The 120,370-nt window shown below is 49.9% G+C and overlaps 8 protein-coding genes and 1 long non-coding RNA gene across 14 annotated transcripts; 4 read left to right on the forward strand and 5 right to left on the reverse strand.

Annotated features, from left to right (window-relative positions):
* Positions 1–16,897: 16,897 nt before the first annotated feature.
* PNPLA1 (patatin like phospholipase domain containing 1) lies at positions 16,898–23,158 on the reverse strand. The gene is made up of 8 exons (XM_065649749.1): positions 22,957–23,158; positions 20,376–20,608; positions 19,267–19,332; positions 18,564–18,776; positions 18,272–18,332; positions 18,050–18,190; positions 17,645–17,744; positions 16,898–17,012 (listed from the first exon to the last, which is right to left on the reverse strand). The coding sequence occupies exons 1-8, from the start codon at positions 23,156–23,158 to the stop codon at positions 16,898–16,900; spliced, it is 1,131 nt and encodes a 376-aa protein (XP_065505821.1).
* A 5,664-nt stretch (positions 23,159–28,822) lies between these two features.
* LOC135997248 (apoptosis facilitator Bcl-2-like protein 14) lies at positions 28,823–32,055 on the reverse strand. The gene is made up of 5 exons (XM_065649750.1): positions 31,263–32,055; positions 30,434–30,568; positions 29,992–30,053; positions 29,462–29,725; positions 28,823–28,867 (listed from the first exon to the last, which is right to left on the reverse strand). The coding sequence occupies exons 1-5, from the start codon at positions 32,053–32,055 to the stop codon at positions 28,823–28,825; spliced, it is 1,299 nt and encodes a 432-aa protein (XP_065505822.1).
* Positions 32,056–37,090: 5,035 nt separating this feature from the next.
* On the reverse strand, positions 37,091–40,067 carry ETV7 (ETS variant transcription factor 7). The gene is given in 9 exon segments (XM_065649656.1): positions 37,091–37,156; positions 37,158–37,344; positions 37,871–37,971; positions 38,121–38,263; positions 38,575–38,757; positions 38,977–39,084; positions 39,351–39,515; positions 39,810–39,953; positions 39,956–40,067. Coding segments are annotated over 9 exon segments (1,209 nt in total).
* A 1,316-nt stretch (positions 40,068–41,383) lies between these two features.
* On the forward strand, positions 41,384–61,506 carry KCTD20 (potassium channel tetramerization domain containing 20). 6 transcript variants are annotated; one of them, XM_065649760.1, is made up of 10 exons: positions 41,393–41,467; positions 42,051–42,306; positions 43,707–43,779; positions 54,617–54,816; positions 55,101–55,362; positions 55,916–56,018; positions 56,576–56,696; positions 57,059–57,256; positions 57,727–57,837; positions 58,396–61,506. In XM_065649760.1, the coding sequence occupies exons 4-10, from the start codon at positions 54,666–54,668 to the stop codon at positions 58,686–58,688; spliced, it is 1,239 nt and encodes a 412-aa protein (XP_065505832.1). In that variant the 5' UTR covers positions 41,393–41,467; positions 42,051–42,306; positions 43,707–43,779; positions 54,617–54,665; the 3' UTR covers positions 58,689–61,506. The 6 variants fall into 6 exon arrangements, with proteins under 6 accessions (XP_065505833.1, XP_065505832.1, XP_065505834.1 ...); XM_065649762.1 differs by having other exon boundaries at positions 42,051–42,134; XM_065649763.1 differs by having other exon boundaries at positions 42,051–42,128.
* An 843-nt stretch (positions 61,507–62,349) lies between these two features.
* Positions 62,350–76,428, reverse strand: STK38 (serine/threonine kinase 38). The gene is made up of 14 exons (XM_065649756.1): positions 76,210–76,428; positions 74,358–74,490; positions 72,429–72,480; positions 72,149–72,271; positions 71,712–71,795; positions 71,026–71,149; positions 70,197–70,351; positions 68,886–68,988; positions 68,230–68,291; positions 67,572–67,689; positions 67,277–67,400; positions 66,464–66,559; positions 66,131–66,225; positions 62,350–65,443 (listed from the first exon to the last, which is right to left on the reverse strand). The coding sequence occupies exons 2-14, from the start codon at positions 74,486–74,488 to the stop codon at positions 65,313–65,315; spliced, it is 1,398 nt and encodes a 465-aa protein (XP_065505828.1). The 5' UTR covers positions 74,489–74,490; positions 76,210–76,428; the 3' UTR covers positions 62,350–65,312.
* On the forward strand, positions 74,171–82,600 carry LOC135997258 (uncharacterized). The gene is made up of 4 exons (XR_010607380.1): positions 74,171–74,235; positions 75,462–75,634; positions 77,594–77,684; positions 82,472–82,600. It is a non-coding gene; the product is annotated as an uncharacterized LOC135997258 (long non-coding RNA).
* LOC135997257 (parathyroid hormone 4-like) lies at positions 78,141–79,392 on the reverse strand. The gene is made up of 2 exons (XM_065649765.1): positions 79,304–79,392; positions 78,141–78,522 (listed from the first exon to the last, which is right to left on the reverse strand). The coding sequence occupies exons 1-2, from the start codon at positions 79,390–79,392 to the stop codon at positions 78,141–78,143; spliced, it is 471 nt and encodes a 156-aa protein (XP_065505837.1).
* Positions 82,601–85,394: 2,794 nt separating the features above from the next.
* On the forward strand, positions 85,395–91,371 carry SRSF3 (serine and arginine rich splicing factor 3). Its single transcript, XM_065649443.1, has 6 exons — positions 85,395–85,482; positions 86,270–86,477; positions 87,008–87,142; positions 89,334–89,372; positions 90,176–90,262; positions 90,528–91,371. The coding sequence occupies exons 2-6, from the start codon at positions 86,272–86,274 to the stop codon at positions 90,553–90,555; spliced, it is 495 nt and encodes a 164-aa protein (XP_065505515.1). The 5' UTR covers positions 85,395–85,482; positions 86,270–86,271; the 3' UTR covers positions 90,556–91,371.
* A 12,566-nt stretch (positions 91,372–103,937) lies between these two features.
* CDKN1A (cyclin dependent kinase inhibitor 1A) lies at positions 103,938–106,254 on the forward strand. Its single transcript, XM_065649598.1, has 2 exons — positions 103,938–104,343; positions 104,891–106,254. The coding sequence occupies exons 1-2, from the start codon at positions 103,941–103,943 to the stop codon at positions 104,938–104,940; spliced, it is 453 nt and encodes a 150-aa protein (XP_065505670.1). The 5' UTR covers positions 103,938–103,940; the 3' UTR covers positions 104,941–106,254.
* The last annotated feature ends 14,116 nt before the right edge of the window (positions 106,255–120,370 follow it).

The raw sequence follows: 120,370 nt of genomic DNA on the forward strand, positions 1-120,370 counted from the left end.
GATTTAATGTGCTGAAAAATCCCGTCAAAATCCCAGGCCCAGATCCTACATCTGCTCCGGTTGCCCGACAGCGCCTGCAGCCAGACTCCATGGAGTTCCCTGCGTGTAGGGAATCCCCAGCAAGACACTGATAATCAAGGTGGTGAGAGAAAATAGGGCTCAGGCGGGGAAATCAAGCTATTCCTGTAAAAGCACCATGGGGATATGCTATCGTAGCCTTGGAGCTGGTTTAAGTGACACGTGGGGCCACCAGCCAATGTCCAGGCCATAAAACAGGGCTGGGTCTGCTGCTCCGCTCTGGCAGAGGCTGCGTATTGGTGCTGGTGACACAGCCAGGCTCAGATAAGGCTGAAATTGCCTCATTCTATGCACCCCGCTTTACAGCAGTGTACTGCAGACCCCCCAAACCACACCTGCAGTGCCAGCAAGCACCCGAGCCACCATCACCACCTGTGTTGTCATGCTCCATGTATACATTTTCTAGTCCGCAGCAGGACAGAAAAGTGCCAGGAACTCTAGGTCTGGCATCCTTCCAGCGCGCCAGGAGACCCGTCGCAAAGGGAGCACGATGGAGTTGTTGTGGATGCCGAGTGTGGCAGGATCCTTGATGCAAGGCACAGCGTGCTATCTTTAGAAGGAACACATGCTATGCACGATTCCTTCTGCTCTATTTCCTACATGAAACCCTTCGCGGTGCACGCTCGGAGGGGTACGGAGGGAGGAGGGGGCTCTCAGTGTTCCACAGCTAGTGCTAACACGACCAGTCAATGAGCAGCAAGCAGGTTGGTGTTTAGGCTATGATACCATAAAACATAGAATCACAGAATGGTTTGGGTTGGAGGGACCTTCCCAGCCCCCCCAGTGCCCCTCCTGCCATGAGCAGGGACATCTGCACCAGCTCAGGTCGCTCAGAGCCCCGTCCAGCCTGGTCTGGGATGTCTCCAGGGGTGGTTCATCCATCACCTCTCTGGCCAACCTGGGCCAAGCTCTCACCACTCTCAGGGCCAAAAGCTTCTTCCTGGCTGGGGTCCAACCTCTGCTTCCCAGCAGAGTGTTTTCACTGTTAGACTTTGCTATAAAATGGGACGAAATTGTATTGCCTGCCTTGCAGAGTCTGCAAGAAAAGTGCTGATGGTTTCTGTGGGATTTGGGTGTGATCTCAGCCTTCTACCTCACAGTCCTCCTGAGACTTAGTCATACAGTGCCCCGGTCTGCAAACCACAAAGAGGTCAATGCAACGCAGAGAAGCTTGCAGCTCTACCAGCCAAGACAGCTTCACCATTTCCCCTGGATTTCAGAGGCTTCCATGCTTTATGGGAATCTGTCCCCAAAAACACATCAGGAGTAAATGGTGAGCATTTGCACCACCTGAGAGGGGGGTCAGGAGAAAGAATTTCCTCTCAGGGGACAACCTAAACCCTAGCACAGCCCCAAAGGAGAAACAGGAGTGAAGGGACACCCAGACTCCCCTCACACACACACTCCTCTCTCTGAAAGTCTTTTCAGGCTGCTCTCACCTCTGGGGTTTACAATCGAGCCAAACCACGTGAAACAGAAAACATTTGGCAAGGAGTCAGAGGCTGCTCTTCTGCGCTGCCAAACCCCATCAGAGCCACCTCGGTGCAGCACTGCACACAGCCGCCCACCAGCCCCACCGCGGCTCCAGGGCAGGAGGAAAACGCGCTGCCAGAAAAGTGAGCAGAAACTGCCCAAAAATGCTTGGCTCCCAGTAGAGCCAAGGCAGGATTTTTAAACAGCAAGCCCATTCTCTCTATTAAAAAATAAATAGAGAGGTGGGTGATTTATTGTCTCCAGTGAATTTAAGCCCTGGTGCGTGATGTATCAGAGGGGTGACACTGCTGTCACCCATAATAACCTTGCCCGTTGTGTGCTGACAGTCACCCGCGGCTCCAGCAGGGCTGGGGACGCCAGGCTGGCTGGTGAGACAGCTCGGGTGACTTCTGGACCATTGCATCAGCAGAGGGGACACAATCAGTTTATTGCAGTAAGAGGACAAATTCCTGTTCTGCGAGACGTTGCTCACCACGAGGTGCTGGCTCCTGTTAACTCCGCAGGGTTAAGTGAGGGGGAAAGTGGGAACCCTGCACATGGATCCAAACTGCTCCACACACTTGAATTCAACTGAAACAAGGAGGAGAAACTAAACAGGCGGAGGAGGGTGCTTGATTAAATATTCATGTGAAAAAGCTTTACTCTCTCTCATAAATAACGAAAATATGTTCCTTCTCAATTAATATGCATCACTACTAACTTCTTTAATGAAGCCAAGCTCTGTCCCAGGAACTGAACACTAATGCTTTCTGTCAGCAACACGCAGCAGCACTCTGAGATTATTTTTCAGCCATTTATTTCCTGATTCTCCCCTCAAGGTGGTAGTTCTCAGCCTGTGTCTGTCCTGACCAGCACAAGACAAGGACCCGGAGCCACAATATGTAGGAAAGAGCATCACACTAGAAATATAGGAGCAATGATGCTGCACCAGGCAGTGTTATCCACCCCTGGTGGGTTGGGTTGTTTTGTTTTCTTAACTAGAAGCATGAGCAGTCCCTCTTGCTGGCCTATATTTGAACGAGGATATTTAAAAGACTTGAAAAGAGGTGAAATTTGGGGTCTTTTTAGTCAAAGAGCAGATGATAGACCCCATGCAGCCTGAAGCCCATGAGCGACTTCTGAAATCGCCGTGCTGGCACCATCCTCCTCCTCTCTAACTCCTGCCCCAAGGAGGAGAGAGGACAGCAGGAGCAGGATCAGTCACAGCAGCTTTACAGGTAAGTATTTGAGCAAGTTGCCCCATTTAATCCCCAAAATCAGGCTTGCACAGCCCAAGAGCAAGGCATAAGCCTCATTCCTACTGACAGGTCACACCACACAGCGCTTACGACACCACAGTGCAAGCGATTGTACAACTAAACAAATAATAGTCTCTCATTTAAAACCTCCTTACACAGGTCCCATTCAGGAGGGCCTGGAATTGATGGATCCTAAATTTTCTTTTGCCAAAACCTTGTGTTTGCCTGAGAGAGCATGCAACGTTACACAGTAGAAGAGCCAAGAGCGATACTTCTAATCCTGCATTAACAAACATGACTCACCCATTTATTTTCACTGGTATGTTCATGGTTATTTTAAGCTTTGTCTAAAGAATGCCAGCTACTGTATAATAACTGGAATGAAAGATGGCAGTGTTTTTATTTTGCTTTACAACTAAAGATTTATTTTTAGTTCCTTAAAAAAAACTGAAAAGTGAAGCTGGCCTGTAAATTATTTTAAACCCTTTGGCACCAATTTCCTAAAGCAGATCCACGTGAGCAAGTCCCATCTCCAGACCGGAGTCACCACCAGCAAAAACTGGTGGCCCAGGTGTCACCAGACCCAGCTCTGCGCTTCCCCGGGACTCAGCCTGGACATCCCTGGCAAATTCCACCTCACAGACAAGGGTTTAAGAGATAAGAGTTAGCTTTTGTTTAGTTCATGCCCAGGTGCCAAGAGCCCTCGTGCCTTTCCCCAACAGGCCATACGCACAATGAAGAATGCAACGCTTACACCAACACAGCACCAATCTCAGGGAGACTTTTGAGTTTAAATATCACAAGGGGAACAAAAAAATGTCACAGGTGGATTATTTGGGCCTTCATTACTGTCTACTCCTAAAAAGACCTCAGTGTGCCTATCCCTGGGCCACCCCAGACTCCAAACCCCTGTTTGTCACACCCCCTCCCGCAGCAGCACAGCTGCTCTTGCTGACACCACCCCTAGACCCCACTGATGCAGCTCTTACTGCACTGAAGTGGGGTAAGATTCATGCTTGACACATCGGCTCCATCCTCGCAGCGCTCCCCGTTGTGTCAGCTCACAGCCCGGCACGTTTCCCACCTGAGGTTACACCATAAGCTCGTCTCGGGCGGCCGCCTGCTCCGCACGGCTCCATCTGCTCCCGCAGCGAGGGGCTGGGTGTTGTCTGGGGTTATGGACAGCAAGGAGGATGCGAGTCCTGGGCTCTGTTCCTATTGACAAATCAACGGAGAGAGCACAGATATCCAGGGGTCATCCTCTCTGCTTTAAAAGTGGGGAAAAAGAAAAACAACATGAAACACTCACTCCAGAGAAATCGGTTATTGAGTAGTTACAGCCTGAGGTGCAATGAGCTTGCTAGGAAAAGAGCAGGGGTGAAAAATCAGGCCAGTGCATTGGTCTGAACCACAATTTCTGCTTGGAAACTGCTGCAAATAGTAGAAGCAGTGTGCTTGACAAGAGGGGCTGAACTTTAGCTGAGCGAGGGAACAACCAGCCACACAAACACATCCAACCATCCCTCCTCCGGCCTCCAATAACCCCGAGTAAACACCCTCCCATCCCTTCATGTCTCTTTCCCACTTCCCCCAGACTTGTTTCTGGAATAAATCTGCCTTTGCCCTCCCCAGGAGGCAGAGGGACAATGGCACCTGTGCCTCTGCTCACAAGCTACACCCAGGGCGCTCACAGCAGGGATGCTTCTCTTGGTTTTACTCTCTTGCTCCATGTTTACACACCAGCTCTCCCCGCAAAGCCGCAATACACTTCTGCCTCTGAGCAGACCAGAGCGTCCCTAAGAATTTCCCATCAGAAAGTCACTGTCAGGCTCCCAGAGCCACACGCGTTTCCACAGCCGTTTTCTGCCCTCTTGTGAAGCTCTGCAGAAATCCAACCACTCCAGCTCCGCAAGCCCACACCAGTTTCCCCTGCAGAGCCCTGAAGAGATAACGACTGTCCCCAACTCACATCACTGAAGACTTCCTGTACATGAATTAAAGGTTTTAAGTACCATCACCCAAAAAAAAGAGCATTTCCACCAGTTCTGCAACAACCCACATCAGGCTCAACTATTCTATCCTGCAATCGATCACTTTTTAAAGCACAGAGCCAGTAGATTCCCCCGTGCACAGCTAGCCTGGGTTGAGACAAAGCTCTCACTCCCTCCATCCAGTCAGGGCTTTCCCAGGATCCCATGGGATTAAAGGCTGATCAATCTATTGATTAGAAAAAGCCCAAGCGTGTCTGTGTGCTCTTCCTCCCAACCAGCCAGCACACTGCAAGGTTCAAGCCTCCCCCCACTTTTCATAACCTTATTTTTGGTGTTGCCTGCACAAGACACCAGGATTTGGTGTTTTGTCCCAGGGGATACGGCTGGGAAAGGGCAGGGATGCAGTGAGCAGCCTGGGGCTCGGCGTGTTCCTGCCTGCTGAAGACAAAAGGTATTTGTCCAGAAGGAGCAGGAACCTTTGGCTCTAATCGGGTTTGGTGCCAGCGTGGGCCAGACTAGTATGGCCCAAATTTCCACTTCAATCCTGTGTTTCTCCCGTTGGCCGCATGAAGGGACAGAAGGGACATGACTCATCCAGAAAAGGACGCAGAGCAGGGACAGAAGGGGAGGTTGGCTGCCTAGCTGGGCACATCACACTCCGAGCACACCCCCTCCCCTCACCCCTAACTCCACCATCTGATCAACAAGTCATTTTCTCGTTCAGAGAGAACGGTCCATCTTGGCCAACCCAGCCAGATGGGTCCCTCCATAAATCCACAGCTGCAATTCCCCCTGCACCTACAACCTCCGGTGTCCCTCCTTTGCAACAGGGAAACTGAGGCACAAAACAGGCTGTGAGCTGAAAATACTCAGCCCTCTTAGAGACCAGAGGATTCACCCACACACCCTGGCTGCAAATGCCAGCTCGGGTCAAATTCTGCACAGCAACCTGCATTATCCTTCCTAAAAGTGTCAGTGACAGATGCCAAAAGCTCCCTGGGGTCTCCTTCATCTTCCCGAGGCATTTAATACTCTCATATAGATTGTTACTGGGCCCATCAATTACTCGACTTTGGCGCGATGACACAACACAGAACACAGGCTGCACAGCTTTTAAATGCCATGGACATAAGGACAAACTCACTCCATTTGGTCTCCTCCAAACATTCGTCACGGCCATTGCAGGACTGTTCCTTAAAATGTATGGTTTTATTCTGGACTGCGTGATTGCATCCGACAGCACGACAACACCATGTTGAGCCTTTTCCCTTCCAAAAGCCACTTTTCATCTCTTGGGCTCTGAACCACACAGGTGCTGCCAGGGAGCTGCTTGTATCGACGCCGGACCCATCCCAAAATGTGACAATTGGAGCGATCCAGCACGTCCGGAGCCACGAGCCAGATGGCACAGCCACCCCGCTCCCAGACAAACACTCAGTGACTCGCAGTCCAACCCGCTCTGACAAGCCAGACAGAAGGAAGGTCAAACCATCTGTTTGCCGAGAGCTCAGTGCCATATTTAAGTACAAAGAGTTTAAAGACTGCAAAGCTGACCTTAGACTTGCCGACAATTGCTTTAGTCTTGTTTCTGTTGTGTCCCCAGGAGCTTGCAATCTCTTTGGGTGCTGGAGCTGAATGGCCAGAACAGAACCAGCAAAGCACCCGACACCTACAAAGAGCAGCAGGACATTTATCCTCATCAAACTGGTGCTCCCTCAGCAAAGCATCATGCTCCAAGACAGAGCCAGGCCTGTCTGTATGCTCAGAACTGGGAAAAGACTCATTTATTTTTCATTATTTAAGCTTCTGAAGCCTTTATTGCTAAAATATTTTGAAGTCTCCCTGCAGTTTCCAGCCCTTCCCAGAGCAAAGCAGCTGGTGCCTTTCATTGCCAGCAGCTGCATTTCAGAGTCTTCAACTCCTGCCAAGTGTTTGGGGGAGCCCTGAGACACACAGGCCCATCCACTCACACTTATTAATCCCTCCTGCAAGCAAAGAGACCTTTCTTTTTGAAACCCAGCACTCCCGCACCTGAACCATGGCCTGAGCCTCCCATGTTGACCTGGCTGACACCACTTTCAACAGGTGAGCTGGACTACATGACCTTCTTCTGAGCTCGCTCAACCTTGACTTTTAGGCTGCTATTCCTAACTCTAAATAGGAAAAATTCTACAAATCTGTTTCTGGCCTGTCAGTCTGTTTGCTCACTCACCATCAAGGAAAGCAGCTGTAACACACAGACAACAGCCATGTGCAGAGCAGCCGCAAGCAAAGCCTCCCTCACTCTCCCAGGCCCCGGAGGCCTCTTGGTGGCCCTGGGAGCCCCAAGGGCTGGTGAACACCCCGGCCTGCAGCTCACCCTGCCAGCACCGGCTGCAGGGTACAGGAGACTTAGCTTTCATCGCACCAAAATACACACAGAGCAACTTAAGAGTGAGACCTAACGTACAGGGGGGAGAGAAAAAGAAAAATACAAAGAAACCAGGAGAAAAGGCCCACACCCTCCTCCTCACCGACGCGCCTCAGGCGCAGCTCAGGCCCGCACTGAGGGGCCGCCGCCCCCGCCCGCCTTTTATACCCGAGGGGGGCGGGGCCTCCTGCCCTCACTCCTGCCCTTCTCCAAGATGGCGGATGCGGCAGACGCGGACTTTGCGCATGCGCCCGCTGGCGGCCTTGAAAAATAGGTGGAAAGGGTGTATTGGGTTTGGTTTGTTTTTGGTTTGGTTTGGTTTTGCCGTGAATGGATTTTTTGGTGTCATATTTAATCCTGTCTGCGAGGTGACAGGCCACCTGTGAAGCCAGTGCTTTTCACCGTCCTTAGGACGGGTCACCTGGCTGCTGGAGACAGTGACGTCATGTCACGTGCCTGGGTGAGACGCTTGTCACATGACCGGGGAAGGGTTTTTCTGATCTTGGGCATCGTGTGGGCGGGGGGGTCGTGCGCTACCTTCCTGTTGTAAAACAAGAAAAAAAAGTATCTTGGGTCACATTCTGGGAGCTGCCAAAGCCAGAGAAATACCACTTTATAAGGCAAAGTCTAGGATGGATCGTTAATCTTCTTTTATTTTTTTTTTTCCCTACTTACAATAAAGGTTCTCAGTGAAATCGGTGGCAAAAATGTTGGTCGTGTCAACGCTGGTAAAATCAGCATTTTGTAAGGAGGGCATGCAGGTGGGCGCAGGGTCTCTGTGACGTGCGGAAACAACTTTACAACCTATAAAGTCATAAAACTTTACAACTCGCAAGGTTATAGAGCAGGTGTATTTATTCGACGTCGGGCACGTGAAGGATCACTCCTTTAATCTTGCGCGCGCCTTCTAACAATAGAAAGTGTGTTTATATACAGCAAGGTGTTACATATTCAGAGTAACCCCAGGTACGCCTATACATATTCATAACCTTTCCCCGAGAAGGCGTTTCTTATTAAAACGAGTCCCAGGAAATCATTTCCATTGTCCCCTCCTTGACTCCGCCCTGTTGCGCCTGCGCGGTGTCACCTGGAGGCCTTGAGGAAGAGTCTTTGGATGAAGGCTCCTTCAGCTTCGTCACTGTGAACTTTTTACCTTTGGCTTAGGATGCTGAATTGGCTGGAACCCAAACTGCCAAGTCGGTTGAAACCAGATTGGTGCCCTCCTTTCCGCTGAAAATCTTTGTTGTCTTGCCTCCTCAAGGTTACAACTGGGTTCTGTTAAACTTCTTATCCTTGCATTCAATGAGGCTCTGTTTTTCTTAACATAATTGGTTACATAAAGCTCTACACTAGGCACTCATTATCTATACTAGGCACTCGTTATGTGGTTAACCCTTAAAGTGTTAGTTCGTTATTTCCCTCTATCATCTGGGAGACCAGTGCCAGCCTTGCCTGGCGGGAGGCAGCGAGGGATTTGGTTCCCGGGCCGGTGCTGGGAGCTGGTCTAACACTTGAGCTGGCTCGGAGCTGGGCGAGCTGCGCGGGGTGAACGCGGCGAGCGTTGCCGAGCTGGGAGAAACAGCATTTCCCCCGGCGTGGGCAAGTTCAGACCACTCGGAGCCGCACCTTTGTTCATGCTCCTGGTTGAGTGCACTGGGCTGTGGAGGCGCCGAGGAAACTCCTTAATTAATCACTTTATGGACTGTTTAGACACACAAAAAAATGTTCAGCTTGCATGAAGGCGAAAAAGAGAGACATAAACCGGTTTTGCCAAGATTAGACTCTTACATGGGAAGATTTCGACCCAAAATAAAACTGCTATCTTGCATTTCTACAGCGATTCCTTTCTCCATCTGAATCCTTTCGGTTGCTGCTGTCACTGTAGGAAATGCCCTGTTTCCCTGGTTTGGACTCTGCAGCATCCCAGGTTTATTATCAGATTATTCACAGAAACAGCAGGGCAGTGAGCCAGGCTTGCGTGGGGAAGCAGGACACAGGCTCTAGGCTGAGGAATCCTTTGGTTTTGGGACACTCTTGTGGATGTGAACATGAAGCCAGAACCTGCACCGTTCTGTTCCAAGGATGTGTGAGCTGGGGACACAGCCAAGATTTAATCCCTGCTCACCCCAAGAGAGGAAACGGACTCTGAATGGCAAGGGACAATGTCTCCGTTCTGGAAATCTTTTTCTGGGAGTCATTGACCCTCTCCAGCTCATCATTTTGCAGTCAGTAACTCTTTTTTTTTTTTTTTTTTTTCAGGTGCCTTTTGCATCAGCAGCTTCAGGGTTCAAAATCCTTCCTGGTCCTGCACAGGGTTCGTCCCTGCCAGGGTTCCTCCAGCTGTCACGGGGTGTTTAGATCAGCGTTGGGCTCTGCTACAATCAGAATTAGGAAATTTTGGGAGGTGACTCAGCTTGGATGAGCTCAGCCCCGCCTGACTGCTGCCTCCGGCCGAACGTCCTGCCTCGATAGCCTTCCTCAGCCAGGGTGATGCGTTTAGAGCAGCCAGGCGCCTCTGTCTAAGGGGAATTATTAGAATTTGCGCTATAGGCGAGTGAAAAACATTTAGGACGTGGCTTTTCCTTTTTTTCTCACCCCCAGGAGATGTTGTTTCTGGACATCCAGTGGGCTGCGTGGGAAGCAACACACGCACAGCTCACAGCGGGTTAAACTCCGCAGGGCACGGCAGCACCAGCTCATCCGCTGCGCATCTAACGTGCTTGTCGATGTATGTGCTGGTGCCTGAAGTCTGACAAACCGCACGGCTGATTCGAAGACGTGAGGTGTTTCATTGTCCCACAGAAATTAGTTCCTCCAAGTCTTTGTCTTGAGACGACTTGCACATGAGTATGTGGGTGAGGATCCCAGAACGGTGCAGCCCTGGGGTCACAGTTTTGGTGTTGCTGTGGAAAGAAATGTTTGGGTCCGGCAACAGTTCTTTCTCCTCTGCAGGTCAGCAGCGGGATCTGCAACACTCCCACACGGCGCGTGCGAGGAGCTGAGATGTAAACTGGGTGTAAACTGGATTAAGGCTGCGCCCACGGTGCTGGGACAGCAGGAGTCGGGGTTTCAGTGGAGACCACAGCCCTGTTGGTACCAGCATGTCCAGCACAGCTGCTGCGTGACCACCGGGGTGGGTTTGCATAGGTCAGGGCTGCATCCAGCCCCAAAACTCACCCAGCACCACCCCAGCACACAGCAAGAGAGAGGGGAACATCTCCTGGGCGGTCTGGAAGCCTCCTTACCTGGAGACATTGGGTAGATTTCCATGTATCTCAGAGAAATCTGTCCAAGTTCGCGTCGGGCAGCTGCTTCTGCTCCTGCCCAGCTTGCAGTGCTGCTTTTCCCCGTAGCGCTTTCCCAATGTCTCACCTACCTGCAAGGCGAAGGTGGCTTTGCATTTCTGGATGGACAATCAGTACATCACTGTGTTTGTCAGACTTTTTTCCCCCCTCTCTTTACTTCTTTGTTGCTCTACTGAGCCCCCAACCATTTAGGAGGCGGATTAAGCCGCAAGTTGTTACCTGGACTCTGCGTTTTCACCCTTTTGTAAGCAAGCTCAAGCCCTGACATTGTGAAATCCAGAGAACAGCGTGGGTTGTGATTTCTTTAATAATCCACCCACCTTCTCCACTCCCTGTGGTAGGGCTTAGAACAAATGGGCCAAGGCAGTTCTGAGGCTCTTTGTTTACCTGGGAATATTTCTTGATCCCGACATCCCAAGAGGCTGGAAACTTAGGCTGGGACCCCTGGAGCAGCCACCGGCTCGGGGAAGGGGCTTTTCTCTCTGGAGGGCTCACACACACCCCTGGGCTGCTTCCCCAACACATCGGGCTGACACGGAGCCCCCCGCATCACCGGGGCTTTCACCCAGCGCACGCCTCAGAAACACATCGCAATGTCATAATCTCATTTTAATGGGCGGCCTCAGGCATTAAGACATCACATCGCCGCCCACTGCTGTTCTTTCCCAGGCCGTTTGGCTTGGAGATCTGTGGCAAGCAGAGGAGCTATAAGACAGCAAGAGTGGGGTCAGAAGCAGCAGCAGGTTGGGAACAGCCACAGCGAAGTATCGCCAGGCTGTAGAAAAAATAAAACCTCTGAATTTGTCCCGGGCAGTCGCTTTCTTCTGGCTTGAGTGCTTCTCGTTAGCAGAGGGGATGAAGAAAACTGGAAATGAGAGAAGGCCTTTCTCTATCCTGCTCAGAGGCTGCAGTTTCTTGGCAGTGTATGAAGTCGGAGTGGTCGCTGCTTTGCAGGAATTGGCGCCCGACATCCTGAAATCTGCATCCAAGATCTACGGGGTATCTTCAGGAGCGGTTGTAGCTACACTCGTGTTGTGTGAGTGCGATATAGGTAGGGATGATGCGCTTCCATTTGTTCTGTGTCTAAAGAGATTGAGTGTCTGGAAATTTCGGCGTTGGGCAAGACCATTTTTTTCAGTTATCCTTGACCAGTGGTTAATGCCTCAGATTTTTACTTAACTTCTTTAAGAGTGGAAAACATGGGTAAATTAACCAGCACAAAGAAAACAGACTAGGTATCATTATGAAATAAGCCATTGCATCTTATTAATTTGAATTAACGGTAAGCATTTCTAATGTAAGAAAGAGAATTTCCCTCCCTAGTAAGGCATTTGGGGTTGTTGGTAGATTCTCAAAACACAGAGGGGAAAGAAAATATTGAATATGGAGAGGATCGGTATTGCTGTTGCATGAAATAAAGTTATTGTCACGGACCTCAGAAATACATTAGGGGGCATAGATGCAACAGGACAAAATGTTATGCAAAGGCTTCCTGTAAATTTTTGCCTGTATCTCAACAAAAACGTTAAGATGTCTTGCGGAGGAAATGGAGGGAAATTGGAAAAGAAAACAAAATAGTTCTGCGTCCTGCAGTATTGAAGCTCCTTGGAAAATCTGGGCCCACTCATGAGAGTTTCAGGCCTGATGGAAATAGTGGCTCTTTATGAGCGTTTACCAGGACGGTAAAATGTCCCTTTAGCAGGCGGAAGAACAGCCCAGAATGTACATTAATAATAATATAGGGGATGTGGACTGACCGCTTTGCTTTTCCTTAGAGGAGGTGAAGCTCTCCTTCCTCAGGGCTGTGAAAACCTCCTTGCGGACGTGTTTTCCTGGAGGAAAAATGCTGAAAATGCTGAAGGATCTCCTAAACCAACACCTGCCTGCAGACGCCCACGAGCTGGCGTCTGGGAAGCTGCACGTTATCCTGACGCGCGTGCGCGACTGGAGCAGCGTGGTGGTGTCGCGGTTTTCCTCGCGGGACGATCTCATCCAGGTGGGACAAACCTGGGGCCTCGCAGCAGCCCCTGCTGTGGTTTCACGGGATCGTAAAGTCGTTTTGGGTGGAAAACGCCTTTAAGGTCATCGAGTCCAACCATTAACCCAACACTGCCAAGTCCACCTCTAACCCCTGTCCCTAAGAACCTCACCTACGTGTCTTTCAAACACCTCCTTACCGCCCTCTGAAGCCAGACAGGGTCTCAAGCTGAAAAGAATTAAAAAATCAGCCCCTGACTGAATTATCTACAGGGCCTGAGGATGCAGGGAGCAAAATGAGGCATTTCACAGGTTTCCTTCCCGCTTCTCCAAGCCTGGCTGTGGGTACCAGACGTGGTCTGGTCCGCAATAGTCGGTGGTGCCGATAACCCAGCCGTGGGTCCCTATTTTGGCATTTGCAGATGAGCCTCCATCCCAAACGAAAGAGGTGAAATGAAATGAAGCGGCCCTTTTCTCAGCTCTGTTGGGGATGTTCATTTTCCTTGGGTTTCCCGCGGCAGGGACTCAGGCATGGATTCCAGAAATTCTTCTTATATAATTTATTTCCAAGGTACAGGGCAGAACAGCTCGAGCTGGTACCTTCTGAAAAGGGACACTCAGCAGAAAAAAACTTGGACCATTCTACCCCCACAGTCCCAGTTCCCACCCCCCGTGCGTCGCTCGGGGCCAATTGCAGAATTAGAGTCTGGGGTCTCCCCGTTCTTCATCGGATCTCTCCATTTTTGTCAGGCGGGCGTCAGTCAAAGTCCTGACCTTCAGTTGCCTGCAGCTGGTGAAAATAAGTTCTTGGCAAATGAAAATGTTCTCCTGTCAGACGCCGTGCTGGTCCTTATCTCCCGCGTGCATCCCGCAGCTCCCCTTGTCTCCCACGTTGAAGACTCTGAGGCTTTTTTTACTTGACGAAGCAGAAGGTTCAAAGGTTCTCGGCTTGCAGAAGCTATGCTAAGTGAACTTCCTTTTGCTAAGTGAATTTTATAGAGTCCTAACCAAGCTCTGTAAGAAGCAGGATAGCCAATGATTGAATAAGCTCGGGCAGTCTGTGTCCTGACGCCTCCGTTTTTCCATCTCGCCCACAGGCCGTGACGTGCAGCTGCTTCATCCCTCTGTATTTTGGATTCTTACCTCCTGCGTTCTGTGGGGTGGTGAGTAGCCTTGTGCGCCGGAGACCTTGTCCCGGGTCAGGTCAAGGGCCGCCCCAGCTCGTGTCCTTTCCACAGTGGTGGCATTGAGTATGTTTATACCCGTGGTCGCCACCAAAGTTGCTTGGTGCTGTGTTCACAAGCATCCATGGGGTGCTGAACTCCTTTCTCCTGCACTTTCTCCCGATTTCATTGAAGAGCAATTTTTTGGCTGGAAGGGAGGAGGCGGAGGGTGGACACCTGGAGCACAAGGGACAGTGGTCAGGGCTGTTCCCTGCTAGGGGATCTCTGTAGCGCCGGTACCTCAGTCGAGTTTGGGACCAGGTGGGAAATAAACCCCAAATGCACGCACGTGTGACATATCGCTCTTCTGTCCGAAAAGAGGAACGCTCAGGGTTCCTTGTTTTCTCTCCTAGCGTTACGCTGATGGGGAACTCAGCATGTGGCGGAACAACTTCGTGTCCCGGACCACGATCACCATTTCTGCTTTTGCTGGGGAGTACAACATCTGTCCTAAAGAGAGCCCAGCTGCCTTTTTCACTTTCCAGCTCTTTAATTATATTTTACAGATATCAAAAAGAAACATCTCCCGCCTCCAGTATGTTGTTCAGCTTCCTACATGTCAAGTGAGCTGCTAAAACAGGTACCCAGAGCCGTGAGGCCCTTATGGCTGGTCCGTCTGCCCTGACTGCCACCTCCTCCCTTTAGGTTCTGGAGCAGTTTTATACCCATGGCTACCAGGATGCAGTCTCCTTCTTAAAAAGACTGAGTAAGTGACTGGGAGCGAGGAGCAGGTAGGTTGGGTGCTTCTTTTCCGATGTTGGTGAGAGATGCTGCCGGTGCATCTAGTGACTGGGGCAGAGGTCCCTGCATCCCTGTCAGGATTGTTTGAGTCCCATCCTCTCTGTGGCCTCTCCCGAAGCTCCCTGTCCACCCCTCTCCCACTGACGATGTCAGGTCCCCTCTTCTCTGCCACACTGGTAGAGCTTTCCAGGAACGCAGGTCCTCAGAACCTAGACGGAAGTGTAGGCTTGGGTGCTTTTGTGGTGTTAGACCGAGGCACAAAGCAGCAATATTTGGTGGTCCCTGACCCAGCAACCCAGCTCAGGTTAGCCCTGTGCTGTGCTCACCAGTCGCCCCGTTCTCCAGTCAACCTTGGTCGTGTCTCACCTTGCTGGAGACCTGGTAGTTGTGCAACAAGGACTGAGAGCTGGATTCTCTTCCCATCAGGTGAATTTGGTATAAATTACCTTGATAAGGGCTTTATGCTTTCATTGGCTGATGATTCATGTTGGAGAGGTGAAGGGACCCTGCACGGGAAACCAGAAACAAGAATACTTCGCTGCAGAGCCACCAGCCCTGAGGATGTCACCGAAGAGAATCCAGGGACCATCCAAGCAGCAGACGAAGTGGAAGACGAAGCCCCACGCCACCTTCTCCACCAGCAGAAAGGTAGAGGAGCAGCTCTTCCTTCACCCCATCAGTTTTCATTAGCTAATTAATACTTGCCCAGGGCTCTCACTGCCCAAAGAGGCTGGCTGGGTTTTTGCAGGCTCCAGGAGATCAGAGCATCAGGACCAGGAGAGTCCCCTCTTGGGTCAGCGGTTATTAGTGAAGCCTCACGCGGAACCTGTTTTGGGATTGAGGCTTTAGGCTGCGGCCAGGTCAGAAAGGCTCTCTGGAGAAGTAGCTCTTTCTATTAAGAAAGTCATTTACTCAACTTGCAAGGTAATAACAGGTTCTGCCCGCGCATCATTTCGTTAAGAGTGAGGGTTCCCATCGGGAACCAACAAACGGAGGAGACGGTGGGGTACAGCCAGTCCATCAGCCTCTGGTGTGCAAAATGTATTTGGGATGATAAGTGCTGCCAATTAATTCTACGTACAGACCAGCAACACGAGGCCTGTTTGGCTGGACCGTACGGTGTTCGTAGCAGTGATTTACAGAAGATGGCACGGAAAGAACTAATGTATTTGCGAAATGTCGGCTCTCCCAGTGCTATAGGAGATGCAGTCTGCAAGACTGTGGCATTTTGAAGTACAGGGAGGTTAATCTTCAGGTTTGTTCATCCTTCTCCACAGCTGCAACGTCAGAGGGGTCCAAATGTGCACCCACCTCCACTGGCAGGAGAAGCAGGCATCTGAGCATCTGTGAAGCTCGAGAATAGGTAATTGGTAAAATAACTTCAGAAAACTGGAGAAAATGAGTTCCTGCCCAGTGTGATGCTCCCTAAGGCTTTTCCCTCTGTTTTCTGTTCGATGCATCTCTCTGAAAGTTTTTGAGCGGGAGGCAAACACTTACAAGGTGACATTTCCCAGCAAATATCTGCCCTGTAATCTGCATTAAAGCAGGGAGAGGGATGCTGCTGGAGATGAGCAAGTGGAGCGGCTGGTCTGTACATGCATGCCGGTAAAGGTGTTCCCAGCACAGGCTGCGGGTTGGTCGCAGATGCAGCTTTTCCTTGGCCGACGTGTTAAAGCAGGTCAGGCCTGGGCAGGGAAACTGCAGACGCAGCAGCACTGGAAATAAAATCAGCCGGTTTCCCCAAGTGGAAAACAAGCAAACAAACAAAAAAATAAAAAAATTTCCTAAAGAAACAGCAGCCATGGGGCCGTGTGACCTGAGCTCCGGTGTCGCCCACCGTATGGTGTCCAAAACCCCCAGGGCCCATCCAGGATGGTTACCTGAGGGAACAAACTGGCAATTAGTTGAGTCGGAGTTGATGAACCAACAGAGGCCAATTAACCCCAGGGACATTGATGCTGAAAGGCTTTTTCATGGCTGAGGGATTGTATCGCTGCCTGCAGTGTGAAATCATTCTGTGCCAGCCTCTTCACCAGCTGCACGTGAAGTGACTTGCAAGCAGGTTTGGGGGAGGTTTGGCTTAAATGCTGTCTGTGTGACAAGTTAAATGCCTTGAATCCTTGGGAGTTTAGTACCAAAACACCTCTCAAGGTCTAGGTGAACGTGCCTGATGTCCTGCTAGGGCAGAGCCCAGCAGATAAATGCTCTGGAACAAGAATATGTTGCTGTAGGTGAAGCGGCACTACGCTGGTTCATAGCTCCTTTGAGATGTTGCTAAATAAATAATATTACAGAGGAAAAAAAAAAGCTACGTCTCATGTCGGGTACCCCAGATTTGGAATTTTTAGGCAAGCTCAGCATCAGTGACCCGTGAGTGAGGTCCCCAGGGGTTTCCCTGCCCTGCCCTCCCTCTGCTGAGGCTTTGCAGCCGCCAAGCCGCTCACCTCCTGGCCACGGCTCTCTTGGGCAACCCAGGCACCACGGTTTGGAGAAACTTCTGGAGCCGTTTTACCATGGAGCTGATACCTTCCAGCAGCCCCCACAGCTTCTTCAGCCTGCAAAACCAAAATAAACAGGCAGATTTTAATGACTGGTAAATGCAGCAAAAAAAGGGAAGGTGTTAATGGTGAATGCATGCTGTAATAATACTAATTTTTGTAACCAAGTGTAGAAAAGTCATAGAATAGTTTGGGTTGGAGGGACCTTCCCATTCCGCCCAGTGCCCCCCCTGCCATGGGCAGGGACATCTGCACCAGCTCAGGTTGCTCAGAGCCCCGTCCAGCCTGGCCTGGGATGTCTCCAGGGATGCTTTATCCACCACCTCCCACAATCCTGGGGTGTTCCTGCTGCTGATACCCACTCTCCCCAAGAGCTTGTCTTCAGGCGATACCGAACCCCGCTGCAGAGGACGGGGGTGCCACTAAGCCTATTTATGCAGCAGATGTGCCTCAGTTTGCCCTGGTCCACACAAAAGGAGGGACTCGCTGCCAGTCCATGCTGTCCCAGAGACAAGCCCACGAGGTTCCCACGGAGCTGTGTCTGAAGGACGCTACAGCCCGTCACACACCCCGACGCCGGGCTCGCCCGGACACCTGCCCCGTGCTAATCCTGCACCATGTCCCCGAAGGCACAACCGCTGGTTTCTGCATCGCTCTCAGCTCAGACGCCTCTACCGAGATGTTCTTACCCCTTCCTGACGCGAGCCGGCAGCCTGTGTGGCTGCAGCAGGACCTCTGAGAGCGGATCCTGCAGTCCAGCCACCTGCTGCTTCCCACACGCAGCCAAGCCTGTGCCCGTGAACGACAACGCAGAAGTAAATAAAGACCGGTCATTAGAAATAACCCAATAAAGGCAATCATTCCTCTTGTGCAGCAACTCTTGCTGCAGCTCAGCGCGTCGGTACTGAAGCCCAGGCCAGAATCCAGCTTGAGCTGCTCTTACAAAGCGTCTTTGCAAACAGCTAGTGAAATATTAGAAATATTTGCTATAATGAATAACTTGATAATGTCTTAAATATAATGCTGTGCCTCTCAAAGACTGCAGCAGCCCCAGCCACCCCCAAAACTGCCGATCCGTACCCCAAATCCCCTACCTGTCAGGACACAGGCAGTCAGGCACTGTGGGACCATCTTGCAGAGGCTGGTGACCGTCCTGCTGGGCTGTGCAAAGTCGTTCCTCCCGCACATGCTGGCGAAGCGGAAATTGCCGTCGCAGTAGTTGAAGCCGAAGGCATCTGTGAGACACAGAAAGGGCTGGGGTTTGCATGTGCGTCACGCTTTGGGGCTGCTCGTCGGGTTTTGGGGTGACACTTAACTGTTCCTGTACAGGAAAAGGGCTGTGTCTTGGTACCCCTGGGAGAAAAAGTCATTCAGGACCTGCAAGGAGAAACACTGGAGGTGACTGATGTTGGGGAATCGGCTGCCTAAGCTTGTTGAATTATTTGGTATACTGCTTCTTACAGAACTTGGTTAGAGACTGCCCCCTCCCCTTGAAATCTGATTGATTAACAATGGAGAGTGAGCTGAACCTTAAAGCTTGGGAAGGCAGGTCCAGCATTGATTTGTTTTAACCAAAACAAAGCTGGGAAGAAGACCTGGTGGACTTACCATAGTGCTCGGTGGGAAGAGAGCGTAGCTGATCCGCAGGAGGTTTTCCATCGAGATCTGGATGCTGCCGTTGAAGATCTGGAAGCAGAAGAAGGTGGCGGGACAGTCCCGCGGGCAGATATCGAGCTCTCCCGTGAACGGGGACACGGTGATCACGGCTTCCTCCAGGCTGGAGACGGGCTGCAGGCCGGTGAATCCTCCGTCCACGTATCGCTGCGGGGAAGAGCGGAGGGAGGGTTTGCTCTGGGGTTTGCGTCAGGCTGGACGGGGCTCCGAGCAACCTGGTCTGGGTGAAGATGTCCCTGCTCATGGCAGGGGTTGGACTGGGGGAGCTGGAGAGGTCCCTTCAACACAAATCGCTCCATGACATCTGCACTGCAGACAGATCCTGCCCAGGATAACTGGGTTGCGTGCCCAAGTGCCAAGTGTGGGTGTCCTGTCATCTCACTTTGGAGATCTCCAAGGCAAGATCTAGTCATCCAGGCTCAGTCTGTAGGCAAAGAAAGAGAGGGCTCTCCAGATGGCAATTCCACCCAGCTATAATCTTTGGATGGGATGAAGAACAAGCTAAGAGGCTTTATCATCCTCCATTAACTAAAGAAAAAGCCTAGACATATATATCCCTCTCTGCTCAAGGCAATGTGATGTTTAAACCCGAGAACATACTGCCGGGAGCATGTGTTTTATTGGAAATATCACTCACCACACCTCGGTAGGACGGGGGGATGAATCCACAGTAGACAGGAAGAAAGCAGCTGCAGAGGAGAGCCTGGGAGAAGAAAGGGTTGTAAATGTAAATGCTCCTGTCAAAGTTCTCCTGTCGACTGGTTGTCTGCAAATTCAGGCTTGGCAAATGTTCTGGAGCCAGGCGGTACCACCCGGACTTTGCACTTGACTGTGTCAACAAGAAATGTTTCAAAAAGAGGAAAACATCTCATCGCAATAAAGTCGAAACCCTTCTCTTGATAAGGGCATAGCACTTCATGTTTGATTTTTATAGCTGCCGGCAAAGTGAGAGTTGCATATCTATAAATCCCTGTCCAAACACTGTCCTTTGACAGCAGCAAGGTGCAACTTTGGGGTCATTTTTCATATTTGCAGGGTTTGGGTCAAAACCAAGACTGCCTCACAATGTATTTTCATTCTGCTGGGATTTGTCAATGGCAAAACCACTGCTGGGCTGTTTGCAACTGTTTTCCACCAATCTCATCAGCTGGGAATGAGCATCCCAGGCTCCTGGGTTGGCACCTCCATGGACTTGCCATCTTCTACCATGTCCCTGGGACAAGCAAGCCCACGACCTCCTGGTCAGCTCCATTTTACCTGGGGATTCTTTCCCCAGCAGCTAATTTACCGGTTAATCAGCTGCTTGTTGTTTGGCACCACAGACACTTTGTCCAGCTCTTTCCTCTCAGGAATGTGCTGAGGCAATGAGGAAAATTACCGCAAATAGGACTTGGCCAAGAAGAGACGTGACCAGAAAGCTGAAAGGTCGTGTTAGAATTACCACAGCTCTTTGCAAAGAGTCATTAGCACTTATTAGGCCTGGCCAACATGCCAGCATCAGCTCTTTGAGGCTGCAAACAAACGTTCTGCTTTTTTATCATGATTTATTCCTTCCTGGACCTAACAACATCTTCCTCCCTCCCTCCTAATGGAGCTCACTGGTGGGATCATGGCTCTGGCAAAGCTTCCTGACACTCTCCCCATCTCAAGTAGAAAACAGTGCGGTGAAAGTCATCAATTCTTAGGTACCCGGCCCCCAGCAGTAGGTAGGGATCTTCCTACGGGCATCAGAGGAAGGTGCTGTACCTGAATGAGCTCCTCCTTGGAGCTGAACTCGGAGGCCATGACGTTTTGTCCGTCCACCACGCGCGTGAGCGAGATGTGCAGCCGCCCCGACGCCAGCTGGTACGAGTCCTCCGGGAGCATCCGCTGCAAAACCGCCTTGATATTGGCCAGCAAGCTGCACTTGGGAGAGAAAGGGCCCAGGATGGTGTTCCTGACTTCTTTTACCGTGGAGAAGAAAAATTCCTTTAGGTCATCTGAGACAGCGAGGGGAAAAGGCAGAGAGAAAGTCAATTCCACGCTGCCCTCACAGCTATGTATTTCATCCTGGTTTTAACACTTCCCACAAATAAAGCCTCTTGCGGCTCTGTGTACGACCCCAGGATGACAATGCTGCTATAACGGGGGACGTGGTGGTGGGGCAGAAAGGGGGAGGTCACCCCCGCAATGTCCTCAAAGGACAACGTATGGCTTAGTGTGACCCCACTGGTGAAACTCCCATCTGCACTGGAGACGGGTGCTCCGAGTTTGCCTGGCCGGGAACTGGGGAAAGGCTCCAAAGAGCCCCAGGAAAGGGATTTTCCTGCCAGCCAGGCACCCCAGCTCCATCGTGCTGGGACACCCCGCTCAGCCGAGCTCCCCGTGACCTCCCGGCCGTTGTTAATAGTCATTACACACATCTGCACACTCCAGAAGCTGGATTAAAGGAGCAGAAATGCTGAAGGCTCAGGAGACTCCGGGTTTTAAAGGCTGCAAAGTGACGGGGAGGGGGGAGAGAGTGGTGCAGCAAACCCCATGGTCACCCCCATCCCAGGGAGGGGTCCCTTTGCCGAAACGGGGAGGTCGCTTGGGAAAATCTCCCACTTTGGGTGGTTAAACTGTTTCGTCAAAAGCTTTTCCAGCTCCCTGGTGCTGCAAAGAGCTGTTCTTGCACCCGGGTGGGCTCCCCGAGCCCCAGCACTGGCACAAAGCCACGGTTTGGTCTTAGTGCTGGGGCTTTGCAGGGGCAAAGGTTTCTGGTCTGTCTCGTGAGATTGCTTTAGAAGCCCGGACGAACAGACGGATTAGATGGAGTGCCCCAAAGGCAACTGGAGCAACACAGGTATTAAGATGGGTTATAAATGTTTGAGCGGATGTTCAGGCCATGTGGCGCGATGATTAACGCTCGGCGGGTTCACGCGAGGTCCCCGGGGATGCCAAAAGAGCCAGAGATACCCCAGGTGGGTGATGCACTCGCTGGGCACTGTCTGGCTGCGCTGTGTCCTGGAAATGGGGGGAAACCTGGAAAAGCTGCCCACAAGCTGCTGGGCAGAGGGTCTTTCCTTCCCCTGAGGCAGATATTTTGGGCACAAGATCTTCTTGGCACCTCTAAGTGGATGGTGCCTGCCCCCCAAGTGATGCCGATCCCCAGTTCAGCACTGGTCCCCACAGCAGGACCAGTTCCCAAACCAATCGGTACCAGCTGGACAGCCCCAGCTCCGTCCAGTTACACCAGCAGGAGGGATCAGAGAGAGAAGTTTTGAGGCCCCTGCTGATTTGTAGAGATGTTCATTCCCATATGGGCAGAAAAGTTCCTTTCTGCCATGTCTAAATATATTTCCCAAAGTTTTGCATTATTTGTAGCTCCAGCAGAGCGGTTCTAGCATCCACCAGAGGTCTCGAGCACTGTGTGTTTCCTCCCTGCATCCCCCATCATTATTTGGACACTAACCACCCCCCCTCCTCCTAAACGTCCCCATTGCTTGAGTCAGAGCTTGGATCAGCCTTCCAAGACTTAAGTCTTGGGTACACTTGTTTACACGGGGACACTATTTGGAAATATGGGAGGTTGTGATTATTAAAAGTGGATTAACTGCTCTGAATTAATTCTACACATAGATGATCTTATTGCTAGGGGGGTCCTGTTTCCACATTGTCTAGAGATATTTAGAATAAAACCTCTTTTGCAGCAATAAGAGAAACCCCAGCCCCGGACTGGAGTGGTGACCAGTCTATCCCCCGGCACGGCCCACTGACAAGCCCTTGAGCTTTTGCCAGATGCTTTTTTTCCAGATTCTCCACCATCTGGAAATTGGAATCGCCCACATCTTCACTTTCTGCTGCGGAGGCTGAGTGGGATAACCCAGCTCCACAGATACCCACGTGGATGCCACTTGTGTTCCTTCATAGCTAAGGATGCCGAGGGGTCTGATCCACAGGGGACAAAGGGTCTTTAGGTGGGTTATATCCACCTAGACTTGCTTTGGGCCACGTCTCAGCACTCCTTAGACCTTGGAGCAGAAGACAAGGAGATCTGGTCCTTCAGCAGGAGCAGGAAAATGAGCCACTAAAATATAGATATGTTCAGATTTATCCATGCAGCATCTACCTAACCATCTGAGATAACATTCGGACAGTAATAAGGGGCTTTTCCAGCTTACACTACCCAAAACTGCTCCAGGGTGGCTGCCAAAAGTGGCAACACCAGCACATTTCTTGTGCATTGTGAGCGATAGGAATTACACCAGTATCGCACCCCCACCGGTGCTTTAAGGCGTCAGCTCCTCTATTTCTAATTTTGAAATAGAAAAATCTACAGTAAGGAAATCCAGGCGATAAGTCTTACCGAGGCTGATGCCGCACACCACAGCGGCAGCGATAAGGGAGCCGGCGGACGAGCCGTAGACCTTCCCGGCCGATTGGAGCAGTTTGGGAGCCAGCTCCAGGAGGGACTGCACCACCCCGACCTGGTACAGTGCCAAAAAGCCGCTCCCCGAAAAGGAGAGCGAGAACGGGGCGCTGGAACCCCGCAGATCCTCCCCAGCCATCTCCAGATCAAACCGGCGTCCCCAGCTCGATGCCTCGGGTTGTCCTTTTTCACCAGGTGAACCTCAAGCTCTTGTCTCCTGGGCTTTCTCCAGGCTCATCCCTCGTTGCAGAGGAGTCCAGAAGATGGATTTTCTGCCTCCTTTTGTGGCAGCTCCCCAAGGTGTTTAGATTCACGAGCTATTTTAATTGCCGCCTGTGCTAAAAACAGATTTTTTCCCCTGATCAAAACAGCTCTTGTAATCCTCGACCGCAGCCAGCTCAGATATTCGGCGCTGAATCAAGGCTCCGCTTTTATCCCAAGCGATGGGAAGTGCCACGGGAGCCCTCCCAGCGATGGTCCCTGTGTTACTGTGCCTGTCGCACTTGGAAACATCCCTGCAAAATTTCCTCTTTGCTCCGTGCTCTCTTCATCAAGGGTGTTTTCCTAAATAGGATTCTCCGTCAATCCTGGCTTAGGCACAGCTCAGCACGGAGTGAGTAAAGGCTTGTGTAAGACATTTAAAGCCAGAGGGTGTTACACAAAGAGTGGATGCAGGGCATTATGCTGGGGTAGGTTTGGAAATATTGCTTATATTTGCTCCCTGTTGGAAGGGTTTTGTCCTTAGCTGGCTCTTGGATATTCCTGGGGGAAAAAAAAAAACCAAGGAGGTGGGTTTTCTTTTCTCTTCCCCCACCCTCCACTGTGCTCTGTAAGGCCCCAGAAGGATACCCGCGGCAGCACCGTGTTCCCCAAATCTGGAGTTACTGAACCAAAATCCATCCGCCTTTGGGCTGTCTTCATTAGCTGGGTGATAGTTTAAAAAAATAGGGAGAAATTCAGTATATTTTTAGTGTCTTTTCAGCCTTAATAACCTAATGCTGCTGCCAACATGCAGCATAAAAGCTGGCAATTTAAGCAGATGTAATTATTAAATATTACAAAATACTGTGTTGCTTATGTTGTCCAAATAACTACAGCGTGCACGCTATATTATGAATATGACATATGTTAAATTCAAGGTTGTGTACATGTACATAACATGGGCATGTGTACATAGATGTCACTTGGCATGGCCAGGGCTGTCCTCACCAGCTGCTGCCTGGACAACAGAACAAGCAAGAGCAAGTTGTCAACTCAAAGATATATTGAACCATCATCTGGACCATCCTGGAGGTGAATAACCCCTTGAATTAGAGTATTTGCATGTGACCATGTCCAGCCTTAGTGGATTTGGTCTTCTCATTTCTGGTCTTTCTAGTATTTGATGTTGTTTTTACATTATCCCCTTGACGAGTGAGTCTCCCCACATGTTCCAGCCTTTCTACCATCCTGGCGATATCTGAGCTTTGATCTGCGTGATTGTCAAGGTTTAAAGCAAGACAACAATAAACCGTGGCAGATGCTCCCTGTTACCCCTTTATCCCCCCCACGCTTTCCTTAGATTGGAAAGATAAGGAATATAGGAAGGAAGAGAGACTTAGGCTTCAAGCTGGAAAAGTTTTAAAAGGCTTTACTAATGCTACTAATAAATAGGAAAAGATATACAAAATATACAAACCCAATCTTGAATGCCCAGTATGGAGCTGGGCTCACTCCAGCGGCGGCAGAGCTAGGAGCTGGCGTGGCTCCAGCAGCTGTAGGGCAGGCACCCAGAAGTCATGGGCGAGACTTCACAGCAAACTAGAAACTGGATGCAGGGATTGCCGTCCATGGTCGAAGAGAGGCAAGACCCTCGTGATCGCCCTCTTACATAGGGGGTGTGACGATAATGGAATGGAATACTCAGTTGGTCAGTTGTAGTCACTTGTTCCGCCCGCCCCTCCTGGCAAACACGCCCCTCTCGCGACGGAACGTGGGAAATCTTATCGGTCTTTCTTGGCTGTCATAGCAATAAATCTAAACATCAGCTTCTTCAGCATTCCGTCGGTCCTGATCTTGGCGATATCAGCACCAAGCACAGTGTCCGTGAAAAACATGCAGGCAAAAATTCAGAAAAGTACAGTTACTTAGAAGAACTTAGTTGAAAGGAAAAATCACTAATCACTAATCACTAATCACTAAAGGAAAAATCACTAGCTGGTCCTGTTTTTAACAAAATCAGGACAGTGATTCACTGCATTGTCTCCTCCAGCCCTTTGGAAAGCAAATTCTGTCATTTCAAGGGCTTTCTTCCAGTGCTGGCGAACATCTGCAGGTAGAACAAGGATCCAGACGTGCAAGCGCCTCAGAAGCGTGTGAGTGTTTGCATGTGGGCAGGTACAATTTCCGTGTTCCCTGTGAATTAACTCTGCCAATTATGTTTCAGGCCCCCAGGGAACTCAACAGGCTCTGCACAGAAGAGGCGTAGGATGCTCCTGCTTTGCTCAGTACTTGCACCTCCTCAGCTGAGCCCAGTCCTGGCTGCCGAGCTTCAGAAAGTGTTAAATAATCCCGTGGGACCTGCATGAACATGCTCCTCCATCCCATGCCCGGCACGAGGACCGTTTCCCCAAAGGAGCTGGAATTGCCACAAACCGTGGTGCTCCAGGAACACCTCGTGAGTGCAAACCCTGGCCAAGCTCAGTCAGATGTTCTTCCTCCAGGCTCTCCTTTGGGCATCTCGTTTCTTCTCTTGCAGCCGCCATGAAGTAATGTATTAAATGGGATTTTCCATTCCCAGAGCCAGATGACAAGGGACCGTGCAGTGGCCATGAAGATGCCGTTATCCCTGGAAGTAGACAAGTGAGTAGCTCCGTGAGGAGGTACAAGGTGAATGCAAGAAGGTCCCTAAGGAGGAGAAAGCCCAGCAGACAGCACAGCCCCAGGAGAGGGGCAGGGGAGGCACGGCAGGACAGACAAGAGGACGAGTGTCCATGCATGGGGAAGGACAGGAGACCTCTGACCCGGCAGCACCCCAAAATCTGGTGGCTCAGACCTGCGAGGACGTCATGCTCAGACATGCCTTGGGATCCTTGACACCCAGGAGGAGCCGGACGTTGGGGACACACCGCGGGCTTTGGGGACACACTGCGGGTTTTGGGGACACACCACAGGGGTCTGTCAGCCGAGGGGGGACGCATCCACGTCACGGCATTTCCCACAACTCGCCCTGTCCTGCAGGGAATTACGGGGGGCTTCTCAAGGCGGTGGGGGGCACACAAAAGCTGCCCCACGCCCTGTCCCACTGCAAACACCGAGGCGCCGGGACAGCATCCCAGGGGACAGCATCCTGCTGGCCCAGTGCCACGCTCCCGTGAGATGAGACCGTGTCATCATCCTCTTAGTGACAGCGAATTTCACATCAATTAGCCCATTAAGTGCCAGGCTGATTTTCTAAGCCATCCTCCCCCACCTGGCGCTCGGCAAAGCAGGATTAGTGAGGACTAAGGACTTTGGGGATGCAAGATCCCAGAAGCAGGCTGAGGTGCTTTTGGGAGAAGCCCCCGAGCTCACACCGAGCACCGGGCGGGCAGGGGGCTGCAGGATGGATGCCCACATGGTGTCCATGATCCCGGCGATTTTTGGAGCGAGGCAATTGCTTTCGCTGGTTGAAGCCACGGCAGGGTGTTTAGGGAAGGATGGAGGTAATACCGAGAGTTGGAAAGCGATCAAAACCCCGGGGCTAATAACTTGCCCTTCTTTAATACCTACTTAATATCTTCAGTGGCCACAGGCAATCGGGGTCTCAATTTTATAACCAAGAGATTAAGGGACTGGGACTCTGAGAGCCGCCAGCCCTGCAGTGCTGCACTGATGGCACCGTCACTGCTCCCGTCCTTGTCCCGTTCTGCCTTGCTGGAGCAGCATCCCTGCTTTGGGTCAGGTTATTTGGGACCAGGAGGCCCTTGTGACTGTGTGGTTTTGCTCCTTGTTTCCCCAGCACCAGGTGGGGAAACATCCAGCGACCGCAGAAGGAGGATATTTGGTTACACTGTGATATCAGGAAAAGCACAGGAGGAAGGAACGGGAGAGATGAGCTGGTTTTCCCTCTGGTGTTTTGCCTGGCGGGCACGTCCCACGTGCCGAGTGATGACAATGTCCTCCAGGAACTCGGCGAGGAGACAAAACCCTCTTCTGCTCCATGCAAATCCCAACCCAGACCCAGCACTACGTGAGCTCAGATGCAAAACAAACAGGAGCATCGCGTGATCCTCCTAACGGGTCCCCGCCGTGTCCCCAACCCCAGCAGTCACCCAGGCAGGGGACGGGGACGTCACCAGGCTGTGCAAACAAGCACGAGCGGTTTCGGTTTCTCCTGCAGTAAAACTCTCCCGGCTTGGTTCCTGGCCAAAAGGAAACACAGTGCTGGCGCTGCGCTTGTTGGCATCGCTGGGCAGGACTCAGGACTGGGACTTAATGTGTTTCTTAGTCCTCATTACCCTGGGCTAAAATAGATGGAGCCTCTGCCAGGTGTCCCCACTCCCTGGGGCTTTTCAGCAGCTGGTGGTTCTGCAGCTCTATCAAATGTTTCCTTAAAGGTTTTGCAAAGAGGGACGTCGATCTACACAGGGAAGGGCTGTTTCCTTCTTACCAGGGCTCTGCTTCCCCCTTTTTTTTTTGTTACTTAGGGTTTTGAAAGGACTGAAAAGCTCAAGTCCTTCAGGAGAGGAGGAGCTGGGCAAACACAGGCTGCCCCTGGTGGCCCAGGGGGCCCGCCACCCCGCGCATGGCACCGACCCGCACTGGCGAGTTTGTTTGCCACCATCGCTGCCTTCAGCCCATTAGATCGTCCCACCTCTCGCAAGCCCCAAAATCTCGTCCCCTTTGCCCCAGGCTGGGTCCAGCCCTGGCAAGGGAGATGGTCCCGCTGGTGGCACCGCGCTGAGCGCCGGGAATCCCCCCCAGCCCCAAACTGCCTCAATCCATGGCCTGACTTAGGGGTCTGGGTAAAGCTTAGCTGGGAACATTCCCAGAGATTAGGGTTTAATCGCTTTGACATTTCACATCTTCTTAGACCTTGTAGGTGAGACCCCAGCAGCTGCAAATCCCCTCGGCCCTCGAGGGACTGACAGCAAAGGCAGCTCGGGAAACAGCTTTACCCACTTCTCTGTGTCAGATCAAGCTGCTTTGGATAATATATCCCCTTCTGCTGGAAAGGAAATGGCTATCAACTGTAAAAAATAGAAGCACCGCACCGTATATCTGCTGTAAAACTCCCTTTGTGCCACTTTACATCTGGCTTGAAAAGAGCAGCCCACAACAGCTGGAGCAAAGCAAACGTTATTCCATCTATAACATCTGTACACATCACCCATTAAACAAGCCTGGCTGTCATTTAGGCATCAATTTATTTGAGTTTTAGGGTTTTCTTTTTCCTGAACTGAATGCTTAGCTGATAGCAGAAGCTACAAAATTATGTTGCACATTCACAGATATGTATAGAAAAGCAAGTAAATAAATACACATACACAAACACAAACAAACCACAAGGTTCAACGCATGTACTTGGTGAAAACTAAAATACGAACACAAGGCAATCTCTGAAATTTGGCCTGTGTGTGATTTACAGACTCTTTGCCCTCAGCCAGCTGGGTCTGAAGCATTTCACGCTGCTGTGGCTGCCACTGGGGTTTTCCTTAGAAGATTTTAAATCCACAGCGCAGAAAATCATCCCACATCCAAGTCACCAACAGGGACTGTCCCCCCATCAGTAAATCTGCATCCTCGGGTTCCAGGCACTGTGTGCCCGTCGGAGCAGCCGGTGTCAGTCTGGGCTCTCGCAGTTGTCTGTGCTGAACCGTTCTCTGTCCTGCTGAGACAGGAGAAGACACAATCAGATCCCTTCCCAACTATAGCTGGTGCTATTGGTCTCCTAGATGGGTTTAGGAGGAAATTCTCCCCGAGGAAGCAGCGGCTACACCAGGTTGCAGCGATGCTGTGCGCTACGGGGCATCTCCTGGCTGCATCTCTGCAGGCAAAGCAAGTCCCGCTCCCTGTGTGTGCGTGGACCATGCTTGTGCTGGAGCAAGCCAGAAGCAGCCCAACAGCACAGGGCAAGATCCAGCACCCAGTCACGCCCCCAGTATAAACCAATATGACTGCCACCCACCTAGGTCAGGCAATCACCCTAAAGTTACACCACTTAGAATCATAGAACGGTCTGAGTTGGAGGGACCTTCCCAGCCCCCCCAGTGCCCCCCCTGCCATGAGCAGGGACATCTGCACCAGCTCAGGTTGCTCAGAGCCCCGTCCAGCCTGGCCTGGGATGTCTCCAGGGATGGTTCAGCCACCACCTCTCTGGGAACCCGGGCCAGGCTCTCACCACCCTCAGGGCCAACGATTTCTTCCTCGTGCCCTAACTCGCTGAGAGAAGCTCAGCCCCAGACTCAGTTCTCCTCCTTACCTGGAGAATTTTGCTGTAGGACAAGGGTGCGAACGAATCCTCCAGGTAGCGGGTGCCGAAGCCCATGATCCTGTTCACAGCCTGGCTGCAGATCCCGGCCACCTTGGCGGTGAGATGCACCGTGAAGGCAAACTGGATCTCCTGGGGGTTGGCGTCAGGTCTGCTGGCCGTCATTTCTTTGTTGACGTAGGCATCGGCCAGGTTCTTGAAGGAGCTGTAGGACATGTCTCGGAAGAACATCCGTAGCCGTGCATCTTCCTTCACCTGGTCAAGAAGCGAATACGCACATTACAAGTGAATAACTCCATGTGTCATACTTGCGTTGATGCCTTCACTCTGAACGAGGATTGCAGTTGAGGGAGGACAGACAGACAGCCACAATCACACCCAGTCGGGGAATTAAAAGGTGCCATTTCCTTGATTTTACAGAGCGTTTCCCCACCCCAGGGAAATCAGTGGTGTTGCTCTATTTTATAGCATCACAGAGCTCAGCCCGAATTCCCTTGCCCCCGCCGCAGCTCTGCTCTCACCTGCCTGTCCAGCTCATCTCCGGCGCTCTGGAGCAGGGCGACGATTCTCCTGATGGCTTCATCTGCAGAGAGAGATCCCACATCACCTCCGGCCCCTTCTCCAAGCCCCGCACTCAGATGCTCAGTTTATTCCCCAGGAAAAATTCCCTCAGCAAAGTTTACCCACCTCCATCCCTCCAAAACCCATTTCAGCCGATTGCCACGTGTCTTGTTACCCTTTAGCCAGGAAAAACACCCTCCTGCCTTTGAGTTTCTCTCTTCCAACCCTGATGCTGAAAACCTCCCCGCAAAGACTTTGCATGACTCTTGGGATCACATAAGCCCCTGGGGCCGGACTGAAACGGGGTTTGGGTCCCATCCAGGCTTTGCATGGGGGTAAGTGCCATGCCCATATGTTTTCTATACGTGCGGGCGATGAAGCGCTCGCAAAGGCGACACTCACCGACCCCGTCGGCACCGGCTGGCCGCGGCGGCTCCGCGCAGCCCCGGGCTCTGCTCCCCTGGCCCTCGCTGCCCTGCACGATCAGCCCGATCTCTTCCGACACTCGCGCGTAGTAACCGTCGGGCTGCTCCGCATCTGCTGGGGAAAAAAAACAAAACAAAACAAAACACATATTCAGAAGTGAGGGTGACGGTTTTTTTGGCCATTAATTGAAAAGAAAAGCAGCCGCAGCGGTGACTGCGTCCCACCCTGGATTAGTGCGTGTCAGCGGTGAATGATGGGGCTGTGCTCTCTGAACCATAACCGAGTGGCTGCGACTTGCCCTGAATCCATAGAAGCTTTGCTGAAATGCTGGTTTTTGGGCAGGGGAAGGGCTGGGGTGCGGACGGGGGTGTCCCGTGGGCTCTCCCCGCCGTGCAACAGCAGCTGGCTGTCCGCACCCTTCCCCATGGCAAATCGAAAGCGGCTTAACATTGGCCCTGGAGTGGCTTAGAGTTTAACCTCAGCTCTCGAATGCAGGTTTAAACTGAACCAGCACCATATCCCTCATTTGCCAGAGGGGGAAAACCTGTGCCTGGATGGTGCTGGGAGTCGCTGTTCTCAGGAACCAGAGCGACGACATGAGCTCAAAGCCCCGGCAGACCAACCCTTCCGTGGGGCAGCAGGTTGAGATCAGAGCCCTCAAAACCTCTCCCCCAGCCCAGAAAGCAGCAGGAGGGTGATGCTCGGGGTTAGGAACCAGCACCGAGCACTCTTGCTTTCCCAAAAGGTGCCCAGCGGAGGTCCCGCTGGCCCTGGCGTTGGGGTGGGGTGGGCTGGTGGGTCTCACCCGCCGCGGCCGGCGCCTGGGCCTGCCGCAGGGGGAGGCAGCTGGGCCGCGCGGGCCTGGCCCCGGCTGCCGCCTCTCCCCGCTCCTCCTCCATGTGCTTCTTGAAGGAGAAAACCCTCTTGAGGCTGGGTCTCCTCTTCGGGGCTCTGCCCAGCGGCGGCGATGTGCTCGCGTCCCCTCCGGCTCTTTTAGCCCCTTCTGGTTTGGAGCCGAGAGGAGCTTTGGCATCTTTCTCCTTTGCTTTCATCCCTGTGTTTTCCTTCTGCTCCTCGGGGCTCTTCTTGAAGAGGAAATTAAAGAAACTTTTGAACCAGGTGCGTTGGGTTTTGCCTTGGGAAGACTTTTTTGTGCTTTTCCTTTTGGGTTCCAGCTCCTCTTTCGGGACCTCCCCGGGAGTTTTGCTCTCGTCATCCAGAGCCTCGTCTAGGTCCGGTGCTCTGGGTCGCTCCTCCTGGTCCTTCTTGGGGCTGAGTTTGGCACACGAATACTTGCAGAAGTCGCTTTTCGACCGCTGCAGCCCACCTGCCTTCTTCCCTCGGCCCCTGGCTCTCTCCCGGAGAGTTCTCTTGGTCGCCAGCGAGTTTTCGCAGCAGCTCAGCGAGCGCCTGACGTAGATCTCCAGCACTTTCTTGGCCCCTTGCCTGTCCAGAGACAGGATCTTGCCCGACGGCTGCGCCCCCGCATCCCACAGAGGCTTCACCGCAGCCGGATCCTGCATGTTGCTGTGGAGGAAAACAACATTTTCAGCCTGGTTTTTGCTTTCCCCGGGATGCTGCAAGGTCGGGTTGGGCATAGTGGAGATCACCCCTACTTTGGCTAACGCTGGAACCCAAGGGTGCTTCGGGTGTCTGCAACTGTTTATGTTCCCAGTAAATGATCAACCCCTTTTATAGCTGTTATCTGAGTGCTCCTTGTGCAGACAGCACACGCGGGGTTTTATGATGGGCTATAGACATCGCTAATTAAGGAAGTGAAACTACAGGCAGGGGAGAGACGAGCTGGGCACGTCTGATGGGGAGAGCCTGGGTATCACCCAGCGGGCACCATCCAGACACCGCGATGCTGTATCGTAGAATTATAGAATAGTTTGGATTGGAAGGGACCCTCAAAGGTCATTTAGTCCAACCCCTGTATCTTCCGATTGCGATGTATTCCCGCACTATGATGAAAAAGTCCATGCCAGGAGCACCATCCCCCTGATGAATCACACAACCCAGATTTTTTTAATTTCTCCTTTTGAGGTACTGGCTGCTAAAAAAATTAAAAAAAAAAAAAATCCCCAGCAAGGCCAGGCATTTCTAGCCCTTGGAGGAGCCATGGGCAACATGGGCTTTTGTTAATACCCTCAGTCACCACAATATTGGCCAAGCACCCTGCAGTGATGCAGCCCCTCCGTGAGTTCTCACCAGCTCAGAGCCCCTGGTCCTTTCCTGTTGCCCTTTTCCTCCACATACACAAGCAAAATTAAACAGGAGATGTTACTACGGAAAAAACCAGAGCGCCGTGCCCGTGCCTCGTGCTGGCTCTGCTGCCAAACCCAATTTCACCCTTCAGAAAACCAGAGCCAAACCAGACTTTCTCCACCACTGAACAGCACCCAGGAAGCCAACACCGAAATCTCAGCTGTACAAACCGCCTCAGAGCCACCCCAACCTGGCCTTCTTTTGGATCAAGAAGGCAAGTTTCCTTCACCCAAGCCAACACAAAATCCACCCAGCCACCAAATAATTCATCGCTCTACCAAATGTAATCACAGCACAGCAGCAACCCCCATCCTACTTCAATTGATCCCAGTACATTGGCCAAATAATTCTCTAATTGCTCTTTTGGTATTTACCTTTCCATCAGTATTTCTGCCCTTCTGGATATGTCAAGACGACCTCCTCGGCCACGGGCAGTGAGGATTATCAGACTCTCCTGGGAGGTGCCGTTTTTATACCCGGGGCTGAGTTAATCCCTATTTTTAGCAGCCATTCAGGTAGGAGAGCACCCAGCGCTTCCGCCTGGGATCCCCACTATTGCCTCCCTCGTGGCAGAAAACCAGTGGGCGTGAGTTTCACTGGAGGAGAAAACTATTTCCTTATGACAAATAGCAAAAAAACCAACATAAAAATCACCTGTTACCTGGTGTAGGCGCTGGCCTTTGATACCAGCTATCTAAGGCAGCTGTTTGCTGTTTGGTTTTTGTTTGGGTTTTTTGTTTGGCTGTTTTTTTTAATGGTTGTGATGCCACATTTGGGCTCCTCTGGGTTGTTTTTGCAAGGAGAAGTCATAGCTTTCTCAGCAAAACGGGGTTTCAATGCAGCAAGCGCATCACCCTGCTCACACCCCAGGAGCTTCCAGGAAAGTGGGTGTCGCGGCTGTTTCGGAACCCCGGGCGCTCTGGGACACGGTGCTATCAGGGTGTCACCAACCCCCAGCATGGCTGGGCTGCGATGGCTCCAAAACACACCCTGGGTGCTTCAGACAGCCCTTGCACCCCCCTAAAACACGAGACAGGACCAGCTCCATGACTCGAATCCTTCACACCCACATGGCCCAAGGGCACAGCATCTCCCGGGGTCAAAAATCTCGACATCTACAATCCGCCCCTGGGCCAAACAAATTTTCAGCCTTTCTTCTGGCACCAGGGATCCATTTGGCCCCACAGGTGTCCCCATTAAGCCCTGGGCTTTCTCCACCTTCCCACCGGCTTCTGTCCACCATCCTCATGGCTTTTTTGCCAGCTGATGGTAATGTTTCACGTTGCACCTTGCAAGGACGGGACTGGATGCAGATGCATTTACACAGACTTTGGAAAACCCCTTGGCAAGATTTCCACCTGAGCAAGGCTGCCTTTTCTCTAGTTTTCAGCTGCAATTATGTGCTGCCCAGGTGCCTCCTAGATAAAAACGGTCTTTTCCTGATAACGGGTTCAGCTTGCAGTTAAAACAGTCCAGGATTATCTTCTGTTTCCAGAAACTTTTTGTGCCATAATTTCCAATAATTAGGAGAGATCCAGTCCACTTCCCTCTGTTTCTCCTGAGCCTGCACCGATGAATCAGAGTCTGGTATTGATTAGGAATCACCTGGCTTTGTTTTTCAGCATCCACATCTCCTTCTGATAAGTAATTAAACCGCTCATCAGGAGCTCCACGCTGCTAACCAGCATCTGACCACGTCCTTTCATAAGCAGGTCGATTCCAGTGGGCGAGGAGTTTCACAATCGGTTTTGTTTGTTTTTCTCTCTGCAACATCCATGTAACAAAAACCCCACGTCTGCTCTGGCCATGGGGCGCAGTTTGGCCACCTCCAGTTTGGAGCTCTTGCTCCGTCCCTGTTCATGGAGGATTTTCATGATTACACTGCGAATCAGCATTGACTTACGGCTTCTTTTGGGCTTTTCCTCTTTGTAGGAGCATTTATAGACACAGCCTGAAGAGGGGATACCCCAAGTGACCCAAATCTTGACCCAAGTTGTGGCTCTAGGCCATGGCAAACGTCACCACGGCTGCGTGCTCTCCCTCCCCGCACACCCACGCCAAACACCCCGGCACACGCAGCGGTTGCTCGGCTGTTTACCGAAAGGGACGGGTCCTCGTTCCAGGAAAGCAGCAGATTTACAGCCCTCCCGCCTCTATTTACCGCGGGGAAAAGAGACACATCGCCCAGGAAGGAGACAAAGGCTTCCAGGGAGCACGGAAGGACCTCGTCACTGCAGCCCATCCTTGCAAAGGTGCCCCCTGAGTTCCACCCTCCAAGATCCGCGGCACGAGGAGGGCTGAGGGTGTTTGGCCGCTCCCCAGGCAGGAGGGGAAATCCCCGTCCGAGTCCAGCGGGACCCTTAGTCATCGCTGGAAGAAGCAGGTGAAGAGAGGGCATCTGGCACGCTCCCTGCGGGCACGGAGCAGACACCGGGGTCACCGGCGGGCGTCTGCTCCGACAAAACAAACCACGTAGGCTGGAGAAGCCATGGGCTGCTCAGAAGTCACCGGGGCTCTTCCCAGGGCAAGAAAGCAGGTGGGATGTTGTGTTCGGAGAAGGTCAGGAAAAATGCCCCCGTGGGCGTGTATCCTGGGCCAGGATGGGACAGTCACCAAGGAAGGAGCTCTGTGTTGTCACCAAAGCTGCTCCTCAGGGCTGGGCAGGACTTACTGCCTCTATTCACCCCAAGAAAGATCTGGTTTTAGCCTTCTCTGGGACAAAAAGCAGCCTTTGTAGAAGGAAGGGTGAGGTCTGGAGGCTTCACGATTCCATCCCAGTGTGGTGCATCCCCAGGCTGCAGCTCGGCTGGGTGCTGGGTGACCTCCAGCCCTCTCCCAGCAGAGATTTTAGTCTCCCTTCCTAGCTAGGACCCCCCAAAGGCTGTGACACGGTGAGGCTGTGCTCATTTACCCCACCAGAGCTTCTCATTTACTTCTCCTCTGCCACTTGACTTGTTGAGCACTTGCATTTTGCCGAGGAGCTGGTGATTTTTCTGGAAGTGAAACTTCTCAGCCCATGTTTCCGGAGATGTCGTACTCTTGATGTTTTGCCAACCAGCTGCCATGTGTCCCACCACCATCTCTTGCTGCCTACAGCCCACCAGCATCTCCACTTAATGGGTGCAAAATAGTTTTGGAGGAGCAACACCAGTTATAGAGAGAGGGGCTGCGGTTTCGGGTTGGCAACAGCCAATTTTGATTGAAACCTCAGTCACAAAACCTCTACCAAAGTTTTTCACAAGACTGAGAGCTCCTGCACCCATTCACAGCATTTTTGCCCCCACAGCGGTGCCGATGCAGCTCTGAGACAGCAACTTGGGCTTGGGCAAGGGTCCAAGGCAAAGACACGAGGCAGGGGAATTTCTGCAGTGGTGCAGAGGTTGGGGTTAACTCACCTTTTCTTATCAGCTGTGAAACACGATGCTGCTTCACGACCTGGATCTGTGCGTGTCCACATAGCTACAAATCACTCTGTGTTTGTTCTGCATCCACCCACCTGCTGAGCTGCTGGGACTGGAGTGTTCTCGTTTAGGGGCTGTGAGCCTGGGGACAAGATCTGGGTCCCCATAGGAACTGGTTTTAAATGAGGAAAGCTTGGATTTCCCCATTTCAGACCTTCAGCCACAAGACGTGGGATTTTTAACTTTACACAACCACAGGATTTTATTGCCTTAATGAAACAGTGGATATTTTCATATTTAAAAAACCACACACGCATTGTTCCTTCCAGGTCACTGACAGTGCCTGGGGTTGCTGGGATTCCTGCTTCGAACTCCAAGCAAATAATCATGTCTCCGATGATGAGTATGCTCATGTTCATTACCGGTTTTGTTTCTTTTCACATTATTTAGCCATCTGATTACAAAAAGCATTACATGGAGGGAAAGGAGTTAAAACAAGACCCAGCTTAGGGCAGCCTGGAGCTCAGGCCAGGCTGGATACAGGTAGATATTTCATCTGTTCCCATCCTTAATCACAGCAGCAACCCCACAGGAGACAGCAAGGTTAAAACATACAGGGTATCTGCGCTCTAAGTCCGCCTGGAATCAGGGAAATGGCTCAGATTCAGAGCAACATGTTCAGGCTCAGGGCCACTGCTCCCTGCAAAGCACTTCGGTAGGTGTTTGACCAGGAGCACGTGCTCCGGGGTCCCTGCTCCGCACATCTTGCTGTGACAATGGAGACATCTTTACCAGCAAGTGCGAACCTTGAAGGCAAGCATCAAAATGTACAGAGCAAAAATATCACATTCCCTCGCAGAGCAGAGAAGAGAAGTGAGCAGAAGACCAGCTCACATGATCACCTGCGCTTTCAGGGCTGGGGGACAATTTCTGGGTGTGTTTTGCTAATGAAGCCCCAGAGATTTCACAGCTTTGGCTCAGGACATGATTTGAAATCCAGGACCAGCTTTGTGCCTTCCATCGAGGAGATGCAAGAGATGCCAGCGCTTCCCAGCAGCGCACAAATCTGTCTGCGATGCGCTGCAAACGCCACCTTCCAAGGTTTCTTACAGTGAAACGTCCACTGGGTCTTCTTTCAAATCCTCATGGTCCTCGTTTTCCAGCTGCTCCAGTTTGCTGGATTTCTCATGGATGACCTCCCCAGGAGTCTTCAAAAACCTGCAACACATTGTTTAATGGCTTTAAATGTCCAAACGCAGCCCCACAGCAGGCTGTAAATGCTGGAGCCCTCACCAGCTGAGCTCCACAGCTCAGAAGTATCTGCCATCCCTGGACTTTGCTGAGGGTCCCAGCTCCTGCTTTGCACCCAGGGAGGCAAAGCTCAGGACTCATCAGCCCAGCACTAGCATTTTAAGTCCAAACTAGTCCCAGGGAAGCAGCCAGCACTGAAAACAGGAGGCTCCCAACATTTCCACCCCTTCTTCTGTCCAGAGGTGAACTTCAGACCTGGTGTCACGGGGGAACAGGAGGGACCTCGGACCAGCCCCTGATCTCCCTTACACCACCAGAAAGCCACAGGACAGACCACGTTCCCATATGTTAACTCAACATACAGCAAAGATGCTGCAACTTCAGCTCAGTCTGGACTATCAAGGACCCAGTGAGATGGAGCAGCTGCCAACATCTGGAGCTCACCACCTTCCCGTGCCCCATCCGCGCTGTTTTCTGATCTGCTTCACCTCACCTGAACAACAGCTTCTGTCCCGGCTCCTTTTTCATGATGTTGAGTTTATAGTAATGTCTGAGTGCTCGTGACATCTTCTCATATGTCATGTTCATTCGGTTCTGGAAGAAGAAAAGAGTTTGAGGGGGCTTGAGTAAAAGCAAGCGCCAACAGCTGGTGTGGGTCTGTCTGCAGCAGGGCCACACATGGGACATTTGCGGTGGTTCTTGTGCATTGTAGGAATGATAAATTTGTTTCCAATTGCATTTACCTTGTGGTTCCCCCAGAGCTGGGCAAGCCCGTTTGGGTTAATGACCCGGAAGACTTTGGCTTCCTTGTCTTCCCACTTGATGTAGGGCTCGTAGCGGCTGTCGGAGAGGAGCTGGTACACGTAATCCCACAGCAACCTGCAGTCTGAGCATTGGGGGAGAATAAAGAGTCACAGAGCTCCCACAAAGGCACCTACGCTCCAGGGAGGATTAGTCAGCAACAGAACTGCGCATCTTAGCAACACTAATAAATATAAGAAGAGCCCAGAGCTCACGTACAGCACTTTTGTTGTTAGATCTCAAAATCCTTGAGGGAACTACAATTTTTCAGGTGTGGAAACTGAGGCAGGGAAGCAGACACTGATATGGGGAATAAACAGAAGGGAAACAGATGGGCAGACAGGACAAGGCACAATCTCATTTCCCCAAGGAACCAAGCTATAAATTCATATTTACCTGCAATTTTCCCATCCACTGGGGCTGTAGGAACAGAGCAGATGGCACCTGTGCTGCAGCTGCCCTCCGAGCTGTGATGGGAGAGGTTCAGCGGCTCCGCGTGGCTGTGGGACACGGGCTGTTCTGCACAACCCAGGCAGGAGGAAAGAGAAACTGAGGCGGCCTCAGCACTACAGTCTGTTCCTGAAATTAAAAAAAAAAAACCCTATGGTGCAGTATGGCAGGTTCCAGATCTTCCAAAGCCTTAAAGCAGGTGGGGAGGGACAGCCCAGGCTGGTTGTCAGCCCAGTGCCAGCCCAACCACAGGAGACAAGTGCTGAACTGACTGAGCGTCACCCCTAGATGTGTGCAGCCCGCTGAGGGCAGGACAGCCTGACGGACAGCTGCGCTTGTCCATCGTACCTTCCTCTGGGCTCCTGGCTTCCCCAAAGGGTGAGCTGAGCAAAGGGCTGCACACCAGGGCTCTTCTTTGAGTCTTAATGTACTGGAGTATTTCATATAACACATCACCTGCAGGGAAGGGATGATTTTGTGTTATAGTAGAGACTCGGTTCATGTTTTTGCTTAGATTTCTGTGCTGCAGAGTAAGAGGTTATTCCCCATCCCAAAGCATTTGCAGTCCAGACGGACTGAAGGAAGAGGCTTGTCCTTATCAACAGCACCCAAGTGATGAGACAGAGCTCAAACGTGGTCTGCTGGGACCCATCCAGCCCCGCTCAACAGAGCAGAGCTTGTACTTGGATGATCCCCAAAAACACCCTCGCACTGGGTCTAACCTGAGCTCGGAGCTCGGTATCTGAAGTCATCCTTGGTGAGGATACACAGGGCTTTGCCGTTCATTTCGAACTTGCTTTTGTCCGTCTGCCGAAGGGAATACTCCTCCTCAGCCCACCGGAGCCAGTGGATCACATCGTCCTTGCTCCACAGGGAGGGCTGGATTCCTGCAACCAGGAGCAGCCTCTGAAACCACCCAGCCTTCAACTTCACAACTGCTGAGGGGCAGAGCGGGATGCTGGTCTGCTCCATCCCCAAACTTCCCCTCTATATTAAGCACTCACAGGTCAGAAATGCCCCAAAGTGAGAAAATGAACCCTGATGACTCGTCCATCTTGTCCCCCCCATCTAGACAGCAGGGAATGGTCCCTCAGTGGATCAACATGCCTGTACGCACCGTGTCCCACGCTGTGAAAACTCCGTCTTTTATAAATACATTGATTTGCTCAACATCTACTCACTCAGCCTGCCTGGAAGCCTGAAGATCTCCCCCTCGCCGGTGGGTGCGCGTCGGGTCTGGGATGGGGGGGGTAACGAAGCTGCGACAACGGGGCTGGGAGAGCCGTCTGCCGCTTTACCCTGGGGAAACGAGATCAGACGTGTCGGGGGCGAAAATTCCCAGCTTTGGTGTTGCCTTCGCTTTGGAGACACCTCCATCATGGTAAACGCTGCTCATGGAGCTTCTAACTGGCTTCGTGTGCCACCTGCAGCTCTTCCATGCTGGTTCTAGAGCCTTTACCAGCACCGAGATGAGTCTCTGCAAGTAGCTGCATAACTTTGTGTGAGAAAAATGGAGAAACTCCAGTATAAACTCTGAACAGGCTTGACAGCAACGCAAACCGTCTTTCAGATTCATTCTAAGTAATAAGCTTCGGGAAAAATAAAAGTGAAAGAAATTAGCAGTGTATTTTGCCTGGAACTCCTCTAAAAGGTATTTTAGTTTTCTCCCATTGGTGCGATTCTCTTACAACAAGATTTACGGTAAAAGAAGATGAAACGTGCAACATTTTTCTTGCTTCTAAAGATTTCTAGGGCATAAGAGATGCATTCTTAATTTTTATTACTTTGTCCTGGTTTATGTTCTTGCTTTTTTGCCCTGCTTAGCTGCTTTCACACGTTTCTGAGGCGGCATTTCCTTGCTTCAAGAGGAAATATTGTCCTTGGAGGGGTTTGAGCGGGAAAGCGAGAAAAGGGGGGTGAAAATGAACCCCCAGATGCGTGAGAGCAGCTTTCGGCTCAGTGCCAAAGGGCGGCCCGGCTGCCCGGGGCTCCGTGAGGCCGTTGGGAGGTGGGTGCTGGGGTCACCCCCGCCGCGGAGGTATCGCCTGCCAGCCCGTGACTAAGGAGGGGGCCGGTTCTTACCTGCATCCCCGCTGGCGCTGGGTGGCCGCTGCCGCCGCTCGGCGCTGCCCCGGTGCCCGGCAGGGGCGGGTCCCGTCCCTGCGGCCGCGGCGGCGCGATGCTCCCGGGAAACGAAACCGAAACGAGCCCCGGGAGACCGGAGAGCGGCGGGGGCCAGCGCCCGGGGCTCTGCGCTTCCCGCCCGCCCCGCTCCCGGTGCCGCGATCCCGCGTCTCCCCCTGCACGGCCGCCGCTGCCGGCACCGGGGCAGCACCGGCAGATACTGCTCTCCCGGGAGCCCCATCCCGCCGCGGGCTGGAGCGCGGGCCCGGGGGGGAAACGCTGCTGGGGGAGGGAGGAATCACGAGGCGCTCGGGGCACGGCTCGAATATCTGGGTTTATTTTTATTTTCCTCAGCCGGGGGCGGCTGGAACGGGACAGCGCCGCTGCGACCGGCGTGAGCACGGGGAGGGGGAGCCCAGAGACACGGGGCGGGGGACGGACACCGGGTGGGAGGACAGACACCGGGGCGGGGGACGCACACCGGCCGGCAGCGCGGGGAGCGGCGCCAAGGCGCATGCGCACCGGAGGACGCGCACCTGTAGCTACGCACACGCGCGCCCCGCTACGCCCCGCCCCTCCCGCTCGCTCGGTCGGTCCTCATTGGCCAGCCGGCTTTGCGCGCGGGGCCAATCAGGTGGCGGCGGGGGTCGGGGCGGGGCCTGGCGGCGGGACCCCGCCCTCCGCCCGCCTGAGGGAGCGGCCTCGGCGGGACGCGGTGAGTGCGGCCTAAAGGCGGGGGGGGGGGTGGCCGGGGCCTTTTTGTCGCCCTGAGTGGGGCCTGGGATGACCTGTGAGGTCTTCCCGGCCCTCCGTGTCCCTTTTGGGGTCCTTTCCGGCCCTTTAATGAGGCTTCGGGGGCCTCTAGGGGCCTTCTCGGCCCTCTCTGGGCTTTGAGGGCGGCTGACGGGCCCGGGGGTGCCCGGTGGTGCCCGGTGTAGCTGTGCGCTCAGAGGAAGGGGGTGGTCGGGGAAGCCTTCGCGGCGCCCCGCGGGTGTTGAGGAGGGTGTGCGTGGGCCGAGGGAATGTGCGGGTCACAGTGGGCTCCATTGTTCTCTGCAGGGCCGGGGGACTGCCCTTGCTCCGTGGGCGGTTGGGGAGATGGGTGCGGGGCCCCCTTTGTGTGCACTGGGGAGGGGCACTCGTGGGGCTGGGTTTGCCTCCCCCTGGCCCGGGTCTGCTGGGGGAAGGGGCCTTTGGGGCCTCGTATCCACTTGTGTCTGTGACAGCAGGCTGGGACAGTTACCCCTTGAGTCACTGCAGCATCTTTGACCTGTTACCCCTTTCCCCTGTACTTTTAGGAGGCCTCAGGGCCTGGACTGTGCCTGGTGCCCTTTGGTGAGGCTGCCACTTGTGACCACCCTCCCAGAGCACCACAGGTCCTGGTTGGTGCCACCCTCCTATGCGTGTTCTGGGGTTGTAGGCTGGTGCATTGTTATTTTTAAGTGTGTTTTTAGACTTGAGTCGCTCTTCCCTTTCCTCTCTACTTTCTGGCCTATGGTGCTTTGAAAGGGAGCAGAAGTTTCCAAGAGGTTTTCCCCTGAATGGGTGCAGGAGGTGAGACCTCAGCCTGCTTCTGTTCATTAGGCATCTTTTGTGTTGTGACTTTCCCTGTCAGATCCTGCTTCCTCTGAACCACCTTCTCATTGACCTTGGGCTTTTCAGGGAAGGGGTAATAGTAATACCAACAATCTTGGACATTAACCTGGCAGGCTGAGAATACACCTCTGGAGGGAACATATTTCGAATTACTTTGCCAGGGTTGCTGCAAACTCAAATCCTGTTGTAGCAGTAGGTTATGGCTTTAAGGCAGAAAATTTTCCTGTGCTCTCTCTGCCTGTGTTATCCTCCCCACAAAGTCACAATCCTTCCTGCTGGCATTAGCAGCAGTCACAGACTGTTAATCAGGAAGAGGTTATGTGTGGGGAATTAAGAGAAAGGCACAGCTCTCCTTGTGAGGTGTATCCTTGTTTACCCGGGTGCCTGGACTGTGAGGCTGCAGTGCTGACAGTCACCTGGATTTAAGGGTTATAAATACTTCTGCCCTCAGTTCATAGAAACATTTTCAGTGACGTGAGCATCAAAGGAAGCAGAGTATAATATTGTTTAAAAGTAACGCTATTAAATCCACTTTAAATACCTGAAAACCCATAAGTAGAATATTTCGGTGTAGAGAAAGGTAAATAATACTTAACCCTTTGTAATGAATTTGCTATAAGACTTCAGTGCTGTATAGCAATTAACAATACCTTTGTCTCCTTTTGCCAAAAGCTGTGGTCATAAAGGAATATTGGCCAAACAGTAGGTAGTAGTCGTACTGTATTAATAATTACATTACAAAGTCACAGTCCTGTGATGAAAGTCACTGCCTGATGACAGGTCGACTCAGCAGCCAAATAACTTTTGAAAGGAGGCTTGCAGAGCTACCTGAAATAGCACGTACCTGTGCAGTCTCTTTTGGGTACGTGTTCTTGCCAAAGACTGTCGGAAACTCTTTCTCTGGGTAAAATCCTGTTTAATAAATGCAAAGTGAGTGTCCCTAAAACTGTAACTTGGGAACAGACTCTGGGACTGCTTCATTCTGTTGGGAGATCCAGAGGAGTGTGTGGACAATGAGCTCTTTCTTCACAAGAAAAATGCTGAATTAGTGCCTGCTGATAAAGGCCACTTCAGCTGTCTAAAGGATCTCCTGATTTTTAAATGAACTGCTGGCTGATTTAACTATTATCCAGGCAAGCAGCATAATAAATACTTTTCTGTGAGGAAATGTAAAGGGATGGGGAGCCACCACCACTTTTCTTCCACTTTATTCATAAATAACAGAACCAGAGCTAATGATGACTTCAGGAATTATCGATTTGGTAAAATTAACATTTTCTTTAGAAGCAATGTGACTGCAATATCTGGGTTTTGGGGGAACTTGGCCAAACTGCTGATTTAAGTCCCTCTGATTTCAGGTTTCTGATCCCAACATCCCCTCTGACTCCAACATGACAGTTCGCTAGAGCTCGTGGACCATCTTTTGCCAAGGTTGGTACAATTTTGGGTTCCTGGCTTTTGGATGCCCTTGCAATGGGAATTGTTCAGCATTCGGTAATTTTGTCTGTTATAGCTGGGATTGTTTCTTCCCCTGACTTTTGCCCTCAAGTGTGTTATGTGCAGCTATTAAAAATGGTGTTAATCCACTGATTGCTCCTGAGTGGGGAAATGTTCGGTAGTTGCATCAGTTTTGCTACTGAACACACAAATATAGCAATACCCTTGTGAACTGTAAATTAGAACAGGTTGTATGTATCCCGCTGTCAGTGTGACTGGAGAACTAGTCAGCAGTTGACTCTGAGAATAAAAAACTGCCTGGGATCCAATACTGAAATAAGCAAAAGAAGCAAAAAGGGGTGAGGGAGATCGAATAAAGATAGAAAAATGCGAGCACAGCTTTGTGTGTGTCAGGTCTGCCTTTGCAATTTGTTGACAAATAATACGGAGTAAAATTTATTAGTCATACCTTCCGTGGCAGAAGCATGTATTACAAGAACAGGGAAATTAATACAACTACCAGCTAGCGATCATAAATTAGTGCTACGTCTCTGACTCTTGCCTTGGGATGTAGCGATTTATAGTCCATTGAATCAGGGTTTTCAGAAGGAAGTAGAGCTTGGCAGCCATAAAAGTAGCAGAACTGAACCTTGTACCTCATGCTTGTCACAACGGAGCAGTCTGACAACGTGCAAGTCTGGTGGCAGCTGCTCTTGTGACAGTAATAAGAAATAGTCTGTGATAATTAGTGATCACTGCTGCCAGATAATGCTTCTCGTATGTAAAGTTTTGGTGACGTGACTTTGAAAAACACATTAGGAAGGCAAAAATAGCAAGGCCATATTTCATAAAAGAAGAGTTTCCTCAGTAAATATAATTCTGGGTCTAGAAAGTGTAGCTGGATCTCTTTCCACTGGGGAAAAAAGCAGGTGACATTTCCTGAAATTAGTCTGTGATTCCATGTGTCACTGCAGGGTGTCCTCTTAGCTGTCCTGATTAAGCATGTGTCCTAAAGTTAGCGATTTTCTGAGTTTAATAATCATTGACATTATTTTTCTCTAAGTGGTAGCTGGTTTATAACTTGAATGACTGCAGGAGAAACTGGAGTGAAAGGTCCACAAAGAAGGTGAGTAGGGAAAAAGCAGGAAGAGAGAAACTGTTCCCAGCTGCTGTGTTGCAGCAGCATCAGAATTTCTAGTAGGACTGGAAATCATCTGGGTGGATTTTACAGTTCTTCCAGTTCATGTGTGGCTAATATCATCTGCTAGTTCAACATAACTGGAATAAATAACAGAGGCAACCAGAATAAGGAAGCTTTAGCGGATGTGAAAGCTAGCTAATTTCTTCTTCCTCTGGGTGAGTGTATTTAAAAACGATGGTGTTGCATAATCTGTAGCCATGGAAAAGGTTCCATCTGCCTGGAATGTTATCTGCTGGAGCAGCTGGTGGTTATGAATGAGTTCCCTCATCCATTGACATAAATATTCTGGCAGGCACTTGCAAACCTCCTCGTAGCTGAATGTTTTGTGAGAAGTCAGCCCTTCATGAGGTGTTGACGACTGATACAAGCTTGGGAGATGGAAGTTTGCGATAGCAAAGGCCTTTTTTACAAGTACCATTTTTAGAAAAAGACTTTAGTGCGTGCGTTGGTAAAAGAGTCTTTGGAGGGTTTCAAAAAGTTTGCCTTATTTCTTGTACCTTTGTTCAAGAGACCAACTAAGGCGTAGAAAAGAAATATAGACTATTTAAATTTCAGGAAGTGTTGATTTGCTGTTACAATTTTATATGTTAAATCTGTGGAGTTTCTCTAACATGTATGAGCACAATCTTTTTTCTCCAGGCTGTTTTCTATAGGATCTGCTTTGTTCTTTATCCTTTCAGGCAGGCCAGGTTGCAAATATGAAAAAAATCATAAGATTACTCAGTGATCTTCAAATCAGGTGATTCAGCTGTATTTGTGCTATGGTTTAGTTTTAAAATCAAGTCTCTCAAAAGCTTAAGGTTTTGCTTATATCTACAGTTTCGATGAGATCTGTTCTTATGGCAAATTAGCAAATGTTTGAGTCATTTCGGACTAGACAGGTTTTAGCTTTTCCCCTTAGTGCTGCTTATCTCTGGATTAAGCTGTACTGCACAGCAATTCAAAACCTTCTTTTTGAGTATGATCAAAAGCCATCGATTGGGATGTTGCACTAATGGAGAAAAATATTGATCGCGTGCATTTCTTGGGCATGTGTGAGCAGCAGGTGAGAGAGGAGCTTTCTCCTTATCACTTCCCAGAATAGTTCCCTGTTTCAGATCCTGTAACGGGGCCCGAGCGTGTGTCTGTCACAACCTGTCCCTTGTCAGATGTCGGGGTGAGGCTGTGCTCAGACGTGCTGTTCTGGCTGCTGTTAAACGGGATGAAAATGTAGCTGTGACTCAGCTCCACGATACTGCTGGCAATGGTAGTTTCCTCGCGGGGCTGTGTGATGTGCAGCTCTCAGAAAGGCCTAGAAGTACATATTCGATGGCGAGGAAATGCCTTTACTTGCGGTTTTGCTGTCAGATGTGAGGAGCAGTGATAAACAGCTGAGTTTGAGATGGTTATGTGCTGTGCAAGATACTGAAGTGAAACCAGTCTCTTAATGGTGTTACCTAGTGTGGGCCAAGCAAGGGGGAAACTGGATTTCTGTTTATGGGTAATTATAAAGCTGCGGAGAGCTTAGTGCATTAGGGCTGTGCTATATTTAAATGGGACCCTGTCTGTCAAACATCCCTATTACAAAATGTTCTTTGCCAACATCATGGGGTTAGCCTCTCCTTTTAAAAGCTGTTTTTGAATCTCTCAATCGTTTTCAGAAAATTGGTTAATGTGCCATGGCTGTGGTGTGTGTATGTATCTGTCTTCACGTGGTGCTGTTAAGTCCTTCCAAGACCATTTTAAAGGTGTTGCGGGCAACCATGGGAAATGCCATTTCACCCCTTGTAGAGTGGAATTATTGCATTTCTGAGAGATGAAACTATTACTAATGCAGAAAATAGACTTTTCTCTGGCCTCTCACCCTGCGTTGCAGACACTTAGCATCTTATCTTTAATTAGGAGACAGTCACAGCTGAATTAAAAATAACAATTCAAAACAAAACCTCCTGTGAGCTTGAGCCAGCCAGATAGACAGCCGTGAGATTTAAAGGCTTTACTGACCCACAGAGCAGCTGGAGCCCCAACAAGGAGCAGAGCACAGACAGGACTGGAAGAAACGTTCACCCGCTGGTGTCGAGTGTGCCCAGACTTCTGCCCGTGGGACTTCGGGTCCCGATTTACCACCAAGAGCTTCACGTAGTGATGGTGGTTTCTTGTAAGTGGTTCCTCTAGTTGACAGCCAGATTGCAAACAGCAAGCTCATTTCATGCAGCACACGTTAAAAGCTCTGAAATGTCATGGCTTTGGTCTCGTCTGGTTGGGATTGAGTTGAAATCCGAGGGTTAGAGAGAGCTTCTTTGTACATTAATGCACCCTTTAATTAGCAGGCTCCACAGTAAGACCTATCTTCTTGTTAAGGATTTATTAAAATCATGTGTAAGCTCTACTGCTGGAATATGCTGATTTATTTGTGAATCTCTTGGATTATTTGGTAGAGGAGTTGAATATTCCTCACAAGGACAGACTTTAAAGACTGTTTCCTTGAATAAATAATTTTTTTTAAATCCTAGCCTTTCTTTTGCTTGTTGTCTTTGAGATAAACACTCACAAAGCCAGCCGCAATTTTGGCTACAATATTGATGGGTTGCTTGCTTGTCAAATTAAAAATGAGCTGGAGTGGACTGTTCTGGAATACATGTCAATTTTAGAACTTTCCACTTTCAAGAGTGACCTTATCCAGTGCCCACACGGGCACCTTTCCTCTGCACAAACACCTCATTATGTGTGTTGAAATAGGCATCATCTCTGCTTTTTCAATTTTGTATTTTTCTTAGTGGTATTTGCCCTTTTTTAAACTTCCACAAAATATGGCTACAGTTCCTGGCTAATTTTGCTGAAACATGACACTAGCCAAATATTTTTGCGAAAGAATTATTAGTCATATAAGAAAGAATGTAATGGAATATTCTTAGAAAGTGTTATAACTGCGTGTGACATGTAAAATATTTATCCAGACATGTAAACAAAGCAAGAGGTGTCTTGCCAATGTACCGTCGTAAACCTTGGGTATTTTGAAATCTTGAGCAAGATGTTTTTCAGTTCTTGAAAATAAGGTATCGAGTTCTCTGCTGACATAAATTGACAGAGTGCTAATGGTTGGCTTTACCCAGCTGAAATTTTAGCCCCTGCTCTTGCCTCCCTCAAAATAAATCAAGATGTGCTTTCCTGAAGAGCTGCGATTGTGCTAAATAAAACTCTTGTGTTTGTTTTGGTTTTGGATTACTTGAGTGTTACTTGCAGAGTTGACTAATGCGGCTGCACTCAGCGGCCTTGTGTTTGTTTTGCTTTTTGTTATTGTCTGTATCTTAATGTGAATTAAAGAATGTGATTGATTGGGAGAACCTCGTTTCTGCAGATCAGAGCTTGGTCAGGTCCATCCGTAAGCACTGGGCTCCTCCTGACTGGAGTACACATGAACTGGTTTTTCTATTTACTTTCAAATATAACCACATTTCTTTAATCAGTATGCTGTTGTGTTTTGGGTTTTTTATCCCGTATGCTCTGTTATTCTGAAATCTCTTTGACAAATAGCTACTGTAACTGCATTGAACTTTCAAAAATCTGCCATCTATTGTTAGTTTTTCGAGGTGCTGCCATGTAATTGGTTAAAAATGAATGGCAGTTGGAGCGGTAGCAGAGGAGCTGGGAATGAGCCAGCAGTTACTTGTTGGGATCCCTTCCAGGGAAGGAAGGTGGAGTTAAAGCCGCTTGCAGCCTTTCTAGAATAAGAGTCAAGGCAAGTAGGTGCTTTTTGCAATGGGTGAAATATCGACTAACTGCGTAGGAAACTAAAAGCTCAGTAAGTGAGGAGTTTTGTTTTAGTCTGAATATTGTCTCAGCCAACCTTCTGCTGTAAAATAACCCCCTCCTATTAAAACTGTTGTGTATGTTGGTGTACACTGATGTTTAATAGAGGACCCACACTGGCTGGTCGCTGCAGCAAAAGCAAAGAGGCTGGTTTATGGTGCTGGTGTTGGGACCCTGTGTTGTGGGTCAGAATTGCAGGTGATCTTGAGCATTGTGTGCTCTGTGGGGATTTTCGTGATCCTGAATGGTGGCAACCTGCCCCACCTTGGGTGGGCCATTATAAAATATCTGAGTGATTGGAGGCTGCTGCTTTTCTTTACATCCCCCCAACCTCCTTAACAGGCTACAGGGGCTTTATTCCACCTGGATCAGGACAGATGAGATAATTGGGCTTTAAAGAATTAATGGCGTGCCCCCAAACCAAGTATAATAGTGCGTGCTTGCAATGTGTTGTACATATGTACAGTACAAAGATGAGTTAGTAAATTAGTGAAAACTTATATTAGGTTGGATTGATTGGTTTGTTTTTAAAAAGATATCTCTTCCATTAATCAGGTGCTATGTAATGATCAGACTTTAAAACCTGTCAGCGCACAGACGTGCTTTATCACTGGCATGAGCCAGGATAAAAATACTCTTGTACTTCTTCAGGCTCTATTTGCACTAAAAAAATACATATTATTGATGATTTGTGATATATTTAATTCTGTTCTGGGAAGTGGTGTTTGGAGCAGTCTCCAAGCAATGCAGATACATCTTAGGGGAAAGCATTAAGTGCTACTTTTCATTGGGGCTCCTTAGCAATGCATCTCATATCAAAAAAACTTGTTTTATCCACAGTTACTGTAGGTTTGTTTGGGCCCAAGTCCAAGGTCTTCTGGAGTCAGAGATGTGTATGCACATGGTTATGTACCTATTCAGAAATTCTGGTAGTTAATTCCGTTGTGCCTGTGTGAGGAATGTGTGGCACGTGAGTGGTGGCACGAGTGTATTTAACCACACGGTGTCAAGGGTTTAATAAAACTGTGCCTTTTCTACCACACCATTCGTGCAAAACCAGCCTGAACCAGGAAGAGAGATTTTGGGTGGCTTCTGCTGAAAATAGGAGGTTTACAATAAAGCTATTTGTTACCATACAGATTTTTCTGTTCCAACTTTTCATGAATCAGCTGAGGGGGGTGGGACTCTTAAACTGAAATATTTACATGAATCAGACATCTGGGCTTTGGGGGAGTGACCATTGCTTTCCAAACAGTTTAAACTCTGAAGCTTTGCTGGGACTTGGTGCTTTCCTCTGTTAAAGAAGGATTTCAAGATACTGGTGCTGGCAGCACTGAGAACATATGAGCCGCCAGTAAGTAAGGAGCTGTGTTGGATGAGAGGGGTCTTGGCACAGGGTTTGCTCCAGAGTTACAATAGGAAATGTGGGTTATTATTTCTGTTCAGAAGTTCTGATGGCTGCAGGTGTAGCAGGCTTGGGGTTGGAGCCTTCTCAGAAATGCTGTTTTCGTTATGCTTTTTTGTATAGCTTATAATTGAGAAGCTTGACTTCTTGTAGTGTAGATGTAGGAATTGTGAATTTGAAACCAAGTTAGATTTAGCTACTTAGAAGAAGAAAAATTGAGAAAGAAAATAGCATTTTAAAACCTAAATGTTAAGGTAGGTCTTGCTTTTATGTTTTGTTAAAACACGTTTGTGTTTTTTTTTTCCCTGAAAGTTTTGTAAGTAGTTCTGCAGAAAATGGTGAAACAGAGAATACAGGGCAAAACTCTGCTGCTGTTGCTCCTGTTGAAGGTTTTTACATAAGTATTTGTAGTTTAATCCAGCACAGGTGAAGACAAGGTGTAACTTGTACTTAAAACTTTATTTAGCTCAGTATTCTGTATTTTAGCAGGTGAACATTTGTTTTTCATGTGTCTAGAGGAGAAGATCGTTCTGATATTTGCAACAGCTCATCTTTCACCAGTTTTCCCCCTTACCCTGATCAGATCTGTGTATTCCATCCTTCTGCCTAGAAAGGAGGTGGATATTCCATATGGGCATGGCCAGCTTTATGGAAATTGCTGACTGAATTTAATCAGCACTAGCAAAGCTGCCATGACTATAGTGTTAAGAAGCTCTTTATGAGGATCAAATATAAGAACTGTGATTTTCAGATGACTGTCTTTAACCCAATAGTGTGAATTGTGGAAACAGCCTTTCCAGGTTGCTTGATTGTGCTGTTTAACAGTAGTACCTGTGAGCTTCATGGGCAGGGAAGTAGCCCTGGCAAAGCGTTAACCTGTTGCCTTATTCAGAAATTTTGTTCCCTTCTGAGACGCCCAGTGGTAGGACAGCATTGGATGCACTTCATCTGTTCCAGTTGATGCGGCTGGCATGGTATATAACTTTCCTATTTTGGAAAACTCACTTCAGGTTAATAAATCTCAACAAGTTTTTTGCATGTATTAACCTTGGTGTTTATAGATTGGCAAAAGAAAAGCTGCGGTCGGTGCGGGGCCCCCACGTGGGTCGACGCCATCGGCACCGATGTGATTTATTTTCAGTGTGTAAAGCGGGCACTGGCAGCGGGAGGAGCTGGTGAACCATCGGTCTTAAATCCAAGTGTGGATGTGCAGTGTCAAACCATCAAAACCATCTTGCAGACTGTAGTTTTGAATTGCGTTTGTAGAAATAGTGGATTTTTGTTAAGACTCGAGTAAATGAGTAAGCCTGTAAACTTTGTGAACAGTGAAGCTCTATGCACAGGATAGGAGAAAACAATCAAGCGTTTCATCAGCCCTCTTGCCATCTCCTGCCAGCATTTGCAGGCTGTCCTGCGTTACATCAGTCCTGCTGGACATGATTTTCCATCTATATTTCGAAGCCAGATGGAAAAGAAATCCACTGTATATTGATAGAGTTATTTCATAACAAGGGAGAAGCCTTTTGTAATGTGCCTGTGCTTGTTCAACCTATAAATCACCCTTTTATTGTCTGGTTCTGCTCCTGTCTAGAGCAGCAAATGAAAAGAGGATCATTAGTAGGTGTGAGAAAAGCACGTTAGAGGCACCAGGTAGATTTTCTGTCTGATGCAATTTGGGTCAATGCACTTTAATGTTGTTCTCCTGCAGCACTGAGTATCTATAAAACACCTGCTAATGAATGAGAGACCCTCTGAATCTAAATGTTTAAAGGCTGTAGAATTTGACTGAAAGCAGGGAGCAGGATTTGTACCCAGGATGTCATTGCTTTGCAGGTGCCTTTATTCTAATGTAAACTGTGAAATACTGACAGTGTGGGCTCATCAACTCACTTTGAATTTCTGGTAGATAAAGAATCGATAGGCATGTGTTTATTCCAAGCAACTTGTTAAAGGAAAGGCAAATTCTTGCATTTTAAACTCTGGATGAGTTTCGTACAATTTACACTTAAGAGGTGTTTCAATAGGCACGTTTTATACTGATTTTTGTCTGTTCCAGTGTCCTAATGGTGCTGTGTTTCCCTCTTACTGGGAATGGAGACGGGAACAAAGTGGAACATAAGATGAGAAGCTTTTGGGACCAGGGCAGACCCAGCCTGGCAGGTTTTTTCCAGTGCCCTTCTCTGCTGGTTCCTTGCCGTACTTCCTCCATTTCAGTTTTTAAAATATTCAGGGACTCCCAAGTTACAGGTGTGGGAATGAACAGGAGCTGGGGCCAAAATTCCTGGAGTCTGACTCTGGTTTCATTCATGCAAATTCAAACCTGCTGTTTTCAGTGGATTTCCTTCATATTTGCACCATGTGACCCCAGATCTGTTCTTGATTTTTAATAGAGCAGAAAGTTTTACTTTTTGCCTTTCTTTTGAACGATCGGACGAGACTCATTCTGCACAGCCCTCTGGAACGCTCCCTTGCAATTGGGGGATTTTTATTGCTGCTGAGCTGACAAGCAGTATGATATTTTTTTTTTTTTCCCTTTTCCTCCCTGTCTCTGGGAAAGTATGCATCTGATGATGGCAAGAAAATAGTTTTAAGGAAAATTAGAAAGTTGCTGATTTGTTTTTCTGCCTTTGTTTAGAGAAACTTTTGGCATGTTCTGAGGATATCTTTTAAGTTAAAGCAAGGCTAAACTGTTTTGAAAGGCGTACAATTATATTAGAAATACATCTTGTTCTAAAGTAGTCGACTGCAGAATTAGGTCAGGCACACCCTGCGTATGCGTGTTTCCTCCTTGCTCATATTTCTGAGAATAATTGTACATGGGAATGTTTTCGTAGATTTAAAGGAGTGTTGTCACCCTAAAAATGAGTTGTTTGGAGTCTTATTTAAGTCCTGATGGTTACGCTGTGGTTTAGGAAGAGGGGAGGATTGCTGACCATCTGATTCACTCGGTGTGCTCGGCGTTCTCTGCCGTTCTTCACCGTTCAGTTTGCGAATGGCACACAAACAAGTTACCGAGACGTGAGCAAAGCAGCCAGGGTGCTCATTGACTGCTCGTGATCAGTTCTGTGCTACCAGCCACTTTGTGCTCACCAGAGGGTAAAAACGTGCGTGGAAACGCCTCCAAAGCAGATGTAACCTGCTGGTGTTTGTCCTCCTGACCGCAGGGTAATGGCTGGTGCACGGCCAAGGAGCAGGAGCAGTGAACGTGCTGAAAGTCAGTAACACCGAGGTGGTTATTGGGCTTGAGGCTCTGGTTGGTCCTGAAGATTCGGTCTCTTTTTCTGCGTGTCCCTGGTTTGTCTCATAAGACTTCCCTGCAGTGCTTCCCAGGGCTCTTATAAGCAAGAAGCTGTTCATATTAGTAAAAAAAGCTTTGAAGATGAATAGTGCTAATTATTATTTATAGGTATTCATTCTCACCACGGGTAGTTCACCTTGATCCAAGGCATGAAAGGAAACCAGGATATTTGGAAGCTGGTCAGGCCCGAGTGTGGCCTTCTGAAGTCGTCAGTGGTTTCCCTGCTGGGTTGTATGCGTGATTGCAGTATATTTGTCATGTTAAAAATACCACATGATGCGTAAGCATCAGATTTTTCTAAAAATATACAGGTATAATAATGCTGGCATCCTAGTATTAGTTTTATGGAACAAGGGGAAGGAATTGTTATTCCTTTTTTAAGCTGGCTGCCAGGAACGATGGGCTTGAAACCCGCCACGGAGCTACTCATTAAGGCCTCCATCCTCAGCAGGGCCTGAGCAGAAAACTCGCCAGCTCTTCTGTGGCATTTTGTTGTTTTATTAGTGCTGTGTTTTCTCTGGTTTGTGTCCAGCGATGTCAGTGTTCTGCCGTGCTCTAGAGATGGCACCCGCAGGCCTTGGGCTCTTAACTCAGCCAAGAAAAAAGACACAGGACAATTGTTCTGCAGGGGGGAAACTGGGAAAATTCATTAATGAGGAAATCGGTGTTTTATGTTTGAGAGAGTGAAAGGAAAACACTTGAAGCCAAGAAAGAAGAGCTGTTTCTTGTCCAAGGCAATAGTAGGACAAAAGATGTGCCAAAGAGAGAATGAGGGAAAGAGACAGGAAAATAAATATCTTAGAAGATATAAAGGAGAGGTGTGAAGCAAATCTTAATGATAGGAACAGGGAAGAAGAATTTCACACGGCATCGGTGGCTTTAGACTTACTCTTAAAAAAGGAAAGGTTTTATAGATTAAACAGACCCCTGGTTACTTTAACACCTTTTTTTTTTTCTCTCTCTTTGTAGGTAAGTGTAGGTATAAGTAGCATCCCAAGCCTCTCTGAAGCCCAGTGCAGTATCTGCAGAAATGCTTTTGCACTTGACGGACTTTGCTTGTGGTACAAGACACACGGATTTGAGCTTTATTGATTGGGAGTTTCTTTCCAAACTAACAACCTGGTATTTTCTCTCTTAGCTCTTCTCTTAGGAAACGCAACCAGCTCCTCACATCGCGGAGGCCCAGCATGAACGTTAACTGTGCTGCTGGGACAGACTGGTCAAGAAATTCGGAGTCCAGTTGCTCTGTGGAAAACGTAACTGTAGCCGTCCATGGGTCAGATGGAAGTGATGTGGTGCTCGGAGGTCACAGCCCTGCTGCAGCTCCCAGGACTGAGGGTGAGGATAATGTCTTGACCTTAGGTCTTTAAGGGAGATATATACTTAATTTTTTTTGGACAGAGGTATTATATTTTGGAGAAATTCCAGTATTCCAAGGCAGTTTGCAGCTGCATCCTCACCGGGGACCGGGCATCGAGCTCCACAGGCTTAAAGTACTTGTGTGCTTCTGCGCCAGATTTCCTCTGAGAGAATGTGCCAGTGTTTGGCATCTGAATTTCTGGCCTTGTTTAATTGCTATGCTCATGCTCTTTACCCACGGAATATTTGTTTGTCTCCCTCAGGTTTAGATTCTGAATGCCGACACTCTGCTTGTCCAGGGAGCCCCCAGATCAGTAGCATGTTGTCTGCTCCTGAAGACACACACAGCTGTCATTTCCAAGATGGAAATAAGAGACAGTCAGAATATTTTAATGCCCAGGAACGCCACGGGTGCTGTGCTTCACAAACGGTGGCTCCGGAAAAAGTAACGCTTGTGGTAGATGGCACTCGCTTTGCAGTGAACCCCCAGATTTTCACTGCTCACCCTGATACTATGCTGGGAAGGTGGGTGATTTCCACTAGTTTCAAGGTAGCTCAAGGGGGTCAAATGTTTGCTAAAATGGAACAAAACCCGATGTTTGTTTCGTGATCTCATCTGTGTGCACAAGTGAAGCAAGTTGAGTTTGTTCAGAGCTTGGATGAGGCCTTGAAGACAAGACAAGATGCAGAGGGAGTTGGTAGTTCTCTAGATAACATTCCCCCTTCCATCCACTTCCTTCAAACAATGTGCACTTTTAGTGAGACACAGTCTGCTCTTGCCTTCTCTCCAAGTGTTTGCTGTGTTTGTAAGTAGTACGGCTGTTCGGAGCTGATAAATTCCCTTCCAGAATGCAGAAAATGATAATTCTCTGTCCTTCTCCTGCTGATCTTCCTTTACTCTCCCATAAGAGAAATTATTTGGCTCCCTGCAACGTAGCTTAAAGGTTGGAGCCGATTGATGCAACAAGAAGCACTCATTTGCGTGTTGCCAGCACTTATTGGTCTCTAGAATTAATGTGTTTGAGTATACCTGTGCACTTGAATAGATTTTTTTTTTTTCTCTTTCTAATCTATTCAGAATGTTTGGACCAGGAAGAGAATATAATTTCACCAGGCCAAATGAAAAGGGAGAATATGAAATTGCAGAAGGAATTAGCTCAGCTGTGTTCCGGACTGTGCTGGTAAGGTGATGATTGCAGATTGAGGGAAGAAAAAAAAAAAAAAAGGCAGCAACAACAATCTGTTTGTCACATGTGCAAAACTGAGCCATCTCCCAGGCAGCTGCACACCCCCCTGGCCAGATTCTTTTATTACTGTTTTGTATTGTGATTAAAAAAAAAAGTAGATTTTGGAATGAGTAATCATTTCCGACATTTGCTTGTGTTGCCATTTACCTTTCTTGTGTGATGCCATTGTAGTTCCTGAGCTGTGTCCTGACCTCATGATTACATATAAATGCATATGCAATATGAAATAAATGCATGTGCAATATGTGATGTTACAAAACCTTATGCCATGGGAAGAGTTTTAACTGGAGCTCACGGTTTATCAGACCCAAGAGGATCTACGAAGAGACGTAGATTCTCGGACAAGCAGGGCTGTTCATACTGTTCACACAGCTATATATAGTCTCTGTAACTCTGCAATGTTGGTTAATAAAACAAAGAACTGAGTAAAAATGATGAGAGTCCAAGCTGTTCTTAATTTTTATCTCCAAAAACTGTCCTTTTATTTGCAGGATTATTACAAAACCGGAATCATTAACTGCCCTGATGGGATTTCCATCCCAGACCTCCGAGACACATGTGATTACCTCTGCATAAACTTTGATTTCAACACAATCAAATGTCAAGATTTAAGTAAGTATGGAGAGAGAAACAGTGGGAAATTCAAGTTAAGTATCATAATGAATTAATTATTCAGTTTTTTACTCTTTTACTGTATTGATTGGACCTTGGCGTTTGTTTTTTTTTTTTTTTTTTAAATGGCAGTGTAATGGTTCTACAGTGTAATTTGCAGTCTCATACATCTGATTTTTGCCAGTTCTGAAGCTGGAGACTGTTGATGCATCTGAACGTTTGTTAAGGAGTTTATCTAAAGAAGAATGTGAGCTATGCTCTTGAATGTGGCTGGAAAGTGTAGAGCTGAGACTTCCATACTGTGTAAAAAAAAAAAAAAAAAAAAAAAAAAAAATCCCATTGTACGATTTATGTCTCATTAGGTGCTCTGTTACATGAGCTCTCCAACGATGGCGCGCACAAGCAGTTTGACAGCTACCTGGAGGAGCTGATCCTGCCCATCATGGTGGACAGCGCGAGGAAAGGGGAACGCGAATGCCATATCGTGGTGCTGACGGATGAAGACACCGTGGACTGGGATGAAGATCACCCACCTCCGATGGGAGAGGAGTACTCGCAAAGTAAGGGCGCTGCGCTGGGGCTCCCGGCGCTGCCTGCGCTGTGCACCCAGACATCTGGCCCTGAGGAAAGGACCCATTGCCCAAACAGGCGTCTTCCTTCAGGAAGGTTTGCTGGCACACGGAGTCCTGTTTTGTACATTCCTTCTGAACCGGCTGCTGCCAGCAACAGGATACCTTTGATCTGAGCTTCTTCCTTTTGCTCGTTGCCTCCCCCTCGGCCTTTTTCTGGCTCTCTAGACAGCCAGTACTCATTGCTTTACACACCCATTGCCACCCATTCTATCCAGACCGTGATATCTATCGCCACCCTCCCACCAAGGAGCTGTGGCTAATCCCAGGGCTGAGAAACAGACATCTGAAGTAGTTCTTGGAAACCAAACCTGGTTTTTGGCACCCCTGCAGCTGAGCGCATCAAAAACGGGGAGAAGGTCCCTCCTTGTAGATTCTAATCACCCCTTTTATTTCTCAAGTCCTTTACAGTTCCAAGCTGTACAGATTCTTCAAGTACATTGAGAATCGTGATGTTGCAAAAGCTGTGTTAAAGGAACGGGGCCTAAAAAACATTCGCATTGGCATTGAAGGTAAAGTATTTCTTCAGCAAAGGAAATTCTAAAGCAGGTGATTCCATAGTCAGTAAAGCTTGGTTTCCTCTGGACTCTTGGCATTTCCTGTTTTGATCTGTGTTTTACTGGGAATTTGTTTTCATTAAACTAGCAGAAGCTGGGCATCTTCACCTCTATCTTGTTACGCTGAAATAGGCCACGAGGCTTAAAAGTTAAGGGAAAAATGAGAGATACGTACCAAGCAAACAGGAAAGGAGAGTCACACTTCCACCCACCGATCCAAACGTCCCCTCAAGGAACTCGGAGAACGTGCTCTGTCCTGGGAGACTTAGTTTTCTAGTAGCTGATGTTTGCTAATGTTGTGCAGACATTGATCCTGTGACTACACACAATGCTACACTGGCTTTTTGGGGGAAGAGAAAGCCATCTTTTGCAAGTCAATAATGTGGAATGGGAGCATTCGTGTATTAAGTAACCCCATAATCACTCCTGCCTGGCTGATCTGGGATCCTGTGTTTTCCCTTGTGCCAGTCAGAGATGTGTGTAGTGCAACTGACGGGCTGTCTGTATTTTCAGGATATCCCACCTGTAAAGAGAAGGTGAAGAGGAGGCCTGGTGGCCGGTCAGAAGTGATATACAACTACGTTCAACGGCCCTTCATCCAGATGTCATGGGAAAAGGAAGAAGGCAAGAGCCGTCATGTTGATTTCCAGTGTGTTCGGAGCAAATCTCTAACAAACCTGGTCACTGTGGGTGATGATGTTTCGGAGGACCACGAGGTTATAATGCATCACCCCCCACAAGTAGATGAACTCGACAGGCTAAACGCACCGTTCTCCCAAATGGCTGTTAATGATCTACCAGATTAGTCGTGGCTCAGGGTTGGATAGTCCTGCTTAATCTGGGAATGTCTCAGCGTAGTTTCATCCCAGGTGATGGAACACAGACTCCTGCAAGGTGCTTTATCCTCCTTCATGCTCTTACTGCACTGTCATATTTCAAGCATGTTATTAAAGAGCCACACTCCATAGTCTAATTGTGCAATCAAAAGCAACGTCTCCTCAGACAAAAAGAAATTATGCTGTTTGTTTCTACTACAAAGGCTTCCAGATTGGTGGGTGCTGAATATTTTACGTGAACTTCTAAAAGAGGAGCAGAAGTATTTAGAAACATCTTGTTTGACATGAGAGAGGAAATTCTGGGCCTGTCAAGACAAAGCTTTCCTTTACCATTAGGCAATTAGCTTTGCTTTTGAGATAATTAGTTACAAAGGACCGAACATCAAAGCTGGTGGGATGATGCTCTTTCATCAACCAGCAGAGATGTAGCACAGTTGTGGCAGCAAAACCCTGAGTGTGGAGGAATGAAAGCAAAAGACAAATGCTGAGTGTGGAGGAACCTGTTTACACTGCTGCCTGGCTTTGCACCCAGCGTGTTGTTCTGCTGTTCCAGGGAAGGATGGACTAGTTCAATAGGAAGCATATATGCCTGTTCACAGGAATTTCCCAGCTATATTTCGCTGTAAGATGGAATCACTGGTTTTAGGGATGTTGTCTGTAAACAAGTAGATGATCCTGAAGGAAAAAGCCAAAAAGAAGAGGCTGTAGTTGATATTTTACCAACAAAGTAAATCTGTTTAGTAGCCTGATAGATGTAAGAAGCTTTCTAGAAGTGACTGTGCATGCTAAAGACTTCCAGTTGTTTCCTCCATCCCCTGCTAAGACAAAAAAGGCCAGTGAAGGAGCTCCCAGTACAGTTAGTTTACTACCTGAGGAAAATCTTTGGTCTCATCAACCTTAGTGAGTCAGAATTTCTCTAGACTCTCCCAGGAGCATCCTACTCTTGCAGCTTTAAAAGGCCAGCTACATGCTTCCCAGTTTGGAACTGACTGGACCGTTTTGCTGTCAGGCAGGTAAGAAGTACCAACAGTAAACCAGCCTTCAGTAGAGAAAAATACATGTACCTAGGAGCAGCTTTCCTTTGCTACTCTGAATATATAATCCTAGTCTGTGGTTAAGGCTCTGTCCATTTTGGATTCAGGCCCAACAAAGCTGTGACTGTGGGTACAGACACACTCCGGGCTGGTTTTAGCTCAGTTACATTAGAGCCAGCATTCCTGATGGCTGTGTAAAGGTTTGATGTACCCAAAGCGGAGTACTTAAACATGGTGCTGGTGCAAAGAAAAGCTGAAAGCCATTCAGAAAGAAACAGAGGGAGGGAAAGAGCTCTGTTGTGAAGTTCAGGTTAGTTCTGCTCTTGCAATTGGCTGCTGTTGAAACCTGTACAGCTTACACGTTGAGGTACCTGGTCGTACTTGGCAGAAGAGAGGCGAGTGTCAGTCTGACCCTAGAAAGTTTAATCCTTTGTCAGGGTTGCATCGTCAAGCAATTTTTTTTTATTCTCCATCTGTCTGCAAAGTGTATGGTAGACTTAACATCAGAGATTTGTTACTGTTTGCTGCTAAGGATGTTTGTTTTTTTCAGTGTAAGTAGCATGACAATATCAAGCACAAATTTCCCTGAAGGTTTATGAGTCTCGTTTTAGTTACGAGTAACAAAATCTCTGCCAAGGCATATGCTAAGAGATATATCCATTTGTATGGATACAGGTTCCGTTCTGTGCAGTGTTTCTGTTCTTAGCTTCTTTCCTAAATGCAGGAAATTGATTTCTTCTTTTTGTAAGTGCCTAAGGGAAGATTTCCAAAAATGCTTTGGGACCTCCTGAGAGTCCCAGGGGTTCAGATGCCCACGTCCACCTGGCGACTTTTAAAAAAAATCCTCCCTGTGTGTCACTGGATCATTATAGAGAAGTGTCCTTCAGTATCTGCACAGAGATGCTGTGCAATCACTTCCCATTATTGCGCTAGGTGAATTTCTATTTTTGTAGTAGAGAAAGGAAGACATATGGACCATTAACCTCCCTGCTAAGGGCCAGACCAAACCCATTTACCTGCCTTGGTGACGAGCCGTTCCCACAAGTCAGACAAAAGTGGGGTGAGACTGTCTCCCCCGGCCCTATGGATTTTAGTATTTTGGTGAGTATTTATTTTTACAGCAGCATAAGTTTTAGGTAAATGTGTGTTGGTGTTGACCAGCTGGCTTGGAACTGGAGTTGACACGTGTCGGTGTTGCTGCGCGCTGCCCTGCGGGGCTGTCAGGGCGTCCGACACCCACAGCACCGGACGGGATCTGCAGCCAAGTCCCAGATTTGGCTCAAACAACCCCCATCAGTGTCTGTCCCGGAGCCCAGCAGCAGCTCAGCCTCTTGAAGGACTCAGTTTATTAGAAATAGTGACCCCAGCACTTAATTGCAACCGGCACTTGCCCAAGGGATCTTGGAGGAGCTTTGTTGGTACCCAGTGTAACCAGTTTGGACCTTCAGCATGGGGTGGAGGCAGCCAGCTTCTGTGAGTTCCAGGCAGTTTTCAGCACTCCAAAAAGCCACTGTACTTCACTGGCTTTCCCAAGTAATTAAAGATGAATTTTGGATTTATTTTTTTTTAGTAGAGTTCCATTGGAACGCTAAATCAACTTGAAAAAGGATGCATTTGCTTTTCCTGCTCTCATGGTCACCTACTTCAGGTACAAGGTCAAGTTTTATCTTATTCTAGATATACTGAAGTGTTACCTGTGGTGTGTATGAACTACAGATGTATTGTTTCTTTTCTGTATTAAAGTATAAATTATATGTGACTTGTTTGGCTCTTTTAAAAAATGTTTTAAAATGTAGAGTGGAAGAATGGGCAGGGGCTGCAGCAGCTGTACAGAGGCGTTACTACCACATGTGCTGAGAGGACCTCAGAGTTTACCAACTGCTGGCACTGGCGTTCTAAAAGCAGCACATAGCACAGGTATGAGACAACTCTACTTAACCCACAAGCTATGCAGCATCTGTAACAGGCCCTGGTGCTATTTTTGGTGAATATGCTGTGAAAGATGCTCTTGGCTTCTACCTCCTGTCTCTGGATGAAAAAAGCTTGGGAGCAGGTCTGGCTTCTATTTCCATCGTCAGTGCTGGATGTATTTCAAGGGTTTTCTTGATGAAGCTTGAGAATGGAGTTAAGAGTTTGTGAACAAGGTGGAATTTAGTGGAACTACTGAGGTGATAACAGGAACTTGAACTCACAAGTGGCACTGACACAAACGTGAAGCAATGAAATAACTGCAAGTTGATTTTTAACATGTTACAAACCGGTGGTAAAAAAGGAAGGGTTGTAGCTTATTACCCCTTTTAAAAATAGAAAAAGATTTAAAACAGCTTGCCCAGAAGTTGCATTTACACAACGCAGACACCTGGGCATGAGCAAAGCCAGGGTCAGCCACTCTTGCCAGGAGCACGGGCACATTCATGGCTGCGGAGCATCTTTTGGAAATGCAGTCTCATACCCAAGCCTGTAATTCTAAGTCTAAAGTTTAAGTCTAAAAAAACCAAAAAAACTCTGAGATTCCAGTTTGTGAAACCAAAACATGCCAGCAAAACCATGTTTACTAAGAGGATTTTATTTACACAACACAATGCAAAGATTGTTCCATAAAAAGTTGGCTCCCCTAGCAACACACAATACACTTGCCAAATTTTACAGTGCAATTTAGTAACAGCTTTTAAATATTTACAGAACACTTTTTCAACTTAGAGGTTAAGGCAGACCCAGGGCACAGTGATAAGAAACACTTGGTACGGTTTTGTGAACTGGCAGTGTAGCTCATGCTCAGATCCACTGGAAAATTCAGATTGGAATCACTCCTACAAGTCCAGCAACTGCTTGCAGCTTAAAAAAAGAGCTAAAAGATACATAGGACCTCAATACACAAGCCAGCAGCTGAGAAAAATGTTTGGCTAACACAGGAGATGGAACAGGCATAAAAAATCTTGACTTTGATAGCAGTCAAGTGTGGATCCTGGAAAGACGACAATGTATTTTTTTTCCTAGTGTTGGCAAACAGCTGTTTTAGGAAGGTGACTTGTAAGTGTAATACAAAATGTGTGTCCAGGAGGACAATGATATTCAGACACATCCACCTTCTCCTGAAAGACAAGAGGGGTGAGGTGCCCAACTGCTCCTTGTGCCTTCAAAAAGCTTCCTTTAACTCAAAAAGTGAACAGTCTGAGGTTTCTGAGGACTTTAAAACGCATGCACTAAAAATGCACAATACATACTAATAGGGTTTTTTTTCACAGCAAGTTATCACAACTTATAATTGTATAGCTTCTTCATCTTTGGTATTTATAAATAAAAATGCCAGTCCCTTTTAGCAAAGGGCTAATAATGCAGCTACTCAAAATAATTTATTCCTAATCCACAGCAGCTTTAAAGAATTTGGGGATTTGGTGGTTGTTGGTTGTTTCTTTAATTTTAAGGCAATAACCAAGCTGTTAGAAATTTTTTTAAATGCTTTGATCTTAATACCTCTTAGTTTTCCAATGGTTTATAAGGCAACATTTTCAAGTGGCTAGAAGAAACTGTGGGATAAGGAGGTGGAGCAGTTTGAGAAGTTGGTATCAGTCCATAAAAAATACAAAAGGAGCACAAGTGATATTACTGAGTAGTTGGTAAAAAGCCTGATCCTATATAGATCATTACTTCAGTTAGCCCTTGTCATCTGAGTAAGCCCTACTGACTACAGTGATTGGGTACGTCTAATTAAGGCTATTTTTGCATTTCAGGTCTGTAGGATCCAACTGGGATCTCAGCTGCTCATGGCAAGTCATTAAACTCTAGGACACACACAAAAAAACCCCAAGGGGTGGTCAGGGAAAGGATGTTAATGAATTATCACCCAGTTTTAGCTCCACAGGGCACTGTCAATCCCCCAATCAGTCCTTCATGATGGCACTCGGTCCAAAAGACATCTAGGTAAAAATTCCCTAAAAGCACCTATTACAAAAAAAGAGTTGCACTACAAATCCATTTGCTTTCATTTCTTAATCTAGGAAGTTAGGACTAAATCTAACTGAAAGCCTTCCTTTTACTTTGAAACACTGCTCTAGCTTTGTTTTAAACGGCTTTGTTTTGTCTGTGCTACATCGTGTTCAGCACCAACAGAAGTTTGCAAGAATCCAAGACAGTTCAAATTGATACACACTTTTAGAAACCTCATTAAACTGATATTATTTAAAATCTAACTGCAAATTAAAGATTGGAACCAGGCAGGCCCAAAGGTTAGTGCCACCTGCCCCTGGAAGTGAGGAGTTAACTACAAACCAGGTTCAAAGGGGGGCTCATGATCATAAAAAGGAACTACCAAAAGCTCAACAGAGGCAGAATCCTCCTTCCCAAAATGCAGGCGTGTTCTGAGAGATGTCGAGGCAAGGAAAGGCACTTTGGGGCTCTCCTGGAGAGCATCCTGATCCTAACTGAATGTACTTTTTGAAATGACACTAGGCAATAATCAAAGAGTGGACAAGGTGGGTTCCGCTGCCCCAAAGGTGGAAAACCACAGGGCCAGAGGGTTCAGCCCCAGCAGCACGAGGAGCTCTGTGCGGAAACGCAAGACTCACGGAGGAATCTGATCCTGTTCTGCCCAAACCAAGAGCAAAAAAAGCCACAGAAGATGGTTTTGTCTTCAAACAGCTGAAGATGCAGCAGGTCTTAGAAGTGGCCAAAAGATGGCAGCAGCAGGAGCACCAGGGATCAGCTTCAATGAATTTCCCTCCCTCTCTGCTCTAATTCCAGATCGGCTTGTGTGAGCAGCTGTAGTTTTTATCATCTCCATTGTTTAGAGGTACGTCTTTTCATACAGCAACCGAAAACTGTTGGCTTCGTGTGGGAAGGGGCCCGTTTCTGCTGTCACTGGCTAGAAAAGAAAGAGTTGCACATTTTTTTGAATTTAGAAAAAAATATTAAATGGCTTGAGGGTCTTAGTACCACAAGTAAAGTGCACCACAACTGGAGGCCACTGCGGCAGCGCGGAGAAATGCGATTAAAGAGGCTTCTGAGTGGCGTTATAAAAAACAGCACTACAAACTAAGGTTAAGGCAATCCAAGTTGTGTCCTACTAGATAGTTTACTGGAGAGTTGTCTGTCTCAAGCTTTAATTATTGCTTTGTTTCCTCTGCCCTCAACTCCTCAGCCACTGGGAAACAGTGCTGGCAGAATTGGCGGATTGAGTTTGTCATTTAATGCAGGACTGGCAAAACAGTCCCTATCAACATCGCATGCTTTGCAATGTCAGAGGGAAGGCTTGCTCTCATCTCCCGCTGGACTGTAGAATCTGGGAAAGAATTTTAAAAGAAAACTGAAAACTCTCGCTCTTGAAGCAGCAAAACGTGCTTGCAGCAGAGATGACGCAAATATTTTGTGGAATTTTTCAATGGTGCAGAAAAAAAAACTCCTTAGTAACAACCAGGGTGTGTAACAAACCAGGGTCCTGAAGTCTTCTCCAACAGTTGATAGCCCTCAAGTTTTCTTAAAGAAAAAAAAAAAGTTCTAGGTATAAACCCAAAGTACAGGAACGGAATTCCACGGCTCAGAAGCTGTCCCAGGTAGAGATGTGTTACTTTCCTCCTTTCATATAGGATGGTATCGCTCCTCGGGCTGTCAGACCTTCGAAACGCTTGTAGGTGTAATTGATAAAAACCCAGTCTTTGTTCTTGTAGTCAGTCTCTGGATGGTTGCCTGTTGCCACTGATAACACAGAGAAAAAAAATAACATTATCCTTTGAAGACTGCAAGGTTTATTTTCTTACCAAACACTGGATGTGGAGTAGGGGAGAGTCAGAGAATCATTTTGGTTGGAAGAGACCCTTAAGATCATCCAGTCCAACCGTAACCCAACTCTAGCACTAAAACATCCCTAAGAACCACATCTCTACGTATAGAAATAAAATGCCTCTAAAGAAAGAAATATCATAAATCCATGCATTCGCTTTCATTCTTCAACCCCATGGAGCAAATGTCTGAATATGCTTTGCCATGTAAATACCAGGATCCTTTAGAGATTTACACCAAAACATATCATCCCTGCTGTCCCACCCCCTCGCTCCCCCTGTACTAAGTGTTAGACACGGTACCAAGAATCAGCCGGTACCAAGAGGTACTCGCAGTGTTGGGCTCCCTTTCTGGGAGCTCTGCTGCCTCTTAGAGACACCGCTCCTCCAAAAGCTCTGGCATTGTTCACAAGTCTGCATCCCATCTCCCGAAACCCAAATTCCAGCTTCACATGCACCCCTGCACCACGAGACTGCCAAGCTGAGAATCTGATAATTACAAAAGATCTTAGCGGAGGCGAGGTTTTATCTGATTAACAGGAAAGTTACATTATTCCATCGGAGAAGAGGAAGGATTGTTTACGTGCAGAATCAAAGCATTTACCTGTTGGTTTAAGGATATCAGATTCTGGGAATTCATCAAAGTTTGAGGTATCGTCAATGCTTTTAATTTCTATTGAAATTGCAGCAGGTCTCTCTCTGCCAAGAAGAGCAGTTTCAGCGTTAAGATCTCAAAGGCAGAAGCAAGCAGGATTCAGCCACTTTCCATTTCTTAACAGAATCGAAGACTGAAGGTACCTAAACCTTAGCAAGCTTCAGATAAGGAACAAAATACTCTCACCCACACCTAGATATGATAAATGCCAGTCAAGCTGCTCCTTTCTGGCTTTAAACAGGCCACAGAGAAGAGCAGCTGCTATTCTGCAAAGCATCTTACCTGATATGCTCCCAATCAACCCCTTCAAAGAATGGGTTACTCTTTATTTCCTCCACACCAGATGCACCAATTCTGTGCTCCCATTCACAGCAAAATCTGAGATGGAAGGAAGAATGAAAATGAAGGAAAAATGAAAATGAAAGCATTCCATCCAGAAATGGAACGGCTTTCTGAACTGGTACTACTACGGTTTCTTAACATATAAATGGAGAAGGTCAAGAACTCCCACCACAAAACCAACACACAAAGTTATGCTCAGGAATGTCATGTCAAATGCTACAAATAAGATGTGGTATTCTTCCGCAACAGCATAATGTGCCCTTTCTATTTCAGGACCATGCAGAGCAGGACAACATATAAAGCCTGAAAAGCTAGACATTCATATTTCTGTCCTGAGAACAGAGAAGTGATTGAAAATACAAGAGCAAGAGGCAGAATGCACTGACATCCATCTGTATGCTCCAGTGCACACAGTGTCAAACCCGTTGCTATTGTAAGAAGCTGTGGCAAAAAGATTTAAGTTACTTCCATGAGAAGCTCGCAGACAAAATAAAGAATGTTCGTATTTTGCCACACTGGCAGCACTCCCATGGGAGCTCCTTTTTATCAGAGTTTGGTCAGGAAACCACTAAATGACCTGAGACAAATGCATTTGACGAGGGAGTTCAGCATTTGATGCGTGTGCATAACAGTACGTAGCTGTCACAAGCATCAAGGTTTTATCATGTGAAACAACCTATGAGAGGCACATAGGACAGTCTGTAAGACAAGAAAATTAGTAGTATATTAACTGGCAAACCATATGGCTGGCACCTTAAAATAAGATCCTTTGCTTTATCGGATATTGGAACTTCTGGAGGAAATGTCAGAGTCTCCTTCCAATTCATTACTTTCTTATACGTTTCCTGAGGAGTCTCAGAACAGAATGGCGGGTAACCTGGAAAGAAAGAAAAAGACAGTCTTGTCTAATGCAAAAATAGTTCCTGTAGTTACTGAAGTCTAGAAAAACCTCACAAACCACGCAGGGAGTGGATACTTTGAGAACCCAACCCCAAGCACGTACGCACAGCCGATCCCGCACGGAGCTCACACGCGGCCGGTTTCTTACCGATCAGCATCTCGTACATGATGACCCCGAGCGACCACCAGTCACAGAGCTTGTTGTATCCCGTCTGCATGAAAACTTCAGGGGCAATGTAATCCGGAGTACCCACAGTGGAAAAAGCCTGGAATAAATACCACTAGTTACGTATCTTTAGAGAAAACTCCCCGATATGGAAGTGGGAACTTACGCAACTATGGTTATTTTGAGGAAGATACCAGATTGTCTCTAAAATCTTTAGCAAAGTTGTTTAAAGTCTTTATATTAAGATACATAGAGACAAAAAGCAATGTGTTCATGTGAAGGAGTCTTAAAATACTGTCAGGGAAACGGGGAAGGTACCACTGTCTATATACACCTTGGAGTGGGTCATTAAGCCTTTGTTATATTAAAAGTGGCAAGAACTGTTAGTTGTAGCTGGAAGGCATCAGACACCAATTATAAATAATTACGACAGTGCTGTCTCTGGCACGTATGTCACCAGCTGTTTAACAGATGGATGAAGGACAAACCGCAGTCATTCCTCTTTTTAAAAGAAAAAGCAGGAATGTTTTATTTCAGCATTATTCAGAACTCTGAAATGGATTAATGTCATTTAAATGTGTGCTATTCGAATGCAACAGCTCAGCAGCCGAGAACCTTCCCAAGCAGGTGAAACACTCACCAACTGCCGTCTATTTCTCTTCCAAGTCTCTGCTTTCCTTTTGGAATTCATGTTCTGAAAAGCTAAAGAAGATTGGAATATATGTGACTGAATGCTACTGGTCACCCAGCAGACATTTTTCCCCCAAAACCATTACACTAAAAATCAAATTTACGATATCAAAAAAGGTACCAGGGACTCAGCTGTCCTGGTAAGAGGTTACAGTCCCCGGGTGCTCATCACTGGCCCATATGGCCAAAGTTTATCAAGCCTTTCATTAGTGATCCATCCTTTCAGGGGTTTTTTTTTTTAATTCCATGATCAGTGTTATTCCCCTTGAGAAAATTACTGAATATTCAAAGAGACTGTGTGCTCACTTCTAATTTCAATAACACATGAGATACAGCTAGCACCTACCAAATCACATGAGTTTTCATTCCAGGCTTAGTACACGTGCAAAGAAAGGCTACAGCAGAGTCTGTTTCAAAGACAAACTTGTGGAAATGAAGATGGTTTTGTACATTCAAGTAAGTGAAATTATTTTTTAAAGACGTTTTGCAGAAAATCAAAATTACACTTCAAGATGCAATGTTGATTATCGGATCCCCCCAGCAGCCTTGTAACCTCACACTGAAATGAGTTAAGTCACCAAGAGCGAGTGAGGCCAAGGAACTTACTGAAGTCACTAGGAAGACTTTGGTTCAAGTTTCTATAAAATTCTGTTCTGTGGGCTTTCTTTAGTCCGGTACACAGACCAAAATCTGAGAGTTTCACGTGGCCCTAGAAACAAAAACAAAAAAACAAGCACAGTATGAGATATTACCATAGCAAATAAACTTTTCTACTTTTTCCCCTCCCTTTATTTTGTGTAATAAATAGATGCTCTCTTCTTGCATTCCTTGTTTTAGCCTAAGACTGGATGTGTACATAGAATCAAGCTATTAATATTCTTATCACTCCACAGGGAAAGCCCAGTAGCTGTTCGCTTCAAGCCACCTCTGCTCCTGGAGCTCCTGATGGCTTCGAGAGAAAGGAAACGTCTCCAGAGGGAGCTGTCGGCCCTGGATTGTGCATTGACTCCAACAGGTAAAAAGAAACAATTTAAATTCACAGACTGGATCTGTCCTAGTGCATAACGTGACCACGCTGACTACGTGCAATTTTTAGATGTATATCAAACTATAAATCCTTTTCAAAGTCCTAAAATTATCTACATCCAGATGTAGACGTATTGAATTACATCAGTAATTCCAACAGTGCATTATTAGCTGGCAACTGGTGAAGTATAATAATTTATTGCTGGCAAACGTTTTCCAAACAAGCAACATTCTAAATAAACTTGTAGTGAGCAATAGGAGGATAGTGAGATAATCAAGCTTTCTGCAGACTGCCTCCAATAACCACCTTGAAGCAAGTGGGTAACCTGGCCAGCCTTCAGAAACACGGCCCGATTCCGAGGGAGACAATAACTCTGTTTTCCGTCTCACTAATGGAACAGCGACGTCCTTCGCGTTTGATACGATCATCAGCCCCATAGCTGGTGAGCGTAACAGATGTGAGACCAAAAGGAAACAGCTTTGACTAAGAGGGGAGAACTGAAACTGTGTTTTAAATTGCAGTTGAAATAACCAAAAATAGCTTCAACAACCGTCAGAAGAGAGCTCATAAGTGAGATATGAATACAGCTGGAGGTGGAGGAGAGGACTTTTCCTGGCTTGGGTTTTTGGTTTGGTTTGGGTTTTTTTTTGGTCTTTTTGGTGTTTGGTTTTTTTGGTGTTGGTTGGCTGGTGGGTGTTTTTGGTGTTGGTTGGCTGGTGGGTGTTTTTGGTGTTGGTTGGCTGGTGGGTTTTTTCCTCCCAGGCCCTCAAAAGCTAAAAGGAACAGGGCTAGAAGCAGCATCTTTTTTCACAACTGTCAACGCTAAGTCAGGTCAATAGCAAAAATTCCACGACCTCTTTACTACGCCCCAGCTGGTGCTTGGTCCATACCTTGCTATCCAGAAGAAGGTTGTCTGGTTTTATGTCCCGATGGATAAAACCCAGCTGATGAATGGAATCGATGGCCAGCACGGTCTCAGCTATGTAGAACTGTGTCTCTTCTTCTGTTAGAGTGTCTTTTTTCATCAACAGTGTCATCATATCACCTAGAAACGCCCCCAACAAATAGCAAAGGTAAATACACAAACTCCACTCCCGCTAATTTTGAAGACGCTTGCAAAGAAAATAATTAAACCTATTTAAAACCTCAGGAAACCTAAACTGATTTCATATAAAGTAACAGAGCTCCCCACCAACTCTGTGACAAACTCTCATAATTCCCCTTGTTATCACTGGATGTGGAAAACTTGTACTGTAGTTGCTTTTAACTGGGATGGGTAAATAGCATAAAGATGCAATATGTACATGTATAGAAGCATCCCTTAAACCAGAATCAGCTCTGGACTGCCACTCCTGCCTAAACATCTGAATCACACATTAAAATAGGTACTTTCAGCTCCAGAGCTGTTACACAAAACAGATTGCACTTGTGCGCTGTCATCTCGGAAAGCATTCTTGTGGTTTCATTAGTCACATTTATTACAGGCTTTCAGTATAACTTTCTTCTTAAGTGAATTACAGCCGCATTATCATTCGAGGACAAACATCATCATCATCCTCTGAAAAAAGGACCTTCAAAGTTCCTCTTGCCGCGAGCTAGCTAAAAGCAAAAGGTTAGAAAAACCAAAAGCTGGTTCTGATCTATAGGTCCATTGCATTCGTAATTAAGTTAGAAATCCCCAAAGAAGAGGAAAGCAGCCTCTTGATTTCGGGTGGTTACCTCCGGGCAGGAACTCCATGATCAGGTAGAGGTTCAGCTTGTCCTGAAAACTGTAGAACATTTTCACAACCCACAAACTGTCTGCCTCCACCAGAATGTCCCGCTCCGCACGGATATGGCCAACCTGGAGATACACGTGTGCATCCCATTAAATACAACTCTCTGGTTTATTACATGCATTTTTTCTTTCACAGACAATTCAAGTATTATATCGAAAAGCATCAAATAGTGAAAAGACAGCGGTCAGACTTCTACACGAGGGCAGAAACACCATCAAAACTTCAATAGTTACACTCCTCGATATTTTCAGGTAATAAAATGGCATCATATACAATCAGAAAGGCATTAGAGGTTGTTTGAAACCCTGTTCTGAGCACTGAGTTCCATACAACAGCCTGTAACTACTCCTGTGAGCCTCTTTAGATGAAAACTGGATATTCCTCAAACTTCTGCATTGCCTCAAGGAATGTTTTAATTTAAAAAAAAATCCCACTAGAAGACAGGTCCTTATAAATTCACGTGAGATTTTTCTGACCTATTTCCTCTATTAAAAACCACCACCACGTGATTTTTTAGCTAGTAAACCTGGTCCACAGATGCCTGTTACTCTCTACACGTCACAATTACCTCCCAAGTCATGTAAACCATGGACAGGAGCAGCATCACTACTCAAGGTGACTATTCACCTGCTCTTTCTCAAGCATATCGGCTTTACGTAGTATTTTCATGGCATAAACGTGCCCCGTGTCTTTCTTCTGGACAAGTCGCACCTGGGAAGCACAAAAACCTGAGTCAAATACAGCGTTATCACTACAACTCTTGGCAAATTTGGGTGTCAAGCCCTTGGCTTCCATTTAACGAAATCACATCAGATTATAAAGATAAAAAGCACTATACAGCGCGTGGTAATGGTAAGCAAGTTCTGCGCATTCATGTTTCTTTAAAGCACATAATATTTTTAAAGCAGCATTCATTAGCTATAAAGACAGATGCATGTGACTGTTAAGCTAAAAATCAATTTGCAGGTTTTAGAACATTTATCTTTCACTTGTATAAACTATGCAAGTCTTTAACAAATACCAGTGCCATATGAAAATCTGTTTAATCGTCCTTCCGGACTTACCTCTCCAAATGCTCCTCTGCCTATTACTTTTAAAGACTCAAAGTCCTCCAAACCGAGCCGTGTTCTCTTTAGGCGAAGAAACTCTGTTTCCTTCTGTGCATGTGCTGACCTCCGGATTCTCTTCTAGAGTTTAGGCAAAAAAAACCCAAAAAACACAGTGAGAATTCTGCAGGTGGGCTCCAGAGATCCCAGCAATTCCAAGTAAAGACCCCAGATACCAACGGATAAGATAAAATCACTTGTATTTAACCATTAAGATAACTTTCCCCATATTCATTACCTCTTCATCTTTTAAGCCTTCTTCTTCCATCATTTGTTCCAGCTTCTTTTGCCTACAGCAGAGACAAATTGGAAAAATACAGGTTGAATCATTAAAGTTGTTTCTTAATCACATGCCCATATCCGACACCTCGGGCCCGCGCTCGCTGTGAAAGGAGGATGTGACGGCCGCACGTAACAAGGGTAAACGATATATAAGGAGACTCAGACACGAGATGAATTTTGAAGAATCTAATCTTACAGCTTTCCCATTCTAGCCTTGCCCTCTTAATTTTGGCAATCGAAACCTGCCTCAAGTTTCACTTCTTACTCAAGTGTATGTTTGTTTTATACGAATGTATCTTGAGGAGATCTGGGTTCTTGTCTCTCTGTGACAGCTGGGCAAGTCATTTAAGGCCAGAACCATAATTAATATTTAAACACCAAAGTCTCACTTATTCCCGGGAGAACTGGCTACTGAAGCACGGCTGTGGGTCTGGACTGTAATTTCTCTGCATCTCAAACTCATCATATGCAAAATGAGAAAAGTTAATTTTTATTTCCTAATACTCAAGATACTCAAAATATTTGGGAAGAGGAAACATGTCTGTGCACATTGTCCCCCTTAAAAGAATCAGAAATATCTACAGCCTTAGTATAAAATGATTATTTGGGAGAAAAGAAAAAAAAAAAAAGGAAGCAAGACTTGAGGGAGGGGAGCGGCTTCAGGACATTTGTGATTATTGCCCTCTGGCAACTTTTCCCAACACCAATCACATTAATAGCTGGCTGACCTGGGACTGGTGGGTTTGTTTCTGGTTTGGTTTTTATTTGTTTCTGGTTTTTTGTGGGGGGTTTGTTGCTTTGGTTCTGGGTTTTTTTTTTTCCCCTCTCCATGTGTAATGTTATACCAATAAAAACACAAACATACTAACAAATTCCTTCTCTTTATGCAAGTCATTCTTCGCAAGATCCTGTTCCGGTCTCCTGTGCCACTACGCAGCTGCTGGGACGTGATAATATTCGGGGTTATCGCTCCCACAATCAGGCACATTCAATCGCTTTGCCCTTATTTAAGCACCCAGTGAGCCCTGTCCAGTCATCTCATTTCACACTCAAAGCAGCGACTCCAGTAGCAAGACGACCGCTGCAATATGCAGAATTAAATAGCTCAGCATGACCAAACGATGCTAAAATTCCCCCAAATATCCCTAATAGGTCCTATCTGAGCCAACACCATTTAGACTCCAAATTGTGCATCTACAGTCACATCTATTGTTAAAAAAGTGCTAGAACTTGAGAGTATTCAAGAAATTAGAGGGTTCCAGCCAAAGGAAAGTAACACTTCTCAGTTAAATTGCTTGTTTTATTTTGACCGATATATTGAAAGAGATGCCGTAGGTTGAGCCAACTCAAGCAGCCAGCAGGAAGTGCCAGTCCCCTCCTTGTCTTTGACAAGATCGTCTCCTTTATTGGCTGACTTGATCACACGTTATAATCCAAACTGATGCTCTGGAATGAGTTTTAAATATTACAACCAGGGACATCGAATGGGAAGAGGCACCAGAACACAGGCCAGATAAACATTTGTAAACCCTGGCTTTCTCCTTTTGAATTGTACCTGAATCATCCCAAGCACATCCCAAAGTTAATTTCTACTTAATCACATAATCAAATACGTGGGTTTTTTACAGCTTGGTAACGGTCCTGTCACTTTTGCATTTGCAGGCACGTTTCAATTTGTTTCAGAAGGAGCTCACAAAGCTCCAGCCTGAAATCCCACGGGATGCGGAAGCCTCTGGATCCAGGTGCCCATCGCAGGAGTTCAGGTACACGCTCAACCAAAATGCTCTAGTTTTGCTTTGGCTCCAAAAAACTAAATGCAGTTAACAGGTATTTTTGGCTCTTAGCCAGTTTGGAAAGGAAGCGAGAAAGGTTGTTTTTTTTTTACCTCATCTCTCGTTCTTCATGCTGTGCAATGAGGTTGCTGTAGAAGTTTTCTAACGTCACCTTTGTCATCGTAACTCGCTCCTTGGTGTGATTACTCATGGACGAGCACGGTGTCGGGCCTGTCATTGCCATGGCTGTGAGGAAAGAAAAAGGAGGAAACATTTAACATCACAAACGACAAATAACCTTTAAACAAGAGCTGAAATCAATTAAGTGATGCTGAATCACAGCGTTAAGATTTTAACAACAAACGTGAACAGCTCAGTTGTCTAAGTAGGGAAAAGTCTTACAAAAGAAAAGGTACAAGTCAAACTTCCTGTTTTGAACATTTTTGATCTGAAAATAAGAGGGAAGGAAACTTAAGAAACATCATGCCTCAAAAACCACAATTTCAGGCAGTACCGTGTTTATTTCTCCCAATGTATATTTTATCGTTCATAAATGTTAAAAATTCAGAAACATCACACTGAGACATCTAATCCAGAAGCTCCTTTTCCTTTGACCCTTACAGAAATAACTCCATCAGTTGCTTGCTGTCCGCTGGGAAATTTATCAAAATCCTGAAAGCCAGCCCGTAACAGAGCAATTGAGGAAGGAGAAAGCAAAAAGGCATTTAGTTGCTTTTTAAGCCCTCTGGCTTTTACTGGATGCTTTCACACAGAAATCTGGCAAAATCCAGAGGGCAGCTGCCTTTGAACTAATTGTAGTTTAAAAAAAACTTTAGTGTAAGTATCCTACATATGGGATCATATGTCAGAATATGCCACTTGCAACCAGTAGCAGGGCTTCAGGGCGCATTTGACAACCCAACTCTACTTGCTAAAATGCGTTCAAACGCAAAGATTTCGAGTGTAAAACTCGGTCTAGTTCTGCTCACAACATAACGCGCAGTCAGGTAACCAAGTTTTGCAAAAATTACTAGAAATTGCAGACAAACAGAGGTCAGACACACACTTCCCGTTTTTACAACGCCTGAGCGCTGGCAACATTTTACAAGTTATTCTTTTCTGTTTACTTTTAGCACATCTTTCCAAGGCATCATTCCTGTGCCTTCGCAAATCACGTCTTTTGCAGACACCAACTATTTTGTTTGCTGCATTTGCAGGTTCGTTCAGAGAAAAGGTAACAACGTGGGAGCCGGTGAGACCCTCCAGCTGTATTTCTTTTTTGAGATGGAATATGTCTTTATGGAGGAGCAGCTTCGAGTGACACCACGCGAGTGGCAGGGTCACGATCTCCCCGAGGAGATGGCAGGTACATCCCTGAGCGCTGTCACAGGTACGTGTGAAAGCCCTGCCTGTGGTTTTCACTTCCTAGAGAACAAATACGGAATTTATCTGCTAGAAGCTGGTTACACAGGGGTGCAAGAAAAGGCAAGAAAAGACAAAGTACCGGGCTGGAAGGCAGTGCCAAGGCACCTGTTGGTGCTGGGGTGCCCTTCCCACGGGGACCGGCGCTCAGAGTCACCCGACAGCCACCCCGGCGGTGGCGGAACGCGCAGGATGCTCCGGGCACCGGGGCTCCCCCGCGCCCGCCCGGGGCTCCGCGGCCCCCGGGGGCGGTGGCTCCGCGGCCCTTCGTGCGGCCCCACCCGGCGCACTGGCGGAGGGGCCCGGCAGCATCACCCGCGGCGAACAAAAGGACCTCAAGCCCCCCAGCCGAGGGGGAGGACGGGTCCCCGCCGCCGCCTCCCCCGGGGCAGGGGGGACCCCGGCCCGCCCCAGCCCCACCGGACCGAGGGGCCCGGGCTCCCCGAGCCCCGGCAGCGGTAGAGGGCCCCGTGGGGAGGGGATGCCGAGCACCGGGCGGGGGGACACGGCGATCGCCATGGCAACGAGGCGGGGGCGGCTTACCGGAGCCCCCCGGGAGGGGGGCGGCGAGGAGCTGAACGCGACGGCGGGGTCCCAGCGCCACCGAACCAAGCGAAGCGGCTGCCGAGAGGCGGGACGGAGCTGGCGGGTGGGGGAACGGGACCGGGGCCACTACAGCAGCCGCCGCCGCCGCCACCGCCGCCGCCCCCCGCACCAACCGCGACCTGGACCGGACAAGCGCCCCCGGGACCGCTAGCGCAGCGCGCATGCGCCACCATCCTCCCGGCCCCGCCCCTACCGTGGGCGGGGCTGCTAAACCCCGCCCCCGCCAGCCCGCATGCGCGGGGTGTTGGCGCCAGGCGCGGTGCCGGCGCATGCGCAGTGCGCGCCGGGAGTGCCTGGGGCGTTGAGGCGGGTGGCGGTAATTTGCACGCACTTTATGTCAGATGTGCCCATTTCCCCTGTTGGGCCCAGCCAGGGATACCAGCGCTTCCAGCCGTGGGGTGGCACGCTGCCCGCAGGCCTCTCGCAGGCCTGGGGAGTCGTGTCCTGGCTCCTTCCCAGCTTCACCGCACGCACCGTCACCTTAGTGTCCGGCCGCTGTGAGGGAGAGGTGGTTTTTTCCCCAACCCCACACAGGTTACACGCATTGGGTCAGTCAGTGGCGACCACAGGAGTGAGGTGTACCCAGGGACAGGTGACATGACACCAACGGTCACCTCAGGCTCCCAGGGCTGAGGAAACATCCCTCAGTCCATGCGGAAACCACGTCTGCAAGGACAGATAGACAGAGCGCGCTGAGGGAGGCCGGCGATTTCCCAGACGTTTGAGCTTTTCGTAGCCAGGTGCCCTGGGTTTCACCCGCGGGTCTGAAGGAGGGAGGTTTGGGGAGGAAGGGCTGAGCGTCCCAGCTCAGCAAAATCTGCTGGGCACCATAACCCGTGTGCGTCGTGGCCAGCTTCTCTTCAGGAGCATCTGGAACCGTCTGTTTCAGTAGCGGTTTGATTGGCCTTGGGAATCTAACAGGGAGCTCTGAGGAATGACACAATGAACGAAGTGTAGTTCTGTACTCATCCCAAATGTGTGCAGATACTAGCAAAGGAGGATTTTGCTTCATTTTATTTACAGAGGGTGAAAAAGGTGTTTATTATTAACAACATTAAGGAGTTTTGGGGGTTTATCACCAAGAAATACCTTCCGCACATTCAGTTGAAGTCTATCAGCATCAAAGGGATTTCAGGATTTAAAACAACGTGTGTAGTCCCCTACACGATGGAAATACTGATATATGTGTAACACATGTGACACAGATTGCATTTGTGAAAGACTGATTTTTGCAATTAAAATGAACCTTGCTTTGCCTACACAAGAGCTGGCGAGTTTGATATTAAAGGTGAATAGCAAAATCATGTGCTGCCTCTTTCAGGAAACACAGACGGCCTCGGAAAGCTGGTTTTCTGCTGAGAAAACTGCACTATGGGAGCTCTTGGAGAGGATCTCACATCAACAAGGAAAAGGTACTAAGTCTTGAAAAAAAAGGGCTCAAGTAGGGACCCTGGAAGCTGATTCTCATCTCTTCCACCAGCAGAACAAGGTGAATGGCTCAGGTTTTGGTTGGGAAAGGTGAGGATCGCTGCCAATTTCTACCTCTGTGGCCTGGCAAAGGTTTGCCACCCTGAAGGAAAACCTGAGAGTTGAGGGACTTAAACCATTCTATGTAGTGGAGAAGAAGGAAAAAAACAAACAGGAAAAGAACTACTACTGCAGAATGGGGCAGAACTGCAGGCAGGTGTGAAATAGAATCTCTCTCTCTTTAACGGGTCCCTATTTAATGTCTAGGAGTAACTAGTGCAACAAATGGACATTTTTTTTTTGTGGTTCATCTTTGCTCTAGAGCTTTGCCTTACAACATCACATGGCTAAAGCAACGGATGGACTGAGCTGGATTGAGGCTACTGGGACAAGTCCTGTGCCTAGGTGCTGGGATTCCTCTTGCTGCCCAGCTCTTTGATTTGAAGGAGGTCAAAAAGGTCTTGGGGGCTCCAGTTACCCTTTGGCGTCTTCACATCCTGCAGCAAACTCGGCTGCTTTAACGGGGGGAAGCCCCGCTCTTTCTCCATCAATTCCAGCAGCTGCTTCATCAAGCTTGAAGTCTCGTCTCTGCTGATGCTGTTGAAGAGATCGGAGGGATCTGGGCTCTTCTGCGCATCCCACATGGCGTTTGAAAGCGAAATATCCCGGCTGCTGGCGGTGTGCACGCTGCCCAGGGCATTGTGGAGCCACATCAGGCGCTTGAGCCCTTGGAACGCCCTCGCTTTGTCGTGCATGAGCTGATGCTCCGTCACAGCTCGTTTACTGCAGCAGGAAGAAGGAGCAAGTTAGGAAACATGCACGGCCGGATCTAAACTATTTCAAATGTGGCCGATTTGCCTTTGTCAAGCTGAGATGCTTCTCTAAGCTGAGGAAGGAGCGTTGCTGGTGTCTAGACACAATGCGGAGGGCAGCCCCAGCTCTTACAGAGGTTTGGGCTTTCCCAAATTTGGGTTCTTTTCAGAGGTTTAAATTCCCTTTTCATAACCTGAGTGTTCTAGGATTTCTGGGTTTGGTTCTTTCCTTCCAGAGCTGTACCTCAGGAGTAATTTAATTGAAATCAGTGGTGTGCATGTAATGAAAACAAAGCTTTATTTTCTTCAGATATACCAAAAAATTTTGAGCCAAATATTGACTGGGGAGGGCAGGCCAGTTCTGGGATGCAAATATTTCTGGATTTCAGGCTGTTCAGATAACAGCTGACTGCAGCTATAGGCTCCCATTGCAAGTTTGGATCTGAATGGGAACCTAAATATGGAATTTTAGTATGTGCCATTTCTGTGGCTTGCGTTGAACATCCTCACATGGTTTGCTACACTGTGTTTAAAAGCATCAGCTGAAATGTGGTATCCGTCACGCATCTAAAAGTGCAATTGGTCTAATTTTATACTGCATAGAAGGCGATGTAAAATGTTGTCATATCAAATGTATAGAATTTTCCTTCTGCCAGCCCCTGGAGTAAAGGACAGCAGCAGAGAATACAGCCCCTCAAATCAAAGGCAAGCAGTCTTCTAATGGTATTAAGTAAAAGGATGATATTGCTTACTTGTCAGTGTCTTGACATGTTGCAAAACAGGCAAAAAAAAGAATTGCCAAAAATGTAACCATCTGCAGAGATCTCTGGGGCAGGAACATGTTCTCTCTTCTTTAGATCTGCTCCACAGGACAAGAAGCTGACAGTGTGATCAAAAGTCTTTTTTTCTCAGTTTTTTCTTTCACCTGACAAAAGGAATTTCAGCCTTTAAGCACTGGTAAAAGTGGAGCATTGTACTGTGGTACATCATCCCACGGCTTCCCGAACACCAGACATGTGGATTTGTAACATACACCGGTAAAAGATGAATAGATATTCATCTTTTACCGGTGTATGTTGGAAACTCTTGTGAGTTTTGTGCCAGATTTCTTAGGCAGCGATCCTGATCTTCTTGTGAAATTTCTGCTAAGTTTTCATCAGACAGGTCTCTTGACATTTCTAATTGAAGTGATCTCTTGTGCTTGCAAACGTACAAGAGCGGGAAGCAGCATATTGAGAGGCAATAGTAGAAAAGGAGATTTAGGACTCCAAGCAAGGAAATGTAGAAATATATAGAAATATAGAGAAAGGCAACTTATACATTTCGCTGCAAAAATTAAGCTTGTTCTTAATAAGCCTACTCCATTAATTTGGAAGTAATTTTGTTAGACAGTGTGGTCAAATTAAACTAGACATGAAAGAACAAACAGGTACTTGTTCTGGTTTAAAACAATCTGTATTAAATACAGTAATATACACAGAAATACATATGTATTTACATGCTCTATGATACTTTAGGTTACACTAATGTAGAACTCCTGCCCATTCATAATAAGTAAGCTATACTTTCCTATTGTGATCAACAGTAAACTCTGTATTAATTAAAAAGCATCTTCCAGTTACGAAAGTAACGTTATCTACTCACTGCTGATCTCGTAGAGATCCCAGTGAAGCTCCAAGCTGCACAGATGTGTCTCCTTGCCAGTCTTGTCATGAGGTTCCAGTCGCAGTGATGCTGAGTGCCTGTCACCTCCTTTTATACCTGCCCAGAACCGCAGAAACAATAGAGCTGATCTCTCTGGCACTTTGTGACTAAGACCTTTCCTCTCATGTCAGTGAGATGCGACAGCTCCCCGTTTCCAGCGATAATAAATGATGGATTCTAAAATGTTCTGTTCAGCTGTGACTAAGGAAAAGATCATAATTTGTGGACAGTACATTATTGCTTTGCTCTCCTGTTTTGTGAAAACTTTTTATTCTGACACAGAGTGTCCAAAGATGATGCAAAAGCGATATTCAAGCCAGGGTTAACCTAGAAGAATGCCTTTGGTGTGCAAAAGAGATCTCGCTCCTTTGCTGTCCGCATGGAACTACGGATGGGACACTAATGTTGCATGGGAAGAGTCTAAATCAGCACCACCGATGAGCTCTGTAACACTGGTTATCACACAATCAGCAAAATGGGACGGTTACAGAAAATGCAACTGAGGAGCTGGTAAATTTTAATGTTTAGTTAAATCCATCAATTGGACAGTAAACAGACTTGTTTTAAATCTTGGAAACTGGGGAGATACGGAGAAGACTTATCACTGACTAAACAATAAAAATGCAAGCAGTAGCTCAGGCAAAAAGCCAAATTCTGATATGCTTTAAAACCCTTCGAGTTGATGCCATGTGAGGTTTCACACTCACTTTATGGTCTCTGACCAGGTAATTTCAATAGAATTTGGATACTCATGATGCGGCTGGACCGTGAGGCTGAAACACCAGCCTGCTTCAGGGGAGCAGTTCCTGTTCTCAAAGGGAAAGAAAGTGAATGTATGTGTCATCTCTGAAGAAAAATTTCCTGGAAAGATTGAAAAGATAATTTTCTTGGCATTATCAGAAGCTACCAATTCCTTCCACATAGACACAGCTGTGCCTTCCTGTTAAACCCAGTCTAGGTGAATGCAAACACATTGTTAAACCCAGTCTAGGTGAGTACAAAAACGTTGTCTGGACAGGCCCTGTTAGCAGCACTCACTTGACCTCATCTATTCTCGCAGCTTCTATGGACATCAAATTGCTTTTCATTCTGTTCCTCCTGACAGCTAATTTTGAGCCCCGCTATTTCAGAGCAATCAAAACAGCGTTCCTGGTTTCATTACGTGAGTTCCAATTGTTCAGGAGAGTGTCACTCATTAAAGAGAACAACGTGTATCACCAATTAAAGATGACATTTGTTAAATGTTGGTAAAATAGGGGCGCACTTCGCGTCTTGGTTTCCAGGGTAGCAGTTACACCGCAGTTACACTGAATTATCTGCCTGTGGAACCAGGGTTTCTTAGTTACGTCTTCAAGGACTAATAAGCACTGGCCAAAGTCATATCCAAAACATCTGGTCTAATTCATCCTTGAACTTTTTGAGTAATATAATGGGTTTTCATTGACTGCAGTTACTGGCATCTCCACCCAAAGAACTAATATTGTGTTAATCCAGGTGACTGCAGGCAGGCGAGAGACACTGACGTGGGGTCGCTAAATGGGCCAAACCACATTGCCATGGCCACGCTCTTCCTCTGGATTATTTCTTTCCACCCAAGGATTCAGAAGAAGTCAAAATAACTCTGGATGTGACTTTGTACCATCTGCTTGAGAGGCGTTATGTGAGGACAGGCTGTGCTGAAGTTCCCATCTGCCTTGGAGAAGCATCCGGCGCAAAGACTTACTGGCACTAACATGCTCGCAGGGGTTATTTCCATGGTTTGCAGTATTTCTAAAGGAAATACAAAATGTGTGATTGCACAGCTTATACCACAGCCACACACATACTAGTTCATATTTCTAACTAGGATGGGAACGTTGCTAATTTCACAAGGAGAAGTTGTACAAACAGCACTACCAGGTGGCATTTGTAGCTGCTGGAGATTCATCTCCGCAGAGCCCTGAGCAGCGTAGGGTGGAGAATGATCCCAATTTACCAGGGAATGAACCAGCAAACCCAGCTGACCGGAGTTCGGTTACCCCGGGGCCTCCCTCCCAGCGCACCCGGAGCCATCAAAGGTTTTTGGTTTGGCTTCAAAGCCTTCGCTCCCACCCTCCGGCTTTTCTTGCTCTTAGGGCCTGACTCCGCAGAGCCCTTTGGCGGTGGGAGTGTTGGAGGGAGGAGGGTTGAGCAAATTACGGTTTCCCAGTGAGTGATTCTTTTGTTTTGCTTTCCAGCCCTCTTCCCCAGGGAGCCAGGTGGGGGAGGCAGGGAATCTGGCTTGCTGCAGAGCAGGGAAGAAAGAGGAAAGAGAAAGCCTGGAGGCCCAGCTGAGGGGGAAGCAGGAACCGGAGGAGGGAACAGAAAGCGAAGAAAATGTGCAAACAGCCTCGATAGGGCAAAGGGGGATCCTTCTGCCTGGGATTTGAAAACTTAATTGAACAAAGACTGTACTGCACGAAAGGGATCCTGTGTCTGCAGGGAGATGGACAGACAGATCTGGTGAATCTTTATGTGCTGTTCTCTGTTACTCATCAGTAACAGGAGTGTGGGCTCCAAAAGGCTTCATGCTTCTCTAATGTAAAAATCAATTTTTTTTTTTTCATTTTTCTTTTTTCACTCATTGCTCTTAGCCTAACAGACTAAAATTCATCCGAGCTGTTCAGTGCGGTGTGTGGAAAGCAAGACACCGCCCTGTTGAGAGGAAACTGTTTGACCACACTTGGATGGTAAATATAGTTCTCCTGCGCTGCTGGTGACGCCGCTGCCCATGAAGGGTGAAGGGCTGCGCTCCCTCCCCGGCCTCCCGAACTGTAAATGACACCTCACAGCAAACCTGAGGCTTTTGCACCACCACAAGCACATCGCTACGGGCTGTCACCATCAATATCAAGCAACATCGCTGCTGTGACCACTTAAATGAGATGAAATGCAGGTCCTTGAGAGAGCAGGCTCCAGGCTTCCCCTTCCTGTAGCTCCTCTGTAGTGCTTTATTGCTGGGGGGACAGTCTTGTGCAATCCAGAGAGGCCAAAGTAACGGCATTTGTGGGGGGCAGGATCCAGGCCCAGCATCTGGACTGCGTGGGCAGTTTTTAATCCTATGCCACCATGTACTGCATCATCCCAGAGAGAACTCCCATCTTCCAGGGGATTAAAATCGAGTTGAGCAGCAGTGAGTCAGGCTCACTGTTTTAATTTTCCATTTTCTGATTTCAAGCCAGATTTACAGACTCACAGCTCTGAACGCAGCAGCAAGTGCGAGTGGATTGTCCTGCAAAACCCACCCTGGAGCCAAGCCTGGGGCTCTTTTTTCTTCCCCAAGCAGTCTCCAGATGGAATATGTTCAGTGTGCAAAACAAACTCAGGTGAAGCTGAGACAAAGCCTCCGGTCCCTTGTGCTGCTTTTGGAACACCCGCTGGGCTCTGGGAGCAGACCCCTGATCCGGTGGGGTTGCAGTGTGCCTGGAGAAGTCTGCGGAGAATCCACTGAGCAAAAACAAAACCAGAGGAGGATCCTGCAGGGACCTCGCTGGGACCTGTTCCCTGTAAACACCAGAGCAGTCACAGCAGGAATAAGCTTATGCAAGCTGGTTGTAGCTTATCTAAAGATCAGACAAGTGTAGATCACTGTTTCTTTAGAAAATAGCTTTCATCGAGATTAGTCTATTGGCAGGACGTGAAAATGGGTTGAATCCCCAAGAACAATTCCCCAAGAACCGTACACGCAGCTTTTGGGCCATCCCCCCACACCGGCTCCTGTCGCGCACACCTAATGACATTTCCCAGCAAAAAGCCTTTCTGTAGATAGAATCATGCCCGTAAATAAGTATTTTTTGCTAATGTGGTCTAGTTAATGTTGCAAATGCCAATCAAGAATGGAGTTGAGCACAGGAAATCATCTCAAGTCATAAAGGGAAATGGCCGAACGGTCCCAAGTAAAGTGCGAATTATTTCCTCTGTTTGTGTTGCCTCAGGAAATCAACCATCAGCTAATTTAGATTACAGTGCCTTAGATTTCTGTAATTAAACGCCGGTAACGCTCAGGTAACTGTACACATGATAAAGACACTTTAGAGCATCAGTTATATCAAAATCTGTGTTTTCCTGTCCCTTGGCCAATTTTGACCCTTGGGAGGATTTTACTGAGAAGAGGCTCTTAAAATGAGGGATGCTGCAAAAGTTTTTGGAGAATTCTAATGAATTATACCAGCTGGTTGTCTTTAATTCCCGTAATTTTTCTTTTACCTGATGGTACAATTCAGGTAGACTGTGGATGCTCCATCCTTTTCACAGTTCCTGCTTGAAAAACACAGTGTGTGTGTGTGCATTAATTTGTACTCAAAATGCTTTATCGCATATAATATTACTCAAAGTATTATTAATTTTGCTTGTACCAGATAAATTTGTCTGGCCCAGGTCAAGAAGGTAAAGTGACATTTTGAGAAGTTACTGCAGCAACAGCCCTGGCTGGGTTTCTTACATTACCTGATAACTTAAACCAACGGCTTTGTTATCTAAAACTCGTACATCCTAGATAAAGGAATGAGAGTTCAGTAAAGCGCATCAACACCACTGACTGTGCTCTGTAACTAAAATTGCTCAGTTCAAATCTTCTTTTTTTGCTGTTTGCTATTGAGTGCTGAAAAAAATCACCTCAGGAGTTGGGAGCCCAGATGTAAAATTTACCAAAAGCTGTGGGTTAACACCGGTTTGCTCAACACATTGATTTAAAGCCCTCTGCCCATGGGGGGAAATTGCTATTAGTGAATTGAAGCTTTTAATGCTGAGGGGATGATGCTTAGAAAACGTGGCCTGAATGTATCCCACCGGCTCAGAGAGACACAAGAAGAAAATAAAGCCTTCTTTTTCCTTTTAGCCAACAAAACAGCTTCCCTGGGTGTGTTGCCGTTTCCTGATTTCAGGGTGTTTCCTCGATTATCTGTTTATAAAGAGAAATTTTGGGCGAGAGGAGGAAAACGCCCGGGCCGCCGGAGTCGCCTCACCGTTCCCGCCGGGCCGCGCGGACGAGGCGGGAGGAGGCGAGCTGTCAATCAGCGGGACGGCGCTCTCTGATTTGCTGCCGCTTTGAGTCACGTGGAAGTGGGCTGTCCGTATATAAGGGCGGGCGGGGTAGGCAGCCGCCGCCATTTTGTCCAGTGAGGAAAAGCGGAGCGGGAGTCTCGTTGAGGGTCGAGTCGGCTACGAATTTAGCGCGGGCACCCTTCGGGCGCCCTCCCTCTTAGCATCGGTGAGGATCTTCACCTCGGAGGGCGGGGGGGGAGGCGGCACCCGCGGTCTCGGTCTCCCCGGCAGGGCGGATGGAAGCGGCGGGGCCCGGTGGTGCGAACAAAGAGCGGCCGCCATTTTGTAAAGCTGGGCCGCGGGCGGCGGCTGCCGCTGCGCTGAGGAGAGCCGGGCGGGGAGACGGCCGGTAGGCCACGGGTTGCCTTGAAGAGCCCACTCGTCACCTTTTTTTTTTTTTTTTGTTCCGTGAGGCGAAGTGCGGCCGGGCGGGAGGTGCCCCGGGGGCCGGGGAGGCGCCTTTCCCGCCCTCGCCGGGCAGCGCTGGTGCCTCTGGAGCCGCTCTGGAGGGATTCCCCGGGCGCTCCCGGCGGGGCTTCTGCCGGAGGTGGCGCTGCTTCCCCCCCCCCGGCTTGTGCAGCTTCTCCCGCTCCCAGAACAATGGAGTTTTCTCCCGCCCAGCGCTGCCCTGTAGGCCCGGCCCCCCCGGAACAGGGGAGGGGGGCGCAGAGAAACACCCCCGTTCAAATTTGGGGGCCTTGAGTCAACGGAATTCCCTCAAGTTGTGAATTTTAATCACGATTACGCTATAGCATCTGGCTTTACTCTTTGGTTTGAAACAACTTTCCTCCCTCAGCCCCTCGCCCTTTCCACACAGGTTATGGTGCTATCATAACCATATAATATCACTCTTGAAGTTTCCAGGAAAAGCAACCAACAGAATTCTTTCCCTTGTAAGTTAATAAGCACTTGCTGTATGTTAAATATACATGAGCTTTTCTTTTTTGTCCTAGCAATGCATCGTGACTCTTGTCCACTGGACTGCAAGGTTTATGTGGGTAACCTTGGAAACAATGGCAACAAAACTGAATTAGAGCGAGCTTTTGGCTACTATGGACCACTGCGCAGTGTATGGGTGGCGAGAAATCCTCCTGGTTTTGCCTTTGTGGAATTTGAAGATCCACGAGATGCAGCTGATGCAGTCAGAGAACTAGATGGAAGGTAAAATGTGTTTCCTGCGTGTCTGGCTTGCCTGCTGAAAATAGGAGAACCTGTGGGTAGTGATACAGCGTAAATTGGGAAGCTTCAACTGGCAAAGCCAAGAACTTGACATATTTGTTGTGCAATATTTATTTGTATGGTGGTATAGGAGTAATCTTTCTAAATAGTGCAGGAATAGTGTTGGGACAGTTGATTTTACATTTAGAGTTGGGCTCCCAAGTGAGACATGACTTGATCTTCTTGTTGCACGTTTGTTAATTTCAAGATAGTTAAGGATTTTGTAAAGGGGCAGAACTGCTCAGGGAGTCTCTCCTTAGTTCCTGCTCTGCCGGCTTTAATAGCATGGCCAAACCTTTAGTCTGTCATGCTGGAGTCTATTTTTTTTAGACTCCGAATACTCTGTACTTTGATTAACGTGTATGTTTTTGCCCTCACCTGTTTTTTTTTTTCCTCTCTCGATTCCGTAGGTTTTCATCTGCATGCAGACTTGTTCCCTGGCCATGCTAACCGCTGTCAGTCTCTTTCCCCAGAACCCTGTGTGGGTGTCGTGTCAGAGTGGAGCTTTCCAACGGTGAGAAGCGCAGTCGGAACCGTGGGCCACCTCCCTCCTGGGGCAGACGTCCTCGAGACGACTATCGCAGAAGGAGTCCTCCTCCCCGCCGCAGGTACCGCGCTTGCGCTGCCCTCCTAGAGCTCTTGGCACTGTTACCACTTAGCATCCTAGAAGCAGGCTTTTTAAAAGCATGTTGATGGATAACGTTCATCTATCTGATCACTATTTGGAGATGGCAAATGCTTTAAAAAAAACAAAACAAAAAAAACCCCCAAAAAACCACCCTACAAAATGGAGGTGAACTTAAGTTGTGTTGAATGTTGGCTTTTGTCCCTAGGTCACTGTGCAAGTTGGTAGTCAGTGCCCTCTGTCCTGGACTTACCCTCCTTCCTCCCTAAATCTGCTCATCTTCTAGTCACACTTTCCCTTTCTCCCCCATACTTCAACTTAGGCTGTTCCTTTCCTTTATTCCATAGTGGCAAAACATGACATACAGCAGCTTAGCATTTCCATGCAGATGTGTTTCTCCGCTTTGTTTGCACAATTTGAATGTTTTCCAAGTAGGCAGCTGTTTAATAATAGATCTAGTAACAGTTGCTCTTAGCATCTAGAATCTTGACACCTTAGTTTGGAATTAGAATGTGTGACCCTGTCACTTGAGGTTTGCAAACTCCAAAATCTAGCAGGATTTTTGGTAACTGAGACGATCTTGGACCCAGAGTAGCTTGTCTGGCGGTTTAAGTCTGCAGCGTGGTTTTTGCAGGACTGAATTTGCCTGTTGCAGGTGAGTGAAGTCCTCCCAAGTCAGGGCATCGAGCTTACCCTTTTGCTGTTGAAAAAAAAAAAAAATAACACAGTAGGAGTATTTGTTAGCTAATAGATGGTTGTACTGATGGCTTGTTTTTCATTTTTTTTTATGCTTTTTTTTTGGTCCATCTATTAATAAAAATGAACCCGTTACAGAGTCACCATCATGTCTCTTCTCACCACCCTCTGAGTCTGCATTAGCCAACTAGCCCTTTCAGCGTCATGTGACCAGCGCGCCCCATGCAGCTTGGCTGGTGTCGTTTCACATGACCCAGGCATGGCCAGTCGTCAGGTTGCACCGCCCTTTGGTTCCCGAGCATGCTGTTTTCTCTCAGCCTTCTCTCCAACCTTAACCAAATCGGCAGCAGCCACCTCGACCGCCCACACATTCCCGGCCAATCAGCTCAGCTGTTTATTTACCAAATGTCTTCACAACAACTACAGCAGCAGCCTTCGGCTAACAAAAAAGCAGGAAAAATCCACAACACCCCCTTCGCCAACCAACTAAATACAACGCAACATCTGGCAAAACCTTTTCAGCAAATTCTTCTTGGCAGTCAGTCCGGCAGCCTCACCTCACCATTTCTAGCTTGTTGAAACCAAAAACTAGTAAGTTTTTCCTGCTTATACAGTTTACTGCTGGTTAAAATAAGGAGTAAGCGGCTTATAAGTAATTACTTTTCTCAATCAAAGGCTGGCTGTGCATAATTGAGTGGTAACGTACATATGTTGCTTGAGAAAACTTTTAAGGGTGATATGGAAGCTCTTACACTGTGAATAACGTAAAAAACGGTATATTTGCATGTGAGATGCCAAACTAAATTTTTAATAAAGCTCTAACAAATATAGCTTTTCCTTGCCAGAAAAATCCTATCACCTTTAAATGGTTTTACTAACAGTTTTCAAAACTTAAAACAATATTTTTTTTGGGATGAACTGGGCCGAGCTAAGGTTATTTTTTTTATATTTTTTTTTTTTTTAAGAAAATAGTCTAAACACACTCAATGGCATTAAAAGTTACAATCACAGATATGCAGTTCTAATGTAGCACTTAATGGCATTATCAATATTTACACTGAGCGCATTTTCACTTTTTTTTCCACTGGGTATCTCTTGTGTCTTGTCATGGACCTTTTTGCCTTGCATGGGTTCCAAAACATTTGGTCTGTGCTATTTTTTTATCTTTGGAACCACTTGTGGGACTTTGGTGTGGTGTTCTGGGCAGTGTATTTGGTTGAAATGGAAAGTGTTGCATTGGAGAACTCTGCTATGAAGCATTCTTAGTTTAAAGTGAATTCATGATTGGAAACGTGCTGTTCACACTGAGCTTTGTTTTACTGCCTAATCTTTCCATGCCTTTTGCTGGATGATGGATGCCAGTTTTTCTTGGCACGTTCCCTGGGCCCAACAGTGAGTTTGACAAGTTGGGAAATGCCTCACCCCGTTAATGCTGAAAGAATTGATAAAATACCTCACATTTCTCTTTCTGGTTTTAGATCACCGCGAAGGAGAAGCTTTTCTCGTAGCCGCAGCAGGTACGTGTGCATCAGTGAATTGCAACGTGGGCCGCTTTGTCCAGGAGGTTTAAAAAGAACCAAAAAAGCTTAACATTTGAGTTACTTGCGCTAATAGACTCCAGGTCTATTACTGCTGTAAAAGGGACAAATGGGGTTTTTTTGCCGTATCGCTTGCCTGCAGTTAATGTATTTACAGGGCTATTAGAGATTCCAGGGTTATTGGTTGAAGGACATAAAGAATTGAAGTAATTAGTTTCTCTGTTCTGCAGCTGTCCCAGGTTCCTGCCAGTTTTTCAGAGTTTGTGTGTCCATGTGCTGCTCCAGCTACTGTGAGCCCGGAGCACAGCTGACAAACACTGCGCTCGACAAACACTGTGGGCGTTCCGCTCTCGCATTCTCCCAAGTGTTAGGTGGCACCGTGGTGTAACGTGCTTTTGCGTTAGGATTTATGAAGTTTCTAGAGTTCACGTGCAATTTTAGGTTCTTGTAGCATGGGATGCTGCATTACTGTATGGGATGCGCAAGTATCTGTGTACGCACAGTAGAGGCATGGTCACTTCCAGTCTGACTCTGAACAGATTTTAACTAGTGCAGGGGAACAGGTGCCTGTTCACAGCACAACTTAAGCTGTGGTGTGTGGCTCAAGCTGATTATTCTTACCTGCAGGAATGGCTAATACCATAATCTTCAACGGGTTTCCCCTGGTTGAAGAGTTCTAAACTGTAACTTCCTGTAGGGAAAGCTCTTCAGATAGCTTTGTGACCTAATTAGTTTGGCTTTGCTTTGATGCTATAATCACCTTGCTTTGTAATCTTTACCAGGTCCCTCTCCAGAGACAGAAGAAGAGAGAGATCACTCTCTCGGGAGAGGAATCACAAGCCTTCTCGTTCCTTTTCCAGGTCTCGCAGGTAAGATGAGTCTTAGAATGGTTACACATTTTGAGTAAATCTTGTTAAAAAAGTAAAATATTGTTTCCATGTCTTGGTAATACTGAAATAGATTGTGGTGGAGAATCACCTCTAGTGTCTTAAAGTTCTTTACCTTAAATAACTGAATACCCAGTTTTAATAAAAGAATAGTATTTTTTAAATGTCACCTACTGAGTTGGGCTGGAGGATTGGAAGTGAAATCTGCTCTCGGTGCCTGGAAACTAACCCGTCTTCTCTTCTTCAGTCGCTCCAGGTCAAATGAGAGGAAATAGGACTGTGAGGAGGAGCTGTGTACAGGGAGTCATGAGATCTGAGGACAGGAGGAGTATGTACAGAACATTTTGTTTTGAAACTTCATCAAAGCTTGGTGCATTTTTAAAATGTTTTAGCTGTTGAACTTGCTTTGTTCCTTGTATCTTGTAACAGGTGGCAAATGTAAAGATGTGAATCTGTATATGGTTCTGAGCAGATCATATGATTTGTAATATTAATCACTTCACAATGTACCATTATACATCTTTTTTTTGTTTGTGTTGAATAGTAAGCAGTTTGTCTTGCATAGGTAGAAGGATGTTTCTGGTTCTGCCGCGCTGGGGTGTGTTTTGCTGGAGTTCAGCATGCATTGAAGAGGGTTTGTTGCGGAAGCGTGGCTGTGAGCAGCGTCCATCTGGGCAGAACCAGCCGTAGGGCTCCATAGGACAGTTCTTGGAAACGGGCAGGAACATCGAGCCAGTAGTGTGGGAAGGGAATAACTGAGCTGCAGTTTTATCCAGGGCTATAGTTCTGACGTTGTTACCTGGAACTGAGCTACTTTATATTATGTGAAATATAAATTTTTAGCCGTAGGGTCAGTTAATTTTGTACTTCATGTGACTAGAGTACTTAAATAGATGATTGTTTGATTGACCATCTATTCCAGAAGCTCCGATAGACCAAATACACAGCAGAACTGACAACTGGAGTGGATGTGTTGGGTGTGTAATGGTACATTGTAGAAGTTGTTCAACATTTCTTTACTGTACAAGAATTTTCATGTCACTTGTAAAATGTCTTTTGTGAGATCCTTGGGATTAAAGTTTTGGTTACAACTTGTTGTTTAGTATTTAACTCGAGTGCCTGCTGTAGACATTCACTTTGCAGAACGTGTGCTGGGTCCTGTGGTGCAGCTCGGTTCCAATGATGTGCTGGGTGGTGTGGAGTGAGTTGACACTCGCAGTGTCTCACGGTAACACCCCTGAGAGCTGCTCAAAGCTGCTGTGAGGGACCTGTCACCACCTGCCACTGCCCCACACATCTGGGCAAGGGCCAGGGCCTCGTCCTCTTGCTGGCATTAAGGCCAGCATTGCAAATCCAGCCCAAGTGAGCTTGGCTTTTAGCCTAGCATTGAGCTGCATCGCGCTTGCTCAGAAAACTGGAGATTCAAAGGTTCACTGCTTTTTTTTTTTTTTTTTTTTTTTTTTGCATCCTGGATGTGGATTGCTAACAACATACAAGGTATTCTTCACATGTCAGTTTTGAAATTGCTGGTCTGTAAACTGAAGCTTTGCATGAAGGTTTCACCTGGAGTGTAAAACTGTGGCATGGGCGGAGCACAGCAGAGCTACCCGGCTGCCAAATGGCTCTTGCTTTCCTGCATCCAAGAGAAGATGAGTTCCATCAGTTGCAATCCTGTGCGCTTAGATTAAATCCATCATACTCAACAGTCTTGGTGTTTAATTTCCTTCACTGTGGTATCCAGGCGGGAACAAGATTCTGACAAAGCTGTAAATGGAAAGTTCTGCTGCTTCCTGCGCTACCCGCAGAGGATTTGTGTTGAGGGAGTGGGTGTGCAGCACACAGTTTGTCACAGCAGCTGGGGCAGAGGTGTTTCCATCTTGTTTTTTTAAAACTAATTAGTACTATTTATGGTTGAACCTGATCTTAAAGGTCTTTTTTTTCTCATAACCTGTTGCACCTGAGGAGGAGTCGAGGAAACTGAGCCGCGGTGGCTGGCGCTGTGCACTGTTGCGGCTCCCCAGCAGAGGTCGGGGTGTCCCTGCCAGCTACTGGGCCCCTCTGCCTGTTCCTCGTCTGGTTTGCTCACAGAATGTCCCGGCTCCTCGGGGATGTTTGTGTTAGTGGAGCGGCAGCCAGTGCTGAGGTGGTGTCATGTGCACGGTGGTTCCTTTTGTGGGTATGTGACAGAGGGAACAAAGGGGACAAGTGGCCTTCAGTAGTTTCAGCTATCAAGGAGAATCTAAGGTGCTGGAGACTGTCCACTGCGGGGAAGCAGGTTGTGGTTTTCCTATGTGAGGGAGTCTGCAGAACTCTAAATGTTTATCAGTTTTGGGTTTCTCATGTCAGATTTTATTCCTCAGCTGAATTAAGAAGTTGGCACTGAGGCTGGATCAGCGCTGCTGTTCCAGAGCGGACTGCTGTTTATGTTATCAGGTGGGGCTTTGATGGGAACAAAATTAGCAACTTCTAAAGATGGGAAATGCATAAGTAGTGGCTGTGCACAGTGCTACTCCCAGGGTATAATTAGCAAGTGTTATGTTTAATGTAACAAGTTCTCAGATTTAATGTTTCCACTTTGCTTCTATGAGAGGGCGATGAGCCTGGGAGAACTATTGACATTGTGGCAAGTGGTTTTGCAAAGAAAGGGATTTTTTTTTTCTTTTTTATGTACATGCTCTGTTTATGGCAGAGAATATCATTTTAAGAATGTACCTTGCACTTGGAAAAGGGAGAGTTAAAATATGTTAGTTCTTCCAATGGGATATGTCCTACCAACCTGCAGAGAGGTTCAGCTGACCAGGGTCCTGCTTGGGTGAGAAACTGCAATCTAATGAACACCAACAGAGGTTCTGGTTAAAAAAAATCATGTTTCAGGTACCTTTGGGGAGCTGCTGAAGTTCACTTGCAAAATAAAAGGCAGGTGATGCCTCTCCCTGCTTCTGTGGGGACCTGTGAGCAGGACTCGCTGCTGGGAGTGACAAGTGCCCTGGCGGTTCTGCAGCTTTTCTCCTCTTTTCACTTCCTGGTTCTACTTTCTTCTACTCCTGATCTCATCACCACGAGATGGCAACATGTCTCCTGCCAGAAAGCTCCGCGAAGCATCTGAATGTTTGACAAACTTTCTGCTGGTTTTAATCCCTGTCCCCATACCCGTGTTCAAATCATACCCTGAAAATCCTGTCCCAAGACGTCAGCTAAACTCACCATCATGAATCATCCTGCTCTGGTGCTGATGTAGCACAGCACCGCTTCAAAATAAAGTGAAAAAACTGGAGCATCAACCCCTTTTGCAAACAAGTCTGAAGGGCAGAAGGTGCAATTCCAGTAGCTCCAGTTTGACCTTAGATCTCAGCGCGAGGTGATAGTGCGTAGAGGCAGGTTGGGTCTCCATTCCCCTGTTGCTCAACCCTGGCCAGCTCCGATTTCACACCTCCACCTGCCAAAAATACGCAAAATAAAGACAATTTTTGCTTGGTGACCATTGCAATCATTTAACAAAGCAGAAGCAGCAGCATCATCCCAGCCTGCCCGCCCACACCAGGGGGATTCTGGCTTCCTGGAAATCCTGTCACTGTCTCGGTTTTCTGTTTCATTTCTGAAGTTCTGCTGCGGCACTACCATTAGTTACATTCTGTTAGTGCCCTTCAAACAAATACTGTTGTGGACTAAAATAAACACGAGATCCAGACAAATATAAAATAGACGATGCAATGGGAATGCTATGTTCCCAAGTGATTCATTCATCTTATTATTTAATAATTTAGCAGCTGACATAACTTCCAGTTGAACAAATCTTTGCATTGATTCAAGGGGTGTTTCTGCTCGGTCCTCAGGAGGAATTTGAGCTGTCAGATGTTCTGAAGGAGTGATCCCAGTCGGAAAAGGGAAACGTCCCTCCTTCCTGGCTGGATTCTGCCGCCGATTTCAGCGATGTCGCTCCGCAGAATTCATCCTGTCACCACCACTGTCAGACTGTCCCGTCCTTGGGTGCTTCACCAGCCACCACACACGTGCCGACCGGTTGGGATGTACCGATGGCACGTGTGACGCTGCTGGTAGAGTGGCCTGGTGATGCCGTGCGGTGCGCGAGGCCCTTGGCAGCACTGCAGCCTCTGCCGGCGGCCCCGGTCTCGGGGTGGGGCGGCAGTATCAGGGTGGGGCACCATGTCACCCTGGGTGTCGCTGAGCCGGCTGGCAGATCGCTCCTGCCAGCTGGGAGACGGCTGCCTTATCTCTGCTGCGTGCAGACGCCGCTTTGCCCAAATTCTGCAATTTTCAGCGACGGCTCGGTGAGGAAGCCCCGCTGTTCCGCCCAGCCTGGACCCCAGCAGAGGGCTTGCGCTTGGTGTTTGCCCTAAAATGTTTGCAATCACTTATTTCTGACTAATACTGACATTATTTGCCGTCACATTAAAATGCGGTCGGTCACTGGGGGACGCCCGCTGGCTGGGCTGAGTGCCCTGGGGCCTGGCGCTGGATTGATCAGCTTTTCATGCGTTACCGCTGCAGCCTGTTGGGAGGAGGCTGCCCCAGCTTGAGCGATAGGCTCCAGGTGTGGTTACACTGCTGCTCCTGCCAATAATAACTCTTCTGGCTGCCTGCTTGACAAAACCTGAGTGGTTTTTGACTTACAGACAAGTTCAGGTTTCCATGTTTCACGACCTCCTTCCTTGTCTCCCTCTTCCTCTCTTTGCAGCGTATTACAGTTGATTATCTGTAAATCTCTTTGTTTCCTGCAAAGCTTGAATTTGTTACAGGAGGATGAGAGGGGCTCCAGTGCAGCATCACTGCTGGCAGGTGATACATGGGATATTTTTAACCCATCTCCACCCTCTGTTGTGCTACTGACAGCAGCTCCAAGATTCAGCACATTTCCTTTCCCTGGTGTAACCTGGAGTTTCACAGGCGAGGCAGAGAAACCAGCGAGGGAGGCTGAAACTGAAAGAAAAAGGGTTTATACTGGCACCTGGAACTCCCTGGCTCAGATCCCCGTTTGGTGGAACGAGGCCGGTCCGTCCCCACGGCAGGTCTGGCACGGCCCGGTGCCAGCGCTTGCTGTCACAGCCAGCGGAGGTTCCGCATGGGGTGAAAGCTGCTCCGTCACCCCCGCTCCAGGAAATGCTGCTCCGCACAAGCGACACGTAGAAAGGAAAGTGCCGTCGACCCTTACCCCAGCGTCTAGGTAGTGGCTGTCGTATCGTCGCCTTTACTGGAGGTTGTACACACACAGCTGTCCCCTCCCATCACCTCTGCTCTGCACAGAACCGCGCACCAGCACGAATCACTGAAAGACAGCCGTCGGTCTGTCTGTCTGTGACACGTTCTGTGCTCTGCCCTCCAACCGATGCCATTTCGGGCATCGCTTTCCTGACGGTGCCATGGGGCTGATCTGCCCTCCCCTCTGCCCCAGCCCCGCTCCTCGCCCCCCAGCACAAGGGCAAAGTGAATCATGACCCCGTGCCCGAGGGAATCACGAAACCTGCGCCATGAGCAGGGAGGTCCCAGGAGTGACACACGGGAGGGAGCGGAGGGACTGGCCTCGCAGACGCCCCGTCCTTTTGTCTGACTGCTCCGGGCGGAGGGCGCTCCGCCGCACCGCGGATTATTTTTAAAGCACGCGCGGTGAGCAAGCGTTAGTCAACGGCTCGGCGTGGCCACCTCCTTCATGGCCATAAAGGGCCAGATCCTGCTCCTGATGGATTTCAGGCAAAGCCACGGCTCTGGGAGCAGTAAATCCCTCGTCAGCAGCGCTGTGCCACACGTATCACCCGTTGGGGAGAAGTAACATCAGTTGACAGCTTCCCATGGGCCTGGCTGCACCGAGAGCTGCCGAGGGCTGGGGACTTTGTACACTGTGTGCACGGGAGCAAATCTGCCCCACGCTCCGTTTGGTTATTCCCGCCCACACGGCAAATCCTGCCCTGAAGTTCCTGGTGGTCCTGAAGACAAAATCATAGAATCACAGAATAGTTTCAGTTGAAAAGCCCCTCAAGATGATGGAGTCCACCTGTTCCCCCACCCCAGCACTGCCCCATGTCCTGAGAACCTCAATCTCCGTCTGTCCAGCCCCTCCAGGGATGGTGACTCCAGCACTGCCCTGGGCAGCCTGTTCCAATGCCCCACAGCCCTTTGGGGAAGAAATTGTTCCCCAGATCCAACCTCAACCTCCCCTGGTGCAACTTGAGGCCATTTCCTCTGGTCCTGGCGCTTGTTCCTGGGGAGCAGAGCCCGACCCCCCCTGGCTCCAAGCTCCTTTCAGGCAGGTCAGAGATCAGAAGGTCTCCCCTCAGCTCCTGTTCTCCAGGCTGAACCCCCAGCACCCTCAGCTGCTCCCATCACACTTGTGCTCCAGCCCCTTCCCCAGCTCCGTTCCCTTCTCTGAACTCGCTCCAGCACCTCAAGGCCGTTCTTGCCGTCAGGAATGAACGCAGATGTCCCTGTCGCCCCCCACCTGCTGCCACCCCCTGGGATGCCTCCTCTGCCCTCACTGTAGAGAAGAGCTGGCTGCAAACAAAAACCTTTGGATGTTTTGAATGGACCTTATTCCCCACAAGGAGCTCTGCAGAAGGCTGGAGCTGTTTGCTGCGGTTCCCAGCGGGGTGTCCGTGGCCCCTCCGCCCCGGCCGGCCGCACGGTCCTGCCCTGCTCGCGGGTCGTGGCCAATGAGGTGAAGCAGCAAGAAAATAAATGGGCAAATGAGCCTGAATTTGAAGCCAGGTACTCCCTGCCGCCCTCGCCGGGCTCCGAACAATGAGGTTCTTTGCTGCCAGCAAAAAAAAAAAATACCCACAAAGCCTCCAAGCTGCTCATGGAAAGTCAGTGAAGCAATTACGTTAATGACTATGAATGGGGCTAAAAACAATCTTGGATGAAAATGAGTGAGGGGCCAAATGAAGCGACCAATTCATTGCCTGGCTCCCGCATCCAGGAATATTTCCAGTAAGCAAAGGCCTCGTATTAGGGACTGTCTCATCCCCCATTTGTGCTCGGTGGGACTTGATTTCCACTCTGCTGGGTCCGGGGTCTCATCAAAATGCCTTCATAAATGGAGCGAACAAGGGCTGTATATGGCAGGGAAACAGTCAATTAACACGATCTGAGTTCTTTTAGGGGCAGAGTTAATCAAGCATTCAGCGTTTTGTCATTCTTGTCTTTCTTTCCTGGGAAAATCCTATTAGTATAAAATCACTTAATTGGGCACTTCAAAGAGCTGATGGGAAAACAGTCTTTGCTGGGATATAAACACCATTCAGCCGAACACTGGGCTCATTTAGACTTTTGCTGGAGCGTGAGTGTTTCATTAAGAGCCTTCGCATTTCCCACTTAAAAGAAAAAAGCTTGTTAGTAGAGATAATAATAATAATAAAAAAATCTTGGAGATGTGAATCTCGCTTAAGAGGGTTTTTACTGCTGGAATCCGTGGGATTTGGGGGCTTTGTCCCCAGCGGAGCCTCTGACCCGTCTGGTGAGCGAGTGTCAATGTGCTGCCCTGAGCACAGCGATTTCACACCTGCCCAGGTGTCCCTGCCAGGAAAAGCTGTTTGGGGAGGGACAGAGTCACCTTGTGTCCCGTGGGAGGGGGTGACAGCCCCGGCCTGGCCTTTGGGGTGTAGGACGGTGAGTTTTGCAGGACTGAGCCCCAGACCCCATGCGCTCGTCCCCGGTCTCTGTGCCGGGGTGGAGATCCCGTGGTAGTTCCCCCATTCTCAGGTTGTTTCCCTGCGTAGAAATTCAGGGGTTTGCAGAGCTTCTGTTTATCCCACCTTGCAAAATAAGAGTGTGCCCTGATCTGTCATTGCAGCTCCATCCCGAGAGGGCTGAAGGGCACCCATCTGCCCAACTCTGTGCTGTTTCTTCCTCCTAAAATTGTTGATCTGCCAGGAATATTACGTTTTCCCCCAAAAAACCACTTCACGCACACCTTCAGCCACCGAATCTCCAAACCTTCTCACTGCTGGGCAGAGCTGGATGAAGAATGACACGGATCGCTCCGTTTCCGCGGTCAGCGCTGGCAAGCTTGTGTCTGGGAAAACATTTTGAGGTCAATTATATGCTTAGATATTAATGACATTTTGTATCTAGCCTTTACAAAATCCTTACATGTTCACGTGCATTTAAACCGGTTCTGAGCTCATCAAATGCGCCGCGATCCTTCCTTGGCACGACGTTTGGCTCTTCGCTTCGGGGTCGGGATTACCCGACGTGGCTCCGCGTCTCCCCGTTCTCCACCTCCTCACCCACGGCCGGACCATCCAGACCCTCGTTTCTTCCCCCAACTCAAACCGTTCTCCGTGCTGAACCTCCCGCCCACGTCCCCTCGGCTGCTGGGGCTGCTCCTCGTGTCCCCAGAGAGGATGAGACCGGGTGTCGGAGCCGATGTGCTCGGGCACGTTCCCGTGATGAAACCGCGGCCGCGCCGGCGCTGGGGACGGGCTGAGTCACGCACAACGTGTTTGCATCCGCGTCTGCAGCGGCGTCCTCTCCCCTCCACGTCTGCTTGCTTAATATTTAATATTTTCCTTATTTAAGGAAATTTCTTTAATGTATTCCTTTTTGCTTCCAGGCATTAGGATGGGGTTTTCAAGCAAATTATAAGGACGGATTCTCCCAGGTGGGGGTTTGGACATCCCTGGGGTGCCGGGGACAGGGGAGGTGGCAGCTCCGACCGCGGCTGTGAATGGTGAGAAGGAAACATCCATCTGCCCTCAGCGCTGATCCTGGTCCCCGCGCCTCCGACCTCCCCCTACTACGTGTTGTTGGGGCTGAACATGAGTCACCTTTGGGATTTTTTTTTTTAAGTTCCTGTACTGCCTTCTGTATTAATCACACTTTTTTTTTCCCCTTTTTTTTTTTCTGGTGATGCCGCTGCAGACTTGACCATGGACTCCCTGACCCAGCCCCTGACGCCGTTCCTCTGCCACTTCCCATTTCCAGTAACCCCCTGAGGTCTCCCCAGCCGCCGTCGCACAGTCAGGGCTCCCAGCGCGGGGGCACGAGGAAGACGAGCGAGAGCCGAGTTTGCAACAGCCCAAAACGTGCCTCCCCACCCCAGGGTGCAGGCACCAAACCCCCACCCCACCAAAAAAATCACAGAGATATTTACAGGCTTGATTTCCTAAAGAAAAAAAAAAGTCTGATTTATTTTGTGGCTGGTTTTGCCCCGGAACGTGTTCCCCGTGAAACTGGGGATGTTCGCACCAGCCAGGCTGGTCGGTATCTCGCATCACTTTGCTTTTTTAATCCTCCTCTTGCATCAGCGGTTACTGGAGTTTGCCGCAGGTTGCGCAAGCGAGGCCACTCCTTCCTCTGCCACTTCGGGCGCTCATTTAAAAAGCTGCTGCTTTTGACATTCTCGTTCCCTTTTGCATATTCAGGGGGCTTTTCTGGATTTTTTTTAAAAAAAAAAGCTTGTTTAAGCGGTGAGCATGGCAAATGCTGCTTCATCCGAGGGTCCCGGCTCACAGCTGGAGGCTGCGCTGCCCAGGGGCTGATGCCCATTTCGGGCTTCCCTTCGGTGCCCATCGCGTCTTCCTCGCATCCCGAGGGAGCGAAGCACCAAACTGCAGCTGGTGCCGAGCCGGCGCTTGGCGACGAAACGATCTGCTACGGTTTGCGAGGAAACGATCTGCTACTGCAGCCAGCCCTCCGCAGTGCGGCTCTACAAGCTGCTCTTTGCAACCAGGGGCAAAACTCATTCCTGCGACAGCTTCCCTGCGAGGAAAGGCTGTTCCAGCTCCTCTCCCTGTATATTACTGATGGAAAGACAGGATGAATTTGGGAGCGTTTGGGTCCAGACCCCAGCTTTGCCAGGATGGTTTTTCTGCAGTGTTGATGTTAACGTAGGATGCTTTCATGTTCCACATCACCCTTTCTCCTCTCCTCCCCATCGAACCGTGCCGGTCCGGAGGCAGCCAAGGGGCTGAGCAGCCACCACCGACCCAAACACAGCACCTTGGCCGGGCCAGCGCCGTGGCGGGCGGTGGGTGACGGGAAACCCTCCCGCAGCGCCGGGCAGCCTCCAGCAAACATGCCCAAACATATTCTCCAGCTGCTCGGCCGCTGGGAAGCTGCCGGTCCAGCCGGGCAACACACGGGTGTTTTGCACACCGAGGGTCCTGCTCAGCACCCACCAGCTCCAGGGCCTTTGGGGGTGCCCGGGTCTCCCAAGTGACCGCTTTAATTTGGTCTTTGTCACTCGGAAGCGTGTTGTCACCTTGTTGTGCCCGCAGGAGCCCGTGTTTGCACCCTTGCTGCCCCAGCTGTGGTGCCCGCAGTGCCCGGGCAGTTCACGCCGTGCTGGGAGGCTGCTGCAGGACACGGCCCCCCGTGCCCCGGCACGACTCCAAGGGCACCACCTCTCGTGCCGTGGGGCAGGGACAGACCCACGGACAGGGAACAGGGGGTAGGTGCCCTCAGTCCTGTCAGTTTAACCCCGGCAGCAGCTGCCCTGGGTTCAGACCTTTCCTGCCTGTGCATTTGGACGTGTTTTCCAGATAAGACACAGATCCCTCCAAATCCTCCCCGCAGGTTCCTGCAGGACATGCACGGACTTGTTCCTCCTCCTCATCCCTGCCGGAGACCCAGACCAGCAGATCCTTCCCCAAACCATTTTTCTGTGGCCGCAGCCGGGTGCTGAGGGTTCGGCTGGGGAAGCAGAGCCAGACCCCGGTGACAAAATCCAGCAGGAGAGGCCAGGGACAGCGTGCGCGGCCCAGGACGGGGTGAGCGGTGCCCGGGGACCTGCGGAGCATCATCCCGGAGTGGCTCCGAGGTTGGCACCCAGAGAAGCTGAGTCTCCCCTTCCTTAATCCATTGTCCCCCTTCCCCCAGTGACCGGTGGGCAGGAAAGCTGGGGGGCGGTGGGGACCCCCCCCCTCCAGCCAGCTAAGGTGCTGCTCTCTAGGGCATCACCCCATGGGGAGGGTGCACCCCTGTGCCCCTGATGGGGGGTCCCTGTGCCCCTGATGGGGGTCCCTATACCCCTGATGGGGAGATCCCTCCATCCCCCGCTAGGAGGGGTCCTGATAGGGGGTCCCAATATCCCCCTAGGAAGTGGGTCCCTGTATCCCCTAAAGCGGGGGGTGGTCCCTGTACCCCCGATTGCCAGTATCACTTTATCCCTGAACAGTGGGATCCCTGAACCCCCTGGAACGGGATCCCTGAACCCCGTGATGGGGGGTCCATGAATCCCCTACTGGGGGGCGTCCCCGCCCTCGGTGACCGGGGTCCCAGCACGTCCCGACCGCACACGCTCCCGGGAACGGGGAGCGGGATGGGGACGTGTGCGGCGGCAAGGACGGAGGCCGCTGCCCCGGGGGCCGGGCCGGGGCGGGAGGGAAATCCCGGGTGACGCGGTGAGCAGCGGGAGGCCCCGCCCGCCCGCCCCGGTATAAAACGCGCGGCCGCGCCGGCACCGGCTGCCGGGAGACGCGACGGTGAGTGCGGCGGCACCGGGGCGGCCCCGCGGGAGCAGCGGCCGCTGGCTCCGGCCCTTCCCTGCCCTTCCCTGCCCGTCGACCAGGGGGGTGTCACCGGGGGGGGGGCGCCGGTGCCCGGCTCGGGGATGGGGAGCGGGCAAAGCCCCGCAGCGGGAGCGGGCGGCGGCTCCGCCCCGGTGGCCGCGGCCCCAGGGCGGGGGAGGGAGCGGAGCCGCTCCCGGTGGCGGGGCCGGGGGCGGTCGTGCCCGGGGGGTGGGCGGTGGGGACCCCCCCAAGCCCGGGCGGGCGCGGAGCCCCGGTCCGGTCCGGGCTGCGCTCGCCCCCCGGCGGTGGCGGGGCGCGCTGCGGGGCGCGGCCGCGCAGCCCCGGCGCGGAGCATCCCTGCGTGGGGGCGGCCGCTCCGCGCTCGCGATGCGGATCCCCCCCCCCGAGCGCTCCGGAATAGCCCCCGCGGGCTCACCGGTGTCATGGGCGGGCGGTCTCTGCCCCTTCCCCCGCGCGGGGCTCCCCCGGCTGCGGCTCCATCCCCCCCGCTGTGGGTGCTCCCAGCCCCTCCTGCTTCACCAGCTCTCCCCCAACTGGTGTAACTGGTCCCGGGTGTTGGAGGTGCCTGTGGGGCTGGCGAGGGGGTGTGTGTGTCCCCGGGAGCGCCGTCACCTCCCTGCCCAGCTGGGTGAGGTTTTAATTCAACCGTGCACCTGTGTCACCTCCTTAGACAACTCCTGGGGCTCCTCTCCAGCTGGGCTGCAGGAAACCTTGAAGCTCTGGCTTTGGAGAGGCTGCTGAAAGCAACGCCAGCCCCGTGGGAGGGAACGGTGACCTGGCCCTTGTCCTTCCCTATTTGGTGGCTCTTGGCAATCTGCACCCATGAGTCAGGGCGACGCTGTTATCTCCAGCGTGGGGCTCCGGGTGGCACCTGGGCTGTGGCGGTGGCCCCAGGACGGGGTGATGGTGGCCCCGGGACGGGGCGATGGGCGCCCGATGCCAGCGGGGAGGGCTGGTGGGTGGCCGGTCAGAGTGTCACAGCTTGTCCCCCACCCGCTACCTGCCAGGGCTTGCCTGGACATGCTGGGACTTGCCTCGGAGTGAGGTCACCCTGTTCGTGCGCTGCCAGGAGATAGGAAGCTGGATTTCTATTTTTACTCGGAGATGCTCAGTCTGGGTTGGGGTGGCCCTGGGGATGGAACGTGGCCCCACCAGCCCCCCAGATGGAGGGTCTGCAGCTGCCTGCTGGCACGCTGTGTGTGGGGTGTGCCTGGTACTGTGGTACAGGCGATGTGGAGGGGCTGGGGGATGCTGAATTTGGGTGGAAATATTTCCTACAGGAGGCTGAACACCCCATCCGTGGGGATGATTGAGGATGCAGGGGTGCAAGCCTGGGGGTCTGTTGTGATCCTGGCTTTGGGGGTCCCAGGTTGTGCAGGCAATGACAAGGCTGTCTTGCACACAGGGATTTTATTTCTGTGAATATTTTCTTTTTTCTTTCACCCTTGCTGCTTTCGCCCTTCCCCCCCCCCCCCCCCATTTAGTCTTCCTCCCATCGTCTCGCCCTTTTTTCTTTTTTTTCTTAGCAGATTTAGCGAGCACAGCTATCTAAGCAGGGTCAAGCCTTAGCTCTGAAAACCATCGAATTCTGGAGTGGTGTTTGCTCTGATAAGGAGGTTCCTTATAACCATGAGCTGTGCGAGGGATCCGTCAGCCCCACATGTGTGGAAGGGGGGACTGCTTGAGGGAAAGGCTTTGCCTCTTACTGTGAAGGTCAAGGCTTTTGGCACCAATTTGAAACAAAACAAACAAACAGGGTCTTGTCTCTGGTTACCCAACAGCTTCTTGCAGCTAAAGAGGGTGGTTAACAAAGTGGTCAAGCTTGTGGCATGTTCTTGCAATTGCTTAAAAGGCTTCCTTGGGTTCTCGAGGTGAAGAAACTGGCCAGAAAAACATCCTGTTGCTTCACTTGCCCGTGTGCCAACTTGCCTTGTGCCTGCGTGGAAGTGGGAGTTTGGCCTCTGCCCAAGACACCAGTAAAATCCCAAATACGAGTCCAAAGTGAGCGCAGGCGGGTAAAGGTCCACTCCGGGCTGCCTTGCTTTAGAGCCCAACCCGGCTTGTCTCACCTTGGCCACCGCCTGCTCTGCCATGGTAGCAAATGTGCCAGCCCTTGGGCTTGCTCGTGGTTTGCCCAACAGCCCGTAACCCGCCGTGTTTTCCTCGCAGCCACCACGATGCCCCTGTCTCAGAGCAGGGCCAGGCAGGTGCCGTGCAGCAGCAAGGTGTGCAGGAACCTCTTTGGCCCCGTGGACCACGACCAGCTCCAGAATGACTTTGAGGACTTTTTGAGGCAAAACCTGGAAGAAGCTCAGCAGCGCTGGAACTTCAACTTTGAGACGGGGACTCCCTTGGAAGGACACTTCGAGTGGGAGAGGGTCTTCTTGGATGACCAGCCACCCCAGGAGATCCACAGCCTGGTCAAGATCACCGGCAGTGAGAGCAGGAGCTCCTTGGTCCACAAGGTCTCCCCCAAGGACCGTCTTGGCAGGATTTGCCCCGAGGAGTCTCAGCAGAGCTCGGAGATTCATAGGGCTGGTTCCCTGAAGAGCTTGAAGCGTGGGCAGAGCACCATCAAAGGTAAGGGCTGGAGGCTTGGTGGCACTCCATGCATGCTTGGTGGCACTGCTGGTGTCATGGCTTCCCTGGTAGGGACAGATGGAGGGGACGTGGGTGCCAGAGCCCTGCCTGGCTCCTGAGCACAGGGAGGGACCACCCTCCATGCATCGCTCTCCTGGGAGAGCAGAGTCCATCTTCCAAGGGGAAGAGGCTGCAAACTTGGCTGCTTTTGGGTTGCTGGAGGTTAGGCGGGGGCTCACATTGGGCTTTTGGGCTTTATAGCTGAAGATGCCCCAAAATAGTTCATGACCCTCAGTTCCCATGGCCTGAGCCTGTCTCTGAGGTCAAGGGCTGGGGTGGAAGGAAATGCAGGTGAGACCAAATAGAAGAGAAAGTGGAGACCTACAGGCTCTTCTCTCCAGGAACACATGGCTGTGGGTGGGTAGCTCTAAAACCGAGTCCACCTGGGCTGGGGTTTGGGTGCTTCTCTGGGGACACCTCACTGTTCCCCCCGCGCTGCTCCTGATGGGCTGGGGGCACTTTCCAACACTCTTTTTCTGCCTTCCAGACTTCTACAGCTCCAAGCGGAGGATCGTCCCTGACAAGTCCAAGCCGTGACCTGGCGGCACTCGGCTCTGCCGACACCGACGTGCCCTGGGGGTGTCCGTGGCTTTTTTCCCCCCACCCTGGACTGTGTAAGCTGTCTGTGTGAATCAATGTAGTCTATAGTTCCCTATTTATGAGTAGCTCGGGGGTCCTGAGGGGCCTTCACTGTGTGCAATGTAGAGGAGTAGCCCACGTCGAGGGTCGTAGCCCCACGGAGGGGACAGAGAACTGAAACGGGGCTGGTGGGACTAAGGTGTTTCCCTGCCTGCAGGCAAGAAAGCGTCTTCTGCCCTGTGTTGGTGGGACCCAACGCCCTCCTTGCGCTGTCCTGCTGCGGTCCTTCCCCTGCCCGCTGGCTGGCCACGGAGGACACTTGTGTCCCAGCCACCTGGTGGCACCAGATACCTTTAAGAAAGGGTCACCCACATGGATCGCAGAGCCCTGGGACAGCCTGACCCCGAGGCCACCCTGGTTGCTGGCGCATGGTGGTGTCCTCTTCCCAGCGGGATGGACCCGGGGTGGCAGGTCCATGCACGGAAGCAGAATAACAATGACACGGGGGCTGCTCCTCCCCACGGCTGCTTGCGGGAGGAAACGCTGTCCCTGGGCAGCCCCTCCCTTCAGGTGACTCACCGGTGCCGTCACCCGTCAGTTGGTGACAAACCCGCTGGAGGTCCCCAGCGCTGGGCTTATTGTGGGACCAACACTGCCTGGGAGGCTTTGGGGTTCCCTGGACTCTGCTGACCCAAAATCCCACTTTCTTACCTGGTTCTTGGCTTGTTGAGTGGTGCTGCTTGTCCTCCTGTTCCTGCCTCCTTCAGCACCAACCGGGCTGGGGACCCCCTGCTCTGGCTGGGCTGGACTGCTCAAGGAAGGAATCCTGCTCACCAGCAAGGATGACATTGAAAGATGAAATTGTAGCTTTTTTTGTTTTCCCTGGACTTTTTCTCATTTGGGGTTGGAGGGAGGGAGGACCCTCACCTGGCTCTGGCTTCGGTGGCTTCTGGGACCAAGGGATGTCCCGGAGCAAAGGCTGCTCGGTCCCAGCGCTGAAGGATGAGTCCCTGCTCTTGCAGGACTCGACGCTGTCAGGTCTCAGCACTTTTGTGGGGTTCATCTCCTGCTCTGGTGGATTTGGGCTCTGGAAACTGGTGCAAGATGGTCCCAGGCAGAAAAGGGACGGGGTCAACCTCCCGCCTTGCACCGCCATGCACTTTGCTGTCAGAGAAGCTGGCAAGCTCCCAGCACTAAATGTTTATTTATATATATATTAAAAAAATAACTGCTATTAAGTCTATGTGGGGAGGGAAGGGGAAATCCCTGTTTGTCTGTAACTTAACTCTGAATAAACACTTGTGTAAGGGAATTGGTGTCTCTGTGTTAATGGGAAAAACTGCGCTGGGTCTGGCTGTGGGAGGAGGATGCTCGGGGGGCCTGGGGGTCACTGTGGGGGTGCAGCCCTGGGCTGGGGGGGCAGAGGCGGCTGCAGCACAAACTGGGCTGTGGGACGGGGCTGTCACAGCCCTGGGTGGAACATCAGCGCAGCTGGATGAGGGGCTGGGGTGGGCTGAGGGACCCGCTTTGCTCAGAGCAGAGAGGAAACAGCTGAGCCCTGAATTTGCCCACAAATGCCCAAGTGTTGCACCTGAGTTGGCTGCGGCTTCCTCAGGTGAAGCGGTAAATGAGGGGGAGCTGGGGGTGTGATGGGGACACAGCTGGTCCCTGTGAGAGATCCCAGCAGCTTGATGGGGAGAGACGAGCAGAGCACCAGCCTGTGAGCCAGTAGGTGTTAATCCTAATTACAACCTAAAGGTAATACTTTGTTTCACCTTGTTATTATTTTAAGATTTTTTTTTTTTTTTTGCTTGGGATTTTTTTTCCCATTTTGCAGTTGAAGTGGAGCAAAAAATGTGTGTGAGCTGCCCAGTTCCTGCCCTCGCACAGCAGAGTGGCTGCAGACTGTGGGCAGCCGGTGGGTTGGGTGCTGCCTCTAAAGCTCATTTCATCATTCAGGCAGGAGCCTTGAAAATAAACCATCAGTGTGAGCAGCGCAGCGGGGGAGATCTCTACGTCCTGGGGCCAAGGAGTGGGGTTTTTTTTGGGTTTGCTCTGTCTTTGGTAGGATGTTATAATCTGTGGCTTTATAGTCTTGTAGTTTGGGCTGTTGGAGCTCTTAATAGTAACATTTGCTGTTTCTCTGATGCTTTTCCCGTGCACGAAACACCTCCCAGCCTTGGGCAGACCATTGCAGATGAGGAAAAGATGGGGACTTCTGCTGCGGTTCCCGGTGACAACAGCAGCGCCTTTTCTTTGGGATCTGGGGGTTTTGGGGGGGACGGTGACCCCAGATGGGCCCTTCCCGCACCCCGCTTGCGAGGCAGCAAACAGGAAACGTGTGAGCGCCGGCAGTTGAGTGTAACCCCAAAACGGAAAGTCGCCTTGAGCAAGAGACAAGATGAGAGCTCGGGGCAGGTCGGGTGCCCTCGGTGCGGGACCCGCGTCCCTCCCGGCCCGGGGAGCCCCGCTGCCCCCCACGCCCCAAAACTGAGGGTCCCTCTCGGCACACGGGAAGGTAAGGCTTGCTGTTCTGGGGAGAGCTCGTGTATCACTTTAAAAAATAGAAAAGCACGGGAAATAAGAGGTTTTTCTCACAGTTGGTGAGGCTGGGGGGGATTTTCTTGCTGCCTGCGGGGTGACTGTGGTTGGGGGCCCTTTCGTGGTAGCGGGGGGGTGTTGGAGGGGAGGCAGGTCCCTGGGAGTCGGTGATGCTGGGGGGTGCGTGGTTCCCATCCCAGCCCCCCCTCCTTGCTCTGTGCCTCTGTTGTGTGGTGGCCTCAGCCCCAGGACAGGTAACTGCGGGCTCCCCGTTGCCGTCAGCACCCCCACCTGCCCCCCAGCGCTGCTGGGGGGGTTGGGACCCCCACAGAGGCTGGGACCGCCGCAAAGGCACCCGGGTTCTGTCCCTGGTTTGCTGGGTGTCCCGTGCGGCTCCAGCGACTCCTCGAGACCCTCTCATGTCCACATGTTGCTACTGGATAGTGCTTGTGGATGCTTTAAGGGGAAGGGGTTGCTTTTGGGGCCAATTCCCATGTTTCCAGTGCACACTAGGGTTCAGCAGAATTGCTGTTCACACTGCAAAAAGGGGCAGAGGGCTGGAGCGGCCGGGGGGCTGAGAGCCGGGCTGTGACCATCAGACATGGCCCCGGCTCGTCGTGGATTCCTCTGCTCATTTTTTTTGGCTTTGCCACGCAGAGAACAGCCCCTCATGGGGGTGGCACAGCGGCTGCTGGTGACGTTGCCACCCACCCAGGACAGGGAGTGGAGAGCGGGGGGTCCCAAGCTCAGACCCCGTAAGCCGGGGTGAGCGCGCAGGCGTGATGGAAAATCCTCCCCGTGGCCTCGCACGGCTCTGCCCGGAGGTGACTCACAGCTGTGAAAGCTGGGGGAGGAATTTTAAAAGCTGCTGGTGAGCTCTGAGAAAGCAGGTGGAACCACCGCGTTTTGCCCAGAGCTCCAGCATCACCTTAGAATTGTAGAATCGTTTTGGTTGGAAAAGACCTTTAAGATCATTGAGTCCAACCGCTACCCAGCCCTGGCACTGCCCCATGTCCTGAGAACCTCATCTCGGTCTGTCCAACCCCTCCAGGGATGGTGACTCCAGCACTGCCCTGGGCAGCCTGTGCCAATGCCCCACAGCCCTTTGGGGAAGAAATTGTTCCCCAGATCCAGCCTTGGCTGGTCCGTTGCTGGTGTCACTTCCCGGGTGGCCCCTGAGCCCTGGTGGTGCCCTGCGCGTCCTCCATCGCAGGGACAGAGCGTGGGGACGTTCGGGATGGCCCCTGGCAGGTGGCAGGAGAAGCGGCTCACCCGGTGGGCGCTGGGCTCACGGCTGGTGCTCGCTGTGGGTCAAGGCTCCGCTTGCCCCGTGCAATCACAGATAAGCACCTCTCTTCCTCTTGCCAAACCCCAGGACCATTTACACCACCCAAAATGAGTTTTCAACTCGGTCTTTCTCTACCATCTCCCATCGTGCTGGAGCAAAAGTCTCCAGCGATGAGAGAGCCGGCTGAGGCTCAGCACCCACCGGTTTCCCCGTCAACAGGACTGAACTGGGAGCCATGGCCGAGCGCCGGGCAGCCGGCAAGAGCCGGCGCTTGGGCTCCAACCGGCGCAAGCAGCTGCACAACAGCTCCGGTGAGACCCCAGCACCAGCCCCCAGCCCCAGCGAGGAGCCACCGTGGGCATCCGAAATAGCGCAGAGGGTGCAGGAGCTCCTCAGGGAGCGGGTCAAGGAGCAGGCGGGGTTCATCACCCGCTCGGACGTGCAGGTAAGGGATGGGGATGTCGTCTTGGGTCAAATGCCACCGAGGTGGTGGGATGACGGGGAGGTTTTTTTCCCCCTGATTTGTTTTGTTCTTAGAATTTGCAGGAGGAGGATTTCCCGTGCAGCACGGAGGAGCTGGAGCTCATCTTCGATGGGCTGGACGCTGCCGGCACCGGGCGGTTGAGCACGGAGGAGTTCACTGCCGGGCTCCGTAAGTGCCGGCACGACACCTCCGAGCAGCCCGGGCTGATCCTGGACACGGCCCCCACGTTTTTCTGGGTGGACCTGAAACGTTGCCCTTGCTGAGTGGCACATGATGGCCCAGAAACTGTCCCCGTGGCCACGTCTCAGCCCATGGTTCCCCCGGCAAGGGGTCCCATTGGGCCAAAGTTGCTTGTTGAAGCCCTGGGGTGGGAGGTGTCGGGGCTTGGGCTTTGCCGTTGCCCTGGGCGGGCACTGAGGGTTTGGTGTGTCTGTTGGCAGGGCAGTTCCTCAGCTCCCAAAAAGCTGTCAGGGACCATCGCCGGCGGAAAACAGCATCCCGGAGGGTCCGCTTGGCCATCCCCAGCATAATGTTGGAGGGAGTGGACAGCGAGGAGCAGAGGCACTTTGCTGCTTTTATGGACCAGCTGGGCACAGACGACGTCTCTGCAGAGTAAGGCGCCCTGTTTAGCACCCGTGGGCGTCCTGCAGGACAGGGCAGAGCTGCCCAAGGGGGGTACGCTTGGGGCAGGAGAGCCCAGAGCTCAGAAAGGGCTTGGAGGTGCCTTTGCCCCAAGCACAGGAGCAGGGGACAGAATCACAGTCACCCCAGTGCTCATCTGTCCCCCAGGACCATATATCCTGAACGGTGTGAGCTAAATGACCTGGGACCCCACAGCCAGCCTGGATTTGGGGGGTTCTGGTGGGATGCTCCCCGTAAAACGCCCTCTCCCTGCAGACAGGAGGTCTGGCAGCTCTGGGTGAAGCTCCGTCAGGACGAACCCCAACTCCTGGGGAACCTGGAGGAGTTTCTGGCCAAGATGAGGCACCGCATTCAAGAAGCCAGGAGCAAGAAGGAGGCTTTGGAGGTGACCCTGAACAAGTGAGTCACCCCAGGGCGGTGGGGAGGGACGGGAACAGGGATGGGGCTCCCTGCTCACCCCGGCCATGGAGGCACACCCAAGGAGAGAGAAACCTGGGTGCTTTCAGCATCTCCAGCGGCCGCTGGAGCGGTGGTTTCACTGAGAGATGATGTTTGGGGTTGGGCTCCCTCTACAGTCACACACAGGATGACAAAAGTGCCAGACTGGGACTGCTGGACACATCCTTGCTGGGCGAACCTCCCTGGGCAAACCCAGCTGCAGCCTGCACGTCCCATGGGCAATGGGGGGTCCCAGGGACCTCCACCCGCTGCAGCAGGGTCTGACCCCCCCGGCCTTGCTGTCCCCCCCCAGGCGTGTGGCCGAGCATGACCAGGAGGTGCAGCAGCTCTGCGAGACCCTGGAGCAGCAGATCCAGGAGGAGCAGCAGCGGCTGCGGCAGGAGGTGGGTCCCCGGCTGCTGCTCGCCCCAGGGGGGCACCCAGCACCCCCAAGCCCCCATGGCAGTTCCCAGCGGCTGCCAATGTCCTCGTTGCCACCCCAGAGCGTGGCCCAGAGCCACCAGCACAGCATGGAGCTGCAGCGAGCGCTGGATGCCAGCGAGAGGGAGGTGCAGCGCTTGGTCACGGCGCAGACGGAGGTGAGGTGGCCCCAACCCCTGGTTCCCCATCATGTGTACAGGGTCTCTGGGCTGTGCCTGCAGCAGCAACACTGTGACAGCAGATCCTGGTCTGTCCCCACCAGCCCTTGATGCAGGTTGTCACACGGGACCTCTCCTTTGCCACCTTCACATGGTGTGAATTTGGGGGTTGTCCTGTGCAGGGACCTGAGTTGGACTCAATAATCCTTGTGGATCCCTTCCAACTCGGGACGTTCTGTGATTCCGTGACCTCCATCCCCATGTTCCCCTCCATCCCTAGAGCATTCACATTGACTTTCCCACCCACCACTCCGGAGGAGATGGTTATCCACCATTCTTTGGCCTGGCTCTCCCGGGGGTTCTGGTGGGGTGTGAGTGTCCTGGTTGCTGTCCCGCAGCTGGAGACGCGGTGCCGCAGCCTCCGCAGCACGCAGCAAGCTGCCAGCACCGAAAACCGGCAGCTGGAGGAGAGTAACCGGGTGCTGGAGGATCGTCTGCGGCTCCTCCACCAGCAGCTCCAGCAGACCCACGAGCGCCTGAGGACCGCGAGGGCTGCGGTGGCTCCGGAGGAGACGGGGTGAGCAGCTGAGTGAGCAGCATCTCCCTCTGCACCCACAGGTTTCCTCCTGAGGGTTGTGGTGGGTGGGGAATGAGTTTGATGGGTCTCAGCCACTGCGGTGGTGGTCTCCACGGTGCAGATTAATCGAGGTTTGGTGTGAAAAGCATCAGAAAAAGAGGTGGGAGCGTGAGCACTGTGCACTGAACGCATCCCTGCAGGGCAGTGCCAGCAGAGACGGGGACGTCCTTCACCCAGAAGGACCCAGCCGGGACTGATCTGAGGGCTGTGGGTTTTGCTGTCCTGCTCCAGCCCATCGCTGCCCCTGGGGCTGAGGGCAACCCTGGGGCGGGGATGGATGCAGTGAAGAGGATGCAACTGCCTTTTGACCCCTGTGCTCTGTTTGCAGGGACAGAGCAGTGGCAGAGCTGCCTGGCGAGGTGCCCCTGTCCCCACAGGTACTTCAGCTGGGTGTGTGGGGATGGGATGGGGTGTCTGCGCTCCAGGACCTTCTGCTGTTCACCTTGGGTCTGTCGGGGAGTCCAAGAGCACAGTCCTGCAGCAGCAGCGGTGCCTCCCCTAAAATCTTTCTCAAACCGATGCTTGGGCTAGCAGCATGTTAGTTCTGACACCCCGAAGATTTTTGGGTGGGTGTTTCTGGATACCTGCTGGCGAGCTCAGCATCATTTCATGTGGACGCGCTTCCTTGCCAAGCACTTTTCTCTCCTTTCTTCCCACCCTGTTTACTGCAGATGGGGTTGGAGAAGAGCGAGAAGCACCACTCCGAGATGCGGATCAGACTGGGGTCTCAGAGCACCAAACCCAAGGCCAAGAGCACCCACCAAGTGTAAGGGGTCCTGGGCAACAGCTGCTGCTCCAGCTCGTGCCCTCAACATCTGCAAGCCGGTACTGAGCACCCAAATCCTCCCCCCTCCCCAGGCAAAACAAAATTTATTCATTTCAATGCTCCTTTCCCACCCATCCATCTCAGCCTTGAATCCTGGGGTCAGTTCTGGGTCCCTCATGCCAAGAAAGGCCTTGAGGTGCTGGAGCGAGCTGAGAGAAGGGAACGGAGCTGGTGAGGGGCTGGAGCACAAGTGTGATGGGAGCGGCCGAGGGAGCTGGGGGTTCAGCTGAGAACAGGAGCTGAGGGGAGACCTTCTGATCTCTGGACTGCCTGAAAGGAGCTTGGAGCCAGGGGGGGTCGGGCTCTGCTCCCCAGGAACAAGCGCCAGGACCAGAGGAAACGGCCTCAAGTTGCGCCAGGGGAGGTTGAGGTCAGAAATGAGGGAAAAATTTCTTCCCTGGTACCTGCCCAGGTGGATGGGAGGGAGCTGCAGCCTGATCCAGGGGCTGGGCTGACCCCCCTGACCCCCGTTTTCTGCCTTTTCCAGGGTTTGGGAAAAGCTGCCAGCAGAAATAAACGTTTTGGGAGCCCCGTGGAGAGCAAGCTGCATGGAAGACGAGCCCTTCCCAGAGTTCCTGAAAGAGGAATGCTTGTCTGACCAAAGCTCTTTGCTAAGAGAGATGAATGATGCAATAGCAGCTCTGAGCAAACAGCTGAAGCCACCAGCCCCAGGTGCACCCCCTGCACCCACCGACGCTGCCCAGCACCCCTGGGATGATGCTGAGCCCCAAAGGGAGCCGGGGGCAGCCACAGCCCATGGCACAACCCCCGGGGTCCTGCGAGAGACCCTCCTCGGCCACATCGGTCGTGAGGTGTTTGAAGGAGACTTGAAAAAGGGACCAGCCGCAGCTGAGCTCCGTGCTCCAGATGCGACACAGGCTGGTGCGTGCGTGGGAGCCGGGTACCGCAGGGCTGAGGAGCCGCGGGCAGAGCAGGGACAGAGCCCAGAGGAGGCACAGAGGATGTTATTCCTGCAAGGAAAGGGCACCGGGGTGAAGGAGTTGATGCTAAAGGCAGCTGAGCATCTGCAGGGAGCACCGGGAGGGAGCGTGGAGGCAGGAGAGCAGGAGCTCGTGGAGGTGGAAGGAGGAGGATGGATGCAGGAAGAAAAAGGTTGGGAAAAGGAACAGCTCACAGGAGAAGCTGAGGAAGTGGCAGTAAATCAGGGAGAAAATCTGGAGGCAGGTCTGGGGGCACCTGAGGTTGTGCAGACAGGTCTAGCAGTGGGATGGCAGCTTGTCACAGGTGAGCTCGGCCCGGCTGTGGAAGAGTGTGCGCAGCCCTCGGGTAAAAGTCCAGGAGAAGAGGCTGACCCCACACCGGGGCTCTCCCAGAAACTTGAAATAAAGCCTGGAGAGCGCCTGGAGCCAGAGCCACCATCCTGGGGTGAGGCGCAAATGGGAGCAGCCCAGAGGGACGGTGTCCCCCCCGAGGTGACAGTGGCTCCTGACCCTGGGATGCTGGAGGAAGAGCGTGTCGGTGCGGAGGTGCATCCCTGGGGAGAGAACTCAGATGCTGACGTGCTGCCAGCCCCAGCTCAGCACGGAGGGAGCAGCGGAGCTGGGATGGAGGCCGGGGAGGTGGAGGTACCGCAGCCGCGGGGTGAGTCTGCAACGGGGGCCGCAGTGCGAGGGGCGAGCACGGGTGCAGAGGTGCCACCCGCTGATGTGCAGGAAGGCAGAACGGGAACAGATGTGCAACCGCTGGAGGCCCAGGGCAGCCATGCCAACGTGCAGCTGTGTGCAGAGGCAGATGCAGCTCTGCAGCCCCGGGGTGAGGCCGGGTCCTTGGGGACACAGCCTGGGGGGAGCGTGGCTCCAGATGGGCAACCGCTGGAGGAGGGTGATGAAGCAGGGTTAGGGCTGGGGGAGGAAACGGGTGCTGCTGCGGTGCATGGTGAGGGGCCTTCCCCAGCAGAAACACCTGTGGTGAGCCCAGACCTGGGTGGGCTGCTCCCAGTTAAGGCTCAGGCACTGGAACTGGTGGGGGCAGAGGAATCTCAGGCAGACACGCAGCTACGTGGGGATCCCAGTCCAGAAGAGCCCCAGGGAGGGGAGGATGGAGCAGCCACGCAGCTCGGGGAGGAGGCTGAGGATGGGGGACGAGGGCAGGGTGAGCGTGGGCTGCAACAGGAGCCTGTGCTCGATCTGCAGGGAGAGGGGGCTGGGACAGGTGTGGAACCGCGGGGTCGGGCTGTAATCCTGGATGTGCTGGAGAACCAGGGCACTGATGTCGATGGGCAGCTGATTGCAGAGGTGGATGAGCTCAAACCAAGCCCAGGAGGGAGCACAGAGACAGATCTGCAGCAGCTGAGTGAGGCTGGTTCCCTGGATATAGAGCAGGAAGGGAACGTGGCTCCAGATGTGCAACCCCTGGATCAGGTTGATAAACCAGAGTTAGTGGAAATGGTGGAGTCAGAGGACTCCTGGGCAGACCTGCAGCTGCATGGGGGTGCCAGCCCAGAAACTCCCCAAGGAGGGGGGGTCCATGCAGCCGTACATCTCGCGGAGGAGGCTGAGGATGAGGCACAAGGGCAGGGTGAGCATGGGCTGCAACAGGAGCCTGTGCTTCACCCCCATGGAGTGACCCCCAGGCAGGGAGAGGGGGCTCCTGGAGGTCTGCAGCCCCCTGGGGAGGCTGAGAGCCTGGGCAGGCTGGAGGACCAGAGCACTGGGGCAAATGTGCAGCTGCTGACAGAGACAGATGAGCTCAGATCAACCCCAGGAGGGAACACGCAGGCAGATCTGTGGCTCTGGAGCAACACCAGCTCCTTGGACACAGAGCAGGGACGGAACGTGGCTTCAGGCGTGCAACCCCTGGATCAGGTCGATAAACCAGAGTTAGTGGAAATGGTGGAGTCAGAGGATTCCTGGGCAGACCCGCAGCTGCGTGGGGGTCTCAGCCCAGAAGGCCCAAGGGATGGGGAGGATGGAGCAGCCGTGCAGCTTGGGGAGGAGGCTGAGGATGGGGCACTAGGGCAGGGTGAGCGTGAGCTGCCCCATGAGCCTGCGCTCGATCTGCAGGGAGAGGGGGCTGGGGCAGGTGTGCAAGCATGGGAAGAGGCTGTAGTGCTGGACACACCGGAGGACCAGAGCACTGATGTCAATGTCCAGCTGCTTATGGAGGCAGAAGAGCTCAAATCCACCTCGGGAGGGAGCACAGAGGCAGATGTGGCACCCCGGGGTGCAGCTGGGACGCGGGAAGGGGCACAGAGCCAGAGTCCTGGCTTGGAGGCAGGTCTGCGTGCAGCTCACAGCGCGGACGTGTGCGAGGGGAATGTTGGTGAACGTGTGTCCCCTCCAGCTGAGGAACCGCCACATCCTGAGGGTCCCGTGCTGGGAGCACTCACTGGTCCCAATGGGCAGATCCTGGAGGGTACCCAGACACTGGAAATGCTGCAGGGAGAGAGAGCTGAAGCAGAGGAGAGACCTTTGGATGGAGCTCAAGGTCTGGAAGGGGTGCAGGGAGAGAGGCTGGAGGCAGGAGCGAGGATTTTGGTTGAAACTCAGAGTTTAGGGATAAAGCAGGGCCGTGATGATGGTGAATCTGTGCTGGCATCCCCAGTCTCCAAGGTGACATTGCAAACCAGCACGCTAAAGCTGGAAACGATGACGCAGGAGGATGTTCTCATTCCAGATGTGTGGCGGCTAGGTGCTTCGGGACAGGCGGCCCAAAGCGAGCTCCAGGAGCGGGTCTCAGGACAGGCAGATAACGTGAGTCTTCACACAGTTTCCCAGCAGCCAGAGAAGCTGCCACACATGATGGAAATGGAGCAGGCAGATGGACCTTCTGAGCATCCAAAACAAGAGGTGGCACCAGCATCAACCCTTCACACAAGGGTGCAACAAGAGGGAGATGCTGGCAATGACCAGCTGGGGATGGTCCTTGGAGACAGCTCTCTGGGGGATGCAGCCAACAGCAGCACGCAGCCTCAACAGCAGCTCTTGGGAGAACAGGGCGAAGACCTCAACTTTGCTCCACGGCAGAAGCAGCAAGAGGTTGGGCGGAAAACCAGCCAGGAAGGTAAGCCCAGCCCAGGAGAGCCAGGGGCCATGGCTGCAGGTGGGGCAGGAGCTGCTGCAAGAGGTTCTCCTGAAGCTTCCCTGGACCCAGATCATCTCTTCAATGTGCTGTTTGTCGGGGACTCCCACGTGGGCAAAACATCCTTCCTGTACCGCTTGCACGCCGACACCTTCAACCCGCACCTCACCGCCACAGTAGGTGGGTCTCCTCCAGCTCCTCTCCAGCTTGGCTCTGCCCCTGCTGGGTGACCTTCACCACCCCCTTTCCTCCACCCCACGAGCTGCTGCTGATCATTCCATTCCACCCATGTTACAGCTCATGCCAAGTGTCCTACACAACCTGTCACCAAGGACCAAATCGGGCCACCAGCTTCACACACCTGGAAGCTCCCGGGCAGGCAATGCTGGTCCTCCTTGCCCTCTCCGGGACACCAATACTAACAGCTCTAGTGCTTTTCTCTCTGCTTTGCCTTTTCCCTATATTCTCCTCCCTTAACCAACCTGGTTTTACTCATCATGAGATTAGAGGCCTCTCCAAAATCTGGTCATCAAAGATCTAAAAGCTGGAGGTTCACTCAGAATCAGCCCACTCGAGCTGCATCCTCAGACCATACCTGCACCACGTGCCTTCTCCATCCATCCATCCATCCACCCTCTGTCATAGGGATGAACTCTACAGTACCAAAATATCCCTCTTTGTGTCTCCTAGGACTGGATTATCAGGTCAAAAACCTCATTGTGGACAACAGGCGCTTTGCTCTCCGTCTGTGGGACTCAGCTGGTCAAGAAAGGTGAGGTGCTGGGCTGGCACTTACGGAGAGTGACCTGTAGTTTCCTTGTTTTCCTGGTAGTTTAGGGGAAATGAATGTTCTTGGCTTTGCTAAGCAAAGGAGGGGTTGTTTAAGAAGGGACTCTGTACAGTGTATGATCTGATAAAGAATAATGAAGGAAGTAATTAAGATAAAAAACAAGCACTCAGGCTGTTTGTACAGCCTCTGTGATCAGGACAGGAGCAAAATCCGGGGTTTGCCTTTTTTGCAGACACGTATTTCCAGCTTTCCCACTGGGATTTCAGATCGTTCCTGGGCGAAACCTCCTCAGACCTTATCGGTGACCATTTAAAATGTCCGCAGGTACCGCAGCATCACCAAGCAGTTCTTCCGGAAGGCGGACGGGGTCGTGCTGATGTACGATATCACCTCGGAATATTCCTTCTCGGACGTGCGGTACTGGCTGAGCTGCATCCAGGTGGGTGAAGCAGGAAAATCTCCTTCTGTCTCTGGGTTCTGGGAACTTTTCTAAAATTAAAAACCAGTGCAGAGGAACGGAAAACGCTGCAAGCGATTTTGAGAACACTTTGAAATCAAGAACAGCCTGCTTTGGTTCCTGGGAAATGGGAGGTAACTCTTGTCTTATTAAAAACTTCTTGTCAGAGATTTCCAGTTAAGTACAAAATCAATATTTAAAAACACTGGAACAAAATGAGATGTCGCCTTGCTCAGTGCCTGTAGATCCCAGCCAGAGCATCTTCTGAAGGGCTCCCGAAATTGAACACAAAGTGAGTTCGTTACAAGGGGGTTTTAGAAGGTTTTTAAGCTAGTTTAAAAATTTGGGGCTTTGTTATCAGCCCAAATCCACGGGCACCCTTTACGGTGTTCCCGGATGTGTTGAGACAGCGTGGATGGCTGCAATTCAAGGGAGATTGAGATGCTGTCCTGATCCTTCCCTCTTTAATTGCCCAGGAAGGAGCAGAAGACAGAGTCGCTATTTTGCTTCTCGGGAACAAAACCGACTGTGCTGCAGAGAGACAGGTCCCTACAAAGGAGGGGGAACGCTTGGCCAAGGTAAGTCCACCCAATCTGGGCAAGGATGGGTGGATGCCACCAGCCTGAGGACCTGCAGAAAGCCCTTAACTTACCTTTTGTGCCCGTCAAAGTGATCTCCAAACCCATTTTTCACATTTCCCTGCCTTGCTTTTCCCTTGCCATTTTAGTTTTGACTGAGCACCGCCCCAGTAAAACAGTTTAAGGATCTGGATCTAGAAATTAAACCATCTTCAGCTCTGCTTATCTTTGCTGTGAAGTGTCACACATCTTCCCGGCATCATAAAACTAATAAAACCACCAAGCCTTATCCTGTTTTACAGATACTGAAATCCTTAAAGTACAATTAATCTCTTCAGATGTGGATGGTTAATAAAAATTAGGCGAGAAGTATCTCACCTTTACCAACTTAATTTTGAAGTTTATGGGATTTGGACCAGTATCCACTGACTAGTTTTACAAATGGAGAAGGCAGAACAAGGAGTTAGATGCTCCCATAATAAACTACTCCAATGCAAGAATACGACACTTCTATTCGGGCTCTGTGTCTTCCAGGAGCATCAGCTCATGTTTTACGAATGCAGCGCTGCCTCGGGCCACAACGTCTCCGAGTCCATGGTCAGCTTCATCAGGTGAGGCACGTGCTTGGATTTTGCTGCCTGCCCTCAATTTAATGGGCTCCCTCCTGCTTTTTTTTTTTTGTTTTTTAACTCCAAATGCTGCTGTGCTCCCGTCACCGGACACTCCACGTGCGCAAATGTCAGGGAAAACTCAGAGCAGCACGTGTATGGCTGGGATGAACCAGAGATAAGTGCTGGGAAATGTCACCTGAAACAGAGAGCATTGCAAGGAGATGAATAAAACCCTTTTCAGGGTGCTGCTGATTTTCTTTTTTTTTTTTTCCCTAGGCTGATTGAAATAAATTCCACCTGTGATTTGACTTAGGTTGGCATTATCAGCAGAATCCTCAGTTTTCAACTCGCGCTGAGCTGGAAGCTCCTTTCAGCTGTGCTGAGCATCCTCTACTGACGCTTGTCAGGACAAATAGCACCACAATGTGAATTATGGGGGAAATACCTGGCTGATTTGCTTCCTTTTCTCCCAGGTTGCTCAAAGATCGTGAAGATAAATTGAAGAATAAGGCAGAAGAAGAACCAAAGCCACCTCAGAAGAAAAAGGGCTGCTGCTGGTGATGGACAGACTCCCCCGTTGTGATCTGAAACTGCAGTGACAGCCAGAAAATCATACATACAGACTGAATAAATAAGAATACAAGTGTTATATTTCAGTATTTTTATATATTACATGTGTTGTCTTGTCCCCCAGCAGTTCAACAGCTGTGTTTAAAGACAAGAGCAGCACCATTTCAGTCTGATCAACCACAAAAGGTTATTTGACTGGGTCTGCAATGGTTCCCATGCAGAGCTGCCCAACTGCACGTACGCCAAAGCCGCCCGTTGGATCAGCTTTTCACCTAAATTTGCTGAGATTATGTGCAGAAGATGCTGCTTTGCCAAGTGGCAGCAGGATTGTGCAGGAAAACGTTTTGATTTGCTTGCAAAATAAGGAGCTGAGGTCGCCGAGGCTAAATTCTCCCATTAGATGGCAGCAAATGCAGCAACACCTTCAAGTTGCAATGTTTCTGCTGCAAAGAAAGGCCAGGAGCTTGAACAGGGCCCAAAAAGAGAGATCAAAACGAGAGATCTGCAAAAGAAAAGGCTTCCCAGAACAGCAAAGAGCAAGAAATATCTGTATTGCACCTCTAGAAATCATATCTAGAAAAAAGGATCAAGTTTGTGCCCAAAGCTGTTGCATAAAGCAAGTGTTAGTCTGCTCCAAACCTGGAAATGAATTTTTCATTGCTGGGTTGAGGGAAATGGCAGGAAGGCAATAAAGCACATTGGAAAACACAGTCAGGGCGTTGCATCTGAAAGCACCTTTCACCTTTAATAATTCACAACCCCAGCAAACGTTCCCACTCCAGAACCAAAGGGAGCGCTCATTTGCAAGCTGTTAAACACACGCACAAGTATTTGGAGGAGGATCAAGGTCTGAGATATTAATAGCAATGGGGAAATGCATATTTGT

This window comes from Caloenas nicobarica, chromosome 21, assembly GCF_036013445.1.
Source record: "Caloenas nicobarica isolate bCalNic1 chromosome 21, bCalNic1.hap1, whole genome shotgun sequence".
In the NCBI taxonomy this organism is placed as follows: domain Eukaryota; kingdom Metazoa; phylum Chordata; class Aves; order Columbiformes; family Columbidae; genus Caloenas; species Caloenas nicobarica.

Coding starts and splice junctions, on each gene's coding strand:
- LOC135997248 (XM_065649750.1), bottom strand. CDS start 32,055: ATGCCCAACCCGACCTTGCAGCATCCCGGGGAAAGCAAAAACCAGGCT. Junction 30,569..31,262: donor CCAGGCGCCGGCCGCGGCGG/GTGAGACCCACC, acceptor TTTCCCCAGCAG/ATGCGGAGCAGCCCGACGGT. Junction 30,054..30,433: donor AGCCGGTGCCGACGGGGTCG/GTGAGTGTCGCC, acceptor CTCTCTCTGCAG/ATGAAGCCATCAGGAGAATC.
- CDKN1A (XM_065649598.1), top strand. CDS start 103,941: ATGCCCCTGTCTCAGAGCAGGGCCAGGCAGGTGCCGTGCAGCAGCAAG. Junction 104,344..104,890: donor TGGGCAGAGCACCATCAAAG/GTAAGGGCTGGA, acceptor TCTGCCTTCCAG/ACTTCTACAGCTCCAAGCGG.
- STK38 (XM_065649756.1), bottom strand. CDS start 74,488: ATGGCAATGACAGGCCCGACACCGTGCTCGTCCATGAGTAATCACACC. Junction 68,292..68,885: donor AAGTCTTCCTAGTGACTTCA/GTAAGTTCCTTG, acceptor AATCTTCTTTAG/CTTTTCAGAACATGAATTCC. Junction 66,560..67,276: donor GCAAAGGATCTTATTTTAAG/GTGCCAGCCATA, acceptor CTTCCATCTCAG/ATTTTGCTGTGAATGGGAGC.
- KCTD20 (XM_065649757.1), top strand. Junction 56,019..56,575: donor CTGTGTTCCGGACTGTGCTG/GTAAGGTGATGA, acceptor TTTTATTTGCAG/GATTATTACAAAACCGGAAT. Junction 57,257..57,726: donor GGGAGAGGAGTACTCGCAAA/GTAAGGGCGCTG, acceptor TTATTTCTCAAG/TCCTTTACAGTTCCAAGCTG.
- SRSF3 (XM_065649443.1), top strand. CDS start 86,272: ATGCATCGTGACTCTTGTCCACTGGACTGCAAGGTTTATGTGGGTAAC. Junction 87,143..89,333: donor AGTCCTCCTCCCCGCCGCAG/GTACCGCGCTTG, acceptor TTCTGGTTTTAG/ATCACCGCGAAGGAGAAGCT. Junction 90,263..90,527: donor TCCTTTTCCAGGTCTCGCAG/GTAAGATGAGTC, acceptor TCTCTTCTTCAG/TCGCTCCAGGTCAAATGAGA.
- LOC135997257 (XM_065649765.1), bottom strand. CDS start 79,392: ATGTTCCTGCCCCAGAGATCTCTGCAGATGGTTACATTTTTGGCAATT. Junction 78,523..79,303: donor ACATGTCAAGACACTGACAA/GTAAGCAATATC, acceptor TTCCTGCTGCAG/TAAACGAGCTGTGACGGAGC.
- PNPLA1 (XM_065649749.1), bottom strand. CDS start 23,158: ATGGCTGGGGAGGATCTGCGGGGTTCCAGCGCCCCGTTCTCGCTCTCC. Junction 19,333..20,375: donor CCAAGGAGGAGCTCATTCAG/GTACAGCACCTT, acceptor TTCTTCTCCCAG/GCTCTCCTCTGCAGCTGCTT. Junction 18,333..18,563: donor TCTTCCCACCGAGCACTATG/GTAAGTCCACCA, acceptor TTCTCCTTGCAG/GTCCTGAATGACTTTTTCTC.